The sequence below is a fragment of the Leptodactylus fuscus genome, chromosome 6 (genome assembly GCF_031893055.1).
Source record: "Leptodactylus fuscus isolate aLepFus1 chromosome 6, aLepFus1.hap2, whole genome shotgun sequence".
NCBI lineage: Eukaryota > Metazoa > Chordata > Amphibia > Anura > Leptodactylidae > Leptodactylus > Leptodactylus fuscus.
In genome coordinates, this window is record NC_134270.1 from 166,504,510 (window position 1) to 166,648,688 (window position 144,179).

A 144,179-nucleotide genomic window follows, 5' to 3' on the forward strand; every position below is an offset into this window, starting at 1 on the left:
GACATCAAACACAAAGCAAATCTAATAATTGTGCTGTGTCATGTCTGCCGGGCGAGGGCAGGAGCGACAGATCCCACCTAGAAGAGCAGCAGATCAGCCTTAGGGTTTGGTGGACAGCACAAGTTCAGCACCACGGACAAAGCCTCGAAGGGACATTAACCCTAAATTCTATCCCGTCCTCTGAAGTCTATTAATCTCTGTTATCAGCCATGTCCATGGGATGTGCGACCTGTGCCAAAACCTTCATGACCGCCATCACATCTCCACAAGCCTTGGAGGACCTCCAAGGACATGTCCATCCCTATATGGGACTCAGATCACCGGCTCCAACTCAGCCGGCTTTAGGGTCAGCCAGAAATCATACAAAATCTCCTCTATAGACATCCTCGCACATACAACATACAACATAGACATGGACATCAGGCAACCAAAGACGTCTTCCAAGGACTACACGACAGGAAGTCACCGGTGCATCCATTAAATGCTTCCCCCCCATGAGCCGGGGTCTGACTAATCTTCTTTTCCAATGATCTCCATGAATTTGGACATATTTTGGAATATGAGGTGCGGGCTGTGTGCCTTGGCATGAATGTAGGTGCACAATATATAATGTGCCGTATAGTGTACTCAGCACTTCTGTATAGTGATGCCGGGTATCACTAGGATAGGTGACCTCTCATGGGCAGCGGTCGGAGTTGGGTTGGATGCGCCGGCACTGCAGCGACTTCTCCGAGCACTGCAGTCACCGTCACCACCAGACATGCCCCCTGGACTAGTACAATCCTATCCATGACCTTGTCCTCCCCCCCCAGCCTCACCTGACCTGTGACCTCCACCCAACGTGCGGCTCTGTAGTCTCTACCCTCTCCATCCTCCCCAGTCATGGCCATGGTGGCCTCTTCCTCCTGGCGAGCCGTCTCTTCCCTGTGTCTATGCAGCACCCCCTCCCCAGTAAGTCAGTGCCTGCTGCAGACCAGGGGGTACTTGCCTGCGCCTTGTGCTCCTCCGCCGGCCCCTGTAGACTGCCGATGTAGTGATGTTGGCTGGTCTCAGGTGCAGGCGTCTTGCACAGAGGGACCCGAGCCAGGTAACCGTCTCCCAGGCAGGGATTTCCAACGCTCGCCGTAATGTTGTCCAAGCAACGCAATGCGGAGTAATTCCTGCTGTAGACAACAGTCCTGGATGTGTCTCCCTCCCGAGATGTCTTCCCCACTAGCTGTCCTGTTCTCTGCCTCCCATCCCCCCCATTTGCCTGTCTTTCCTCTTCTCCCACCCTGTCCTGTCCTCTGCTCTCCCTCCCCCGTCACCACTTTCTCTCTCTTCTCTGCTGCTTTATCTCTGTCATATCTCCCATTCTCTTCCTGCGCCTTGTCCCTCCCTCCCTCACTCTCACTGCTGCATTGATGAGGGAGACTGATTGAGGCAGGGCTAGAGACTTCACATTGGAGGGAGAGGTGCGGGCGAGCCAATGGTTGGCTGCAGTGCTGAGGATCCTGGGCATTAGTATGCAGGGCAGGTGCTGGCCAAGGGGGATGATAGGTGTAGTACTGCGTTATCCTGACTGCATGGCCTCAGCCACACGTCAGCCACGCCGCATGATGGGAGTCGTAGTCACAGGCTGGGTGTAGTAGTATATAATACCATATGAAGTCAGATATATATATACACTGCAGTACATGATGAGAGTAGTAGTGACAGGCTAGGTGTAGTAGTATATAATACCGTATGGAGTCAGATATATATACACTGCAGCACATGATGGGAGTAGTAGTGACAGGCTGCGTGTAGTAGTATATAATACCGTATGGAGTCAGAGCTATATACTGCAGCACATGATGGGAGTAGGAGTGACAGGCTGGGTGTAGTAGTATATAATACCGTATGGAGTCAGAGACATATATACACTGCAGCACATGATGGGAGTAGGAGTGACAGGCTGGGTGTAGTAGTATATAATACCGTATGGAGTCAGATATATATACACTGCAGCACATGATGGGAGTAGTAGTGACAGGCGGGGTGTAGTAGTATATAATACCGTATGGAGTCAGAGATATACACTGCAGCACATGATGGGAGTAATAGTGACAGGCTGGGTGTAGTAGTATATAATACCGTATGGAGTCAGATATATATACACTGCAGCACATGATGGGAGTAGTAGTGACAGGCTGGGTGTAGTAGTATATAATACCGTATGGAGTCAGAGACATATACACTGCAGCACATGATGGGAGTAGTAGTCACAGGTTGGGTGTAGTAGTATATAATACCGTATGGAGTCAGATATATATATACACTGCAGCACATGATGGGAGTAGTAGTCACAGGCTAGGTGTAGTAGTATATAATACCGTATGGAGTGAGAGCTATACACTGCAGCACATGATGGGAGTAGTAGTCACAGGTTGGGTGTAGTAGTATATAATACCGTATGGAGTCAGAGCTATATATACTGCAGCACATGATGGGAGTAGTAGTGACAGGCGGGGTGTAGTAGTATATAATACCGTATGGAGTCAGAGATATACACTGCAGCACATGATGGGAGTAATAGTGACAGGCTGGGTGTAGTAGTATATAATACCGTATGGAGTCAGATATATATACACTGCAGCACATGATGGGAGTAGTAGTGACAGGCTGGGTGTATTAGTATATAATACCGTATGGAGTCAGAGACATATACACTGCAGCACATGATGGGAGTAGTAGTCACAGGTTGGGTGTAGTAGTATATAATACCGTATGGAGTCAGAGCTATATATACTGCAGCACATGATGGGAGTAGTAGTGACAGGCGGGGTGTAGTAGTATATAATACCGTATGGAGTCAGAGATATACACTGCAGCACATGATGGGAGTAATAGTGACAGGCTGGGTGTAGTAGTATATAATACCGTATGGAGTCAGAGACATATATACACTGCAGCACATGATGGGAGTAGTAGTCACAGGCTGGGGGTAGTAGTATATAATACCGTATGGAGTCAGAGACATATACACTGCAGCACATGATGGGAGTAGTAGTGACAGGCGGGGTGTAGTAGTATATAATACCGTATGGAGTCAGAGCTATACACTGCAGCACATGATGGGAGTAGTAGTGACAGGCTGGGTGTAGTAGTATATAATACCGTATGGAGTCAGAGCTATATACTGCAGCACATGATGGGAGTAGTAGTCACAGGCTGGGTGTAGTAGTATATAATACTGTATGGAGTCAGAGACATATATATGTCATCGCATAATTGGAGTAGTAGTGACAGGCTGGGTGTAGTAGTATATAATACCGTATGGAGTCAGAGACATATATACACTGCAGCACATGATGGGAGTAGTAGTCACAGGCTGGGGGTAGTAGTATATAATATCGTATGGAGTCAGAGACATATACACTGCAGCACATGATGGGAGTAGTAGTCACAGGCTAGGTGTAGTAGTATATAATACCGTATGGAGTCAGAGACATATACACTGCAGCACATGATGGGAGTAGTAGTGACAGGCTGGGTGTAGTAGTATATAATACCGTATGGAGTCAGAGACATATATACGGCAGCACATGATGGGAGTAGTAGTGACAGGCTGGGTGTAGTAGTATATAATACCGTATGGAATCAGAGCTATATACTGCAGCACATGATGGGAGTAGTAGTGACAGGCTGGGTGTAGTAGTATATAATACCGTATGGAGTCAGAGACATATATATGTCAGCGCATAATGGGAGTAATAGTGACAGGCTGCGTGTAGTAGTATATAATACCGTATGGAGTCAGACATATACACTGCAGCACATGATGGGAGTAGTAGTGACAGGCTGGGTGTAGTAGTATATAATACCGTATGGAGTCAGAGACATATACACTGCAGCACATGATGGGAGTAGTAGTGACAGGCTAGGTGTAGTAGTATATAATACCGTATGGAGTCAGAGCTATACACTGCAGCACATGATGGGAGTAGTAGTGACAGGCTGGGTGTAGTAGTATATAATACCGTATGGAGTCAGAGCTATATACTGCAGCACATGATGGGAGTAGTAGTCACAGGCTGGGTGTAGTAGTATATAATACTGTATGGAGTCAGAGACATATATATGTCATCGCATAATTGGAGTAGTAGTGACAGGCTGGGTGTAGTAGTATATAATACCGTATGGAGTCAGATATATATACACTGCAGCACATGATGGGAGTAATAGTCACAGGCTAGAGCCTCTGCTCCTATATAGGTGTAGTATATAATACTGTATGGAGTCAGAGATATATACACTGCAGCACATGATGGGAGTAGTAGTCACAGGCTGGGTGTAGTAGTATATAATACCGTATGGAGTCAGAGATATATACACTGCAGCACATGATGGGAGTAGTAGTGATACAAGCTTTATCCTCCGCTCCTATATAGGTGTAGTATTGTATAATTCTGTCTGCTGCAGCGTATAATGGGAGTAGTAGTGAACGGCTGGATCCTCTGCTCCTATATATGTGTAACAGCGTATAATACTGTATGGAGTCATAGACCTGTTTACTGCATCGCATAATGGCAGTAGTAGTGAGATAAGCTTTATCCTCTGCTCATAGATGTACGAAATCAGAGCCGTATCTGCTGCAGCACTTCTTGGGAGTAGTAGTGACAAGCTTTATCCTATATAGAGCTGTGTCTGCTGCAGTACTCTATGATGGGAGTAGTAGTCACAGGCTAGGTGTAGTAGTATATAATACCGTATGGAGTCAGAGACATATATACGGCAGCACATGATGGGAGTAGTAGTGACAGGCTGGGTGTAGTAGTATATAATACCGTATGGAATCAGAGCTATATACTGCAGCACATGATGGGAGTAGTAGTGACAGGCTGGGTGTAGTAGTATATAATACCGTATGGAGTCAGAGACATATATATGTCAGCGCATAATGGGAGTAATAGTGACAGGCTGCGTGTAGTAGTATATAATACCGTATGGAGTCAGACATATACACTGCAGCACATGATGGGAGTAGTAGTGACAGGCTGGGTGTAGTAGTATATAATACCGTATGGAGTCAGAGACATATACACTGCAGCACATGATGGGAGTAGTAGTGACAGGCTGGGTGTAGTAGTATATAATACCGTATGGAGTCAGAGACATATACACTGCAGCACATGATGGGAGTAGTAGTCACAGGCTGGGTGTAGTAGTATATAATACCGTATGGAGTCAGAGACATATACACTGCAGCACATGATGGGAGTAGTAGTGACAGGCTGGGTGTAGTAGTATATAATACCGTATGGAGTCAGAGCTATATACTGCAGCACATGATGGGAGTAGTAGTCACAGGCTGGGTGTAGTAGTATATAATACTGTATGGAGTCAGAGACATATATATGTCATCGCATAATTGGAGTAGTAGTGACAGGCTGGGTGTAGTAGTATATAATACCGTATGGAGTCAGATATATATACACTGCAGCACATGATGGGAGTAATAGTCACAGGCTAGAGCCTCTGCTCCTATATAGGTGTAGTATATAATACTGTATGGAGTCAGAGATATATACACTGCAGCACATGATGGGAGTAGTAGTGACAGGCTGGGTGTAGTAGTATATAATACCGTATGGAATCAGAGATATATACACTGCAGCACATGATGGGAGTAGTAGTGATACAAGCTTTATCCTCCGCTCCTATATAGGTGTAGTATTGTATAATTCTGTCTGCTGCAGCGTATAATGGGAGTAGTAGTGAACGGCTGGATCCTCTGCTCCTATATATGTGTAACAGCGTATAATACTGTATGGAGTCATAGACCTGTTTACTGCATCGCATAATGGCAGTAGTAGTGAGATAAGCTTTATCCTCTGCTCATAGATGTACGAAATCAGAGCCGTATCTGCTGCAGCACTTCTTGGGAGTAGTAGCGACAAGCTTTATCCTATATATAGCTGTGTCTGCTGCAGTACTCTATGATGGGAGTAGTAGTATAGTGTAAGGTGTCACTTCTATCCTCTACCGCTGTTACACAATTGACTGATACCCAATATAAAGAACATTTCTCTACAGTCAGTGTCAGTCTTCACTGCGGATTTTGCATTCTGTTCATGATCCTAGCTGTAGATCATAGGGCATGCCCTATTTCTTAGAACAGTGAGGCTGCAGTATGGACTAGCACATTATATCCATAGCATGTCTGCGCCCAGGTGCCAGTAATACCATCCCCTCCCCATGGATGTAACTGTGCTTGTCGGCGCAGGATCCATATGTTCTCAGTGTGTATGTGCAGTGCAGCGTGTAATGAACCTCCGCAGCGGCGCGCATAGCCATGGAGGATGTGTCATAGATGTAAGGACAGCGACAGATGTAACAGCCGCACATCCAAATGTCATATTTGTGTATGTAACAGATTACTAGTGAGTTCTCACCCTGGTTCACAATTTAGTGTCTCTACGTGAACAGATTCACAATTCTGTGCATATGAATGACATAATATATCTGCATAGTTTTTCTGATACAAATCCTCTGCATGCTGTTACCTGTAACTAGCACTAGGGGGAGCTTACTGCATTCAGATTATACATTGACATCAGTATAAGGCTGTATGCAGTAAGCTCCTTAGCTCCTCCTAGTGGTGGCTGTAAGTAACCTGCATGTTACTAATATATCTGTATGAAAGAAGATTTGGAACAATGTACAAATCATAGGAATAAAGATATAATAATAGAAAATGTCACAATAAATATAAAAAGTTTGTATTATTCATGTTAATATGCAGTGCGGCTAGAATAAGGTTCTAACTGTAGACCTTGTACCCTGAGAAGACAGCACAATTTGAAAAGTGATCTCTACAGGTCATGAGGTGCCAGACTAATATGTCCCCAAATTAATACCCTAGAGAATGACAGTAAAATAATAGTATAGAATAGTGAGCGCAGCTCTGGAGTATAATACAGGATAAGTAATGTAATGTATGTACACAGTGACTGTACCAGCAGAATAGTGAGTGCAGCTCTGGAGTATAATACAGGATGTAACTCAGGATCAGTGCAGGATAAGTAATGTAATGTATGTACACAGTGACTGCACCAGCAGAATAGTGAGCGCAGCTCTGGAGTATAATACAGGATGTAACTCAGGATCAGTACAGGATAAGTAATGTAATGTATTTACACAGTGACTGCACCAGCAGAATAGTGAGTGCAGCTCTGGAGTATAATACAGGATGTAACTCAGGATCAGTACAGGATAAGTAATGTAATGTATGTACACAGTGACTGTACCAGCAGAATAGTGAGTGCAGCTCTGGGGTATAATACAGGATATAACTCAGGATCAGTACAGGATAAGTAATGTAATGTATGTACACAGTGACTGTACCAGCAGAATAGTGAGTGCAGCTCTGGAGTATAATACAGGATGTAACTCAGGATCAGTACAGGATAAGTAATGTAATGTTTGTACACAGTGACTGCACCAGCAGAATAGTGAGCGCAGCTCTGGAGTATAATACAGGATAAGTAATGTAATGTATGTACACAGTGACTGTACCAGCAGAATAGTGAGTGCAGCTCTGGAGTATAATACAGGATATAACTCAGGATCAGTACAGGATAAGTAATGTAATGTATGTACACAGTGACTGTACCAGCAGAATAGTGAGCGCAGCTCTGGAGTATAATACAGGATGTAACTCAGGATCAGTACAGGATAAGTAATGTATGTACACAGTGACTGCACCAGCAGAATAGTGAGTGCAGCTCTGGAGTATAATACAGGATATAACTCAGGATCAGTACAGGATAAGTAATGTAATGTATGTACACAGTGACTGCACCAGCAGAATAGTGAGTGCAGCTCTGGAGTATAATACAGGATAAGTAATGTAATGTATGTACACAGTGACTGTACCAGCAGAATAGTGAGTGCAGCTCTGGAGTATAATACAGGATATAACTCAGGATCAGTACAGGATAAGTAATGTAATGTATGTACACAGTGACTGCACCAGCAGAATAGTGAGTGCAGCTCTGGAGTATAATACAGGATAAGTAATGTAATGTATGTACACAGTGACTGTACCAGCAGAATAGTGAGTGCAGCTCTGGAGTATAATACAGGATATAACTCAGGATCAGTACAGGATAAGTAATGTAATGTATGTACACAGTGACTGTACCAGCAGAATAGTGAGCGCAGCTCTGGCGTATAATACAGGATGTAACTCAGGATCAGTACAGGATAAGTAATGTAATGTATGTACACAGTGACTGCACCAGCAGAATAGTGAGTGCAGCTCTGGAGTATAATACAGGATATAACTCAGGATCAGTACAGGATAAGTAATGTAATGTATGTACACAGTGACTGCACCAGCAGAATAGTGAGTGCAGCTCTGGAGTATAATACAGGATAAGTAATGTAATGTATGTACACAGTGACTGTACCAGCAGAATAGTGAGTGCAGCTCTGGAGTATAATACAGGATAAGTAATGTAATGTATGTACACAGTGACTGTACCAGCAGAATAGTGAGTGCAGCTCTGGAGTATAATACAGGATGTAACTCAGGATCAGTACAGGATAAGTAATGTAATGTATGTACACAGTGACTGTACCAGTAGAATAGTGAGCGCAGCTCTGGAGTATAATACTATAATATAATATATGTCATTTAATAACAAATTGATACCAGATATATAACTACAGTAAATAATTTGGATATGTCAGTATATAGTCCTCATTCTCCATCATAGATTTATATTTCATTGGCCATTTTCGGTTTCCCCGCTCCCATGTGTTGCACAGATAACACAGCAGACGTCCCTTGCCCCCGGTAGTAGACATGCCTGCAGATACAAATCATGTTAGGTGCAGATTAAACTAATTTCAATCTATTTTAAAACCAGTAGCGTTCCAAAAGCTGTGCAGACATTATTTATGACATCATTGGTCAGGTCTGATTCAATTACCTCAGCTCACAAGGAGATGGATCCAGAGGAATGGCGATCCCTATGTGTACAAACAGCTCCATGTATCTCAGCAAGACCTATCATTGGGATTCTTCTGGTTGTGAAATAGTTGGGCTGATTGAAGCTTCAACCCTATTATCCCAAATTGGTCGAACAATGTGGGATTCCTCTCACGTAAACCAAAAATGGCCGTCACAAAATTATTATACTCTAAGGTCTATAGACTCCAAAATATAATAGGTGGAGGTCCAGCAGGAGGTTCTTGTTTCTGGGCTTACTCACAACGGTTAGGGCTCTCCTGGTGATGTCATGTGCTTGGGTCACCACTGAGGCCTGTGATTGGGCCATTGCCATCACATGGATTCATAGAAGGTTATGACATCATCATGTTTGTGCATGTGACCACAAGGTGACCCTAGACACATGACATCACTGAGGAGACAGATATAGGGCACTGAATGCCTCGGGGAGGCCCTAAAGAGGTGAGGGAAGCCGAACCTGAAATCAAAAGATTCTTGGGAGGGCCTGCTCTTGTTTAGGAGGGCTTGGCCTGGAGACTTTAAAGGGATTCTACCACTAAAATGCTGTTTTGTGTGCTTCAGACGTCAGAATAGCCTTTAGAAAGGCTCTTCGTCTCTTATCTTTAGATGTGATCTCCGCCGCGCCGTTCCTTTGAAATACCGTTTTTTACCAGTATGCTAATGAGTTCTCCGCAGCAATGAGGGCGGGCCCCAGCGCTCAAACCGCGATGGGGGCGTCCCCACTGCTGCCCGAGAACCCGCTCCAGCGACGCCTTCTTCTTCACCTGCATCCTCCCCTTCTCTGTCATCTTCCTTCTTCGTCAGCTCTGACGCCTGCGCAGTCTTGCCTTGCAGCCTCGAAAATATGGCCACCGGTGGACATGCGCAGTCGGCTCTACCAGTGTCTCGCTGGCTGACGAAGAAGGAAGACGACAGAGAAGGGGAGGATGCAGCTGAAGAAGGAGGCGTCGCTGGAGCGGGTTCTCGGGCAGCAGTGGGGACGCCCCCATCGCGGTTTGAGCGCTAGGGCCCGCCCTCATTGCTGCGGAGAACTCATTTGCATACCGGTAAAAAACGGTATTTCTAAGGAACGGCACGGTGGAGACCACGTCTAAAGGTAAGAGACGAATAGACTTTCTAAAGGCTATTCCGACGTCTAAAGCACACAAATCAACGTTTTAGTGGTAGAATCCCTTTAAGGGGAATTCCTCTTTATTTTCCGCCGCCAATTTCCGATCGTGGTCTAGCCGCCGCCATCGGCTCGGAGTCTTGAGCCATGGAAGAGCGAGCAGAACGGTTATTTTTCAGCTTCTTGCTGCAATTGAAACAATGGGGCTCAGAATCTGCAACAGAATTGTTCCCCGAAATGGAAGATCTGTATTTTTTTTAGTATTTCTTTCTGGGTCTGGGGTCTGAGGTCTGGATTCAGCCTCCTCCTACGCTGCTCAGTCCATATTAACAAGGGTAACCAGGTCACTGCCAGCCCCCTCTCCGGCTGCCCATGACACAGCACGGTGTGCCCACATACAAGCAGGCGGCGCCTTGTTCTGTGTAATTATCAGCCAATATCTGATGACTTGCTCTTTCTAGGAGATGGGTTTGCAGTCGGTGAATCAGTCGTTCTCGCTCGCCTGACGTTGCTGCCAGGGCATGCTGACATTTGTAGTGTCCGGAGTCTGAGGACTGGCAGCAGCTGTTAAACAGTTTCGCTCGCCTTGAATGAATTCAGCCAGTTCATCTATGCCAAGTCTTATATGCAGCCACGTAATTGTGATAAACCTCTCGGACCGGTGCGTTTAATGTCAGCCGGCTCCAGGTGCAGAGCTGCAAATAATTCAATCTCAGCTCCTAATGGAAAGCACATTTAATAGGCCGGTGAGTAATATTCCCCGCAGGGCTCAACATAGTAAAAAATCCAGACACGTAACTGTAGTGGGAGATGGGGGGGGTGGCGAAGGCTGAGGCACAACCAGGAGGAATTGAAATATCATCCCTGCACAATAATGAAGATGTGTAGGGTCAGCACCCGGCATAAGGAGGAATCCCAGACATCGCCCTATGGGCCCCATTCCATCCCTCCTTCTCTAGCACTTTTTTGTCAGCCAGGGCATGGCATGGCAAGGATCCACTGCACCCTGTTTTTTCGCTAGATAACCATATGAGGCCTCTTGCAGACAACCGTGGCATGTGTCAGTGTGCTATCTGGGTTTTTCCTGGATAACCCACTGACCCATTCATTTCTGTTGGCCCACGCACATGACCATGAATTACATGGTTGCGTATGTAGGTCAACAGTCAGGGCCACAAAATTCAGGACCTGTCTGGTTTTGCGTCTGTGCTTCTGCAGCCCCTATCCATTGAATAAATGGAGCCGCAGAAGCATGGCCACAAACGGCAAACTGGTTTGTAACATATCAACTGAGTTTGTTGCAAATTTTTCAAAAATTTCACGTTCGGGAAAACAAAACGTTTTTGGAGATCATCATCCACAAATCCTTATTATATTCCGGGGTCTCTTCAGATCCCAGAGTATAAAACGTGGGGGTCCTGCGGAGGTATGGACATAAAAAAAACACTGGGTTCAAAGTGTCATGATTTTGGTGCTCCCTACAGGCCCAATCACAGGTTTCAGCAGTGACCCCAGGGTACATGACTATGGAGAAATGGAGAAGAGGCTGAAAGAGCCTGTGGGTAAAAAATGGATCAAATGTGCAGAAGAGCAAATGGGATTTTTTGCACCTCCCCCGGTCTTTCACCGATTATACTCTAAGGTCTGAAGAGATCCTACAGTATAATAAAAGGATTTCCGGTTTGGTGTGAACCATTACTTGCAATATTTGCAGAACAAATCCCGCAATATTCGTCTATGTGTAGTTCTGTCTGTGCCTGTGATCTGTGAAGGCCACAATTGCCAAAAACATTAGTCTCAATAGACTGACACTAGGTTATATGTGGGCATAAATGGGCACAGGATAATGGTATATACAAAGGGGCACAGGCCGGAAGCAAATTCCGAGGGCTATTTAGCAAGACTGGGCTAAGAAGTATCAAAAGTCACAGGCTGGGGGAGTGTATAGGTGCACAAGATGTCTGACCTGGGGGCCCAACTTATTTCTGATGCTTGAGACACGGGGAATGGCAGCAGAATCTGGGCAGAAACTTCTGAGGCCAAGAGAAGTCGTCATGTTGGTCTGGGCTATATGGAAAAGAAACACCTGACCCTATCACTTTAGTCACCAAAACCTGCCCTGATCAGACATGAGAAACCCATTGCTAGCCCAGTATTGGCATTCTATGATGAGGATGTACAGTCAGGGCCAAAAGTTTTGAGACAAAAAAATTGGCTATCAGAGTTTGCTTCTTCAATGTTTTCAAAAGTGTCAACACTTTCAGAGACAAATATGTCCATTCAATATGTCCAGTGTTGGACTCTTATTCTTCAAGATTTCCACAGTTGGCCTTTCCATGCTGGATATCAGTTTTTGGGCCAAATCCTGACTGATGACAACTAGGGTTGAGCTGAGCTTGAGATTTCAAAATCCAATTTCCGATCATTTTCCAGCAAATCCCAATCGTGAAATTTGCTCGATCGCCGATCGGGATCTGATCTTTCCCAATCGCGATCGCTCAACCCTTGTCATTGCTTCTCTATGGGAAAAGTCACTTTTAGGGTTGAGCCGATCTTGAGATTTCAAGATCTGATTTCCGATCATTTTCCAGCCTGATCGCAATCGTGAAATTTGCTCGATCGTCGTTCGGGATCTGATCCTTCCCTATTGCTCAACCCTAATGACAACCCATTCAATGTTTGGAGTTTATCAGAATTTTTTGTTTTCTTCGCCACTTTTTGAGGATCGACAGGTTCTCAATGAGATTGAAACACTGAAAAATACTCTGAAGCAGCAAACATTGTGAATACCAAAATTTGCGTCCGTCTCAAAAACTTTTGACCACAACTGAAGGTTGGTCTGATGGGGACGTTACACAATCTCTTAATTATTCCTTCAAATTTAATTACAACAGGTCAGAGAACTAAGAATGTAACACAAAGTGACAACTATAAAACGGATAACAATTCAAGGGCCCGAAGGTCTGCCATGGGATATTGTCCCAGCTGGTTCAATTCTGGTATGGAGTCATGATACAGCCAGGGGTGTTTCTAAGTTCTCGGAGATTGACATGTCCCTCAAACCACGAGTGGACATGATGAAAAGTCCTATGTGATACTAATACTATCAGACATCAGTTAAAGTGAGTACTGTAGTCAGTTTTTCTTTAAGAATGGAAGGACAGGGACTACTAGAAAGGCACAGGGCACATGCCAGTCCTCCATCATAACAAAGATCTCCAGCATTGGCGTGGCAAGAAGATCGTGTGGCACAACTTGACTGTGCGTAGACATACTAGGTGCTCAATGACTCAAGTGGGAGGTATGGGTCCATGTAAGTTTGTGGCCCAGTGGAAATCATGGCTGGGTTTCTGACAAGTCATAGAATGTTTCTGCCTCCCTGACCCTTTCCATTGGCAACCGACCAAGACAGAGAAAATCTTTAAAACTCTGCAAATTTTTGCAAAAATGTTTAAATTTTGTCTAAAATTATAAATATGGTTATGTACATTGGAAGATCCATTAAATCTGGATCCCCAGATTCTTGGAATGGTCACCAGTTGGCAACCAGACATGGCAGTGATGACAAGACAACAGCAAAACCAGGCATAGGCTGCATTCACATGGAGTAAACGCTGGCGTTTTTTGTGTGTTTTTTGCACATAGCGCCGCGTTTACACCGCGTAGCGTCGCGTTAACGCCACGTATACGCTGCGTTAACGCCGGGCAACGCCACCGCTAAATAGCGCGGCGTTAACGAGGCGTATACGCGGCGTTAACGCGACGCTACGCGGCGTAAACGCGGCGCTATGTGCAAAAAACACACAAAAAACGCCAGCGTTTACTCCATGTGAATGCAGGCATAAAGTGTAGAACAGGATTGTGGAACCGGACAGGAACGTGGATTGTGTAACATACTGGTACGTGGACACAAAACAGGCTGGAATATAGGGCCATGGGCTGGAGTATGGAACTGGGACATGGAGACTGGAATGGACATGGTACAGGCTGGTGGATGGAGATAGGAGTAGAATGTGGATTACTTGTTGTGCAACATGACTCAGAACCCGTAAGACTTTACGATGATTTTGCTGCAGTACGATGTGGTTAAACAAATGAAACTGAAAAGGCCACCAGGATCAAATGGCAACATTGTGAGTCTGTTGCAACGTAGCAGCAGAGTAGTAAGAACACCTCTCAATGTGAAGTTCCCGAAAGGAGCATGTTCGACTCGTTTGGACAAAGAAGAGTCTGATGGAAGACTGAAGAGTAATGGGGCTTTGGATAGACCTTGTATGGTGGTTGATACCATAGATATGGGCAACACACTGCAACCTACACCAAATACTCAAAGATTAAATCAGATCTTTCCCTTTTCCTTCCAATCTTTGAATACATGTTGAACAATGTTTGTGTTCCCTTTTTGATGGACAGATTATCCAGATTATCTCCTTAAGCATTTTCTAACATGCCATATAAAAGAATCTAAATATAAAATTGGTGGGGGGACTGACAGGTGCCAGTGTTGTTTTAGAACCTAAGGTCACACATTGCAAGTTCACGGTGAGATAGGCTGCAGGTTTTATGGATAATTTCTAGGGTTGAGCCGATCTTGACTTTTCAGGATCGATTTTAAAATCTGATTTCCGATCATTTTTCATTTGAACCCGATCTCGATCTCAATGCAAGTCAATGGGATTTTTTTACTAATCGGAGATTGGATTTTAATAACAATCCTATTCATGGAATCTAACAATTGAACACTTTAATTGTTAGACTCCACGCTGTGTAGTGATTTTTTTTTTAATCACTAAGTAGCCAGAGGATTTTTTTTTTAATCCTCTGGCTACTTAGTACCCCCTGGTGTCCACTTACCTGCAGAGATGGCTGCTCCGATGCCCGCTGTTCTCATTCTTCTTTGCCTCGCTGCCCCCTGCCTCCCAGGTTAGGAGAGTGTGGGCAGGTACTGGGAGGGGAGACGTCACGTCTCCCCGCCCTGTACCCGCCCACACTCTCCTAAGCCACAAGCCCTGCCTTCTTCCTAGCTCTTTAAACACTAACCTGGGAGGCGGGCCAGCGAGGCGAAGAAGAACGAGAACACCGGGCACCAGACCAGCCATCTCTGCAGGTAAGTAACTACTAGAGATGTTAGCTAGTCTCCCATTAGAATAAATGGACGCAGCCGGCGTGCAGGGGGTTAAGGCTTTGTGCCGGCTGCTTCCATTCATTCCTATGGAACCGCAGCGGAGCCTTCACACTGAGTATACACTCCGCTCAAAATGAGTGGAGTGTATACTCAGTGTGAAGGCTAACATTGTTAGCTTTTCCCACAATGCTTGGCCAGTAGCAAAGCATTGTGGGAAATAATCACCGATCTCGATCCCACCTAAAAAGATCGTGTTCGGAATTCCGATGGCGATCATGCAAAGGTTGAAATTGGCAGCCAAACACGTAGGAATAATTCACAGTGGATGGGATTTGTTGAAATTCTCCGCTACGTTTGTATTGTACTTCACAATGGGCTACCTGCCAGGGATTCTGCTACAGCTAACTTGTTGTAGACTCACAGAGTGTGGCTTTAGGCATTAGGGGCTTTTTGGGACTATACATATTGATGACCAATACTTAGAAACCTCAATATGTGAACCCTAGATCCCTTCCAATCAACGGTTTGAAGAGACTGTAACATTTGGGGGGGTGCATCTGCCATGAGGCGAGTTGAGGCTATTAACTCAGGCAGCACTTTCTTGCATAAACTGGGGGCGGTTTTTGTCAGACACTACCGATTGGATTATTCCGATGGTTAACAGGCGATAATTTACTTTGGTCCAGGCCAGTTCACACTATTGTCTCCAGGTGCAACTGTATGTTAAGTCACCATAATGGGGAACCCCTGCATAGTCTGCCTCAGGCGGCAGAAAGACTAGATTGACCCCTGCAATTGGGTATATACCATTGAATGCTAAGCATAGTGCCGAACATATTGATATTGCAGTTCAACCTCATTTATTTGAATAGGAACAAACTGCAAATAGACCATATAACAAATAAATGTGACGTTATTGCTCGGTGAAGAGTCAGCAAGTGTTGTACTTCCACCTTTTAAAGATGGATCAGTAAAAAACAAAGCATACTCACCTGTCCCCTGTGCTCTGTTGTCGGCCACCAGTGTCCATTTAGTCTCATGCCAGCATTTTCTTGCTGGGAGTTCTGCACTTCATGTGACCGCTGAAAACAATTAGGTACAGAAGGTGCAAGATTTCCAAAAATTGAGGTGCTGAACATCACTGGAAGGGGACCATGGTGTGATGGGGATGGGTGAGTAAGTTTTTTTTGTAAAATGTTACACTTCCCCGGGCCGCCACAGGGAGGGGTTGCTCCAATTTATGTACAAACCTGTAGTTTTCTAGCAGAAATGGGTTGGAATGCATCACTACTCTCCGATTATGCAATCTGGTTGCATTTTTAACAACCAGATTGGCAGAAGCGGGGTGAACTAGCTGCATTCACATACTGGTCCCCGCTCCTGCTCGTAGCCTCCTCTTCCCTCTTCAGCCTTCAATGGGCCCTGTGTGTTGCACATCACTTATGCAATGACATAATATGCGGCTCACAGTGCCCTCTGGAGGCTGAAGAGGAAGACTTCAGTGTCCAGGAGTGGGCACAGGTAAGTTAATAGGAGATGATATCAGACTTCCCCTGCTTATTTTTTTTAAAAAGCAGTAGGGGTCTGGTAGGGCCCACCAGGGAATTTATCAGTACCCCAGTGGGCCAGTCCAAGCTTAGTCCCAGTAAGCCTCTTTAATGGAAGATCAGTTCCATACATCTAAACAGGGTTGTTTTTGCAGCACACACATGAACTTGAAGCCCCAATGAGATAAAGAGGTCAATGAAATAAATTTTTGGAATAAATCTGCCATGTGTGAATGTGAACATGGATTCATGAACCCAAGCTGTTGGTAGGATCAAAGCATTATGACTAGAGATGGGTGAATGAACCAGATTCTACGTAAATATTCCAAATTGCTAATTTTTTTTACAAAATTGAAGAAATTGGCGATTTACTTCGGTGGAACAAAGATGGCTGCCACACTTCAGACCCCAGAGTATGAAATTGGCGTTTTGCGGATAAGAATCCTCAAAAGTTTTGGGTTTGGATTGAGCCTGACACTTTTGGAAAATTCATGTCGAATCTGATCGGAATCAGTTTACTCACTCAATAATTCAATGGGAAATTTTTGAAAACCTCAACAAAAATTCTTTAAAAATTCAAATAGGTCATTTTCTGGAAAATACACCGGTGCGGAACCCCCCCTGGATCTTCATCCATGTGGTTTCACCACCTTACTATGGAGCTAGCCATGCGTTGAGCACCGATCACAGGACTCGGTCTTGGCAGAGCAGTCAGCAGTTTTTGGATAGCGGGGGTTAAATTAAAAGCTCGCAGCTCATTAATAATGCAAACTTGCTGAGTCGGTGCTTTCTGGCTCAGCGGAAACAAGGCTAAAGGGCGATAAGAAAAAAAATTAACCCTTCAGACCAAGGCCAGGCAGAGGCTTACTCTGACCTGTGATTACAGTAGGCTCTGTGGCTGTCAGAGATTTGCCGCAACGAGAGACATTGGTGGAAAATGCTCATTCCCAAGGGCCCGGTCTGTGCCAGGTTTACACGATGTCTTGTTAAATCAGGCCTTTCATAAGACATTATTGGAAAAAAATACTGAACGCTGTGGGATCAGTGGTGAGATTTCTCATTCTTACTTATGTCAGCCGTTCCATTGATACTGAAGATATAAAGATGTATTGGACACGAGGCTGCATCATACATGGTGGGATTAGACCCCCAACATTATAGGGGTTGTCCAGGGATGGACACTTATCCCCTATACATAGGACAGGGGATACGTATCGGATCACTGGGGGAGCCCAATTTCTGGGTCCCCCCCAATGATCAGGAGGACGGGGGACTGAAAGACCCAAAAGACCTCTTGTGCATGGAGCGCCAGTGTGCTTGCCTGACCGCGCTCCATTGATTTCTATGGAGCTTTGGGACTGTAATCTCTGGCATCCCATAGGGGTAATTGGAGCACTGCTCAAGCAAGGACACTGGCGCTCCATATACAAGAGGGCTTTAGGGACTTTCATTCCCCCATCTTTCTGATCACTGGGGGGCCTTGCAATTGGGCCCTCCACTGATCAGATCCTGTGGATTGGTGGATATTAGAAATGAGCGAACACTGTTCGGACCAGCCGTTCCGAACAGCACGCTCCCATAGAAATGAATGGAAGCACCTGGCACGGCGACCGGCCGCCGGCAAAGTGTACATGCCAGGTGCTTCCATTCATTTCTATGGGAGCGTGCTGTTCGGAACGGCTGATCCGAACAGTGTTCGCTCATCTCTAGTGGATACATGTCCATATCAGGACATCCCCTTTAAGGGTATATTCACATGCCGTAGTCAAATCATGGATTATTGATTTGTTTCTTTCCAATTCTATAATATAGAATCCCTAGCTTTTGTTAGGCCCTTATACATTCCCATAAATTTCCATTGGGCTCAGGAAAAAAATAAATCAATGAGCAGTATTCACCACTACCCCCTGGGCCTCCTACACTACAGTCAGTGATTTCATCTAAATCAGAGGTTCCCAAACTTTTTTTTTTTCTCGTAAACCACTTTCAAAATGTTACTGGTTTCGGTGGACCCCCTGCTGCTACAGTACATTTCTACCATATTCCCAAAACTCGTCAAAAAATGTGAAGATGGAAATTTGCGTCACGGCTGAGTTCCCCTGGACCACTTTGAGAATCACTGATCTAAACGATTGAATAGCTGATTGTCCAAGAAAGGGTTAATCATGTTATTGCCATGACGTCAATTAACACCTCAAGTGCAGGGACCCCTTCAGTTGAAGGAGGAGTCCCAACACTCTGGCACCTGAAGCCCCCTTTGGACACTTTGGACCTACCATGCCCCATAGGAACACATCCAAGAACAAAAGCATTATAGATACAAATAGAGAAGAACAAACCAGTTAGTAGCAAGACAGATTTAGTACGAAATTTTGTGGTTCACCAACCACGAGTCATTACTATACTCTGTGGTCTCTTGAGTCCCCATTGTATAATAAGCAGAGGGTCCATAGGGGGTGCAGAAGAATAATAAACAGTTGTATACACCTACCTCTCCTGGGCTCATTCACGGTGTCCGGTGCTCCTTCATGGATGTCTTTGGTCCTCTTCTGGCCTCCTAGATAATGTCAGTGACCCCAGGGGAACTGGAGACCAGTGATTGGGTCTCAGAGGTCATGTATCACGTTGGCACGCCCCATGTGATCGATGAGGCCCATCATCGGAACAGGACTGAAGTCTAGACATGGGCAAACTGCTTGGTTGCAAACCAGGTTCGGATCAAATATTTCCAATAAACCAAACAAATGGCGATTCACTTTGGATGAACAAAAATGGCCGCTGCATTATACTTTGGGGTCTCTTTATAGCCGTGAGGAAGCCGGGGGCAAAACATGCATTGGAGGGAGAGGTTGTGGTGAACTCTTGGTGTATATACGAGGTATGTATATATACATCTTTACTTTTTGTTATTGTCTAGCTTTGAGCTTAGATACCACATTGCATACTGCAATACTTTGTTATGTAGCATTGACTGCAGTATGTATACATATATATTCTCAGCATCATATATAAGTTGTGACCAGAGGACCATCACTGCTTATAAACTACATGGACATGTCCGGACCGACCACCATACTCGTGCATCTGGCGCTTACCTGTGACGTCAATTCATTGGGGTCCCCATTGAGGTCACCAGTGGACATGGGGACGTCACCGCTGAAGCCAAATCACAGGCCTAAGCAGTGACCCCGGGCACATGAAAGGAGAGCTCCAGATATCCCTGGGGCATCAGAGAGAGAGAACCAGATGCGGCAAGGAATCCCAAAACAAAAGGTGAGCCTGAGTGTTTTTATCTTCATCACCTTCACTGGGTCTGGGTCTCCACCTATTATACTCTGGGGTATGAAGAGACCCCAAAATATAATAACGTCTCTTTCACTTTGGCATAACTTGAGCCAAATAACAGTGTGGTTCGTACAGAACTTGAAACGAATCTTGGTCCCAAACCAGAACCGAATCTTGAGCGTCTCCCATCTCTACTGAAGAAACTCAGTCCCATGAAGGAGTACGAAATGTTACAGAGGGGCCTAGGAGGGATGACTGTTCATGGTCTTCACCTCTCCCGGGCCTCCACTCATTATCCTACTAATATTATAAGTGTGAAAGTTTGTGTGTTTGGATGTTTGTGAGTTTGGATGTTTGTTCCTCAATCACGCTAAAACGCCTGGACGGATTTACGTGCAATTTTCCACAAACATAGTTTTCCCTTAGGATTGAGTCACAGGCTACTTTTGGTGCCACTAAACAACATGGCTTCCTAGCAGGAGACTCACAAAAGCAGGACTCGTAGCCCCAGCTATAGACTCACACACACTGCCTGGCATTTCCTGCCTCAACCTGCCTGCACACTCCTTACTGTCACCTCAGGAGTAGCCCTCACTCTACTCACTCACATTTACATATAGCTTTCCACTATATAACACATCACATTGTCTGTATCACTACATACACAATATAACACATCACATTGTCTGTATTACTACATACACAATATAACAGATCACATTGTCTGTATTACTACATACACAATATAACAGATCACATTGTCTGTATCACTACATACACAATACAACACATCACATTGTCTGTATCACGACATACACAATACAACACATCACATTGTCTGACACAATACAACACATCACATTGTCTGTATTACTACATACACAATATAACAGATCACATTGTCTGTATTACTACATACACAATATAACAGATCACATTGTCTGTATCACTACATACACAATACAACACATCACATTGTCTGTATCACGACATACACAATGCAACACATCACATTGTCTGTATCACTACATACACAATACAACACATCACATTGTCTGTATCACGACATACACAATACAACACATCACATTGTCTGACAATACAACACATCACATTGTCTGTATCACGACATACACAATGCAACACATCACATTGTCTGTATCACGACATACACAATGCAACACATCACATTGTCTGTATCACTACATACACAATACAACACATCACAATGTCTGTATCACGACATACACAATGCAACACATCACATTGTCTGTATCACGACATACACAATGCAACACATCACATTGTCTGTATCACTACATACACAATACAACACATCACATTTGCTAGCCCGCCAAACTTTTTAAAGCACTTTTACAGTTTCACACGTCTGTGTCCGCCCAATTTTCAAATCACCGCAGACGAAGTCACGGGTAAAAGCTAGTACCCTATAATCTAAAAAGATCCCAGCGCATATTAAAGCACTTTCAATTTTTGATCCAAAACTAAACTGGAGGGCAAACCTCCCATGGACTGTCCATTGCTAGCAGCATATTTACATACATGTTAGGTATATTCTATGCTCGTGTATCGATTTGCTCTGCTTTACTATCGTTTGCACCGTTTGATGCCATGTGCTACTATGCCTGTAACTGGGATATACCATTTTGGATGTGAGCTGGAATGGCACTCTCTAGAAGGGATGAGGAGCTTCGCTTATATATAGGCCAACCTTGTCCTCTCAATAGTGACTAGTTGAGGAGTTGACACGCGTTCATACCATCTATCCCCTGAAGCAGGCTGCCACATAATATTGGGCTTAGTTAAATTCACAAAGCAAAGCTTCCTGATTTGGTTGAGAGGACTTCCAATGGGTGGGAGGGCAAAAACCTGGCTGTCGAAGCAGATCTGGTTGTTGGCGTATAGTTCATCCACCAGAAGGCAGGCCAAAAACATGGCGAGAGTCTAAACCCTGAGGAACTGAGGAGTGCTTAGGAGCATCTTAGAAGGCAGTGGGGACAACCTCAAGGTCACCGCGACTCATTCCATGAGAAGAAAGCTATCCTTGCATTGGCCCGGTGGCTGAAGACAAGGCGTAAGCAATATATCCATTAACTATTCATCTTACTGTGTTTTGTTGCATTTTAACTGAGTTCCAGTAAAATATTTTGCGAGTCCGGGTGGGTTGTCCCTACAATGTCCCTTTCCTGCACGTTACAGGAACTGGGTCAAAGCGAGTCAAGGAAGGAAGCAAATTTCACAAGGTTAGACCTGGTTTAACAGGGGGTATACATAGACCATGGCAGAAACCATTGACTATAGTGAGGTCCATTGGGTGTCCATGGTTCTCCTCCATGGAGAACTTTTTCCACCACCGATTTCCAACAGAGACTCTGGCGCAAATATGAATCCGTCCTTAGATGCTTACACAGAGAAAAGATAATCCAAACGACAAAAGTTTCAGATGATTTTTAATAAATATTAGCATATTGACAAAAAATTCACACACAGTGTATTCAAGTCTATCTAAACCTGCACTGCCAGGGGCTAGAAGAAGGAGACAGAAGGGGAAGGGGGCATAACTTCAATATAGACTCCCATCATGAAAGGAACTGCTGAAATTAGAACTACTACTCCCATTCGGCCAACTTATTCCCAAATGGGTCCTTGATCTAACAGATCATGGGGCATGTAATAGTCCTGGGCCCATTTTTTGGACCTCAATGACACCATTGTGGTCGACATAGGTGTCCAACCAACCCAACTGTCCCCTTAAAAACTACAGAACTCCCCAAAAGTGATCAGAAACCAGACCCAACCTTACTCAGCCCCTTGTATACAACCGCACCTCATACTACTCTGAATATATTAACACCCTTAAAGTGACAGTACATGGATTTGTGCAAAATACATTAATACAGTGTGAAAAGGAGCTGGGATGGTGGATATTGGAGAATATGAATACTAGAGGATTGTTACCCCTTTATCTTCAAAATCGTAAAGAGAGAGAGGGTCTACCGGCACAGCAAATCGGAGAGAGAAGATTCCGTTACGAGATAGGGGTGCCATCAGATTTTGGAATTGAGAAGGGAGCCAGTAATCATTTAGATTAGGTTTTTTTTTTATTTACAGGTGTTGGCCAGTGAGGGTCTTAGAAGACACTATTGGGAACACCTATACAAAGCCAAATCACACACGACAGCACCTTAGAAAGTACCCCAACATCCTACTGCCCGTCAATTAGGAGCCATGACATTACCCAGCAGCAAAATGGTAAAAGGTAAAGTCATTACATCTGAATCCAGCCTCTTGATTATGGTTAAAGGGGAACTCCACTTAGCATCAGGTTACCATTGAATTTTGCTAAATTTGAAGTAGTATATGATAGATTCATGAAAATCGATATTTGGGACTTGTGGATAGAAAATCAAGTCACCCAAGCATGTCTGTGGGGCAGGGAAGGAAACTGGTACATCCAGAGTAAGCCCTTGTAAACATGGGGAGAACATGCAGGTGTGGTCCTGGTCAAATTCTGGATTTTCAGTCTCCATAGTGGAGCCTGATAGAACCAATCATCATTTTTGCTACTGTTTTGGCGTGGCAAAACAAAATTGAAGAATGGCTATGCCGACCATATAGCTAAAGGTGTTAGCAACAGGTGACTTCTTCCCATTTCTAAAGGAAAACATGTCTAATGGTATTGTAACCTTCTAGCTATGTAGAGTTCCCATGTCAATTTGACTGCAAGGCCTTAGGATGGGAACTTAGGTTTGGGGTGAAGGGGTGGCATGCTAAAAAAAAGTCATACAAGGTTAAGGAGTGCTACAAATAAAATAACACATATTTCTTACATTCATATGCCAAATACTAAAGAAACATTTTGCCTAGGCTAGTTGACCAAGACTTGAAAAACCAAGTTTCGAAGACCAAGGCTTGAAGACCTAAGATTCTAAGAACAAGGCCAAAAACCAAGGCTAGTTTGCCAAGTTTCAAAGACCAAGACTCAGAGACCTAGACTCAAAGAACCTAGGTTTGAAGAACAAGGCCAAAGACCAAGAATCAAAGACCAAGACTTGAAGAACAAGGTCGAAGACCAAGACTTGAAGAACAAGGTCGAAGACCAAGACTTGAAGAACAAGGTCAAAGACCAAGACTTGAAGAACAAGGTCAAAGACCAAGACTTGAAGAACAAGGTCGAAGACCAAGACTTGAAGAACAAGGTCAAAGACCAAGACTTGAAGAACAAGGTCAAAGTCCAAGACTTGAAGAACAAGGTCAAAGACCAAGACTTGAAGAACAAGGTCAAAGACCAAGACTTGAAGAACAAGGTCAAAGACCAAGACTTGAAGAACAAGGTCAAAGACCAAGACTCGAAGAACAAGATCAAAGACCAAGGTCAAAGACCAAGACTCAAAGAACCTAGGTTTGAAGACCAACCTTTGGTCTTTGGCCTTGAAGGCTTAGGCTTGAAAGCCAAGGTTTGAAGACCTTTGAGTTGCCTGCCACTAGATATGTTGTGATATGGAAGAGCTCTGTCTAAAGTGCCAGTACATGGGTCCTAGCATCCATTCTTCCATGTTTTACATGAATACAGTCTGGTGAGGTATTTTACACATATGAATATCAATGGGTCCAGCCCATTGTCACATCTCGCCCTGCCTCCATCCCATTCAATTTATGAACAAACTTAATCTGGTGGTTCTGGCAGTGACGTTGTGGTCTGCAGTGAGGACCCCAGTGAAATACGCGGCAGTGATGAAGTTAATTGTAAATACTTTGCAGGCGTTTGACAGGAGTAATAAATTAAACACATAAAGGTCATCTGCGTTCCAGCAAAATAAATTAACAATGGTCTAAATAATCCGGGACATAAATGAACCAATAATAAAGGGTTTACAATGAAGGTTCCCTTGTCAAATTTAAAGTGCCCTGTCACCTACAGAGGAAGCAGCCATCAATGGAGAAAGGTCTTCGCTTTTTGTGGATTCCTTGGATTTTAGAAAGCAACTACCAGTAGTGGGGGTTCCCAACCTGAACCTCCTTACTATTCAGTCGAGAACTGCATCCAGCACAATCCCCAGAACCGGAAAACGGGGTTAATCAACATAAACAGATGGCAGCATAGACATCCATTAATCTATTCTGTGGCAGCTATTCAGGGAGACTGAGCTGAAATAAACAACTTATCGAGGTGGGTTCCCACCAGCAAGAACCCCAAAAATCTACAATTTTGTAAGGGATCCAAGAAGGACTTGTCTGGAATTAATTGTGCAAATGGTTTTTTAGAAGCATGGAAATGCACAAGGATCTTAAATTATAGAGTTGGTCAAGACTAAGAGAAGAGTTGCCCCAAATGCACAACGCCAAGACCAAAAGGAACGTCCGGTATCTCATACTGGATGAAACTCATAATTCAATCGGCAACAGATGTTAGGAATCACAAGGCACTGAGCATGTGCCTGAGGCTAGGCTCACATCTGAACCGGGCTCTCCATTGTTTGGGTCTTCTGGTGGAACCAGACCCGTGGACACTAGAAATGAGCGAGTAGTATTCGTTCGAGTAGGTATTTGATAGAGTACTACGGTATTCGAAATACTCGTACTCGGTCGAATACCACGCGGTAAATGTAAAGGCGTTTATCACATGGTATTCGACCAAGTAGGAGTATTTCGAATACCGTAGTATTCGATCAAATACCTACTCGATTGAATACTACTCGCTCATCTCTAGGGGACACCAGCAGTCTCCACCGTCTTCATACTGAAAGCAGTGGATAAAGTCCTCTGTGCAGGATTTCCGGCGGTTGCTTCGGGAAGACTCCAATGGAGACTCCAGTGCGGATGTGAACTTAGTTGGTTTACAAAAAGTCAATCCGAATATTTCTAGACACCGGATCATAATGAAAGAATGCGCAAACACTCATTCCAAGAGATTGCAATGGTGTTCATCCATGTGCCCTGGGGGAGCTTAGTTGATATCCATTGCAGACCAACAGACTGATGCTGCCTGCTCTGTAAGTAAAAGGATCCACTTTAAAAATGTTGCGAGAGGAATAAAACATGGCTAATAAGAGGCCTCTCTTCTGCTAGAGAAGAGGACGTCTCGCTAAAATAAAATAAATAAATACCTAAAAATTCTAGAGTAAAAGTCGCCTCGCTCTGAAGAGCATGAGATATTGGAGGCTACAACTAGGGGTAACATTCATGGACTGCAAAAGAGGCACTCAGGGTTCAGCTCTCAGGATTGGCGCACCAAGCGCGTTCTAGAAATAATACCTCGATAAAAACTACATTCCAATGAAAGGTCGGGGGTGAGGTCAAGGGCTTTGATTCATTAGCGGGAATGTGTTCACGGTCAGAAGTTAGAATCACAGTGCTGATTTGGAGTTAAGACTACCCCTGGGCCAGACTGTAAGAATCTACTCTAGAATTAAAAATAAAAAAAACCTCAAACATAATGCTAAAGCCTATGACATTATGCCGAGTGATGGTGCCTCATACACCCCACCTTTAAGGGCAATCCCATTAGACTGCAACAAAAGTTTCCGTGGAGTGTCGTACGATGGAGAAAACCAAAAAAAAAAAGGCAAGTTTCAGGTAGTCATGTAGGTCCATGTTAAAGGAATGCCAAATGTGCCTCATGGGAAACCGGCCCCACAGCAATCACGGCTCTCCATATTGTCCATGCTGTTTTATATCAAAAGTTTACATAGGTCATCGTCACGAGTCTTGGTGGAAATTTCGACCATAAACGGATAAGGTTCGTGTTCTTTTCGAGTCTCTTTCCACAACGAAAACAATAAAATTTCTCAGACAAAAACAAAAAAAAGTTCCCTTTTATACTCTATATTTTTAAATAGTGGCGAGACATGCTCACCTAGGGAGGAACCACTCTCCCCGTCACTGCAGCTTATTGTACATCTCATCGTCAAGTAGACTTGCATCCCCGAGACGGTTATTCTTGAAGGGAAATCGTATCCAGCCCTCCATTCCTGAGAACCAGCTATGGTGCTCAGGTCACCGAACTTGTCTCCAACAGCAAACCTTCTTCCAGGATCTGCTCAATGAATTGTCTTCCCCCGCGACTTAAATGTCCCTCTGGATTAGAGTATGGAGATCATGGGTCATGATAGAGCATCTTCTTCTTGAGTTGTTGTGGAGGAGGCATCACTCACCAAAACCCCCTGTTGTAGTCTCTGCAAGGAGGATCTCATCTGGAAGAGAAGAAGCAACGTTGGACTTTTTAGGTTGAGTCAATATGGTTACACTTAAACCCCAAGAATCAGATCTTAGTTAGGATTGAGCAATCGGGAAAGATTGGATCCCGATCGGCGATCGAGCAAATTTCACGATCTGCTGGAAAATGATCGAAAATCGGATTTTAAAACGATCCCGAAATCTCAAGATCGGCTTGATAGGGACATCAATGGATCCCTCTGTATGTTGTAGAGGTCCTAATTAGAGATTAGATTGCAGGCCTGCAGAAGACACACGCACACAGCTGATGGTGTACCAAGTGAATTCTAATTTTATTGTAAGAAAAAGGTAGTTTAAATACATTACAGACAAAGAGCTGGCTTGGCTATTCTAATTAGTATAACATGATTGGTCATAGAGATATAAGATAAGCCTGGCACATGACTATTGGCTGAGGCTCATTATAATCTGCATCTCATTATAATTTCCAGAACTGGGATGGACTTTCCCATGAAACAAAGAAGGATTCAAAATACTTATGTGTGAGCTAACATCCCAGACTATGTCTATATGTATATATCATGGCAAAAGAGATAAGATGACATGTTGCAACTTAATTAACAATGAGCTACATAGATTCTGTCTATACAAACTCTAAGTGACCTTCATAAACCATAAAATATGACAAAGTGCCCAGATACCATAAGATTAATACTTTTGTTGGTTATGTGTCCATACATCATGTAAAGGAGGTAAGAGATATACAAAGTCAGCTGCATCTTCTCAAAATGAGGCCCTTGAGAGATAAGGATTAGCAACCTATGTATTAACATTCATTATCACATTCCTTAAAGTCTAACAAAGGGCCTCCTTGACTTAAGAAGAAAAAACACATACTTATACAGTTTATATGTGAAAGAGTACAAGATGGCTGCCAAAATACAAAGATGGAGGACTTAACTCTAACAGGCTCAACCCTAATCTTAGTATGATGTACATAGCTCTACTGTGAACAAACAGATCGGTTATGTTGAACTCCAACATCCTAATCACTTTTTCCCACAACATCTGAAGTCAGGAGAAAGTTGAGACATCACCAGATATAGAGTCCCACCGAAACAGTTACCACAAGTCTTTTACAAGCAATAATTGGGTTTTCCATTCTGACCACCTTTAGTGGTCTCAGTACCAAGAACCATTGGTTACCTACCAATCTGCTTCCACCTCAGTAGAGATGATCCCTATTTAAAGGCATCATAAACCATTGGTGGTGAGGAGTTATCTCCAGAAGAAGTCAAGTCTGGCCATAAATACTACTTCCAGCCATCCAAATGAATGTCCAACCAAGTATTGCGTGGACAGACCAGGTTCCTCAGAGTAAGAACCGCTCTTTGTTATTGAAGTCTACTCCATCTTGCCTCATGCGGCATCCAAGAGAGTGGTTGTCAAGATAACAGAACCCTTTGACCCTTCCATCTGGTCTGTTCTTCTTCCATTGAGTTCTTTCTATGTTTTCCAATAAATAACTGCTTCCCAATTTCCCCAACTTCTTAAAGGTCTAACATGGATCAAATTTTGGTAAAATTTGCGAATGTAGTGAAATTTTACTATAGTGAAATTGCTACCCAGATAGAATGGGATTTGAAACAACTTGACATGAGTGGATTGATATTTACTGTTTGCTATTATAATCTGAGGGGGCTATGCTCTATGATGACGCTACGATTCACAGTCGCCCACCACAGTCTCCCACCATCTTTTTGCCTTCCCTCCGATACCATCTGTCCTTCTACTTTACATATCTCCGAACCGGTTTCTCACAGTTTGTGGGAGAGCTGACTGGTAGGAATGACTCATGAAAAATGACTATTGTGAATCTAAAACTAACAAATGAATAATTAAAAAACTTGGTTAATTAAAAATGTATTGTTCAATTTTCTGTATTTTGAAGAAATTTATTATTGGTATCCTGAACATATCAGAAGATACAAAAACAATTCTCTTAATGTATCTTAATGGAGGGACATGTTTGCCTTAGCAAATACCTGTATTCTGTACACATAATATACACTCACCGGCCACTTTATTAGGTACACCTGTCCAACTGCTCGTTAACACTTAATTTCTAATCAGCCAATCACATGGCAGCAACTCAGTGCATTTAGGCATGTAGACATGGTCAAGACAATCTCCTGCAGTTCAAACCGAGCATCAGTATGGGGGGGAAGAAAGGTGATTTGAGTGCCTTTGAACGTGGCATGGTTGTTGGTGCCAGAAGGGCTGGTCTGAGTATTTCAGAAACTGCTGATCTACTGGGATTTTCACGCACAACCATCTCTAGGGTTTACAGAGAATGGTCCGAAAAAGAAAAAACATCCAGTGAGCGGCAGTTCTGTGGGTGGAAATGCGTTGTTGATGCCAGAGGTCAGAGGAGAATGGCCAGACTGGTTCGAGCTGATAGAAAGGCAACAGTGACTCAAATAGCCACCCGTTACAACCAAGGTAGCCAGAAGAGCATCTCTGAACGCCGCACAGTACGTCGAACTTTGAGGCTACAGATGGGCTACAGCAGCAGAAGACCACACCGGGTGCCACTCCTTTCAGCTAAGAACAGGAAACTGAGGCTACAATTTGCACAAGCTCATCGAAATTGGACAATTGAAGATTGGAAAAACGTTGCCTGGTCTGATGAGTCTCGATTTCTGCTGCGACATTCGGATGGTAGGGTCAGAATTTGGCGTCAACAACATGAAAGCATGGATCCATCCTGCCTTGTATCAACGGTTCAGGCTGGTGGTGGTGGTGTCATGGTGTGGGGAATATTTTCTTGGCACTCTTTGGGCCCCTTGGTACCAATTGAGCATCGTTGCAACGCCAAAGCCTACCTGAGTATTGTTGCTGACCATGTCCATCCCTTTATGACCACAATGTACCAACATCTGATGGCTACTTTCAGCAGGATAATGCAATGCCATGTCATAAAGCTGGAATCATCTCAGACTGGTTTCTTGAACATGACAATGAGTTCACTGTACTCCAATGGCCTCCACAGTCACCAGATCTCAATCCAATAGAGGAGCTACTTTGGGATGTGGTGGAACGGGAGATTCGCATCATGGATGTGCAGCCGACAAATCTGCGGCAACTGTGTGATGCCATCATGTCAATATGGACCAAAATCTCTGAGGAATGCTTCCAGCACCTTGTTGTATCTATGCCACAAAGAATTGAGGCAGTTCTGAAAGCAAAAGGGGGTCCAACCCGTTACTAGCATGGTGTACCTAATAAAGTGGCCGGTGAGTGTATAAAAATTCTGAAGTATTTTATTTATTTTTTTAATGCTGTGGTGTTCTGTTCCTATGTTATTCCTCCTACACATTCTTGCCTATATTCAGGGTTGATTTTAACTTTCCTGCCACCCGAGGTGAAAATTGAAATGGCAACCCCAGTCCATTAACTTGGGTTCAGGGCCACATTTGCCATGAGGAGAGAGGAGCATCTTGCCTCACTCGGCAGATTGCGGAGTCCTTGAGGGGGGAGACACTAGTGCCTGCACTTTCCTGGCTGCCTTTAGTAGCAGAACAAGAAGGAGTGGTTGCCAAGTTTTCCATCTCCCACTCAGAAGTGGCCACTTCCCATTCCTGCCACCTGCCTTTATCCACGGTTGCAAAAGGTGAAACATGATTGGTGCTCAGAATCAGCTGCTCCTATGTCCTGCACATGTCACAGTGAGTCTGAGTGACTTGCCGCAGCCGGCCTCTCCCTCTCCCCCCACCATCGTAGCCTCTGCGGCTCTACCCCATATCACGATTGTTCTCCTCTGTGTCTGTAAACTACATTTGCTTCAGTGTTCTGTCATCATCAGGTCGTTTGCTTCAGATCAGACATGACAGTCAGAGAAGTAGAGCAGTGGTAATGAATGAATGATGATCAGTCACCTGTGTTTGCAGGCAAACAGGTGGCAAATCATCATACATTTATGACTATTGCCCTGATTCTCTGACTCCTGGAACCTACAAGATGCTGGAAAAGACAAAGGGAGAACTGCACTGGGTCACGGACAGCTAAATACTGTATGAAAATATGACACAGGTAGGTCCACTTCAGATTATTGCCTGCTCCTTACAACAAAGTGGGAAAGTGGGCAGTGATCTGAAGTGGCCTGTCCGGTGTCCTGATTTTCATATAGTTACATTAACCCGATGCAATCCACCTTTCCTTTTCTACTAGCCAACATCTTTGTAGTCTCCAGAAGCGTTCATTTCCCATCCCTGCCCCATACCAAAGTTGCGGTCTGAGGGTATCTACAATCTGCCGCCTGGTTCGAGATGCTCATTTCGCCTCATGGCACATGCTGTCTGAGGGTCTCTACAATCTGTCGCCTGATCAAGATACTCATCTCATCTTGTGGCACATAGTGTCCAAAGATCTCTACAATCTGTGGCCCAACTTGAGTCGCTCATCTTGCCTCATGGCACATGCTGTCTGAAGATCTCTACAATCTGCCGCCTGATCGAGATGCTCATCTGATCTTGTGGCACATGCTGTCTGAAGGTCTCTACAATCTACTGCATGATTTGAGAAGCGCATTTCGCCTCATGGCACATGCTGTCTGAAGAGCTCTACAATCTGCCGCCTCGTTTGAGTCGCTCATCTTGCCTCGTGGCACATGCTGTCTGAAGGTCTCTACAATCTGCCGCATGATTCGAGAAGCGCACTTCGCCTCATGGCACATGCTGTCTGAAGAACTCTACAATCTGCCGCCTCCTTTGAGATGCTCATCTCACCTCATGGCAAATATTTTCTAAAGGTCTCTACAATCTGTTGCCCGATTCAAGTTGCTCACTTTGCCTCGTGGCACATACTGTCTGAAGGTCTCTATAATCTGCTGCCTGAGGCGAGATGCAGCCCTGCTTATATTGACCACCTGGGTGTTTCTAGTTGTCCCTACACACTCTGTTACTGTTCGGTCAGTGCTGACTGTTCAGGGACACAACTCTTTGACAAGTGGAACAGTAGCACCCAGTTGTCAATTTATTCACAATTTTTCAAGGAGGAATAACAGAGGAATGGCAAGACACATGTAAGAAGAGATGCTACAGAATTGTTCTTTCATGTGAAACATAATTTCAGGGGGTGAGAGATCTCCTTTAAAGGTTCTATCGATTTTAAGGAGTATCTTGTCCCAGTACTCAGGAGAGAAGTGTTCATGAAATCAGTAGATAGTCCCAATGGTCACAGATCAACAACACTTCGCAAATTGTTGGGAATTTACCTGTTCCAACACCTAAGCCATTGAAAAGAAAAAACAAATTTGAAACATATAAGTATATCGTTACTGATCATTGTCCGGAGCCGTCCCTCACCTCGTCTAGTAGTTGTACTGAAGTCCGCAGCGTTTGCTTCCATTTCTGAACCTCGGCGTTGTGGAAACGTTTCTGAAGCTCAAGAATTTCTGCCCAATCTGCCGATGTCTGAGGAAACCTCCTAAGAATAGAGGACATGGTTACCACTTAAAATACCAACACCATCAGTAAGTAGGAGAGATGGGAATCATTGTATGCATGATGGAGGTGCTGTTAAAGAGGACCATTCACTATATCTAAAAACTCCCCACTGCTGAGCAATTAGTGCAGTCAGCTTTGGTGCCTAATATGCCAACTAGGGTCTCTAGTGTCACCAGAAGTAGGCAAGAAGGTGTGATTCTGAGCTCTTTTCATCCTCTAATAGGTCCTGCTCCATTGATACCAGTGCCTTTGGATTTTTTTTTCTCTAGTCCCCACCATTCGTGAGCAATCAGTGCAGATAGTTTTGGTGTTTAATAAGCCAACTAGACTCCCTAATGTCAAGAGGGTGGTGTCAGATAGTACAAGGGCTATGGGGGCGAGACTGAGCTCTAACATTGCCTTTGAGTTCTGAGTCATTGCTCTTGTGCCTGTTCCTGTCTGACTCCACCCACTTGACATGAGAGTATAGTTAGTATATCAGATATCAAAGCTGATTGATCCGGAACGATGGGAGTATAGAGAAACTAATTCTAACTGTGCTTGAATCAATACATCAGCACCTATTAACAATTGAAAAGTGTTTAGAATCACGCCCCCTTGTCTGCTCCTGGAGACACCACCCACTTGACATTAGGTAGTCTAGTTAGCTTATCGGGCACCAAAACTAACTGCACTGAGTGCTCCGGAATGGTGGGACCTAGAGAAAAAATTCCAACTGTGCTGGAATCAATGGAGGGGCTATTAACAGGGTGACAAGAGCTTAAGTTGGAGATGACACTGACTTTTATCTCCAGATAGAACTTTGATGGACCAGAACAACAGACATCGTGGCGTAGATGTGAATCTAACGTCACCGTTGTTTGTTTTGCTACATGAAGGTGTTTTCATCAGTTTTCTCTTAACGAAGGATTCATAATGTTATATATTTATGCAAATGATACCACAAGAAATGGAATGAAAGAATCATTAGCGGGCAGGGGATACAATGTAACAGACACACGTGTACATTAGGATCGGGGTGTAGGAGCCTGTAATGGTCTGGAGGAGGAAGCGCTCTACAGGATAATGGGACTTATGAATATTGTAAAGTTTCACTGGCGGCGATACAGGAACATAAAAGAAAGTCCGACAACTTGTGGTGGAAATATCCAGAATGTATAAGGCACTATTATTGGTTTTGTACAGGACAGACCGCTTTAAAGGACTTGTGTAGGATTACAAAAACATGACTGCTTTCACCCAGACATAGTGCTACACATGTCCATTGGTGGTCCTTGATATTGCAGTTTTTCAGCATTCATGTGAGCTGCAATACCAGCCACTGCCTGTGGACAACAGTGGCGCTGTAGTAAGAATAAAGCAGTTTTTTTATATTTAACTATACAGCAGAGCCTGTAAAGATCCCTCCCTGTTGCCCTGGGTCCTAAGAAGGCTCTTAAGACAGTTCACAACATCTGGAACCCATGTAGGCATTCTGCTTGGCCATAGATCCTAATTAGGGTTGAGTGATCAGGATCGGATTCAGATCGGCGATCGAGTAAATTTCATGATCGTTACTGGCATTCCGATCCCGATCTTTTCCGGCAGGATCGAGGTCATCTCAAGATCGGCTCAACCCTATTCATGTATATATCATTAATAGGGTTGAGCAATCGGGAGCGGGAAAGATCGGATGCCGATCGAGTAAATTTTACGATCGGGATCGGCTGGAAAATGATCAGAAATCGGATTTTAAAATCGATCCTGAAATCTCAAGATCGGCTCAACCCTAATCCTAATATATAGGTGCAGTTGTGGGACCCTCTGTCCATAGAGGAGATACTTACCCTTGGGACACAGCGTAACTCTGCCATGTCTGGAACGTTCGAGCTGTGTGTTCCAGAGACCACAAGCGATAGAAGAGCATCATATTGAGAACCACCAGGACCAATAATCTAGAAAAAGAAAGCGGGATTATGGGTACAGAAAGTTGAGGTCAACAATATGGGCGGTAAACAAAAAAAGAAACCACGTTCCCATGGACTATCTGTTCTTTGCCGGCTACCATCAGCTATCAACAAGCTAGGTGGGGAATTCTAGATGGGTAGAGGTCCTGGCAATTGCCAGAAATGGGGACACCAATCCTCAAAGCCACAAGACCATCGCTACGAGGAGTCTGAATGGAACGAAAGTTGAGGTTGCCCTTTAGATCTCTATTCAAGGTCTATGGCATTGGTGAAAGTAGCAGAAAATTGGATCTACATGCTGGCCATACACTTCAGATAGCCACCAAACAAGGTGGCCAAAAGCCTCCTGACTCCGCCATATACAGGCTTGGCTTAGTTGAATGTCCATGAGAAGGAAGAAAAACACTGGTAAACACCTCTTGAGGATTATCTACCCGGAGAACATGGTTGGCCACTTCCATCATGATTGATGGGCCTGGTTGTTACTCTTCTAATGTGTATGGCCAGATTTTGGCTTGGATGTTGTGGACATATTACAAAAAATAGAAAATATAGATATACGGCACGTAATCCCCAACGCTGAGACTATCAGGTCATGGATACAGGCATTGGAATAGAGATAAGCCCACACGTCAGGTTACTAACAATACTAAGACTCGAGAACAGTCATCCAACTCTATGTCACCATGGTAAGGGCTGGACCAAAGATGGTCTACCGGAAGAGGCCCGGCCCTGCAGAATACATATGCGTCATGTTCACTGCATTGGGGATGGTACTCCGCCAACGCACACAACAACCTTGATGCGAGGAACTTTATGTCATATAATTCTCAATGTGTAGGTAGAAGGTAGGTGGATTTGTTACTCACACAATACTGATGATGAAGAGAGCTGTAGGGATGTTCTGTGAGGTTCCTCTGTCTGACAGGTGGGAGAGCTGAGAGGAGACGCTACCTGTGGTGGGCAAGATGGAGACAGGATGATAAGTACAGGAAAGCAAAAACACGGGATCATGGCAAGAGGCTACACCTCTCTAACAGAAGCCATGGTCATCACGTGGTCTTCAGCCATCACCATGGTCTTCACGTGGTCTGCAGCCATCACCATGGTCTTCATGTGGTCTTCAGCCATCACCATGGTCTTCACGTGGTCTGCAGCCATCACCATGGTCTTCACGTGGTCTGCAGCCATCACCATGGTCTTCACGTGGTCTGCAGCCATCACCATGGTCTTCACGTGGTCTGCAGCCATCACCATGGTCTTCACGTGCCTGGGACGCATCCTACATGCCTTGTATTCACACTATAGATCAGTTCAGATGAAGGTCTACACGACCGAAACGTCAACTATTGTGATCTATTAGTCTTTTTCATATTACTGCGACCCCTATGTCCAAAGGCACAACAAATGATGTACACGGTGTTGTAAATAAATTTATTTCCCTTTTTGGCAACAAAACCTGTGTGTGCGACAACATTTTTTGATTAATCTGATTGTGGGGTCGAAGGACCCTTTGACGTCTGCACCACACTTTCTAAATTTGTGAGTGTGCGGCACCATTGCCTTTTTTTCATTCATGGTCTTCACGTGGTCTGCAGCCATCACCATGGTCTTCACGTGGTCTGCAGCCATCACCATGGTCTTCACGTGGTCTTCAGCCATCCCCATGGTTTTCAGGCTTCCTAGTCATTCTAGTATCTAGTGCACATGCAAATCCTCTCTCTACTACCATCATAATCAATCATTTTATTTCTAAGGCTCCTGTAAGATTAGGGATGCCCCTGGGGACCAGAGAAGTTGCTGTGTCTGGAGGAAGCACTTATGCCAACACGATCAAGAGTGGAGAAACCCAACTGCATAGAGACCCAATACTTCAGTAGAAAACTGCTATATAATCTGATCCCGATTCATCCCATAATCTAGGATCCCCTATAAGGGAGGTTGTCCGTTGACTATACAGTGCCTGATGTATGGACTTGTATTCTGTGCGCAGACACTGAACAAGCAGGGGCTATAACTAAAGACCAATTCAACATACTGTATTTGCAACATGACCTGAATGTCATTTATGGTATATTGTAGGAGCCCTATAAGACAGGGGCACTTGACTATACGCAGTCTGATATAAAGGCAATTCTCTAGGCACAGACACTGAACAAGCAGGAGATGTAAATGATGATAAATTCTATATATAAAGCCATGACGTAGTGTTCTGCACCATCACGGACCATACACATACTATAGACCCATGTAGGGCCAGTGGCTCTCATCCGCTCAGTCTGGTAAGTGTTAAACATCAATGACATCAAAAATCCAATATCATCATCACCTGGAAACCCTAACCACAGCGGCAGTAATTGGCCCGGTGACTTCCTATAGATCTCTGCTAAATTGGCCTCTAAGCAGTGGAGATTATCTATAGCCGTAAACTGGGGAATAATCCGGAAAAATACAAATCCCGTCTCCTCTGCCCTTCCTTATGACGGAGACAAAAAGTCATGTCAATATGCCGAGATGGCGTTTCATACTCCTCTGTGTCGGGGTGAGATGCACCTAATCTAGTGGAACAAGCCTCTTACACAAAAAGAGGGGCATTTTTGGCCCAGTTTTCCAAAAAGCGGCATGGACGACGCAAAAAAAATTGCCTAGGGACACCAGTGCGGGGATATAATAAATACCACCACCATGAGTTGGTTGATATAAAAGGTCCTCATAATGGGCAACTTATGACCCATGCAAAATGGACAACTTTACGAAAAATAAAAGGAGTTCCACTAGCGCCACCTACTGGACGGCACTCATCTGCAGACACCCGTTTCAAGGTACATGCCCATCAACAGATTTTTTATTTCCATACCTTTTTCACGGAGGCCTATAAGACTCCTTACGCTCACATGGGGCTTTATGCAGAGAGAAACCGATCACTCGGTGTTCCCGTGCAAAATGGTCAAGGACGATGGGTGCGGTACAATATACAATGAGGGTCCCACGTGTAGCCAAGAGAGTAAGTGGTCAAGTGAAGAATAGAGCTTATGGAATACATGGAACATGGAGGACTCAGGACTCTCTGGCCTACCTGAGAACTGGACACCATCGTACCCTACATTACTGGGCTATAACCAGCAAAATCTCTGGTGGTCCAACATGACCCAAGTCACTTGACTTTACCCCTAGTGAGTTGGGGAGTTGACAGTTTTTGGCTCATCTTTACTATCCTATTATACACTGTACAATTTTTTGGAAGTTCCTTGCGTGCATTAGGTTGGAAGCTCAGGTGTGTCCTGCTAGGACATGGCGTGACGTTGCGTGGATCAAGAACATCCTCGCAATTATGACAGATGGGTAACAGGCATCGGCCATTATTACTATATGTGAAGTAGAATTGTCATACATGGTCTTATTTTGATACCTGAAGTTCTGGAGTGTCGGTTAACCCTCACATTGTCCAGGGGTGGAGCAACCGTGTTTAGCGAGTCCACATGATGGTTCTTCCAGCTCAAGGTTCTCTTCCGACGCCGTAATGCTGGCTTTTCTCTAACGCCCAGCTCTTCCACACAGGATTGTTCTAACCTGACCACTGCGTCCGCTGATGGTAGGCAAAAAGAAGAGAAACAAGTCACTAAAAACATGTAAAAAGAATCGTGAGGACTATAGGGGTCATGAACAAGAGCAAGGAGCTTCTACACCAACAATTGTCTTAGCTTTGGAGATGTCTACACCAACAATTGTCTTAGCTTTGGGGATGGTTGGCAGGGTGTGTTGGGTTGACTACCGGGGTGGAGTATGGATATGGACGTCCCTTTCTAGGGGTGGTCCATAAAACCAAAGAACATCCTCTACTCTAAGACAGCAGAGCCACATGATGGGAGAGGTGCATCGTGGTCTTCAAACTGGTTCCTGAAGCCACCCTCTTCAAGAGTCAAGCCAATATGGCTCCTGATATCACGGTTATCAGAGAACACCCGGGATAGACTAAGGGTTCTTAAAACAATTGATGAATGTTTTTACTTGGGCTTTCCGAAAGTCAATCTAAAATTCACACAATGTTTCACAATGTGACTTGATGGACCCAACTGCACATAGATGGATCGGCCACTATGGGTTGTCCATCCGATATTACAATGTTGTGTGTAGACATAGGTCCATCTTATCAGGAACGGAACGTACCAAGCTGTTTAAAGTGCTCCTCCATCCCACTCCATGAATTTTTTTCGATAATGCCTCGTACCAGACTCCACGGTTGCTTCCGGTAAACGATCTCTGAGGACACCCTACAATACAATGGTCAGAAGGTTATCAAGGCTGCCTGTAAGGATCAGCATGGTGCCATCTGTGCGGGAAGTCCAAAGTTAAATGAGAATTTAGGCCTCACTTAGAAGTTCCTATCAGTTGAGTTGAGTTCTTCTTTAACTATAATGACAGGTATAGGTTCTCCATAGTAACAACACATAATGGGCCTGTCAGGCGTCTCATTATATCTACTTGTGTAGGAGCATAAACCGAGATGTCAGTCATACTGTAGGGGGGCAGATGAGGGGGCACAAGTGATGAGCAATCCCGGGTGGGAGTGTTGAGTGGGCACATAATCAGTTGTCAAAACAGATCTGAAGGGGGGGGAATAAGGTGCAGATTGCTTATGGGGAAGGAGTGGAATTAAATCCCAATACCTTAGACGCGCTTTACTCTTGGTCACGCTGGTGATGCAGTATCGGTGAGCAGTGTAAAAATAATCCTGGTAGGGAATGCCTTGTGTGACCACTTGTGTGTCCAGGATACAGAGCGACCCCTTCAGACTGTAAGTCAGTGTCTAGGTGTAAACAAGAACATATTATACATTGTGCCTTCAGACAGTATTATAGTAGTTATATTCTTGTACATAGGAGGTAGTATTATAGTAGTTATATTCCTGTACATAGGAGGTAGTATTATAGTAGTTATATTCTTGTACATAGGAGTAGTATTATAGTAGTTATATTCTTGTATATAGGAGTAGTATTATAGTAGTTATATTCTTATACATAGGAGGTAGTATTATAGTAGTTATATTCTTGTACATAGGAGTAGTATTATATTAGTTATATTCTTGTACATAGGAGGTAGTATTATAGTAGTTATATTCTTGTACATAGGAGCAGTATTATAGTAGTTATATTCTTGTACATAGCAGCAGTATGAGAGTAGTTATATTTTTGTATATAGAGAGTAGTAATATAGTGGTTATATTCTTGTACATAGGAGTAGTATTATAGTAGTTATATTCTTGTACATAGGAGCAGTATTATAGTAGTTATATTCTTGTACATAGAAGTAGTATTATAGTAGTTATATTCTTGTACATAGGAGCAGTATTATAGTAGTTATATTCTTGTACATAGGAGTAGTATTATATTAGTTATATTCTTGTACATAGAAGTAGTATTATAGTAGTTATATTCTTGTATATAGGAGCAGTATTATAGTAGTTATATTCTTGTATATAGGAGTAGTATTATAGTAGTTATATTCTTGTACATAGGAGTAGTATTATAGTAGTAATATTCTTGTACATAGAAGTAGTATTATAGTAGTTATATTCTTGTACATAGAAGTAGTATTATAGTAGTTATATTCTTGTACATAGGAGTAGTATTATAGTAGTTATATTCTTGTACATAGGAGCAGTATTATAGTAGTTATATTCTTGTACATAGGAGTAGTATTATAGTAGTTATATTCTTGTACATAGAAGTAGTATTATAGTAGTTATATTCTTGTACATAGGAGTAGTATTATAGTAGTTATATTCTTGTACATAGGAGCAGTATTATAATAGTTATATTCTTGTACATAGCAGCAGTATTATAGTAGTTATATTCTTGTACATAGAAGTAGTATTATAGTAGTTATATTCTTGTATATAGGAGCAGGATTATAGTAGTTATATTCTTGTACATAGGAGTAGTATTATAGTAGTTATATTCTTGTACATAGGAGTAGTATTATAGTAGTAATATTCTTGTACATAGGAGTAGTATTATAGTAGTTATATTCTTGTACATAGAAGTAGTATTATAGTAGTTATATTCTTGTACATAGGAGTAGTATTATAGTAGTTATATTCTTGTACATAGGAGCAGTATTATAGTAGTAATATTCTTGTACATAGGAGTAGTATTATAGTAGTTATATTCTTGTACATAGAAGTAGTATTATAGTAGTTATATTCTTGTACATAGGAGCAGTATTATAATAGTTATATTCTTGTACATAGCAGCAGTATTATAGTAGTTATATTCTTGTACATAGGAGCAGTATTATAGTAGTTATATTCTTGTACATAGGGGGCAGTATTATAGTAGTTATATTCTTGTACATAGGAGCAGTATTATAGTAGTTATATTCTTGTACATAGAAGCAGTATTATAGTAGTTATATTCTTGTACATAGGAGTAGTATTATAGTAGTTATATTCTTGTACATAGGAGCAGTATTATAGTAGTTATATTCTTGTACATAGCAGCAGTATGAGAGTAGTTATATTTTTGTATATAGAGAGTAGTAATATAGTGGTTATATTCTTGTACATAGGAGTAGTATTATAGTAGTTATATTCTTGTACATAGGAGCAGTATTATAGTAGTTATATTCTTGTACATAGGAGTAGTATTATAGTAGTTATATTCTTGTACATAGAAGTAGTATTATAGTAGTTATATTCTTGTATATAGGAGCAGTATTATAGTAGTTATATTCTTGTATATAGGAGTAGTATTATAGTAGTTATATTCTTGTACATAGGAGTAGTATTATAGTAGTAATATTCTTGTACATAGGAGTAGTATTATAGTAGTTATATTCTTGTACATAGAAGTAGTATTATAGTAGTTATATTCTTGTACATAGGAGTAGTATTATAGTAGTTATATTCTTGTACATAGGAGCAGTATTATAGTAGTAATATTCTTGTACATAGGAGTAGTATTATAGTAGTTATATTCTTGTACATAGAAGTAGTATTATAGTAGTTATATTCTTGTACATAGGAGTAGTATTATAGTAGTTATATTCTTGTACATAGGAGCAGTATTATAATAGTTATATTCTTGTACATAGCAGCAGTATTATAGTAGTTATATTCTTGTACATAGAAGTAGTATTATAGTAGTTATATTCTTGTATATAGGAGCAGGATTATAGTAGTTATAATCTTGTACATAGGAGCAGTATTATAGTAGTTATATTCTTGTACATAGGAGTAGTATTATAGTAGTTATATTCTTGTACATAGGGGTAGTATTATAGTAGTTATATTCTTGTACATAGGAGCAGTATTATAGTAGTTATATTCTTGTACATAGGGGGCAGTATTATAGTAGTTATATTCTTGTATATAGGAGCAGTATTATAGTAGTTATATTCATGTATATAGGAGTAGTATTATAGTAGTTATATTCTTGTACATAGGAGTAGTATTATAGTAGTAATATTCTTGTACATAGGAGTAGTATTATAGTAGTTATATTCTTGTACATAGAAGTAGTATTATAGTAGTTATATTCTTGTACATAGGAGTAGTATTATAGTAGTTATATTCTTGTACATAGGAGCAGTATTATAGTAGTAATATTCTTGTACATAGGAGTAGTATTATAGTAGTTATATTCTTGTACATAGAAGTAGTATTATAGTAGTTATATTCTTGTACATAGGAGTAGTATTATAGTAGTTATATTCTTGTACATAGGAGCAGTATTATAATAGTTATATTCTTGTACATAGCAGCAGTATTATAGTAGTTATATTCTTGTACATAGAAGTAGTATTATAGTAGTTATATTCTTGTATATAGGAGCAGGATTATAGTAGTTATAATCTTGTACATAGGAGCAGTATTATAGTAGTTATATTCTTGTACATAGGAGTAGTATTATAGTAGTTATATTCTTGTAAATAGGAGCAGGATTATAGTAGTTATAATCTTGTACATAGGAGCAGTATTATAGTAGTTATATTCTTGTACATAGGAGCAGGATTATAGTAGTTATATTCTTGTACATAGGAGCAGTATTATAGTAGTTATATTCTTGTACATAGGGGGCAGTATTATAGTAGTTATATTCTTGTACATAGGAGCAGTATTATAGTAGTTATATTCTTGTACATAGAAGCAGTATTATAGTAGTTATATTCTTGTACATAGGAGTAGTATTATAGTAGTTATATTCTTGTACATAGGAGTAGTATTATAGTAGTTATATTCTTGTACATAGGAGTAGTATTATAGTAGTTATATTCTTGGCTAGTGGATAGCTGTTGAATCTGTCTCTTACCTGAGTCTCTACAGCAGGGGCTGATTTGGGCCCCAGCGGGTTATTGATGGGAATGGTGTAGTTGATAACTCGAGACTGTTTGCCGCTGCTGTCAGGCGACCAGGGGTTTATTACTATATCTGTAGGGATCATATAAGTGATTACAGATGACATAATAGTAGACAATCTGGTGAATATTCTGTTATAATAAATTATCCCCCCCCCCCTCCCCCATAGATGATTCGACGGGTTTTAATTTGATCATTTTGTTACCAATGATGAACCATTCCTGAATTATAATAAATACTTTTTTATAACATGCAGAAGACGGCCACTGACCTGTGAACTTTCTCAACTCCATGAATTCGATCATAAATCTGGTGTCGGAGGTCAGAAGCTGCTGCAGGCGGTCCGCACTGATGTGATACACAGCATTGATGTGCAGTCGGCCCGGCAGGTCAGAGGTCAGCGCGTCCTTACCGAAGCCAGACGTTTCTGAAATAAAACAGATGGACATGACGATCTGCATCTATGTACGACACACGGACACTAACTACAAGTCCCAGAATATCACTTCCTTTTAATGCCATGACAATGACTGGCAGTCGGGGGACCCCCGTCGCCTTCTCCGTTCACCTTGTTATCAGACACCAGATGTTCAATGTGATAAGTCAAAGCTGCAAGATCAATTATACCATAATACAGGATCCCATCTCGCCGTCTCCACCGGTCTGCCAGACTGCCTGCACCGTATGCCGCCGCGCCACGGCAGGGGGTTTTATGACAACAGATGATCATTATCAAACTCCATTTACACCAGTGCATTGCATTGTGGGAGATACAAATCAGGCTACTATACATTGCCTTTATCTAAGTCAGGTTCTAGAACCTGAAAGGAATCCAGCACATTTCTGAGTGCAGCTTTTACTGTGACTAGAGTACAAGATTCAAGCAGACAATATATCTTACCCTCATCCTGTGTGGAGCTTGGGGTGGAGTTGTTGCTTAGGTCTGTGGGAAGGTCCTCTCCAGGAAGAAGGTCTAGAGCGGGCAGAGAGTCCAGCAGCCCCGATCCAGCCATCTCCGAAAGAGGCGTCACCGTCTGACTGGAGGAACCGTCCAACTGCGAGTCCGAAAGCAAGTCCGACTGTCCGGCCATATCTTCTACTGACTGCAGAAAGCCATAAGCACTACATGTAAACTGCACAAACTACTCACATTATATGTATCTTTAAGATGTAAGTGTTTTCACCCAGCTTTTCTGGGCTCCTGAATGGCAAATCTGCCATTTTATATCTGTATAAACCCTCTGGTGTTCTGGAATCACTTGAAACTGAAATACTCTGCACTGCTGTAAAACATTGAGTTTATTCTGTGCACCAGATGTGTTTTAGACAATTTTTACAATACATGGTGTGGCTAAAAGTATTTGTCAATTTATTTTTTTTTTTTTGTAGATTGTGAGCCCCATATAGGGATCACAATGTCCATTTTTTCCTATCAGCATGTCTTAGTACAATGGGAGGAAATCCACGCAAACACGGGGAGAACATACAAACTCCTTGCAGATGTTGTTCCTGGCAGGATTCGAACCCAGGACTCCAGCGCTGCAAGGCTGCAGTGCTAACCACTGAGCCACCGTGTTGCCCCTTGGTATTTGTCAAATTTATCAGTTCAGGTGCGCACCAATATTTTGGAGCAATAACGGGTCAAGAGGAAGGGTGCGTTCACATCTGCGCAGGTTAATCCGTTTTTTCTGCTATGTCGTAGAACTAGACAGAACAAAGACAGCGCCATCTAATGGTGGACAACAACGGACCCCACTGACTATAAGGCTAGGGCCACACTGTGATTTTGGCCATGACTCTCATTGCGTTTTGCAACTCCTTCACTTAGGTTAGTGAAGTGCAAAAATGTCGAACATTGCTCAACTTTTTTGCAACGGTTGCGGCACCCTTTGGGGTCGCCATGCGATTCTACTCACTGTCATGAGTGAAGAAGTCAATGAGCAATACAGGGATCTGTGATCGTGCCATGGAGTCGCAGTCAGATATACAATGTGTTCTCTCGGACATCACCGAAAAGTCGTACATGCAAGGATTTTACAGTCACAGGGATATATTGACCCCCCATAGGGTCTCATCACACATTGTTGCATCTTACCGTAAGCAAACCTTCACCGCTGCTGGCAAGAGAGGTGAAAGAGTCCGTAGGCAGCAGCTTGGGGCTGGTGCTCAGCTTGTCACTGCGGGTGGACGTGTCACTCAGATCTGGGCCCTCGGGATACTCCTCACTGACCCTAAATACAAGCAAGGGAAAAGTTATAGCCCTGACCATAAAATATATTAAATGGGATCTTGTGCCCTCTAGTGTCTCATGATAAAATAGCAGCGTTTCGTCCTCACTGCAGGCAGCTGCAACGTCTACCACGTCCCAGGCATCCACCCGCCATGTCAGCTGCTGTCTACACGTGGGTGGTCTGAGGCTGGCACTGCCACTATGCGACACCCAGGCCCAGCATTTCTAAGAGTATGAGTGTCAGGATATTAGATAGATTTGTGCTAATGGTTTGCTCTCAGAGACTGGATGCAATAGTAACAAACCCTCAGCTGGGAGACCTATTAGGAACGTTCCCTTTCGCTACCTTGAACTGAAACCTAAAGTCCCATAAGGGCCATTTCCTAGGATCTGCTGTGTAAGGGATAGGTCACATAACAGAAGACGGGCGCACTCACCCCAGGCCATTGAGCAGATCTCGCGGAGACACGTAGTCCTCGTCCTCGCTGGTCAGGCCAAGCTCGGTACCATAACACTGGTGGACCGTGTGCCACAACTCCTGGGGGGACAGCGTCTGCCGGGAGAGATGACAAGAACGGTTTGACGCTGATCTCTACTGACCGCACGGCGAACGCTGCGAGGGATGAAGACGTCACAGACATACAAGGCATAGGGAAGACCGACAAGGATGTGTTAGCTTTATAGGTCTAACCAACGGCTCATCGGGTAGACCGACATGTGACCCCGTGACCCCCATAAGTATATAGAATATGGGTTAGGGTTATATACATCCTGTACACCCTAAAATACTCGCACACATCATCTAATCTAGGAAGAGGCTCCGGCCTAGTCATAAATCAGCCAGCGCCAGAATGGACATCTATACCAGATAGGAAGGGGCGCAGATTTCCGTTCTCAGAACAAAAACTCGATGGCGTCTTAATTCGCGTCCCCGTTGAGATCACTTGCACACTTGGCTGAGCCCGGCATATACAAGAAGAACAAGTGCTTCTATTGAAGCGTATGGCCATTGTAGATGTATGGTCATTGTAAGTGTATGGCCATTGTAGGTGTATGGCCAGCTTGTAGGTATATGACCAGCTTGTAGGTATATGGCCAGCTTGTAGGTATATGGCCAGCTTGTAGGTATATGGCCAGCTTGTAGGTATATAGCCAGCTTGTAGGTATATGGCCAGCTTGGAGGTATATGGCCAGCTTGGAGGTATATGGCCAGCTTGGAGGTATATGGCCAGCTTGTAGGTATATGACCAGCTTGTAGGTGTATGACCAGCTTGTAGGTGTATGGCCAGCTTGTAGGTATATGGCCAGCTTGCAGATATATGCCCAGCTTGTAGGTGTATGACCAGCTTGTAGGTGTATGGCCAGCTTGTAGGTATATGGCCAGCTTGTAGGTATATGGCCAGCTTGCAGATATATGCCCAGCTTGCAGATATATGCCCAGCTTGTAGGTGTATGACCAGCTTGTAGGTGTATGGCCAGCTTGTAGGTATATGGCCAGCTTGTAGGTGTATGGCCATTGTAGGTGTATGACCAGCCTGTAGGTGTATGGCCAGCTTGTAGGTATATGACCAGCCTGTAGATATATGGCCAGCTTGTAGGTATATGGCCAGCTTGTAGGTATATGGCCAGCTTGTAGGTGTATGACCATTGTAGGTGTATGGCCAGCTTGTAGGTGTTTGGCCAGCTTGTAGGTGTATGGCCAGCTTGTAGGTGTATGGCCAGCTTGTAGGTGTATGGCCAGCTTGTAGGTGTATGGCCAGCCTGTAGATATATGGCCAGCTTGTAGGTATATGGCCAGCTTGTAGGTATATGGCCAGCTTGTAGGTGTATGACCATTGTAGGTGTATGGCCAGCTTGTAGGTGTATGGCCAGCTTGTAGGTGTATGGCCAGCTTGTAGGTGTATGGCCAGCTTGTAGGTATATGACAAGTTTGTAGGTATATGGCCATTATAGGTGTATGACCAGCCTGTAGGTATATGGCCAGCTTGTAGGTATATGGCCAGCTTGTAGGTATATGGCCATTGTAGGTATATGACCAGCTTGGAGGTGTATGACCAGCCTGTAGGTATATGACCAGCCTGTAGGTATATGACCAGCTTGTGGTGTCACTTTAATTGCTTATCTTGTCCTTGTAGGTTCCTCTTTTCATGGGGTTATATAGGAGGACAGTGACAGGGATCGGTGAGCCCTGGGGCTGGGCTACTTAAAGGGCCATGAACTCTTGTCAGCAAAGCTATGATAATGGGATTATCTTATCAGAAGCGACCAAAGTCTCCTTATCACAAATGTTCCAGGGAAGTCATAAATCTGGTTTAGATTTCACATCTATTCCAGCATTAGATCATCTTTTGTTATCTATGACCATGTGCGTGTCGCCAGGCCGTAACCGAACAAAACCTGGATGACACCCGTGTGCCGCCCGCCACCCATTCACAACTCTCAGTGAGCCGGGGCCATAAAACAGACAGCTATAGGACCGTCATGAATTGCCCTCCGGGATCATGGCCACATACACGGGCCCATGACAATACATAGGGGGTGTAGGCGGCCATAGAAGTGAATGGTTGTGTACACGGAGCCCTGTACACGCTGGCCCTAGTACGTATGGCCAGCAGATGTCATATAACAAAACCTTATTCCCTATAGGCTGGGAATAAACCAGAACAACTCCCAATAACCTCCATACATCTGTCTGTGGTCGGGTCTGTCTTGGCATCATTCCTACTAAATGTCAGGAATCGACAGGGAACTGTCTCCAAAAGGTGGCGCTAGAGCACACTCCCCTTTTTCACCATGAAGGATTTATTTGCATATTCCTTTCCCAATATACAATATGCAAATTAACTTAAAGGGGGTGTCCTGCATCCGACCAAGTGTAAAGGCTGAGGGGGGTCCGAATTTTAACAGAATGCACTCAGAGAACATTTGGGTCGGATGGCGATGCCTTTGGGCGCCCTAATCTTCTGTTAATTATAATCACACCACCAACCGTAATTACCGCCACAGCAACGACTGAAGTGGAAACCGCTGCGGTGTAATTACAGAGACAACGCCCCTAATGAAATTAACTCATTAACGCCAAGATGTCATCACTAAGGAGAGATCACATCCGAAGGGAGATGTAAGTAAATATGTGCACCCCCTCCCATACCCCCTGGGCGCACATTAATTCTATTCAACAGCTCAATTCAATGAAAGCAAGCAGACGGGATGCAACTGTAACAAATCCTCAGCAGAACAAGGATAGGAAAAATTCCCTTGTAAACAAAACAAAACAAAAAAATTGCAGGCGTTCCTCCTGCTCCCCCTCCTACAGGCACCCTGTCTTCTGCTTTCTTTGGTTCCCTTCTGGATGTGATCTCCACTAATTTGATTGGATAGCCTACCCATGCACTCAATGTTCCCCTAGTCTATGGGTGTCAGGGTTGTCAGACACCCCAGAACAGGGTTGGCTCAGCAATAGGCAAACCTGAAAAGGGATCATTGGGTTCAGAGGACAAAGCTAAAGGGGTTTTCTGGGACCATGATATTGATTGCTGTGGCCTCTTTACTACTTACCAAGCACAGCAACGTACACTGCTTAGTGGCTGTGCTTGGTATTGCAGCTCAGATCCATTCATTGGAGAAGAGGAAGTCGAGATATTGTCGAGCCATCACAATTCTTGTCAATATGTAAATGAGCACTTTGGAGGAACAAGGCGCTGCCATTACATCAAAGAGCTCTTTGGCAGATTCATCAAAACGGCAATATCTCAGCAATGGAGGTAGCGATTCACAAGGGGGAAAAACAGTTTGATTCAGATGACACTAACCTATCTATCTGCAGGGCTGGGGTGATATGCTGGATCTGGTGACAGTAACCTATCTATCTGCAGGGCTGGGGTGATATGCTGGTTCTAGTGACAGTAACCTATCTATCTCCAGGGCTGGGGTGATATGCTGGGGTCTGGTGACAGTAACCTATCTATCTGCAGGGCTGGGGTGATATGCTGGTTCTGGTGACAGTAACCTATCTATCTGCAGGGATGGGGTGATATGCTGGTTCTGGGGACACTAACCTATCTATCTGCAGGGCTGGGGTGATATGCTGGTTCTGGTGTCACTAACCTATCTATCTGCAGGGCTGGGGTGATATGCTGGGTCTGGTGACACTAACCTATCTATCTGCAGGGCTGGGGTGATATGCTGGTTCTGGTGTCACTAACCTATCTATCTGCAGGGCTGGGGTGATATGCTGGTTCTGGGGACACTAACCTATCTATCTGCAGGGCTGGGGTGATATGCTGGGTCTGCTGACAGTAACCTATCTATCTGCAGGACTGGGGTGATATGCTGGTTCTGGTGTCACTAACCTATCTATCTGCAGGACTGGGGTGATATGCTGGGTCTGGTGACACTAACCTATCTATCTGCATGGCTGGGGTGATATTCGGGATCTGGTGACAGTAACCTATCTATCTGCAGGGCTGGGGTGATATGCTGGTACTGGGGACAGTAACCTATCTATCTGCAGGGCTGGGGAGATATGCTGGTTCTGGTGATAGTAACCTATCTATCTGCAGGGCTGGGGTGATATGCTGGGTCTGGTGACAGTAACCTATCTATCTGCAGGGCTGGGGTGATATGCTGGGTCTGGTGACAGTAACCTATCTATCTGCAGGGCTGGGGTGATATGCTGGTACTGGTGACGCTAACCTATCTATCTGCAGGGCTGGGGTGATATGCTGGTACTGGGGACAGTAACCTATCTATCTGCAGGGCTGGGGTGATATGCTGGGTCTGGTGACAGTAACCTATCTATCTGCAGGGCTGGGGTGATATGCTGGTCCTGGTGACACTAACCTATCTATCTGCAGGGCTGGGGTGATATGCTGGTTCTGGTGACAGTAACCTATCTATCTGCAGGACTGGGGTGATATGCTGGTCCTGGTGACACTAACCTATCTATCTGCAGGGCTGGGGTGATATGCTGGTCCTGGTGACACTAACCTATCTATCTGCAGGGCTGAGGTGATATGCTGGGTCTGGTGACAGTAATCTATCTATCTGCAGGGCTGGGGTGATATGCTGGGTCTGGTGACAGTAACCTATCTATCTGCAGGACTGGGGTGATATGCTGGTTCTGGTGACACTAACCTATCTATCTGCAGGGCTGGGGTGATATGCTGGGTCTGGTGACACTAACCTATCTATCTGCAGGACTGGGGTGATATGCTGGTTCTGCTGACAGTAACCTATCTATCTGCAGGGCTGGGGTGATATGCTGGGTCTGGTGACACTAACCTATCTATCTGTAGGACTGGGGTGATATGCTGGTTCTGGTGACACTAACCTATCTATCTGCAGGGCTGGGGTGATATGCTGGTTCTGGTGACAGTAATCTATCTATCTGCAGGGCTGGGGTGATATGCTGGTCCTGGTGACACTAACCTATCTATCTGCAGGACTGGGGTGATATGCTGGTTCTGGTGACAGTAACCTATCTATCTGCAGGGCTGGGGTGATATGCTGGTTCTGGTGACAGTAACCTATCTATCTGCAGGACTGGGGTGATATGCTGGTCCTGGTGACACTAACCTATCTATCTGCAGGGCTGGGGTGATATGCTGGTTCTGGTGACAGTAACCTATCTATCTGCAGGACTGGGGTGATATGCTGGTCCTGGTGACACTAACCTATCTATCTGCAGGACTGGGGTGATATGCTGGTTCTGGTGACAGTAACCTATCTATCTGCAGGGCTGGGGTGATATGCTGGGTCTGGTGACACTAACCTATCTATCTGCAGGACTGGGGTGATATGCTGGTTCTGGTGACACTAACCTATCTATCTGCAGGACTGGGGTGATATGCTGGGTCTGGTGACACTAACCTATCTATCTGCAGGTCTGGGGTGATATGCTGGTTCTGCTGACAGTAACCTATCTATCTGCAGGGCTGGGGTGATATGCTGGGTCTGGTGACAGTAATCTATCTATCTGCAGGGCTGGGGTGATATGCTGGTTCTGCTGACAGTAACCTATCTATCTGCAGGGCTGGGGTGATATGCTGGGTCTGGTGACAGTAATCTATCTATCTGCAGGGCTGGGGTGATATCCCAGGGGTCTGGGGTCAGACCCTTTTGTATGTTTGTCATGTCTAGGGTAGACAGTGGGGTCACCAAGTCAACAGGAGGGAGGTCTGATCTTCTGGGAAGGGTAAACATGAGGGCGGCAGATGGGGAAAGTCTCCATGTCTGGGATTTGTGTACATTATGGAGGTTAAACGTAAAAAAGAGATGGAACTGAGATAGGAGAAGGTGTAAATGGCTGAGATTTACGGCAAGTCCTCGCCCTCCCTTACTGGGTCTTCACGCCCCATGAGATATAAACAATGGCTTAACAAGTCAGCAGGTACACAGTATACAGGAACACAGAGCAACTATGCAAGCTTACGTACAAGGGCTGAATTTGGCGATCAAGAAGTCTGCCTACCCAATGTTGTATAGTTACCTGCAGTCCCATGTAACAGGGGCAATTTGCTCAACCCTTGTGCTAGATGATAAATTCAGCTTGGTTTGATGCCTTATATCCCCACCATATACCGCTTACCTATATCTGGATGATATACCCCTTACCCATCCCCCGCATTACATCTCCTTACCTTATCTAAGAGGGCGTTCTGCCAGAGGCGAAATATCAGCAGGAAAGAGCGGTCCCTGGCTCCGAAGGAAGTGAAGAAGTGCTACAAGGAAGGACAATAAGACGCACAATAAATACCGAATGCTATAGACGGACCAATCAACCTACACATATATAAGGACTTCTCCCAGATATAGCAGAGCCGAGTGTGCTATTTAGAAGCATGTGCTGGCCTTATCTTCCATGGGATTGCAGGTAAAGCTTCAGAAAGATCTTTAAATGACACATTCGGCTCTGCTACATCAGCAAACATAGGACTTACAGAGAACAGAAAGAAACCTCCAACCTGATGGAAAGCGGTGAAGAAAGAAAACACAGAATCTGGGAGATCGACCTGGCAAGTGACAGCTCAGGCAGAAACAGAAGACTTAATAGTGCTGATAATGTGTCCGTATCGCTACACCGGGGTAAAGTTCAACTCAATGATAAGCAAAATCAATGGTGTCCCTTTCCTGATAGTCACCGGGGATGTCCCATGTATGTACAGAATGGCGGCAAACCTCAGACCTGAAGGAGAGATGGCCGTGATACACTGACGTGTCCGTACCATCTGCTCATTCTAAAAAGAGGACTATTACTTTACATAGAGATAAGATCAGCGGATCACAGGGGGTAAATATGTCATTGAGTACTCACAACTGGTGAAGTACCTACAGTGTTGGCCAAAAGTATTGGCACCCCTGCAATTCTGTCAGATAATACTCAGTTTCTTCCAGAAAATGATTGCAATCACAAATTCTTTGGTATTATCTTCATTTAATTTGTCTTCAATGGAAAACCACAAAAAGAATTGTCAAAAAGCCAAATTGGATATAATTCCACACCAAACATAAAAAAGGGGGTGGACAAAAGTATTGGCACTGTTTGAAAACTCACGTAATGCTTCTCTAATTTGTGTAATTAACAGCACCTGTTACTTACCTGAGGAACCTAACAGGTGGTGGCAATAACTAAATCACACTTGCAGCCTGTTGAAATGGATTAAAGTTGACTCAACCTCTGTCCTGTGTCCTTGTGTGACCACATTGAGCATGGAGAAAAGAAAGAAGACCAAAGAACTGTCTGAGGACTTGAGAAGCAAAATTGTGAGGAAGCATGAGCAATCTCAAGGCTACAAGTCCATCTCCAAAGACCTGAATGTTCCTGTGTCTACCGTGCGCAGTGTCATCAAGAAGTGTAAAGCCCATGGCATTGTGGCTAACCTCCCTAGATGTGGACGGAGAAGAAAAATTGACGAGAGATTTCAACGCAAGATTGTGCGGATGGCGGATAAAGAACCTCGACTAACATCCAAACAAGTCCAAGCTGCCCTGCAGTCCGAGGGTACAACAGTGTCACCCCGTACTATCCAGTGTCAGCGTCTGAATGAGAAGGGACTGTATGGTAGGAGACCCAGGAAGACCCCATTTCTTACCCAGAGACAGAAAAAAGCCAGGCTGGAGTTTGCCAAAACTTACCTGAGAAAGCCAAAAACGTTCTGGAAGAATGTTCTCTGGTCAGATGAGACAAAAGTAGGAAAAGGCCTCAACATAGAGATTACAGGAAAAAAAGAGGCCTTCAAAGAAAGAAGACGCCCCCTACAGTCAGACATGGCGGAGGTCCCTGATGGTTTGGGGTTGCTTTGCTGCCTCTGGCACTGGACTGCTTGACCGTGTACATGGCATTATGAAGTCTGAAGACGACCAACACATTGTGCAGCATAATGTAGGGCCCAGTGTGAGAAAGCTGGGTCTCCCTCAGAGGTCAGGGGTCTTCCAGCAGGACAAGGACCCAAAACACACTTCAGGTCAGCACTAGAAAATGGTGGTGAGAGAAAGCCCTGGAGACTTGTAAAGTGGCAGCAATGAGTCCAGCCCTGAATCCCATAGAACACCTGTGGGGGAGGGGGAGAGATCTCTTGGTGGCAGTTTGGAGAAGGCCCCCTTCACATCTCAGGGGGGACCGCGAGCAGTTTGCCAAAGAAGAATGGTCTAAGATTCCAGCAGAGCCTTGTAAGAAACTCATTGCTGGTTAGCGGAAGCGGTTGTGCGCAGTTATTGTGTCTAAAGGTTGTGCGACCAAGTATTAGGCTGAGGGCGCCAATACTTCTGTCCGGACCAGTTTTGGAGTTTTGTGTAAAATGATCAATGATGTGACTTTTTTTTTCATTCTCTTTTGTGTTTTTTTCATTGCAAGCAAAATAAATGAAGATATTAACAAAGAGTTTGTGCTAGTAATCATTATCTGGAAGAACACGAGTATTATCTGACAGAATTGCAGGGGGGGCCAATACTTTTGGCCAACACTGTAAGACCACCAGAGCTGCGCTCACTATTCTGCTGGTACAGTCACTGTGTACATACATTACATTACTTATCCTGTATTATACTCCAGAGCTGCGCTCACTATTCTGCTGGTACAGTCACTGTGTACATACATTACATTACTTATCCTGTACTGATCCTGAGTTATATTCTGTATTATACTCCAGAGCTGCGCTCACTATTCTGCTGGTGCAGTCACTGTGTACATACATTACATTACTTATCCTGTACTGATCCTGAGTTATATTCTGTATTATACTCCAGAGCTGCGCTCACTATTCTGCTGGTACAGTCACTGTGTACATACATTACATTACTTATCCTGTACTGATCCTGAGTTACATCCTGTATTATACTCCAGAGCTGCACTCACTATTGTGCTGGTACAGTCACTGTGTACATACATGACATTACTTAGGAGGTTTCAGTTCTGTGCTGACATGTTTGTGTTATATAACAGTAACCAGGAGATACTACACTGCCAGCAGGGGGCGTATTTCTCACCTTCTCACTTTCAGTGCAGACTTGGATGGCATTAGGGATCACTTTTGCAGTCTTCTCCTTCTTAATACACCGGATGTCTTTTAGCTGGATAGTAATCTAAGAAAAAATAAAAAATCATGACCGTCCTGCCATTGGCGCTGACATAGTTAACCCTTACATGTTGTGACCCCAGCACATTACACATTAGTATTTCTCAGGCATGCATTACTCTAGTTTCCCCACCGGGGGAGCTGTACCACTACAGTATATAGTGTATTCTCTCCCCATTGCCGTCTCTCTCTATAGATTCCTGGTAAAACCTTTTCTAGGAATCGTCCGCGTGGTCTTGAGTCGGTAATGACCCCGAGACGCTTCCTCCAGTCTATAAATATCCTTCTCTTTGATACCTTGGACTCTGACTAGAGACCTCGGGCTCAGTCTTATGAGTTAGACCTTGGAATTTCCTCCATCATTCCTTGCTATATCCCCTCTGCATCACTCACGGTGGTCTCCCAGCGGAATATGTTGCTGTGGAAGCAGATCCAGTTCTCCGATAAGTAGAGTCTTCCCTGAAGGAGGATATCTCTCTGTAGAGCGCAGGAGTAATCTGATGGGGCGAGACGAGAGGGGGCGACAGTCAGAGATTGGGGGGTGTATGACAGGGCCACACCGTCACCGCAGACACCCAACTCACCCACAATAAGCCGTTCGGAATCAGGCAATTTCTTGAAGATCTTGCGGAAGTCTTCATTGCGTTGCTTATAATTGGGGCTCAGCATCTGCAAGAAACACAAAAATCACAAACTTTAGAAGTGGGGCGAGAGTCGGCCTATGGCGAATGAGGCCCTACAAACATGCAGTCTTCTGTAGGATCTGGAAAGCTGGGTGATGCGCAATATGGCACCTGACAACGTGGATCACCCAGCTTTCCAAAAGAACATTAACCTGCTTATGTGCCCCAATAAGGACAGGTCATAGTATAGTCACAGCGCACACGTTCCCTGACTGAAGATACCACGTATACATGACTTGGTTTGTATATACAGGTGCCTATATCTGTGCTCATGTGTATATATTTGTATATTCATGTGTGTTTATGCATATTTTATTCATATATATTACTAGCATATGCCCACGACTTCGTCTGCAAGGTGGTTTTGGCACTGAGCCGCTTATATTTAGCCAATTGCTGTTGTGGATGATCCACCTGCTCCTGCGTCTCGGCTCTGCTACATTGCAGCATATGTGCAGCATACTCAGTTGTATGTACATCTCTGCATATGGAGAGCGAGTGTACTCAGCTGTGCTACAGCGCTGCCTATACTCTGCTACATCTGGCCATTTGTATTAGAGGGGTGTTCTTATGTCAGTGTCTGAGCAGCTTCTGTGTCACAAAGGGTTGAATGGATGTTGCTGAAATGTGCCAAAGTTCGATCAGCCTGCTCCCGCGTCTCGGCTCTGCTACATCGATGCATATGCATAGGATACCTAGCTGTATGCATATGTTTGCATATGGAGAGCCTATAGAGGTGTGCTACAGCACTGCCTAAACTCTGCTACATCGGGCAATTGTGATTACAGGGGTTTTGTTATGTGACTGTGTGAGCAGCTTCTGTGTTACAAAGGGCTGAACGGATGTTGGTGAAATGTGCCAAAGTTCTCCCCCCTCCCTCATCAGAGGCACCACAACACATTCCTCGTCGTATTCACAAACTCTACACCTGATATACTCCTCTTGCCCACACACATCCTGCATGCTCTGTAATCTCCTGATCTTCTATGAGACTCCATCTACTTCATCTTTCACACTGTCCATCTTCATCCTATATAGCTCTGCCCACAAAATAGTGTGTAGCTCCACCCACCACCTAGCATGATCCTATCCTAGAAAGGCTGAAGGACCTGTGATGATGTCATCACAGGTCCTTTAGTGTTGTGTGAACCTAAACTCCTTCACTGCGGTCGTGTAGAGATGTCATTTACCGGATAAAAAATAGCCTATGTTTTAATTGGGGTTCCTAGCTATGTATGTGGCAAATTTCATGCAAATCTGTTCAGCCGTTTTTGCGTGATTGAGGAACAAACATCTAAACCCACAAACATACAAACTTTCACATTTTATTATTAGTAGGAAGGATAGGATTTATATCATATTTATGTCTATTGATATGTGTATTTATGTATCTAGTACTTCTATGTATCATTGTGTAGAATGTATTATTATGTATATCTTATTTATATGCACTCACATGTATTATGTACATTGTATTTATTGTATTTATTGTAATACTTACCATATTTTTCGGACTATAAGACGCACTTTTTTTCCCCAAAATTTCGGAGGAAAATGAGGGTGCGTCTTATAGTCTGAATGTGGGTGGAGTGGGTTTGCAGCATGGCCGCGCTACTTCCACCGCTGGTTTTCTTCAGCGGCAGTAGCGCGGCAATCTGCAGGCCCCGGCAGCTAAGACAGTCCCCGGAATCTGCTGTAATAGACCGGCAGATGCCGGGGAGTGTCTTAGCTGCCGGGGCCTGCAGATTGCCGCGCTACTGCCACCGCTGGTTTTCTTCAGCGGCAGGAGCGTGACAATACTGGGTGCGTCTTATAGTCCGAAAAATACGGTATGTTTATATAATAATATATATTCATATAACCTATATTATCTTGGTTTACATGTGTGTCCTGAGCCTCAACCTGTATATAGCACTGTATGAGAATAAACATGGTGGACACGACACTAAGTATATAGGAGGAATAGGGAATTGCAGATACTTACACTGTAGAAACTCTGGATCTTCTAGAAGAGAAAAGAAAACATGCAGTCACTAGAGAGCAACGTACAGGGTCATACAGACATGGGCTTCAGAAAGATGGAGGATAAAACTGACGTAATAGAGGAAAGGCTGAGCACCAAATATCAGTGGTCAGCTATATGGTCAGAGTGTGAAGGTGCAGGGGGCCAACCATGTAATGTGCGGGGGGGGGGGGGGGCAACCATGTAATGTGCATGGGGGCCAACTATGTAATGTGCAGGGGGGCAACCATGTAATGTGCAGGGGGGGCCAACTATGTAATGTTCAGGGGGGGTCAACCATGTAATGTGCAGGGGGGGCCAACTATGTAATGTGCAGGGGGGGCAACCATGTAATGTGCAGGGGGGGCAACCATGTAATGTGCATGGGGGCCAACTATGTAATGTTCAGGGGGGGCAACCATGTAATGTGCAGGGGGGGCCAACTATGTAATGTTCAGGGGGGTCAACCATGTAATGTGTAGGGGGTGGCAATCGTGTAATGTACAGGGGGGCCAATCATGTACTGTGCAGGGGGGGCCAACCATGTAAGGTGCAGGGGGGGCCAACCGTGTAATATGGAGGGGGGCAACCATGTAATGTGTAGGGGGGCCAATCATGTACTGTGCAGGGGGGGCCAACCATGTAAGGTGCAGGGGGGCCAACCGTGTAATATGGAGGGGGGCAACGATGTAATGTGGAGGGGGGGCAACCATGTAAGGTGCAGGGGGCCAACCATGTAAGGTGCAGGGGGGCCAACCATGTAAGGTGCAGGGGGGCCAACCATATAAGGTGCATGGGGGCCAACCATATAAGGTGCATGGGGGCCAACCATGTAAGGTGCATGGGGCCAGCCATGTAATGTGCAGGGGGGGCAACCGTGTAAGGTGCATGGGGGCTAACCATGTAAGGTGCATGGGGGCTAACCATGTAAGGTGCATGGGGCGGGGGAGCAACCATGTAATGTGGAGGGGGGGGCCAACCATGTAAGTGCACTTACAGGAGACTCCGTCGGAGAAAATGCAAGAAATCGGAGAGAAAAGTCCTGTACGGATGGCTGACTCTTCTCTCTGCCGCTTTCAGTATGAATCAGCAGACACCCGGCGGACCCCATTATAGTCTCTGACATTTGGGTCCCCGATGGACCAGAGGGACAACAGCCCAGCACAGATGTGAACCTATCCTCACATGTATCTGTAGTTGTGTCCTCTAATCTGTAACTCATTGCTATTGATATCCCTGAATTGTTATTATCAGCCCCAATATCTCACCTGTGCAGGTGAATACAATCTATCGCTCCCTGTTATCAGCCACATTGTGAGCGCACCCTGGTCTGGAGAACTTCTCACCTTGCTGTTCCATATAGACGCCCGCCCGCTGAGCTGAGGTGGGAGAGGAGTCCCTGGCTGGGAGTTGGGCAGCTGGGCATTGTTCTGGATGGAGGTGGGCAGCGCCCCCGGAGGCGGCGACGTGGGGGTCCCAGCATTCGACGTCCTCTCAAACAAATTCTCCGACCCTTTCTCCACCATACTTTCTGGTTCGTTACCGGTCAGACGTTTCCGCGTGGCGGGGGAGTTACTGGGAGTGCTGCGTGGGGTGATGCTACCAGAGCTGGGGGAAGACAAAGAAAGGGAAAGGTAAGGAAAAAACACTATAAAAACTCAAATACAGCATGCGGTATACTCCAGTCACATCCAAAGCTGCACTCACACTACTGATTGTCATTAGAGAAAGACTATGCTATACGGTTGTGTGATGTAATGAACCAAATACATTACATTTTGACCATGAGCACATCTGCAGCTCTGGGTGTGAGTGGAGTATAAGATATACTTTAGAAAAATCCCATTTTTTGCGGCCGATATGATGGTCGCTGCTTCACCTCCTCCATAGTCCTCTCCCCATCTTAACCTGGTCTGGTCTGGGAACACAAACAGAAGAGACTCGGCCCCCAGGTTATAGGAGTCAATGTCATCTGCATATCTAAGGGGGGAGGGGGATTTGCTCAGCCTATTTACAGCTGGGTTCTAAGTGGATGATGAGAGTATTCATCCCCCTGGGTGAGGGGCTGAGCTGTGGAGGGTCCGCAGGGGGTCTTACAACTGTGTTTGTACAGAGCAGTGGTCATGGGGACGGTCTATTACAGTATAAAGGGTTCTCTTCCTCCCCTGGGGGTGTAGATATACCTGGTGTATAGGTAAAGGTTGTAATCTGAGCCCCGGCACATGAGGGGTCCAAAGAACCTTCTGTTACATATAAACCCGGGATTATATCTGGCACATGCGACGTGAGGAGGGGGAACATTCTGCAGAACTTACACTGAGCCCCAAAAACTTCAAGTAAATTCTTTGTCCTACTCTTAGGGTAAATAACGTGTGGCTTATTTTGGCACCGGAAAAAAAAAAGTTTCCTAATTTTTTTGGAGCTTTTTTTTTTGTAAAAACGGCTTTAAAAAAAAAGCCAGGCTGTTTTCCCCTCCTGTAAAGTGAATGGGTTGAAAAAACTGGGTCGCTTATTTTTGCAAAAAAACGCACGGAAAAAAACAGTCTTCAGACAGTTTTCGCCTTCACTTCTATTGGTTTCTTCAGGCGGAAAACGCCTGAAGAAAGGTCATGTCGCTTCTTTTTCTCTGCTAGCAGTCTACATAGACTAACATTGTATGGAGGAGGATTATCACGTGGATTCCGTCGTCAAAATCCTCCTCCATGTCCCTGTGTGAACTAGCCCTAAGTAGTTACTGACACCATCCATGTGGGGGCGAAGTCTCACACTACTCACTACATTCTTCTTTTGTTTCCTGTAGAGGTGACATCCTCAACCAAGTCAGTTACGAGGCGCTGGCCTCTCCCTCTTTTGCCCCAGTGTTGCAGGCCATCCCCCATTCTTACCCCCATATTGCGGGGCACCCCCTTTCTTGTACCCATATTGCAGGGTATCCCTTCCTCTCTTGACCACATGCTGCAGACCATACCCCTCTCCCGTCTCTTATGCCCATGTTGCAGGGCATCCCCCTCTCCCACCTCTTACCCCCATGTTGTAGGCCACCCCCCTCTTCCTCTTACCCCCATGTTGTAGGCCATCCCCCTCTTCCTCTTACCCCCATGTTGCAGGGCATCCCTCCCTCTCTTAGCCCAAGTTGCAGGGCATCTCCTACTCTTACCCCCATGTTGCAGGATATGCCTCCCTCTCTTTCCTCCAAGTTGCAGGCCATCCCCCTTTCTTACATCCATGTTGCAGGGCATCCCTCCCTCTCTTGACCACATGCTGCAGACCATACCCCTATCCCATCCCTTATCCCCATGTTGCAGGACATCACTCCCTCTTTCGACCCATGTTGCAGGGCATCCCTCCCTCTTTCGCCCCATGTTGCAGGGCATCCCTCCTTATCTGACCCCCAGCTTTTTTCTCCCCCATAGTGTAACACTTTCCCATCCTTTCCCCTCATGTGGCCATGAATTCTGCGATGTCTCTCTATAGTCACACATGTACCCCCTCTCATTCCCACACACTCCAGCACGTTGCAGCTGCTGTCTCCCCTCCATGTTTTTGTGCACTGCACTGTCTTCCCTTTTGTGGTGTATTCTATCCTCCCTCCATGCTGTGGCGCCCTCTATCCCCCTCACATTGTGGCACACTAAGCCCTCGCGCTTGCCCAGTCTGCCCTGCCATCTTTCCGCCCCATGTTATGGTGCACTGTAAACCCGCACATACTGCAGTGCACTCTGCCCTTTGCTGCAGCAGACACGTCCCCCTCACCCCCATGTTGTGGGGTTATCTACCCCCTCCCCACTTACATTCTGCGTCTTTGCAGCAGGTCACATTTGGTGCATTGCCTGCTGGGAGCTACTGACAGCCATTACTACCCGCGGCCTCCTTCTGCTCAGACACACCATGATTACATATCACAACAGAAAAGCTTGGAGGGTTTGCAGTCCCATCTATTGAGCGCTGTGTACACAGACCCCCCCTCAGGTACAATGGCCGCCTGTTTACAGCCAGCTTGTCATGCCAACTTCAAAAACAATCGGCACATTAAAGCTGGGTGCGGGTGCCAACAGCGGCCCTGCTAGCGGGGAATGTTTTGTTTATAACAAAGGACTGTCATAGGGTGAAGAGAAGGAAGGAAACGACGCCAACATCACACAACAAACAGGAACACTTCATCCTCTGCTCCCCGGCTGTCGAGCCTTTAAAGGGGAACTACACTGATATCATGGCAGAGGCCATCAAGGGTGGGAGTCGGTGTGAAGGGGCTCAGGCCAAGTCCACCAGGTCTATGAGTTGGGGTGGTAAACAAAAATCGGAAGACCTTTCGCCTCCCAGCTCATAGCAGGTCAGGTGGAGGTCCCCTTTAAGAGGGTCCGAAATCCGATTCTAGACAGTACAAGAACACTCCCTAAACCCCAATCTTATTACTTTACCAATATGGCGGTCACTACATTGGGTAGGCCCCGGGATTCTTTCACCAATGATAAGGTGCTGCGACTGTGACTTGTAATTGCAAAAAGCGTCCACTGTTGGCGCTCTTGTCATTGCACTGTGACTCCATTCACTTACATAGGAGGAGTCGCGGGGTGATCTTTGGTCACACAACATTTGCCCCGTTAGTTTCATTGTTATCACGTACGAGACAGGAACAGAAATGGAAGCAAAAGCTTACACTCTAGTTTTACCGTCCTAAAATCCAATATTGGCCAGAACTATTGGCCAACAGATCGGGCGTGCTGGATAATTTTTTTGGCTGACTATAATAGGTGGAGGCCCAGAAGAGGTGACAAAAATCAAAACAATTATACTCCACCTTCCCTCGGCTTTTTTTGGGCCTCCTCAAAGGGTCCGGAGCACTCTCTCTGTCTCCTCGGCAATGTCAAGAGCTCGGAGGTCAATTACAGGCCTCAGCGGTGACATGGGCCCGTCAAGCATCATGACATTCAGCGCGCCCATGTGACCGCAGTGAGCCTATCACAGGTGACTCAGGGCGCGTGACATCACCTGGCGGCCCAAAAGTGGTAACGGAAGGCGAGTGTGAATTCTTTATTCGCCTCCCCTGGCAACTGCATGACGGTTATCTAAATCAGTCAACGCAGAAGCCATCAACATAAAGTAATGTACTGAGCCAAGGAGCCGACAACGAAGACTCGCTGCGGTAGAAAGATCAAAGAGTAAGATCAATAAGACGTCATCCTCGTGAAAGGAACAGAGACGAGACCCAGACTTCTGGAAGAAGGAGTAGGCCCCAGAAAATCTCAGCGTTTCGAGCCACAGACTCTGCTGCTGAATCGGGTGCAGGGCGCTTATATTTTCTACGTCCTGCTGCGATCTGTGGGGAGTGATAATAGGGCCGAACCTGACGCAGATTTTGGGTTGGAATCTGCTGAATAATTAGTGGCATATTTTGCCGTATCAACGGGACCATAGGCTGACATTCGTGACCCATACATTCACTTATAGTGGGGTAGGCTCGATTCGCACGGAATTTTTTTTAAAGGTGGATTTTTGAGACAGAATCCGCCCCCCACTTGTCCCATTTTAGTCAATGGCAGTCAGTAGCCAGAGGTAAAAAAAAAAAAAAAAAAGGATTTTGGACGTACCCCCATAATTCATTCTGTTTGGGGTTAGGGCGGCTTTCAGGTCAAACAAGTTCGGATAGAAACGGAAGTGAAATTTTTATACTCTAGAGTTTCTTCAGACCCCAGGGTAAAATAAGTGGAGACCCAGGAGAGGTACCGAGGATCATGACATCATCATGACATCACCAGGAGAACGGCAGATACACCTCTGTGTTTACATACCCTTATGCCGAGTTCACACAGGGTTTTTTGGTCCAGATTTTGATGCAGAATCTGGCTCCAAAAAACGCCTCCCGTTGACTTCAGTGGGAGCCGTTCACTTCTTTTTTCCGCTAGCGTTTTTTATCCGCTCACAGAAAAAAGAAGCGAGCTGACCTATCTTGCCGCGGATTCCGTGGCGGTATCCGCCGCAGAGTGACACTCCCTCCCAACTAGGCCCATTCATTTGGGGCTAATCCGGAGCATATCCAGTCGCAGCTAGTCATTTTTTAGAATGGATTATGAAGCGGCCTCCGCGTTAAAATCCGGTCAAAAAAACCAAGTGTGAACTTACACTGAAGGCTCATTCACACAGAGGTTTTTGGCAGCGGATTTTGACGTGGAATCCACCTAGCTAGTAGTAGAAAAAGAAGCCAGATGAATCTTCTTGCCACGGATTTCGCCGCTGAATCAGCCGAAGCGTCCGCGGCACGAGGTCTTCTCCAAATTAGGTCCATTCATTCGGGCCTAATCTGGAGCAGAATGCTTCGCGTAATGTTCACAATGAGTTGCGACACAATGGGGCAAGTTTAATAAACCTGACGTATAGTACAATAGTCTTAGTAAGCCATAAGGACATACAATATAGTATAGCAAGGATCGGCCAAGGAGCTGCCAGAGGGGGAAGAGGGGCCTACTGGTATACAGACTAAGAAATTAATATACAGTCATACAATACACAACACCAGTGCTGAACCAAAGAGCTGACAGTTAAAGAGGGGTATACAGACTACAAAATCTACGATAGATAGATAGATAGATAGATAGATAGATAGATAGATAGATAGGAGATACATAGCTAGATAGATAGATAGATAGATAGATAGATAGATAGATAGATAGATAGGAGATACATAGATAGATAGATAGATAGATAGATAGGAGATACATAGATAGATAGATAGATAGATAGATAGATAGATAGATAAATAGGAGATAGATAGATAGATAGATAGATAGATAGGAGATACATAGATAGATAGATAGATAGATAGATAAATAGGAGATACATAGATAGATAGATAGATAGATAGATAGATAGATAAATAGGAGATAGATAGATAGATAGATAGATAGATAGATAGATAGATAGGAGATAGATAGATAGATAGATAGATAGATAGATAGATAGGAGATAGATAGATAGATAGATAAATAGGAGATAGATAGATAGATAGATAGATAGATAGATAGATAGATAGGAGATAGATAGATAGATAGATAGATAGATAGATAGATAGGAGATAGATAGATAGATAAATAGGAGATAGGTAGATAGATAGATAGATAGATAGATAGATAGGAGATAGATAGATAGATAGATAGATAGATAGATAGATAGATAGATAGGAGATAGATAGATAGATAAATAGGAGATAGATAGATAGATAGGAGATAGATAGATAGATAGATAGATAGATAGATAGATAGATAGATAGGAGATAGATAGATAGATAAATAGGAGATAGGTAGATAGATAGATAGATAGATAGATAGATAGATAGATAAATAGGAGATAGGTAGATAGATAGATAGATAGATAGATAGATAGATAGATAGACAGACAGTGCTCGGCCAAAGAGCTGACAACCAAGGCTGGATATACAGTCTAAAAGCACATGTACTATATACAGAGAGTGTACATATGCAATACACAACAGTGCTCGGCCAAGGAGCTGACTACCAAATAGGGGTATACAGACTCTATACTATATACACAGAGCATGCAGACATACAATATAGACCAATTCTCGGGCAAGGAGCTGACAATCTATCGGATTTATACAGACTGAAGTAACCCTACAATATATACAGAGAATGCAGATCTACCATATACAGCACCAGTGATGACAATCTATCCTTATGACAATGTTATACCTACATCGTGTACTGCGCCACAGAATAGGTTGGTATCAAAGGGAAATAAATAATTTTTGCTCAAAAAAAAGTGAAACTTACTAAATGCTACTTGTGCGGCGTCGGCCTGGCCGCGTCCCTAAGGAGGCCGCTCTCCTTCAGATGCTAGGAGCTATTATCCCTGCCTGGAAGAGCGGAGCAGGTGTCCGGAGCAGCTGGAGGCCCCCCTCTCCCCTCCTCTACACAGCTTTCTCTGCACCCAGACAGATGCTCCAAGTGAAGAGGGTGACAGATGTCAGCAGGGCGCCCCCAGTGGTCAGAGCACAGCGGTGCACTAAGGTGCTGGCCTGGTAACCAACATAGCCATGAGATAGGTCAGAACATACAAGGATCACACTTATCACAGCTGAAGATTTGTTACTATTTGTGCACCTAGCATTCATGTTACAGGTAAAACTGCACCAAAAACAGCATCGAAACTGCACTGTGTGAATGCGTCCTAATACTTATTTGGCTCACGGCACATTTTTGGTGTATGGCACTTCCTTGTTGCAATGATGCAAGTGCAAATTTTCATTTTCTGCAAATATGGACAGAGCGGGGAGACCGGAACGGGGACCCCAAACCCCAATATATCTATTATAAGCTGCATAAGAACTGTACGCCGGCTCCTGACCTCCATTCTGGACATGCCCCTGATTATTAAGACGCCGGGACGATTGATCATTTAGACGCACCACTTGGTGCCCCTATAAGACTGGTCAGTCTTAATAAATTCCCCCAAAATCTATAGAATCACTGCAGAGCTTCTCATCCTACAATCCCGAGCTGCGGGATTTCTGTTCTGTTTACAGCTCAGGCCGCAGATCTGTCCCTATACGTCACCCTGAGCGGAAATCCAAGGCATCCCATCTAGCGTGAGTGTATACATGTATACAAGAGAGACAAATAGCACCCCTCCCCCCTTCTCATTGTGTCTGTGCAGGGAACAGCTGAGGCAACACATTCTGCTCCACCTGTCACACCAGAGCGGGGGCATCACTGCTAAGGTCGGGGTTCACCCTGCTCATCTATGGGGCAATTGTGCGCTCGATAATCGCAGAGTTGGGAATGGACTGGACAGGTGCAGAGAGCTTAGGCAGACTGGTTTGCTATTCAGGAGTCTGGGAAAGCTGGGTGACCACCTTACAAGTAATATTAGGTATTATTTGGAGGGGGAACCCTATATAGTAAGTGGTTAGTGGAGCACAAATAACAATCCATTTCCTATTACAGCTGAATATTGCCAAATATCCCCTCGCCATCAGGGTCACATGACAGCCCCCTCCTCCATCTTCCTATCTCTTATCTCCCCTCTTATTCCTTCCCCTCCTGTATTGTACACCGCCATGGCTACATTAGGAAAGGCTGGAAATTTCTCTTTTCCGGAACGGTGCCAGGGCTTACTCTTGTGCGTTGGGCTGAGCAGGAGCATAACGTGAAGCATTGTGGGCCGCCATCTATGGCTAATAATAATAATAATAATAATAATACATTTTATTTATATAGCGCCAACATATTCCGCAGCACTGTACAATTTATAGGGTTCAGATACAGACATACATAACAAAGAACGTCATTTCACACAATGGGACTGAGGGCCCTGCTCAAAAGAGCTTACAATCTATGAGGTAGAGGGGGTGACACAGGAGGTAGCAGGGGCGGCATTGCTTATACAGTGTTCAGACAATTTTGTGCATTAGGAATTGTGATAGGCTTGTCTGAAAAGATGCGTCTTTAGTTTGCGTTTGAAACTGTAGAAGTTGGGAGTTAATCTTATTGTCCGGAGTAGAGCATTCCAGAGAAGTGGTGCAGCTCGGGAGAAGTCTTGTATACGAGCGTGGGAGGTTCTGATAATAGAGGATGTAAGTGTTAGGTCATTGAGTGAGCGGAGAACACGGGTTGGGCGGTAGACAGAGATGAGGGAAGAAATGTAGGGAGGTGCGGCATTATGGAGAGCCTTGTGGATGAGGGTGATAACTTTATATTTTATTCTATAATGAATAGGCAGCCAATGTAGTGACCGGCACAGACCAGAGGCATCGCTGTAGCGTCTAGCCTGATAGATGAGCCTGGCCGCTGCATTCAGAATAGATTGTAGAGGAGAGAGTTTAGTGAGGGGAAGACCGATTAGTAAGGAGTTACAGTAGTCAAGGCGAGAATGAATCAGAGAGACAATAAGTGTCTTTAGTGTATCTCTGGTAAGGAAAGGGCGTATTCTGGAGATGTTTTTGAGGTGGAGGTGACTTGAACGTGCGAGTGATTCAATATGAGGGGTGAAGGAAAGGTCTGCGTCAAATATGACCCCAAGGCAGTGGGCATGCTGCCTAGGAGTTATAGTAAGGCCTGAGACTGCAATGGATATATCAGGGACAGATCTGTTAGATGGTGGAAACAGTAGTAGTTCAGTCTTAGAGAGATTTAGTTTCAGATAGAGCGAGGACATGATATTAGAGACAGCAGAGAGACAGTCACTGGTGTTCTGTATGAGTGCAGGGGTGATGTCACGGGAAGATGTGTATAATTGGGTGTCATCAGCATAAAGATGGTACCTGAAGCCAAATCTGGCGATGGTTTGTCCAATGGGGGCTGTGTAGAGAGAAAAGAGCAGGGGGCCTAGGACTGAGCCCTGAGGAACCCCAACAGCAAGGGAAAGAGGGGAGGAAACAGAGCCCGCGAATGATACACTGAAAGTGCAGTCTGAGAGATAAGAGGAGAACCAGGAGAGCGCAGTGTCATTGAGGCCGACAGAGCGGAGCATAGTGAGGAGAAGTTGATGGTCAACAGTGTCAAAAGCTGCAGAGAGGTCCAGAAGAATAAGAAGAGAGAAGTCACCATGCTGTTAAGGTTTGCTTTGCAGATGCACTAGGCTACTCTACATGGTGACGTCATCAATCCTCCTAGGCAATTGGTGATGTCATCAGTCCTCCTAGGAAGCTGGTGATGTCATCAGTCCTCCTAGGAAGCTGGTGATGTCATCAGTCCTCCTAGACAGCTGGTGACGTCATCAATCCTCCTAGGCAATTGGTGATGTCATCAGTCCTCCTAGGAAGCTGGTGATGTCATCAGTCCTCCTAGGCAGCTGGTGATGTCATCAGTCCACCTAGGAAGCTGGTGATGTCATCAGTCCTCCTAGGCAGCCGGTGATGTCATCAGTCCTCCTAGGAAGCTGGTGATGTCATCAGTCCTCCTAGGCAGCTGGTGATGTCATCAGTCCTCCTAGGCAGCTGGTGATGTCATCAGTCCTCCTAGACAGCTGGTGATGTCATCAGTCCTCTTAGGCAGCCGGTGATGTCATCAGTCCTCCTAGGCAGCTGGTGATGTCATCAGTCCTCCTAGGCAGCCGGTGATGTCATCAGTCCTCCTAGGCAGCTGGTGATGTCATCAGTCCTCCTAGGCAGCTGGTGAGGTCATCAGTCCTCCTAGGCAGCTGGTGAGGTCATCAGTCCTCCTAGGCAGCTGGTGATGTCATCAGTCCTCCTAGGCAGCTGGTGAGGTCATCAGTCCTCCTAGGCAGCTGGTGATGTCATCAGTCCTCCTAGGCAGCTGGTGATGTCATCAGTCCTCCTAGGCAGCTGGTGAGGTCATCAGTCCTCCTAGGCAGCTGGTGAGGTCATCAGTCCTCCTAGGCAGCTGGTGATGTCATCAGTCCTCCTAGGCAGCTGGTGAGGTCATCAGTCCTCCTAGGCAGCTGTGATGTCATCAGTCCTCCGAGGCAGCAGGGTAGGTTGGCAAGCTACATCTATAGGACATGCCCTTGACTGTATCTGGGCATTGTATACAAGCACTATAATGCCAGCGTCGACTCGTAACCCAGTGTCTGGCCCACCAAAGTACCAGAGGACCCTCGGGGGGCCCAAGCTCTATAGTGGGCACTGATAAATCATGGCTCTATGTATGTGACTCTAGGACCTCCATTACCCAGAGTGGCCCTCTACTCTATAAGGATTTCACATTGGGCCTTGGCTAGTGGCCCATAGGAGATCCCTAAATTCCTTTTGTATTTCATTGTCCCCGTCTAGACCCCACAGCCCCATAAATAGGAGCCCGGGCGGTGGGACGCGGCAGGAAACAGGCGGCTCCCGGAGCTTCGCTTCATATTTGTTTTAAGAAACTTACATTGAATTAAACAAATACAGAATCAGTCCGGGCTGGATGGGAAATCTGCGTCTCCGGGGAGGTCGGGGCGACCTTCAGAAAACACATCCACCCAAAAAAAGTGTAAAAATAGAAGAAAAAAAACATGAAATAAACAAACGTAACGCACACAGAGTCCAATATTACTTAAAATTCACTGGGGCTCGGTTGGCAGCCATGACGTCATGGTGAGAGGTTGGCAGGAATGGAAAAGCACAGCTATTTTCTTCCACAAACAGTGCCACGTGTGCCTACAGGTTGTGTGTGGTATTGCAGCTCAGCTCCATTGAAGTGAATCAGACTGACCTACAATACCATATACAACCTGCAGACAGGTGTGGCGCTGTTTGTGGATGTGTATTGGGGATATCACTTTGTACCAGTTTTACCTGGAGTGTTCCTTTAAGTACTAAGAGCAATAAGGATTAATTAGACAGTTAAGGAATAGTTAAGCTCCTCCCATTTGTCAAGTTCCATTCTCGTTAGACCATTCCCCTCAAGCTCCAGCCTACTTAGTTAGGCTCCTCCTTCTAATCAATCTCTAGTCTATAGTCTTAGACTTCTCTCTCCAAGCTCCACCCTTGTTAGGCTCCTCCCTCTAAACAAGCTCCACCTAGTTTAGGCTCCTCCCTCTAACCAAGCTCTACCCTACATAAGCTCCTCCTTCTAACCAAGCTCTATTGTAGTTAGGTTCCTCCTTCTAAGCTCCACCCTCTTTAGACTCCTACTTTAGTTAGGCTCCTCCTTTAGTTAGGCTCCTCCCTTAGTTAGGCTCCTCCTTTCAACCAAGATCTACCCTAGTGAAGCCCCTCCTTCTAAGCTCCACCCTAGTTAGACTCCTCCTTTAGTTAGGCTCCTCCTTTAAACCAAGATCTACCCTAGTGAAGCCCCGCCTTCTAAGCTCCACCCTAGTTAGACTCCTCCCTTAGTTAGGCCCCTCCTTTAGACTATGCTGCATCTTATTTGTCCGCATATATGTCCACATCACTCTCTATGGCAGTAATGGACCAATGTCGCACTATAAGTCCCAGCATACATGGGCCTGTACTATTAGCCCAAATTTTTGCCCAAGTCACATGATGCAGGATCGGCTACTTCTAATACACCAGTATACCTGCAGTTACACAACCGACCGCCATCAGGCTTTACATACTCATTCAGCAGTGTAAACACTCCGGTGAGTAAATATACGGTATCTCCTCAAATATTTACTCAACTACATACATAGGAAGTCATATTTACCGTGGTGGGGGTGGCGGTGAGTGTACAGAACAGATTGGGTAGAAGAACTGCTTATAACCGCCATAGGACTCCTCCAAGTCCCATATGGAGTCCTGTACTTCAGACCAAGAGTTGGAAAATAGGAGCAACCTGGGGCCCATAGTCATACCACCATACTGTGCAACGTATAACCGTACCATACAGCATGCACATAATACTACCCTATAGCGCCTACATAAGGAAATTGCATACTGTAGTTTCTTATTCATACCACTATATAATGTAACATGTATCCATGCCATAATAGGCTCACTTAATACCGCCATATAGTGCTCAGATATGGAAATTATTTTAAGTAACACCACCACATAATGCAATATTTAACCATACCATATTGTACCAGCATAATACCGCCATATAGTGCTTACTCGTAGAAATTACTTGGTATATTGTAGTTCCTATAAGTTACTGTACCATACAGTACCCACTTGATACCGTCATATAGTGCTTACTTGTACAAATTACTTGGTATACTGTATTTCCTATGAGTATTTGTACTACACAGTACCCACTTGATACCGTCATATAGTGCTGACATAAGTTACTAAGTATACTGTAGTTTCTAACACATATCACCATACAATGATACATGTAACAGTACTATACAATGTCCACATAATACCGCTATATAGTGCCTACATAATTAAATTACTTGGTATATTGTAGCTTCTAATTGATACCATCATACAGTGCTATATGGAATAGTATCATACAGTGGCCACATAATATCGCCATATAGTACCTCCATAAATAAAGTACTTGGTATACTGTAGCTTCTAGTTGTTACTATGAAATCATGTTACATGTAATAGTATCATACAGCGCCCATATAATACCGCCATATAGTACCTCCATAATTAAAGTACTTGGTATATTGTAGCTTCTAATTAATACCATGATACAGTGCTACATGGAATAGAATCATACAGTGGCCACATAATACCGCCATATAGTACCTCCATAAATAAAGTACTTGGTATACTGTAGCTTCTAGTTGTTACTATGAAATCATGTTACATGTAATAGTATCATACAGCGCCCATATAATACCGCCATATAGTACCTCCATAATTAAAGTACTTGGTATATTGTAGCTTCTAATTAATACCATGATACAGTGCTACATGGAATAGTATCATACAGTGGCCACATAATACCGCCATATAGTACCTCCATAAATAAAGTACTTGGTATACTGTAGCTTCTAATTAATACCATGATACAGTGCTACATGGAATAGTATCATACAGTGGCCACATAATACCGCCATATAGTACCTCCATAAATAAAGTACTTGGTATACTGTAGCTTCTAGTTGTTACTATGAAATCACGTTACATGTAATAGTATCATACAGCGCCCATATAATACCGCCATATAGTACCTCCATAATTAAAGTACTTGGTATATTGTAGCTTCTAATTAATACCATGATACAGTGCTACATGGAATAGAATCATACAGCACCCATATAATACCGCCATATAGTACCTCCATAAATAAAGTACTTGGTATACTGTAGCTTCCAGTTGTTACTATGAAATAATGGTACATGTAATAGTATCACACAGCGCCCACATAATACCGCCATATAGTGCCCAAATAATACTGGCACATAAAAAGAGACTCAAAATACACCTCTAGCTCTCCACGTACGAGTTGCCTCCATGCCCCAAAGACAATAAAATCTTTCCGCCCACGGCCATCCGACTACAGGCCATACACAAATCCTGTAGACATGACATTTAAATTATGCACGGAATTAATTTCGGCACTAAATAAACCCGTATAACACAGGATTATTAGTTGGTGCCAGTTATTATTTCCATGTAAGTCACAAGCCCTTGTCTCGGAGATGGCTGTGCTGTATACGCCTGGAGGTGACACATGTCGTCCCGATGTACGACCGCGCTCACTCTCACATTTTATTAAGACTTCATTCTTCACTCCTTGTTTCAGACGTTGAGATGTCTGCCAACTTGGCGTCAAATCTGCCCTGCCTGAAGTAATAACCGTCCACACAGCGCTGTCTACTTTATAAACATACAGTTCCTCCACGTCTTACTTGTTCTGCCTGTGTAGGTGTCAGTCTTTACTGCAGCTCTGGCATTTTATTCATGTACTAGCTGTGGGAAGACAGCTAGAAAATAAGCAATATAACCAGTCAGTAATTCTGTATCTGTCATCGTGATGGATGGGGATCCTGGAATAGCTCGCAGGAAGTTCCTATAAATGCACGAATTTGAAAACATGCTGCGTCAATCCCCCGACTCCGATCTCTGCAGCCCCCTCCCCTCTCCCTCCAAGATGTTGTCAGTGCCCTCCATCTAAAATATCACTTCCGCACACACACGACAACCCTCGCTATAAATACCATCCTAGGGTCTGCCTCCAATCTCAGTGCTATATAACAGTACACAGTACATAAAATACTGCCCTATAGTGCTTACATAAGTGCCAAACTAGCAAAACAGCGTTGTAGCAATGAAATAATGCTTCCATATAGTTTATAAATTAGTGGACAAATAATACTCCCATATAGTGCCAGCATAATAAACACATAATAGTGCCAAACAACTTGCTAGGGTATGTAATTCTCCCATATAGCGCTGGTATAATGAAACGCATAACAATGCCAAACAGTGCGATATAACTTTTAATTTATACCGTTATACAGTGCAACTTAAGGGTGCATTCACACTGAGTAAACGCTAGCTTATTCTGTAGAGTAAAATTCCACTTGTAAATTTTGCTATCCCATTGACTTCAATGACATTTTACAGGCGTATTTTTACAGGCGTATTTTTTACAGGCGTATTTTTTACAGGCGTATTTTTACACTTGTAAAAAAATATCATTGAAGTCAATGGGATAGCAAAATTTACAAGTGTAATTTTACTCTACAAAATAAGCTAGCGTTTACTCAGTGTGAATGCACCCTAACACTGTCATATAATGTTTACATACCTGAGAACGGAACGGTTCCAAACAACTTGGTAAGGTGTATCATTTAATCCACCATACAGTGTAACATAGTAGTACCGCAATCCACCTACATACTAGTGCCATATCATGTTAGAGAACTGAACACATAGCAACTTGTTATAGTTTATAAATAATATAAAATAGTATCATTCAGCATCGACATAATACTCCCATATAGTGCTAAGGATGATTGAACCCATAGCAGTGCCAAGCAATGCGGTATAGTTTATTAAATACCACAATACAATACAACATACCAGTGCCATATAGTACCTACATAATAGCGCCATATAATGTTACCTAACCGTTCCTAGCAACATGGTATGGATTATGTAATACCCACATATATAATACCGCACTATACTCGGCACATCTCAGAGACACGTGACATAACATTTCCACATGTTCGTTATTTTTCTGTGTTCCCCTTTTTTCCTCCAGACATTTGGATGTTTTTAATATAATTGATGGTCAATAAAGATGGATTATGTTTGTGTTCTTTTTATCTGTGGGTATCCTGTTACTTAATTAGGGCTGGAGCCGTATAATATTGCCATATAATGCTTAGATAATTGAGCACATGACATAACAGTGTACTTCCTAACTGATTGTACCGTACAGGGCTCACATAATACTGACATATAATGCTTACATAACTGAGCACATAACAGTATACTTCCTAAGTGATACTACCATACAATGCCCACATAATACTGCCATATAGTACTTATATAACTGAGCACATAACAGTATACTTCCTAAGTGATACTACCATACAATGCCCACATAATACTGCCATATAGTACTTACATAACTCAGCACATAACAGTATACTTCCTAAGTGATACGACCATACAGGCCCACATAATACTGCCATACAGAGCTTACATAACTGAGCACATAACAGTATACTTCCTAAGTGATACTACCATACAATGCCCACATAATACTGCCATACAGAGCTTACATAACTGAGCACATAACAGTATACTTCCTAAGTGATACTACCATACAATGCCCACATAATACTGCCATATAGTACTTACATAACTCAGCACATAACAGTATACTTCCTAAGTGATACGACCATACAATGCCCACATAATACTGCCATATAGTACTTACATAACTCAGCACATAACAGTATATTTCCTAACTGATAAGACCATACAATGCCCACATAATACTGCCATATAGTGCTTACATAACTGAGCACATAATAGTATAGTTCCTATTTGATTCTATCATACAGAGCCCATAGAATTCTTACATAGTAAATGCACTGTTATGACTTCATCTAGTAGATACTACCATGCAGTGCCCCATAATACTCATATATAGTGCTTACATAATTGAACACATAACAGTATAGTTCCTAATAATACCGTATGTTGTCCATATAATACTGCCATATAGTACTTACATAACAGTATAGTTCCTAACAGATACTTCTATATAGTACCCGCATAATACTGCCACATTGTACTTACATAACAGTATAGTTCCTAATAGAAACTACCATATAGTACCCACATAATACTGCCATATAGTGCTTACATAACAGTATAGTTCCGAAAAGAAACTACCATATAGTACCCACATAATACTGCCATATAGTGCTTACATAACAGTATAGTTCCTAACAGATACTACTATAAAGCACTACTACTAAAGTAGTCACATAGTACTGCAATATAGTGCTTGCATAACTGAGCACATAACAGTATAGTTCCTAACTTATACTACCATATGGTGCCCACATAATACTGTCATAAAGTGCTTACATAACAGTATAGTTCCTAATAGATACTACCATATGGTGTCCACATAATACTGCCATATAATGTTTACACAATTGAGCACATAATGGTATAATTCCTAACAGAAACGACCATAGAGTGCCCACAGAATACTGCTATATAGTGCTTACATAACAGTATAGTTCCTAATAGATACTACCATATGGTGTCCATAAAATACTGCCATATAGTGCTTACACAATTGAGCACATAATGGTATAACTCCTAACAGAAACGACCATCCAGCACCCACATAATACTACCGTATACTGCCTACATAATAGTATAGTTCCTAATAGATACTACCATATAGTACACACATAATACTACCATATAGTGCTCACACATAACACTGCCCAGTACTTTGACACTGTTTCTATTTTCTACTCTATGAAGAGACGTGACCTGTTCTATCCTTGGAGAAGACTTTCCATACTTCCCCTCCATCCTGACGGATACTATACCGTAGCGACAAACCGCCCCTAATGCCAGTAACTGGATACACCGCGCACAGGGCCGTATACAATGAGGAGGAAACAGACACTCATAAACTATACATGACACCCTGAATTTATCGCTATATACCATATACACCCCTCTTCACTAGGTAATTCTGGGTCTGCGACCTTACTCTCCTGAAATACTCTGTGCTGCTTTTATGAGTCACAAAGTCTTGTACGACAACTATTCATATCTCTGCTCCCTTTAATTAGGGTGGAGTTCCCCTTTAAGAAGACCCTTGATAATTAACCAGATCACTGCTGGCCATTAATATCACCACAGGAAGACTATCATCCCTTGGCAGCAGAGATACGGTATTCCCAACAGTGGGGGAGGGGGCGGTAGACTGTCAGTGACAATAAGACAGCGCCGTGTGGATTCAGTACCTGGGAGACAGGGGGCCTATTGTCTGGGCCTGGCGGGTAATACCTGACTGCACCGACTCAAGTGTCGCTTATTAAATCCGAGTCACCTGCACCGATACATTGTAGCAAACCCTCACCATAGGAGAATTAGAGCTGCGGATTCGCGAGCGCGGTTCTTATATATTAATAGGGGAAGAAAAAAGCATCAAGGAACACGCAGAAAAACCGCAACACTTTTGCAACATTTTTTGCTGCAGCATCCCCCAATGCTGCAACAAAAAATGTTGCAAAAGCGTCAGGTACTTGACCATTGGTAACAACGACCCGGCCTAAGACTGGAATCACACATGCAGTTTTTTGATGCAGTTTTTGAGCCAAAGCTAGAGGCTTCTCCTAAGTAAGTGAAGGCGTACCCCTCCTTTATAGTTCTCATTCCTAAAAACCGCATGTGTAAGTCCAGCCTTAGGCCCCAAGTAGCGAGTCGTGGCTATAAAACGTTGCAACAACACTATTTATTTTTCCTGCAGTATTTTTTATTGAGGTTTTTTTTTTTGCCGTTTTCTCTGTTTTATGCATTTAATATAAAAGAAAAAAGTTTGGGATTCCGCAGCTAAAATTGACAAGTTGAAATTTTCAAAAATACACATAGGAATAGCCTTAAGAAAGGTTATTTGTCTCCTACCTTTAGATGTCTTCTCCGCGCCTCCGTTTGGTATATAATCCGGTTTTTGTCGGTATGCAAATGAGTTCTCTTGCAGCACTGGGGGCGGTCCCATGCGCTCAAACAGCACTGGGGGCGTCCCCAATGCTGTGAGAGAACTCTCCAGTGCTGCCTCCATCTTCAGGTGCTGGTGGTCAAAGTTCTAGGCCTCGAGCAGAGCCGACTGCGCATGCCCACAGGCCACAAGAAAATGGCCACTTACAATACCGTGTAAGCTGCCATTTTCTTGTGGCCGGCGGGCATGCGCAGTTGGCTTTGCCCTAGGTCTAGAAGTTTGAAGCCAGCACCAGAAGAAGAAGCGTGAAGAGGCCGTTTCCTGAAGAAGATAAAAGTGGCGCTGGAGACTTCTCTTGCAGCATTGGGGACGCCCCCGGTGCTGTTTCAGTGCTGAGGACCGCCCCCAGTGCTGCGAGAGAACTCATTTGCATACAGACGAAAACCCGGATTATATACCAAACGGCGGCGCGGAGAAGACATCTAAAGGTAGGAGACGAATAACCTTTCTTAAGGCTATTCCTACGTGCTAGTCAGAAAAAATGATAGGATCCCTTTAAGGCTGAGGCCCCACGTTGCGGAAACGCAGCTTTTTTTGTTGCAGATTTTGCTGCAGTTTTTTGAGCCAAAGCCAGGAGAGTATTGAGCAGAAGGGAGAAGTATAAGACCTTCCTATATATTCCCCGTTCCTTTAGTGGCCATTCTTGGCTTTGACTCAAAAAAAGCAACAAAATCCGCAACAAAAAAAACCTACGTTTCCGCAACATGGGGCCTCTACCTAAAAGTATTTTTTGATGCAGTTTTTTGGAGCCAAGTCAGTACAAGAGAGAGAAGATTGATCAGTCAGTCCTTAATACTTTTCGTCTCTCTGGATTCGTTCCTTGCTTTGACATCAAAACATCAATGTGAATGTAAAGCTAGGTTCACAAGGAGGAATCCACCACGGATTTGGGGACGGATTCCACCTCTGAATCCATGGCATATTCTGCCCCGTTTTGGCTTTTAGGGCCGGATCAATCCCGACCCCCGATGCGACTTTTCGATGCTAGACAACGATCACACAAAAAAATTGCATCTAAAACTGCTCCAAAAACTGCATGTGTGAAAGGCCAGACCAGTTTACGGGAAAAGTCAAGGTTTCGTTTGCCGTCACCGATTTTCCGCTGCGGTGGCTGAAAACATTTTTGAGTCAGCCTGCTCGGTATTCCTTGGTTTCACACAATATCTGCTTTTTTCCGGCAGAGTCATCCCAGCCGACCGGCAAAACAGGAGACACAACTGGCAGCGAGAGGAGAAAGGGAGAGGCGGGCGAAACGGAGCCAAAAACTGAGGAAAGGCAAAGGATTGTGCTGGGGAAATAGGGCAGAGAAGAGCTGATGGGTCAAGGCCAAGGGGGTATTGAGGAGGAGGATGACTGCCGGGTCTGAGGCATCATCAATAGCCAAATGAACAGAGGGCGCCGCGGCCCGGCCCTGACACCATCTCCTGCCTGAGGCTCAATGGCTTCCTGGGAAAATCAATCAAAGCAGAATTGTCCCCGCAGCATACTAATCATGTGAACAGCGGCCAACGCTGACAGGCGGCCACCTGAAACAATGCGATACTCGCCGCCATCTAGTCATGTCACCAGCTATTAATACAACGTAACCACGTAAGGTTCAAGGGCAGATCCTGACCTATATGAGATTTAAAGAACAGCTATAGGTCTTAAAGGGAGTGTGTCACTAGTCCGTAGCATATCAATCCAACCCACCAGATGGAGAGATTAGGGGTTCCTGAATCCAACGCTGTTTTCCCCTTGTGAATAGGATCCTCCATTGTCGAGATATCGCCATTTTTGTGAAATGTTTGGAGTAATGGCGCCGCCCTTGTTGTCATTTGTATACCGACATCAATGGTGATATCTCGGCAATGGAGAGTCCGATTCACAAGGGGAAAACACTGTTTGATCCAGGTGACCCTAACCTATCTATCTGCAGGGCTGGGGTCATAGGCTGGACCCTGGTGACAGACTCCCATTAAAGGGATTATGTAAATTTATGTAAATGATGACGTAATGAAAAGTTCTGCACCTTTCTAATAGACTTCATATATTCATTGTGGGCAGTTGTCACCTTCAAAGAACCCCACCGCTATATCTTCAGTGAGGTGAGACCTGTGTCAGAGAGGGCAGAAGGTCAAGGAGTTAGTATTTTATTCAGTGGGTGGTAAATCAAGGGTAAAAAGTGTATGGGGAAGTGATGTCATCGCTGCTGTGACATCATCATACGGAAATAACATTTCTACATGTACCCAAAGGAGGAACTATATTTTACTCCCATTTTGTTCTTGTTCCACGTGCCCTTGTGTCACCAAACCACAAGAAGCGACTATCTTAGTTACATTGCCCTGTAAAATGCTACTCAGGGGCGGGCCATTACTTGCTCCTCCCCCGCAGAGCCAAGAGGGGTCACGTGACACATTTCCTTGCAGGCCTAGTTCCTAAAAATAGAGATAGCCCTTTTATCTCTGGAGCCAGGGCACTTTGGAGAGAAAACTAATTTGTAGGTGCCCATACGGGTTCTGCATTCATCTTTCCAGACTCTGAGACTGTGTCAGTATTCAGTGCAGTTCTGGCATTCTATTCCTGAACCAAGGAGCCCAGGAATTCCTCCTTATAAGGGAATTTCTTAAGCATGTGGAATATAAAGAATAAGCAGAGCATGCTGGGAGTTGTAGTTACACAGCAGGGGAGCCCAGGGTTAGATATACAGTATATATATATCTCCAGTGTTGCGGAGTATACATTGTATTCGGGTTGCTGAGCGGCTGTGCAGGAATGTTAATCGCTGTGAGCAGTGATAAAGCTGCAGCACCAGGAGCTCAGAGAGGAGGAAGCAGATGAGAGAGGGGTGCAGTAAATCTGCAGAGAGGAACAATGCTATATATACAAAGCCTCCGTCCTGCCCTGTCATCTCAGCACAGGAGCACCACAGGCAAATTTATAGCTCCAGCACCAATCCGCTGAGAGTGTAACAAAGCTGCAGCCATGGAGAAGGCAACGTCCTCAGAATCGCTGCGGCTGGTGAAGCTGACCGTTCCAAAAGTCGATGCATTTATCTGCCTAATTCCCTAATGTGATATCTGGCGTCTGCCTCCTATTGGCTTTGTCTAACAGTCTTAGACTTGCCAAATTTTAGAAATTTTGCACAGACCATGCCCTAATTTCGCACACTATGCCCCCTTTGCACAGACCATGCTCTCATTGTGTAGACCGTGACCCCTTTGCACAGATTATGACCCCTTTGCACAGTATATCCATCTTTGCACAAACCATGCCCCCTTTGCACAGACCATGCTCTCATTGTGTAGACCGTGACCCCTTTGCACAGACTGTGACCCCTTTGCACAGGATATCCATCATTGCACAGACCACATCGTCTTTGCACAGACCACACTGCATAGACCATGACCTTATTGCATAGACTGTGACCCCTTTGCACAGGATATCCATCTTTTCACAGACCGTGACCCCTTTGCACAGACTGTGACCCCTTTCAAAAACCACACCCTCTTTGCACAGACCACGACCTCATTGCATAGACCGTGACCCCTTTACACAGGATATCCATCTTTTCACAGACCGTGCCCACTTTGCACAGACCATGCTCTCATTGTGTAGACTATGACCCCTTTGCACAGACCGTGACTCCTTTGCACTGGATATCCATCTTTGCATAGGCCATGCCCTCTTTGTGTAGACTGCGACCCCTTTGCTCAAACCGCAATCTCTTTGCACCGACCACTTTGCACAGACCATGACCTCATTGCATAGACTGTGACCCCTTTGCACAGGATATCCATCTTTTCACAGACCGTGCCCACTCTGCACAGACCTCTTTGCACAGACCATGACCTCATTGCATAGACTCTGTCCCCTTTGCTCAGACTGTACCTACCTTGAACAGACTGTGCCCTCTTTTACAGGGCACATAGCCCCCTCACACAGATCTGCTGCTGTTCCCTGTATTTGCATGCTCAATGGCACCAAAGACAACTATGGCGTGCTACATTTCAGGAGGTTCCAAGACGCCTCTGCTGCACCCTGGAGATTTGCAAGTTCTTCCAGCAGTCTAGATATTGCAGTAAAATTGGCAAGTATAGTGTTAATTAAATAATAATATTGCATTCTGCACCAACCCTAGAAGATCCATTAATGCTTCATACAGCTGTATACAAATCTGCCCCCTTGTGGTGGCAACTGGCAGTCAAGAGCTTGTAAGCCTATACAAGGGTAACAAAGGATCCACGCTTTGTAAATTAAGATGACCAGAGAAAAACAACGAAGGAGGAAGAGAAATCCAGGTTGGGTCTAAGTCATCTGCTGAAAACTTGACCCAGACAGAAACAGCTCAATAATTAAAGAAGGTTGTGAGAGGAACATGACACAATCTACAGCGTCCGCGGAAGAACAAGACAATAACCACAGAACGCCTGCGACGGCACTACACAAACCACTGATGGAGGTGTGAAGAAACCCTAAGATCCCTCACCAAGGACAAAAGGTGTTGGAGACCCAATTCAAGGTTCTCCGGTGTTGTCCTGTTCACCGAGAGACACAAGGTCATATGTCACTTGTCTTAAAGATACACAGCCATTTTGGGGTTCTTGCTCCTTGTCAGTACAGAGTATACGATCTACAGATGAGCTAAGGAATAGATTTGTGGCCTATCAGGTTGACACCGTCATCATACAGATGTGGTATATAGGAATCATGCCCTAAAATAGTCTACAAATAATGTGTTTTGCCCCTGCTGGCCATCTGTGGTACTGCAGTTTTTCAAAAATAAACTATAGAGAATGTTCTATGGATTGATATACACAAGAACTTGCCCTTTTACCCCCCCCCCCCCCTCCTCCAACGCCCTCAGTGCACATCCTCTAATGTTAGTGTTCAGACCCAACCAGCGTTGAGGCCTGGTCTGTGTCATGGCGGTGACGCAGCAAACACCCCGCCACCTTCTATCTGACTTACAATATCATGGAGAACCATTAAGATCTTTTCATCGGATAGAAATCTGCAGTTCTCAGCGGTGAGAAGAGTCAGGAGACGCAGATTAGATCGCAACTTATTTACGGAAAATGGTTATTTCTGTCCCTTTTCGGTTAATCTGCTCAGCAGACCATTAAACCTGTTAATAACCAGTATGTACTGGGGACGAGGCCCAAAGCTGCTGAGTTCTCATTACTGAACTGCAGGCCGCTGCAATACTCCCCTTTCTGTTTCCTTCCTGAACATGACGCCCCCTCCTCACCTACACAGCTGTCATTAACCCCTGCAGTCCTGGAAATAGAGGAGGTCTCTGTATAATACATCTAAAGGGTCTGGAAACATGTACTGAATGTATCCATAATACACAGAGTGATGTCACAGTACAGGGATAATACACAGAGTGATGTCACAGTACAGGGATAATACACACAGTGATGTCACAGTACAGGGATAATACACACAGTGATGTCACAGTACAGAGATAATACACACAGTGATGTCACAGTACAGAGATAATACACACAGTGATGTCACAGTACAGGATAATACACACAGTGATGTCACAGTACAGAGATAATACACACAGTGATGTCACAGTACAGGGATAATACACAGAGTGATGTCACAGTACAGGGATAATACACAGAGTGATGTCACAGTACAGGGATAATACACACAGTGATGTCACAGTACAGGGATAATACACACAGTGATGTCACAGAACAGAGATAATACACACAGTGATGTCACAGTACAGGGATAATACACACAGTGATGTCACAGTACAGGATAATACACAGAGTGATGTCACAGTACAGAGATAATACACACAGTGATGTCACAGTACAGGGATAATACACACAGTGATGTCACAGTACAGAGATAATACACACAGTGATGTCACAGTACAGGATAATACACACAGTGATGTCACAGTACAGAGATAATACACACAGTGATGTCACATTACAGGATAATACACACAGTGATGTCACAGTACAGGGATAATACACACAGTGATGTCACAGTACAGGGATAATACACACAGTGATGTCACAGGACAGAGATAATACACACAGTGATGCCACAGTACAGAGATTATACACACAGTGATGTCACAGTACAGGGATAATACACACAGTGATGTCACAGTACAGACATAATACACACAGTGATGTCACAGTACAGAGATAATACACACAGTGATGTCACAGTACAGAGATAATACACACAGTGATGTGACAGTACAGAGATAATACACACAGTGATGTCACAGTACAGGATAATACACAGAGTGATGTCACAGTACAGGATAATACACAGAGTGATGTCACAGTACAGGATAATACACAGAGTGATGTCACAGTACAGGGATAATACACACAGTGATGTCACAGTACAGGGATAATACACACAGTGATGTCACAGTACAGGATAATACACAGAGTGATGTCACAGTATAGGGATAATACACACAGTGATGTCACAGTACAGAGATAATACACACAGTGATGTCACAGTACAGGGATAATACACACAGTGATGTCACAGTACAGGGATAATACACACAGTGATGTCACAGTACAGAGATAATACACACAGTGATGTCACAGTACAGGATAATACACACAGTGATGTCACAGTACAGGGATAATACACACAGTGATGTCACAGTACAGGGATAATACACACAGTAATGTCACAGTACAGGGATAATACACACAGTGATGTCACAGTACAGGATAATACACACAGTGATGTCACAGTACAGGATAATACACACAGTGATGTCACAGTACAGAGATAATACACACAGTGATGTCACAGTACAGAGATAATACACACAGTGATGTCACAGTACAGAGATAATACACACAGTGATGTCACAGTACAGGGATAATACACACAGTGATGTCACAGTACAGAGATAATACACACAGTGATGTCACAGTACAGAGATAATACACACAGTGATGTCACAGTACGGGGATAATACACACAGTGATGTCACAGTACAGAGATAATACACACAGTGATGTCACAGTACAGGGATAATACACACAGTGATGTCACAGTACAGAGATAATACACACAGTGATGTCACAGTACAGAGATAATACACACAGTGATGTCACAGTACAGGGATAATACACACAGTGATGTCACAGTACAGGGATAATACACACAGTGATGTCACAGTACAGGGATAATACACACAGTGATGTCACAGTACAGAGATAATACACACAGTGATGTCACAGTACAGGATAATACACACAGTGATGTCACAGTACAGGGATAATACACACAGTGATGTCACAGTACAGAGATAATACACACAGTGATGTCACAGTACAGGGATAATACACACAGTGATGTCACAGTACAGAGATAATACACACAGTGATGTCACAGTACAGGATAATACACACAGTGATGTCACAGTACAGGGATAATACACACAGTGATGTCACAGTATAGAGATAATACACACAGTGATGTCACAGTACAGAGATAATACACACAGTGATGTCACAGTACAGGGATAATACACAGTGATGTCACAGTACAGGGATAATACACACAGTGATGTCACAGTACAGGATAATACACACAGTGATGTCACAGTACAGGATAATACACACAGTGATGTCACAGTACAGAGATAATACACACAGTGATGTCACAGTACAGAGATAATACACACAGTGATGTCACAGTACAGAGATAATACACACAGTGATGTCACAGTACAGGGATAATACACACAGTGATGTCACAGTACAGAGATAATACACACAGTGATGTCACAGTACAGAGATAATACACACAGTGATGTCACAGTACGGGGATAATACACACAGTGATGTCACAGTACAGAGATAATACACACAGTGATGTCACAGTACAGGGATAATACACAGTGATGTCACAGTACAGAGATAATACACACAGTGATGTCACAGTAGTGTAGATAGTGCAGACCATTATATAATGGCGCAATAATAATGCAGACAAAAAAAGGTCAGATGATGTCACATACAGATATAATGCACAGATAAATATTACAGCACAGGAGTAATATAAGACACTAGCTGGTACCCGCGACTTCGTCTGCGGTGATTGTAGCAGTGGGTATATACAGGCGCGGGTAAGGTTTTCGTACTGTGTATAAGGTGTGGGATATGAAATGTAACTTTGTATCTTGTTTTTTCTGTAATTCAGACAATACGTGAGACTTTTGTGTTGCAGTTACTTTGTATTTGAGCTGCTATATATACGGTGTTGTGAGAAACTTTACATAGTGACTTTGGGACAGAAGTATTTGAAGTTAACCCCTTCCCGTCGATGGCTTTTTTTGATTTTGGTTTTTCATTTTTGACTCCCCTCCTTCTAAGCCCCATAACTTTTTTATTTCTCCGCTCCCAGAGTCATATGAGGTCCTAATTTTTCTTGGGACAAATTTTTCTTCATGATGCCACCATTAATTATTATATATAATGTACTGGGAAGCAGGGAAAAAATTCTGAATGGGGTGGATTTGACCAAAAAATGCATTTCTGCGACTTTCTTACGGGCTTTGGTTTTACGGCGTTCACTGTGCAACCAAAATGACATGTCCCCTGTATTCTGTGTTTCGTTACGATTCCGGGGATACCAAATTTATATGGTTTTATTTACATTTTGACCCCTTAAAAAAATCCAAAACTGTGTTAAAACATTTTTTTTTTTGAAAAGTCGTCATATTCCGACAGCCGTAACTTTTTTATACGTAAGTGTACGGGGATGTATAGGGCGTCTTTTTTTGCGGGGTCGGGTGTACTTTTTAGTTCTACCATTTTCGGGAAATGTTATTGCTTTGATCACTGTTTATTCAAATTTTTATCAGAATCAAAAGAGTGAAAAAACGGCGGTTTGGCACTTTTGACCATTTTTCCCGCTACGGCGTTTACCGAACAGGAAAAATATTTGTATAGATTTGTAGAGCGGGCGATTTCGGACGCGGGGATACCTAACATGTATGTGTTTCACAGTTTTTAACTACTTTTATATGTGTTCTAGGGAAAGGGGGGTGATTTGAATTTTTAATCCTTTTTATTTGTTTTTATATTTTTTTTACTTTTTTTTTAAACTTTTTTTTTTGCATTTATTAGACCGCCTAGGGGTATTGACATGGGTGGGCGGTGTCGCGGATTGTCAGAGCGGTGGGGGTCGGCAAACATGGCTGCTCCGGAGCGTTAAAGAGAACCTCCTGGAGTATCGTTAAGGGGAGGGGCAAAGTGGTAAAGTATATGTATATGTGATTGTGTGGGGTTAGGGGCGAGGCTGTAGAGGGCAATATGAATTTTGTGGCTTGCTATGGTCCAAAGTGTGTGAGATTGCAGAGATGGTGGTGTGAGTTTGGATTTTGTGGGGGTCCTGGCACAAACGTATGTGCGCTGTTGTGACGAAAAGTAGCCTATTGCGCAATCGAGTGTATTAACTATGTTTGTGGAAACTTTCAGCCAAATTGGTCGAGCGGGTTTTGCGTGATTGAGGAACAAACATCCAAACATCCAAACACACAAACATCCAAACTCACAAACTTTCACATTTATAATATTAATAGGATAATACGGCAGGTGACAGTGCACACCGCTGTAGTAACCTCCATCCTCCGCTATAGTCAGTAAGTACATCTCAGTATTTGGGCCCAGCTGCCATGTCTGTCCCGGTAGTGTCGGCCATGAATCTCTGCTATTCATATTCAGCCATGACCAATCGATCACGCTGAGAACAGATAATGATCCTTTTAGCCATCGACCCTGAAATCAGCGTTTGAGGAGGAAATCTTCAGAGGACGTATATTAATAATCCGCATCCTTGAGAGCTCATCTGTGCACTCCGCAGTTACATCGCCCTGGAGAACCTCTTTAAGATATCTGGTGACTTGTATATAGATGAGAAAGACTCTGCAAATATTTAGGGTCAAGCTGTGAAGTTGTTTCCTCCCTCAGTGTGAGGTATTACACATGTTTATATATATCCGTCCATGATGCCATCCTGCGGCCTAGTGTCCTGCTCATCCTAATCTACCTGCTTCATGTACAGTAAGGACTGACACTGCAGTATAATGTCCAGGCTCCGGGTACAGTAACATCCCCATCTGGAATACTATACAAGATGTCTTATAAGGGGACGACTCAGGGCCAGAGATGTCCGCAATGTATAGAGGATCGGATTAGAGCAATAATAAATAAAACTCTAAAAATTCCAGGAATAAAACATTGACATTTTGACTTGTGGTTCTGGTTAAGGCCCCCCATTCCCATCTAGGCCTACAATGTGTGATACTATCTACGGAGGCGGTGTATCTAAATGTAGCATATGTGATATTGTTTGCTGAACTGCTGTATCTAATCCTGTTAGGTGTATTATTATTTGTTGAGCCACTGTATCTAAGCCTATCCTATCTCATACTGTACTCTAGTTACTGTATCTAAGCCTATCATATCTCATACTGTACTCTAGTCACTGTATCTAAGTCTATCCTATCTCATACTGTACTCTAGTCACTGTATCTAAGCCTATCTTATCTCATACTGTACTCTAGTCACTGTATCTAAGCCTATCCTATCTCATACTGTATCTAGTCACTGTATCTAAGCCTATCCTATCTCATACTGTACTCTAGTTACTGTATCTAAGCCTATCCTATCTCATACTGTACTCTAGTTACTGTATCTAAGCCTATCATATCTCATACTGTACTCTAGTCACTGTATCTAAGCCTATCCTATCTCATACTGTACTCTAGGCACTGTATCTAAGCCTATCCTATCTCATACTGTACTCTAGTCACTGTATCTAAGCCTATCGTATCTCATACTGTACTCTAGGCACTGTATCTAAGCCTATCACATCTCATACTGTACTCTAGTCACTGTATCTAAGCCTGTCATGTGTGATACTTTCTGCTGAGTTGCTGTATCTAAGCTTTCCATGTGTAATATCCTCCCATACATCCCACAGCATACAGTCAGGATTCCTATTAAACATACAGAATCTATATTAGTAGCGGCGTTTACGCCTACATTCCCCCTCCTCCATTCGCGTGCATTGAGGTGACACGTACATAATACACATGTACAGCGTCTGGCCACATACTAGCTGTGCAGTCATATAGACGCATGTACACACATGAATAAATGATGATGAAAGCAACAGGTCTGATCATGGGGACAGGCCTCTTCATGCTGAGCAGACAGTCGGGATCCTATGAAGCTGTCATCTCCACCTCACAGTTAGTCAGTCCCTGGTTTAGGTCTCTGGTTATTTGTCTTGGATCTTCCACTCAGTCCTGGCAATTTGTGTTATGTTGCTGGATACCCCAGGCCTCTATAAAACACCCGCCCTACCCCCATGGCTGTCTATTAGCTCCACTTCTGCTGTCACTTGTTGGTGCAGTTATTGGGACAAACCCAGAACAGGCCTCCAGTGTCACAATCCTTCCTCCATAGAAGGTGGATGGACTGATAATGTTCTCCGAAATGTTACTAAACCTAGAAACATCTCAACAACCGTCATAGGAGTCACTGGTTCTTGTTAGTCACTGGTTCTTGTTAGTCTGCCATCAGAAGTCTTCTGACAGCAGCCATATATTCATAATACTGCTCTTATGTACAAGAATATAACTACTATAATACTACTCCTATGTACAAGAATATAACTACTATAATACTGCTCCTATATACAAGAATATAACTACTATAATACTGCTCCTATGTACAAGAATATAAGTACTATAATACTGCTCCTATATACAAGAATATAACTACTATAATACTACTCCTATGTACAAGAATATAACTACTATAATACTGCTCCTATGTACAAGAATATAACTACTATAATACTGCTCCTATGTACAAGAATATAACTACTATAATACTACTCCTATGTACAAGAATATAACTACTATAATACTGCTCCTATGTACAAGAATATAACTACTATAATACTACTCCTATGTACAAGAATATAACTACTATAATACTACTCCTATGTACAAGAATATAACTACTATAATACTACTCCTATGTACAAGAATATAACTACTATAATACTGCTCCGATGTACAAGAATATAACTACTATAATACTGCTCCGATGTACAAGAATATAACTACTATAATACTACTCCTATGTACAAGAATATAACTACTATAATACTACTCCTATGTACAAGAATATAACTACTATAATACTACTCCTATGTACAAGAATATAACTACTATAATACTGCTCCTATGTACAAGAATATAACTACTATAATACTACTCCTATGTACAAGAATATAACTACTATAATACTGCTCCTATGTACAAGAATATAACTACTATAATACTACTCCTATGTACAAGAATATAACTGCTATAATACTACCTCCTATGTACAAGAATACAACTACTATAATACTACTCCTATGTACAAGAATATAACTATTATAGTACTGCTCCTATGTACAAGAATATAGCTACTATAATACTACCTCCTATGTACAAGAATATAACTACTATAATACTGCTCCTATGTACCAGAATATAACTACTATAATACTACTCCTATGTACAAGAATATAACTACTATAATACTACTCCTATGTACAAGAATGTAACTACTATAATACTGCTCCTATGTACAAGAATATAACTACTATAATACTGCTCCGATGTACAAGAATATAACTACTATAATACTGCTCCGATGTTACCTGTCTGACCTTGAGCGGGGTGAGGAGACCTCTTCAGATCATTGTGCGGTTTATTAGGTATGTGGCAGGGTTTATTGATACACTGGAGGAGGGAGAGTGAGACATACAAGAGCAGAGCAGGATGGCAGAGCTGGTGTATATCGCACAGATCACACCGATGCAGATCCATGCTCATAGACACAAATCCCAGGATTATTTTGCATGTTACATGGAGATAATACTGTATCATTTGCTCTGACTTTTCTGGTGTTTTATTTTATGCAGGATTGGCCATAGAGAACAAGGATCAAAATGCACCAGTGGCCAATAACTCCCCACCAACCCCCGGGATTCCTTCTAGATGTGTTGCTTTATGACGAGTATCAGGAGCCACAAGTAACCCTGGAATAACAATCACCACAATCAATTGTATTTGCATCTCCCTCTACCGGAGCCCGGATGGCGTCATCTTATCATATATATATATATATTATATATATACTAAATCATGTCTGTGCAATAATAGAATAGCTTGTCCCCAGTGACATCACTGTGTGTATTATCTCTGTACTGTGACATCACTGTGTGTATTATCCTGTACTGTGACATCACTGTGTGTATTATCCTGTACTGTGACATCACTGTGTGTATTATCCTGTACTGTGACATCACTGTGTGTATTATCCTGTACTGTGACATCACTGTGTGTATTATCCCCGTACTGTGACATCACTGTGTGTATTATCCTGTACTGTGACATCACTGTGTGTATTATCTCTGTACTGTGACATCACTGTGTGTATTATCCTGTACTGTGACATCACTGTGTATATTATCTCTGTACTGTGACATCACTGTGTGTATTATCCTGTACTGTGACATCACTGTGTGTATTATCCCTGTACTGTGACATCACTGTGTGTATTATCCTGTACTGTGACATCACTGTGTGTATTATCCCTGTACTGTGACATCACTGTGTGTATTATCCTGTACTGTGACATCACTGTGTGGATTATCCCTGTACTGTGACATCACTGTATTATCCCTGTACTGTGACATCACTGTGTGTATTATCTCTGTACTGTGACATCACTGTGTGTATTATCTCTGTACTGTGACATCACTGTGTGTATTATCCTGTACTGTGACATCACTGTGTGGATTATCCCTGTACTGTGACATCACTGTGTGTATTATCTCTGTACTGTGACATCACTGTGTGTATTATCCCTGTACTGTGACATCACTGTGTGTATTATCTCTGTACTGTGACATCACTGTGTGTATTATCCTGTACTGTGACATCACTGTGTGTATTATCTCTGTACTGTGACATCACTGTGTGTATGATCTCTGTACTGTGACATCACTGTGTGTATTATCCCTGTACTGTGACATCACTGTGTGTATTATCTCTGTACTGTGACATCACTGTGTGTATTATACTGTACTGTGACATCACTGTGTGTATTATCCTGTACTGTGACATCACTGTGTGTATTATCCCTGTACTGTGACATCACTGTGTGTATTATCTCTGTACTGTGACATCACTGTGTGTATTATCTCTGTACTGTGACATCACTGTGTGTATTATCCCTGTACTGTGACATCACTGTGTGTATTATCTCTGTACTGTGACATCACTGTGTGTATTATCCCTGTACTGTGACATCACTGTGTGTATTATCTCTGTACTGTGACATCACTGTGTGTATTATCTCTGTACTGTGACATCACTGTGTGTATTATCCCTGTACTGTGACATCACTGTGTGTATTATCTCTGTACTGTGACATCACTGTGTGTATTATCCCTGTACTGTGACATCACTGTGTGTATTATCTCTGTACTGTGACATCACTGTGTGTATTATCCTGTACTGTGACATCACTGTGTGTATTATCCTGTACTGTGACATCACTGTGTGTATTATCTCTGTACTGTGACATCACTGTGTGTATTATCCCTGTACTGTGACATCACTGTGTGTATTATCCTGTACTGTGACATCACTGTGTATATTATCCTGTACTGTGACATCACTGTGTGTATTATCCCTGTACTGTGACATCACTGTGTGTATTATCTCTGTACTGTGACATCACTGTGTGTATTATCCCCGTACTGTGACATCACTGTGTGTATTATCTCTGTACTGTGACATCACTGTGTGTATTATCCTGTACTGTGACATCACTGTGTGTATTATCCTTTACTGTGACATCACTGTGTGTATTATCTCTGTACTGTGACATCACTGTGTGTATTATCCCTGTACTGTGACATCACTGTGTGTATTATCCCTGTACTGTGACATCACTGTGTGTATTATCCTGTACTGTGACATCACTGTGTGTATTATCTCTGTACTGTGACATCACTGTGTGTATTATCTCTGTACTGTGACATCACTGTGTGTATTATCTCTGTACTGTGACATCACTGTGTGTATTATCTCTGTACTGTGACATCACTGTGTGTATTATCTCTGTACTGTGACATCACTGTGTGTATTATCTCTGTACTGTGACATCACTGTGTGTATTATCTCTGTACCGTTACATCACTGTGTGTATTATCCTGTACTGTGACATCACTGTGTGTATTATCTCTGTACTGTGACATCACTGTGTGTATTATCTCTGTACTGTGACATCACTGTGTGTATTATCTCTGTACTGTGACATCACTGTGTGTATTATCTCTGTACTGTGACATCACTGTGTGTATTATCCCCGTACTGTGACATCACTGTGTGTATTATCTCTGTACTGTGACATCACTGTGTGTATTATCCTGTACTGTGACATCACTGTGTGTATTATCCCTGTACTGTGACATCACTGTGTGTATTATCCCTGTACTGTGGCATCACTGTGTGTATTATCTCTGTACTGTGACATCACTGTGTGTATTATCCCTGTACTGTGACATCACTGTGTGTATTATCCCTGTACTGTGACATCACTGTGTGTATTATCCTGTACTGTGACATCACTGTGTGTATTATCTCTGTACTGTGACATCACTGTGTGTATTATCCCTGTACTGTGACATCACTGTGTGTATTATCCCTGTACTGTGACATCACTGTGTGTATTATCCTGTACTGTGACATCACTGTGTGTATTATCCTGTACTGTGACATCACTGTGTGTATTATCCCTGTACTGTGACATCACTGTGTGTATTATCTCTGTACTGTGACATCACTGTGTGTATTATCCCTGTACTGTGACATCACTGTGTGTATTATACTGTACTGTGACATCACTGTGTGTATTATCCCTGTACTGTGACATCACTGTGTGTATTATCCTGTACTGTGACATCACTGTGTGTATTATCCTGTACTGTGACATCACTGTGTGTATTATCTCTGTACTGTGACATCGCTGTGTGTATTATCCTGTACTGTGACATCACTGTGTGTATTATCTCTGTACTGTGACATCACTGTGTGTATGATCTCTGTACTGTGACATCACTGTGTGTATTATCTCTGTACTGTGACATCTCTGTGTGTATTATCTCTGTACTGTGACATCACTGTGTGTATTATCCTGTACTGTGACATCACTGTGTGTATTATACTGTACTGTGACATCACTGTGTGTATTATCCTGTACTGTGACATCACTGTGTGTATTATCTCTGTACTGTGACATCACTGTGTGTATTATCTCTGTACTGTGACATCACTGTGTGTATTATCTCTGTACTGTGACATCACTGTGTGTATTATCCCCGTACTGTGACATCACTGTGTGTATTATCTCTGTACTGTGACATCACTGTGTGTATTATCCTGTACTGTGACATCACTGTGTGTATTATCCCTGTACTGTGGCATCACTGTGTGTATTATCTCTGTACTGTGACATCACTGTGTGTATTATCCCTGTACTGTGACATCACTGTGTGTATTATCCCTGTACTGTGACATCACTGTGTGTATTATCCCCGTACTGTGACATCACTGTGTGTATTATCTCTGTACTGTGACATCACTGTGTGTATTATCCTGTACTGTGACATCACTGTGTGTATTATCCCTGTACTGTGACATCACTGTGTGTATTATCTCTGTACTGTGACATCACTGTGTGTATTCTCTGTACTGTGACATCACTGTGTGTATTATCCCTGTACTGTGACATCACTGTGTGTATTATCTCTGTACTGTGACATCACTGTGTGTATTATCTCTGTACTGTGACATCACTGTGTGTATTATCCCTGTACTGTGACATCACTGTGTGTATTATCCCTGTACTGTGACATCACTGTGTGTATTATCCTGTACTGTGACATCACTGTGTGTATTATCCTGTACTGTGACATCACTGTGTGTATTATCCCTGTACTGTGACATCACTGTGTGTATTATCCCTGTACTGTGACATCACTGTGTGTATTATCTCTGTACTGTGACATCACTGTGTGTATTATCCCTGTACTGTGACATCACTGTGTGTATTATACTGTACTGTGACATCACTGTGTGTATTATCCCTGTACTGTGACATCACTGTGTGTATTATCCTGTACTGTGACATCACTGTGTGTATTATCCTGTACTGTGACATCACTGTGTGTATTATCTCTGTACTGTGACATCGCTGTGTGTATTATCCTGTACTGTGACATCACTGTGTGTATTATCTCTGTACTGTGACATCACTGTGTGTATGATCTCTGTACTGTGACATCACTGTGTGTATTATCTCTGTACTGTGACATCTCTGTGTGTATTATCTCTGTACTGTGACATCACTGTGTGTATTATCTCTGTACTGTGACATCACTGTGTGTATTATCTCTGTACTGTGACATCTCTGTGTGTATTATCTCTGTACTGTGACATCACTGTGTGTATTATCTCTGTACTGTGACATCACTGTGTGTATTATCTCTGTACTGTGACATCACTGTGTGTATTATCCTGTACTGTGACATCACTGTGTGTATTATCTCTGTACTGTGACATCTCTGTGTGTATTATCTCTGTACTGTGACATCACTGTGTGTATTATCTCTGTACTGTGACATCACTGTGTGTATTATCTCTGTACTGTGACATCACTGTGTGTATTATCCTGTACTGTGACATCACTGTGTGTATTATCTCTGTACTGTGACATCACTGTGTGTATTATCCTGTACTGTGACATCACTGTGTGTATTATCCTGTACTGTGACATCACTGTGTGTATTATCTCTGTACTGTGACATCACTGTGTGTATTATCCTGTACTGTGACATCACTGTGTGTATTATCCTGTACTGTGACATCACTGTGTGTATTATCCTGTACTGTGACATCACTGTGTGTATTATCTCTGTACTGTGACATCACTGTGTGTATTATCCTGTACTGTGACATCACTGTGTGTATTATCCTGTACTGTGACATCACTGTGTGTATTATCTCTGTACTGTGCTGATCAGCGCTGCACAGGTATATTACAATGTATCGCTGCAGCCATTGCTCTCGTGTCCTGGATTGCTGGTGTCTGCATGTTGTACTATTACTCGGTGACGCATTGTAGCTGTGTGATCGGTCACTATAGGATTGCGGCCTTGAAATACAGACCCCAGTGTTTCTATTTACTGACAGCAAGCAGAGATCCAGAGATCCACCAAGTCTATTAGAGACCTGCAGCCCCTTTCATTACAGCATTAGTTACCCAGGTCTGGGCGACCCTTCCATGCGGCGCCGTTACCCCAGGAGCTAGCACTCTTTGCGGCCCTCTATCTGCACACAACATATGTTATGATTCATATCAGACAACACCTTTAACCTGTCCGGGTAAAGAAACCCCCGCAGGGAAGAAGGGGAAGGAACCAATCTCCAGACAGATGGATTTCGGGTAAGAATCGAAACTCGTAGCCCTGTTTGGCCCCAGCTCCTCATTTCTATAGAATTAGTTTCGGATAAGGGCATGTTCACATCTGCATAGTTTAATCCGTTCCGTAGTAGGAACAGGAGAACAGATTAAGCAATAAAGACGGCCCCGAGGAACCCCATTGACTATTTTGGGGATCATCGGGTACCCCTATCCGTCCGTGCTTGCAGGACTCTGTTCCAAACGTACCCTAAGAGGTGCAAAACCTGGGGGTACAAGTGCAAAACCTGCAATTTGGGGTACTGTTCCCCGGAATAATACCGCTACACGGACCCACCTCTATAGGAAATTTTGGGAGGTGTGTTCCCCTGCAGAGGTTAACGACAGGCGTCTCTATTTCCTCACCGGTGCCACGTTTCATCCCAAAACAATCGCAATATTGTATCCCAAAACACTGACCACGTGTGCGGCGCCCAGCCACTATTAACCCCCGCCGGCCAGTCACCGCCATCTCCTCTGGATCGGCGCCGCTCATTCATCGGGTGCCGCAGACTACAAGGCCTGGCCCAAAATATATAGGGGAAGGCGAGGGCTGGCAAGGGTTAAACGTACGCAACGTCTTCCTGTTCTCTGGTGCACATCCACTGGCCGGGGGATTGCCAAATCCGTTTTCAAAACAGTAACCCTATCCTGGCTCCCCCTCCCTCCTGCCCCAGGCCTGAAAAACGGGGTGCTGAGACTCACTCGATCATATTGGGGGGCTCCACGTGTCCCTCGTAGACCCGGCTTCTTCAGTCTGATGGCTGTGTCATGGCCCTGTCTGCGGAGGATGTGGACTGTGGCGCCGCCGGTTAGGTTGTCGCTGTGTTACTTTGTATCATGTTGTCGTCTGCGGGTGCGTCGTTGATGCTGGTTGTGTTTTTGGGGGGCGGTGGGTTTGGCTTGTGTGGGGTTGACGGTATGTCACTGCCTGCTGCTCACGGTCTCTTTTCTTTCCATGCTGTCTCCGCTTGGCTACATCTGTTTCCTTTGTGTGTGCGTGAAGGTTTTTCCGCATCTGTACGGCCCTAGGTATGAGCCCGTCTTTGTGATCCCATCTCAGCCGGCCATGGTTCCCGGGCTCAGCGTCCCTCTCCTCCTCCTCCTCCTCCTCCTCTCTCTGTGTCTCTCTCTTTCTCTCTCTTCTCCGGCATTCAGGAATCTGACACCGACCAGCTCAGACGCCCTCCCCTTTTTACAAATGGGAAACGAGGCAAAAGCATCACACAATATGTCACAGCCCCAGGCAGCAGCGAGCGAGGGTCTTACGTAGTCAAGGAGGGGGCGGCATTAATAAATATGCCCAGCAGGCGGAGAATGTGCCCCAAACTAACGCAGGGCAGATGGTGGGGGTTGTAGTCATAGCACTGAGATTACTGAGAGAATCATTATTGTATGGTTGTAACATCACTAGAGATGAGCGAACAGTGAAATATTTGATATTCGATATTCGTTTCGAATAGCCGCTCAATATTCGACTATTTGAACGAATATCGAACCCCATTCTAGTCTATGGTGGAAAATGCTCATTTCAGGGGATCCCACCATTCAGCTCAGGAGAGTCACCAAGTCCACTATGACACCCCAGGAAATGATGCCAACACCCTGCAATGCAACTGGGACAGCAGGGGAAGCATGTCTGGGGGCATCTAACAAGCCCAAGTCACTGTATTACGTCACTATCTTGTCAGGATCCCTGTCAGCTTGCAATAAGCGGGACCTGACTTTTTCCCATAGGAATGCATTAACCAGTGTTGATTGGCCGAATGCCATACAGAGTACAGCATTCGGCCAATCAATGCTGGTTCTGCCGGAGGAGGCGGAGTCTAACATCAGTCTCCATTGTGGTCCAATCTTAGATGTAGCAGCGTTGAGCGCACACCCGAGATGTAGCAGAGCTGAGTGTGCGCTGAGCTCTGCTACACCAGAGGCCCGGAATACTATTGTCTGATGCAATAATTCTAATATTGTCTGATCACCTACCCTCTAAATGTCAAAATGCTGCGGAATATGTTGGTGCCTTATAAAGTCATTATATTATGTCACTAGTAGTATCATCAACAATAATATATTATATCATATTAAATAAACATATTATTATTATTTAGTATCAGCCATAATATATATATATATATATATATATATATATATATATATATATATATATCTCAGACATTATTATGATTATTATTATATTATGCCATTAGTGGTATCATCAACCATAATATATTTTATAATATTAAATTAAAAATTTTTTATATTATTATCATCATATTATAAAACTAGTAGTATCATCATCCATACTATATTATATTATCATTAGTAGTATCGTCTTCCATATTATATTACTAGTAGTATCATCCATATGATGAGCAGTATTATACTAGTAGTAATAGTAGACTCATGATCCCCAATGTATTATTAGTAATATTAGTAGTATCCTCATCATCCATATTGTAGTAATCCTGTATTAGTGGCAGTATTATATTATATTATGTATAACACTAGTCACTATTTACATCCTGTTAATAAATGATCTAATATTACATAGTGTGGCGCCCCCTGGTGTTCACCTGGTATAGCACTGTGCACGTCCACTTAGTGAGCTGGAGGACACACATGCTCAGTCACTCTCCACACACAGGTCTATACCTAGTGATCCCCTGTTCCCTGCAGTAGGTGGCAGTATAATGGAGAAGGCCATACTGCCACCTACTGGCCAGGGGCAGGACATACTTGTTCCTATTTAAATACTGGTACGTTTGATAATAGTGGTGGTATGATGATGATGATGATGTCTGTTCCCCACCCCCATGCTTTACACTGCAGCTCAGCCTTACACACTATGCTACCATAATGGGGGAGGAGCCTAAGGCTCCACTTTCTGTGATGTCATCGCCCTTGAGTTTCCTGACACTTGCAATCTTAAGACATTCCATCAAAAAAAAAAAAAAAACAAATAAAATTGAATTCCCATCATCCAACATGGAAATCTCCTCGTGTATACAATGTAAAAATACAGCGTGTGCGTCACGGTCGCAACGGTAACCGCCATGTTTCACATGAAATGTGTCTTCTTGGAATAAAAAAAGAGTCTATATCTATTTTGGTGTATCAGAAAGGAAACCTGGTGCCATATACAAGGAACATACCAACAGATGGGGTAGGAACCCCACTAGACGCTACTGTGCTGCTCATCCTGAGCCTCCTGGTTCATGAATAGAATTCTAGAGCTACAGAGATATTTTGGCTGGATTGAAACCGCATCATCTATGCGCCCACTCTACAGCGCCGCCCTGCTGGACAAGACATATATGAGTATAGCCGCTACATAACTGAGATTGCAAGGATGTTATGGCGCCTCCTAGTGGTGTTTTGGCAACTCCATAATCCTATAATTTCTGTTGGTTTTGAGGACGTCAGTATCCTCCAGTCGTCCTTCCCCGACACCAGGGCTGACACCGTACACCCAGACGTCCTGGTTACATGTACAGCTGCCCCATCTATATTTAGTGAGCGGCCGCACTCTCTATTGTGCCCGCCGGTGGTACCACATACCATATGATCTCCGTGACCCTTTTTCCAATACAGAGACATTGAATGTGCTCTCCAGTTACCCTGCGAGAGGTTAAATATCAGGGTCCTGGAGAGTGCAGACGTCAAACTCCTCTCTCACAGTCTGGTCACATGTCCTGAGCCCGAGGAGCCCCGGCCGCCCTGATACAGCCATGTGCCAGGGAGTGTTTACATGTGGAGGCGCCCAAGACGCTGCAAGGTCTCAGAAGAGCGTCATCTAAGAAAGTATTACCCCGGGAGCGGGGACTATCTGCAGACAGAACCTGGGGATCTCCTGTATATAGTGACATGGAGTATACTGGTATAACCTGGGTATATACTGTATATAGTGCATGGAGTATACTAGTATAACCTGGGTATATACTGTATATAGTGCATGGAGTATACTGGTATAACCTGGGCATCTCCTGTATATAGTGCATGGAGTATACTGGTATAACCTGGGTATATACTGTCTATAGTGCATGGAGTATACTGGTATAACCTGGGCATCTCCTGTATATAGTGCATGGAGTATACTGGTATAACCTGGGTATATACTGTATATAGTGCATGGAGTATACTGGTATAACCTGGGTATATACTGTATATAGTGACATGGAGTATACTGGTATAACCTGGGTATATACTGTATATAGTGACATGGAGTATACTGGTATAACCTGGGCATCTCCTGTATATAGTGCATGGAGTATACTGGTATAACCTGGGTATATACTGTCTATAGTGCATGGAGTATACTGGTATAACCTGGGTATATACTGTATATAGTGCATGGAGTATACTGGTATAACCTGGGTATATACTGTATATAGTGACATGGAGTATACTGGTATAATCTGGGTATATACTGTATATAGTGACATGGAGTATACTGGTATAACCTGGGCATCTCCTGTATATAGTGCATGGAGTATACTGGTATAACCTGGGTATATACTGTCTATAGTGCATGGAGTATACTGGTATAACCTGGGTATATACTGTATATAGTGCATGGAGTATACTGGTATAACCTGGGTATATACTGTATATAGTGACATGGAGTATACTGGTATAACCTGGGTATATACTGTATATAGTGACATGGAGTATACTGGTATAACCTGGGTATATACTGTCTATAGTGCATGGAGTATACTGGTATAACCTGGGTATATACTGTATATAGTGCATGGAGTATACTGGTATAACCTGGGTATATACTGTATATACTGCATAGAGTATACTGGTATAACCTGGGTATATAATTATATATGTACAGCTGGTATAATGGGAAGAATATGCAAATCTGTCTTTCATGATGTAAATAGGAAGACAGTGCCTCAGTCATGCAGCCCACTAGGGGGCGCTCCCTTTAACATCATGCCCGACCTTCCTAGAGGCCTTTGCTGCAATGATGTGGGATTTTACCAAGTTAGTCTCTCTTCATCCCACATCATTGCAGCAAAGGCCTCTGGGAAGGTCGGGCATGATGTTAAAGGGAGCGCCCCTAGGGGGCTGCATGACTGAGGCACTGTCTTCTTATTTACATCATGGAAGACAGATTTGCATATTCTTCCCATGATCCCTCACAGTGGAGCGCATATGGCTTATTAAGACTCCATACCTACATGGTGGTCTCTCCCTAAGGAGTGATGATATCCCCTTAACCCCAGCTGGTATAAGTTAGACATCTTCTTGTATATAGTGACTACACTGGTATAACCTGGATAGCTATATACAGTGCCTTGTAAAAGTATTCACACCCCTTATACTTTTTCACGTTTTGTCACCTTACAACCACAAACTTTAAAGGGGTATTCCCACGTCGCATACTCACCAGTCTTCACTGCTGTAAAATCTTCTTTCTTCCTGGTTTCTTGCGTCATTTGGTGGGCGGGGTTTCACATGCAACCTGCCATTTAGCTCCGCCCCAAATTAGCATTTAGCTCCACCCACTGCATAGCGTGATCCTATGGGGCGGCTGAAGGGCCTGTGATGTCATCAAAGGTCCTCAAACAACACTATATGCAAAATATTGGACTATGAAGTACAGGCAGGAGCAACTCCATTCTGCGTTACATACAGAGACTGCCTGTCTTAGCCATAATGAACACAATTGAATTAGCTAGCCTGATAACTGGGAGAACAGAAGAAATGAAAACAGCTCCTCTCCCCTATCTGCTAACAGGAAGCTAGGTCACGTGGTGTAGACACAGGAATAGCTAGAAACACAGGCTCGCTCCCTGCACTTAGCCCCTCCTCCCTCCCCCCTGAGAGCAGCAGATACATCACATGACTTTTGAGCAGATAAGTCAGGGCTGTGACAACAATGAGTTGAATAAAGTAAGATAGTGGACAAACAAAGCAGTTTTGCTGAAGCAGTGTATTTAGGAAAAGTCTTACATCCACATTAACAAGCAGTATAGATAGGATCCTTGTGATGGGACAACCCCTTTAATGTATTGTATTGAGATTTCAGTGACAACCAACACAAAGTATCAAATAATTGGGAAGTGGAAGGAACATGAAACAAATCTGCCAAGTGAGACGTGCAGAAGTCTTCAGCCCCCTATAGTAATACTTTGTACAGTTTCCTTTCGCTCCCATTCTAGCTACAAGTCTTTGGGCTCTGTCTCTACCAGATTTGCACATCTACAGACTGAGATTTTTCCCAGTCTCAAGTCTTTTGCAGCCTCCAACAGGTTTTCTTCCAGGATTGCCCTGTATTTAGCTCCATCCATCTTCCCATCAACTCTGACCTGTCCCTGTCCCTGCTGAAGACAAGCCTCCCCCCCAGCATGGTGCTGCCCCCTATGTGCTACAGTGGGGATGGAGCGTCCAGGGGGATGAGCAGTTACTTCGCCACCACACATAGCACTTTGCATTAAGGCCATAAGGTTCCTCTTTGGTCTCCTCTGACCAGAGCACCTTCTTCTACATGTTTGCTGTATCCCCTCCATGGCTTGTAGCAAACTGCAAACGGCTCTTCTTATGTCTTTCTTTCGACAATGGTCTTCTTGCCGCTCTTCCATAAAGGCCGGGGGTTTGTGGAGGGCATGACTTATAGTTGTCCTGTGGACAGACTCTCCCTGTACCTGAGCTGTGGATTTCCACAGCTCCTCCAGAGTGACCCCGGGCCTCTTGGCTGCTTCTCGGACTAGTGCTCTCCTCGCGAGATCTGTCAGTTTAGTTGGACAACCAAGTCTTGGTAGGTTTGCAGGTGTAGAATACTTTTTCCATGTTTGGATGATGGATTGAACATTGCTCCTTGGGATGCTCAAAGCTTTGGATATGTTTTTAAAACCTAACCCTGCTTTAAACTTCTCCACAACTTTATCTCTGATCCATCTGGCGAGTTCCTTGGTCTTCATGATGCTGTTTGTTCACTAGTTTTCTCTAACAAACCACTGAGGCCTTCACAGAACGGGTGTATTTATACTGAGACTACATGACACACAGCCGGACTCTTTTAACTCATGAAGTGACTTCTGAAGGCGATTGTGCGCACTGGATTTTATTAGGGGTATCAGAGTACTGGGGGCTGAAGACATTTACATGTTGCACTTTTCAGATTTTTATTTGTATCATTTTCCTTCCACTTCACAATTATCAGCTACTTTGTGTTGGTCATCACTGTAAGGTCACAAAATGGGAAAACGGTCAAGGGGTGTGGATACTTTTGCAATCCACTGTATCCTATTAATATTATAAAGGTGAAAGTTTGTGAGTTTGGATGTTCGGATGTTTGTTCCTCAATCACAGCCAAACGGCTGAATGGATTTTGGGGAAATTTCACACACACCTACATATTTCCCAGGAAAAGGTAGTAGGCTACTTTAATTGTGGGTCACTCACCCCAAATCGCCACCATCACCCTCCAAAGATTCCTCCTGCACGGGCTGTAGAAGCTGGCATTCTGCATTCTGGTCTGTCCATGCACCTCCTATTGGTGCATGGCAGGCTGTGGGCGGGCTCTGGAGCCAGGGCTGCGGCACCATAGGTTGGGGGCTGAATGTGGGCGTGCTGATTCAGCAGGGGAAGACGGAGGAAGATGGCGGCAGCCCACATGCTCCCGGCGCCGCAGCTACACCAGGCCCCCTACACAGCTCGCGTACGGAGGAGGCTGCTGCACCCGAGACACCACAGGTCAGTGCAGTGGGTACAGTGGGTTGGGGAGGGGAGGGGGTGTCCTGGAGGGGGGGGGTCACCTCATGCCCCAGCTTCATGCCTCAGCTTCATGCCCCAGCTTTGTTGGACTCACCTTGCCGCGCTCCCCCGATGCTCACTCCCCTTGCTCGCTGCACGTAGATGTCAGGCGGCTGGCTGCATATGGCAGGTACACTGCAGTACAGGCGCTGGGATTCGCCAATGCGCTGTTCAATACCGGCGCCTGTATTGCAGTCTACCTGCCTAGGCTGCAATACAAGCGCACGCCTGACAGGCCAGGGAGGCAGCGCGAGGCTCCGGCTTTCATAGCAACATGAAGCTGGCCCTCGCTCTGCCTCCTATACGCCACACGCAGCCAGCTTCCCGACACCGATGTGAAGTGAGCGAGCGGAGAGAGCGGCGTGGGAGCGTGGCAGGGTGAGTCGAACTACACTGGGGACGAGGTGCTGGTGGGGGGGAATGAAGCTGGGAGCAGAGATGGGGGGACAAGAAACTGGGGGAAGAGATGGGGAGACATGAATCTGGGGGAAGAGATGGGGGACAGGAATCTGGGGGCAGAGATGGGGGGCCATGAATCTGGGGGCAGAGATGGGGGGCCATGAATCTGGGGGCAGAGATGGAGGGGACATGAATCTGGGGGCAGAGATGGAGGGACATGAATCTGGGGGCAGAGATGGAGGGACATGAATCTGGGGGCACAGATGGAGGGACATGAATATGGGGGAAGAGATGGAGGGGACATGAATCTGGGGCCAGAGATGGAGGGGACATGAATCTGGGGGCAGATGAATGGGGGAACAAAAACCTGGTGGCAGATGAAGGGGGGACAAGCACCTAGAGGCAGAGACGTGGGGGGGACAACAACCTGGGGGCAGAGATACAGGGAGACAAGAACCTAGGACCAGAAATGGTGGGGAAAAAAACTGGGGGCAGAGATGGGGGCACAAGAAACTAGAGGCAGACATGGGAGGACAAGAAATATAAGCGGTTCAGCGCCACCGCCAACCCGCAGACGAAGTCGCGGGTAACTGCTAGTAACTATATACGTGTCAGTATGGCCTGGCTTCTACATTGCTCTAATCGACCTTCAGCAACGACCTTTCCGAAGAAGAAGACATGTAAGATCTGAGCCAGGAATGCTCTTATCGTAGCAGAGCGGGGCATAGCGGACACCCCATCACTGCCACCACCCTGCTCCCATCCTCGCTTATCTTCTAATGTGCACAAGGACTTCGAATAATCCACTATAGGGAACACCTCTCTAGTCATCCCTGCCTCCCCTCCCCCCTGTCTGACAGCCAGTGACAGTCTTGTCCATGTCCATAAACTTGTCTGACTACACCAAGGAGAAGTAAAGCGATGGGTGGGACCAATGGCAGTTTACACAGTGGGCAGTTGTACCTATAAAATGAAAAAAACCTTGATACTTAAGGAAAAGTTAGGGAGGGGTGAAGAGGAGGTAATAATGTGACATGGAATGGAATGCGAGGAAACAGTGTCCACTGACACTGGCACCAAGTGGACTCTTGGCACTGCCTAGTTCTTGGAAGCTCATCCTGTCCCCCTCTGGGTGTCACATAACATAATACAGGGTCATCTCACCTTCTAAAGGATGTCACCACAGGGGGCGCCAGCACCCTGCCCCTCTCCCAGTACCAGTGGTTCCTCTCCTATGTCTGCCCTGGGAGATCCAGACCATAAGAGTGAATCTGCACAATGTATAAAGTCATGATGTGTTGTATAGGGTCCTCAGATTTGGGTCCCCTCCTCCTCTGCGCATGGAGAGCAGTCGCGGCGATTAACCCAATTTTCCTTCTGAAAGTCGGACAGCTGCGCCAAACGCCAACACGTACAGCTCTGCCATGAAATGGGATTATACATCAGTCACGGGCTAGTGAATAGTCAGGACTGTGGAGGAAATAGCTGGTACAGTGAGTAAGTGCGCCTCAGGGGTGATCACATGACCCTACGAGGGGGGTATCAGAAAGGACCCGACCCCTTCTAAGCTACCTGAGAGCTGTATTTCAGCACCATCCCATCACCTGAAGGTCTCTGCTTGCTGTCAGTGAATGGGATCGTTCTTGTTTGTTTGTGTCTGCTTTTGACGAATCCGACTTTTTTCTCTCTGCGTGTGCGCAGGGAAAAGCGAATCTTTCTGTGTCCGCCCTCATTGCTATCCATTGTGTATCCTTATTTTTTGGACGTACCATACCGTTAACAAGCAACAGACACGAGACGGACCCCATTATGGGCAATGGGGTCATTCGGGCTCCTGCAGCTGATCGGCGGGGGTGCCATAGGCTGAGGATAGGTCATCAATTATTAAACCTGGAAAACCCCTTTAATCCAGAAGATCCTTTAGGAACTGCGCACATGACTGCTTGCTTTTCGGAACCTGTTCCCTAACTACAAGTAGAGATCCTTAAGGCGCACCCCCGATTATAAAAAACAAATTACAAAAGTATAGTGCGAGTGAATATAAGAAACTATGTAATATATTTTATTATAGAATAATGCTTCTTTCTCCACTTATTAGGCTGATCTCCTTTCACTCAGATTCTTATCTCTAATAACTCTCCTATCCTTAGACATTCCGACACACAGAAGTCTATGGAGGGGAGGGGGGAGCTGCTGCCAGCTAGTAAGTGATATATTGCCTCATTCTGTGCAGTGGTAGAGCATTATGACACTAGATAGACGGTAAGCTATCTTAGCAAAGCTTAGCAGCTCTAATATGTGTTTCTTTTCCAGCAGCCTCCTCCTTCCACTCCCCTCTTCATAGACTTCTATGTAAGGAATAACTGATAAGTGGGAAAGAAAGCATTTTTCGTTAATAAGATATATTACAAAGTTACTTATTTCCATCTCTAATATTCATTTATGAAAATATATTTTATGATTGGGGGTACACTTAAGAAAAAACAAAACCTTTATAGGGTTAGAATTTTTTCTTGAAGTCTCCAGGGCATTTTTTTCAATATGTCTTCTTAAAAGATAATGCTTCCTTCTCCACTTTTCCACCTCTTGACATTCACTCAGATCTTTTCTTTAATAAAGCTATGTATCTGGTCTCATAAGCAGAAGTCTATGGAGAAGGGAGGGAAGAGGCTGCAGCTTGGTTGCCATTGGTTTACTGTCTCATTCTGTACATCACACGATCTTACTAGATATAGTGGAGTCAAAAAAGCTTTCTTGTTACAACCTGCAGCAGAGCCTAGCAGAGCAACATGTTTGTGTCTTTTCTAGCAGCCCCCTCCCCTCTCCATAAACCTCTATGTTATATGTAACAGATAAATGGGGAAAGAGGCATTTTTCTTTAATCCTGGATGTTTGGATGTTTGGATGTTTGTTCCTCAATCACGGCAAAACGGCTGAATGGATTTGAATGACATTTCACACATACCTAGATGATCACCTGGAAGGAAACATAGGCTACCTGATATGCTGCTAAATGCCCCGAATTACTGACCGCTAGCACTGAACGTATGCTCCAGCTACTCTTCAAGACCCGAGCTGACGTCATCCCAGGTCCTTCAGCCGGTCTCCGATTGGTTCACGGCATTGTGTGGGTGGGCCGATGGACAGTGTGCGCGCCAAAGAAAATGGCGGATACTTGTAGCTCAGAAGCGACGCTGACATGTGGCCTGGCTGTGCGGGGCGCAACAAGTGCATCGGGTGTGGACAGCCTGTGAGCTGGAGAAAATGGCGCCTACTCGCAGCTCCGGATCGATGCGGATATGCAGCCTGTATATTACAAAGTTTCTCGTAGTCACTTGGACTATTCGTTTGTACAAAAATTTTTTAAAAATGACCCTCGTGGGGCGAGAATTTTTCTTACAGTCTATTGGGCTTCTGTTCTTATATACTTGGAAGTCAAAGGAGACGTCTGCCCTGTCCTGACTTAACCCTTTTGCACCTGTCCTTGTGCCGGGTGCTCGGTGACGGTTCCCTTTAATTAGCCGCAGGGAATTTCTCCCAGAGCATTAACCACAATGAGAATGTAGGCCGGCCGCCCGGATAATCCTCTTCTGGGTACAGCTCTGTGGAAACAATGCTGGAAGGTGAGATTAGCCAGGTTCCTGTATGCCAGGAACGGCTCGGACTGGGCACACGGGCGGGCGGGGGCACTGGGAATGTAACAGGCTGTGTTTGTTGACCCATAAACATAGAACTGGTGATCTGACTGTGCAAATAGGGAACGCCGGTGACTACATTGCACGCGTGCAAGGGATATAGGGAGCTCTGATGGAGGGAACCCGGCCAGATAGTGTAGCCTTAGAGGATGACTAAGGAGGGGGATGGGGGGGATTTGAGGCTGGCACAGACTTGGTGCACAGACTTCTTTAGTAGCGGCGGGCACTTTGCCAGTCTCCAGATAAACAAGTTACGCACAGACTGACACAAGAGGGGTGAACGTTAAAGGGACAGTCGGGGTTAAGGAAAATTGGATTACCCCCCACCATTCACCATTCTAGAGGTTTACATGTATACATTTTTGTAATCATTTTTCTAGATTTTATTATTGAGGACGGCCATGTTGTCTGAGCTTCTCCTCTGCTCTGTTAACAGCATTTAGCAATCTGCTTTACAGCATAGTCGTGGCCACAGGGAGTAATAGTCTGCAGCCGACCCATTGAGGTCTATGGGAGAGTTTTCTAGGCATGCTCTGTGTAAGGAGGGGGAGATAACATCATCTATTGTCAGTAGAGGATGTAGTGGTGTTATCTATAGATGTGTTATCATTTGTCTGTGATGTAGATGAAGTGACTGCAGCAAAGACAACCCATACAAAATTGGCAATTAGCAGTCTATTGTTAGGCTTAGTGGTCAGAGTGAAAATTGCAGGATATAGCACTTTTTTTTAAATACAGATAATGATTTGGATAATTAAAAAAAAAAAAAAAAGTATTCCATTTGGGGAGGGGGATCCCCAAGCAAACTGCCTGATTATAGATGTAAACCCGGGCTTGACCAATGCATTGTGGTTGCTCAGATTATTCAATAAACACTAAACCACAAATTTGAATGCAGCTCTGGATGTGACTAGAGTGTAATCCTATCGCTACTTTGTGTCTTTGTACCCAGTTCTCTGTTTGTCGAGTGACTTTACTTTTCATTGTTTTTTCGCCTTGACCTTGTCAGTTCTGCCCCACAATTCTCTTATTTATGCAGCGATTGTGATGGACCTTATGTTCCCGGTAACTCACCGCAGTCCTTACTGTTGCAGAGAGTGTCAGACGTGGACTCCTATTGTGGACAGAAAAATTAATAAAAAAAATCTAATATTTTGTGGGTTCGGGGAGGCGAACACCTTGTGCTGATGATGATAAAGAATCACAGCGCCACCTAGTGGGAACCGTAGATTTAGAGATTGGAAAGAGAAGCAAGGCTATTATTATTCTGTATCCTCCAACCTGTGGCTGTAGTGATACTACAACTCCCAGCATGTCCTCATAGCTTCAGGCAGATGTAATCTCTGTCCAGTCCTAGATTCGGGGTTGATGCCTTAAAGGGATCCTATCATTAAAATCACATTTTTTTCTCCATCACACGTAGGAATAGCCTTAAGAAAGGCTATTCGTCTCCTACCTTTAGATGTCTTCAGTAGAAATCCGGGTTTTCACCAGTATGCAAATGAGTTCTCTCACAGCACTGTGGGCGGTCCTCAGTGCTCAAACAGCACTGGGGGCGTCCCCAATGCTGCGAGAGAACTCTCCAGCGACGCCTCCATCTTCTTCAGGAATGGGTCTTTTTCGCGTCTTCTTCCAGCGGTGGCTTCTAACTTCTAGGTCTCGGGCAGCCGACTGCGCATGCCTGCCGGCCACAAGAAAATGGCCGCTTATGGAGTAAGTAAGCGGCCATTTTCTTGTGGCCTGTGGGCATGCGCAGTCGGCTCTGCCCGAGGCCTAGAAGTTAGAAGCCACGAGGCTGTTCCTGAAGAAGATGGAGGCGGTGCTGGAGAGTTCTCTTGCATCACTGGTGCTGTTTGAGCGCTGAGGCCCGCCCCCAGTGCTGCGAGAGAACTCATTTGCATACAGACGAAAACTGGGAATTCTACGTGGAGAAGACATCTAAAGGTAGGAGAAGAATAGCCTTTCTTAAGGCTATTCCTATGTGTGATCGAGAAAAAAATGTGATTTTAATAGTAGAATCCCTTTAAGTGCTTTCACCTGCACTTATAGGGTGCATGCAGGCTACGTAACGCCGGGCGTGTATGAGAGCCGTACACGCCGGCATTACGGCAGACTGCCGAACACTTCCCATTCACTTCAATGGGAGCGCTCGTAACAGCGGCGTTTACGAGCGCTCCCATTGAAGTGAATGGGAAGTGTTCGGCAGCCCTGCTGTAACGCCGGCGTGTACGGCTCTCATACACGCCCGGCGTTACGTAGTGTGCATGCACCCATACATTGTAACAAAATCCCTACAGTGAGAAGTGTAAGGTCAGGAAGGGTTTGCCCTTTCAATGTATATAGGAAACTTTCCATTCAATGACAGCAAGCGCAGATCTTGAAATTGGACAGGAAACAACTGGACATGGTTCAAGCCTAAATGTTTTGCTCAATGCAGTAGTATCAATATGCAGACACTAGGGGCAGCACAACTATAGTAAAGGTAATACAAGTGTTAATTTTAGGTTCCCTGGTGGTCCAGGGTAGTGAAGGGTAAACTCATGTTGTTCCTAGGTGGCTACTAAAAGTTAGAGGTCCTGGACCATTGCCCTTATCGCTAGCCCTGTCGTGTGACTATGTAACAGAGTAGCGGGTGACGTCCTCTTTATTATCCCACCAGGACTGGCTATAACACCGGAGAACGCCTCTGCTTGGCGTCAGCACAATACCAGGCCGTCGCTGAGTTGGCATTTCACGGGTTTTAATGAAGATTTACCTGTCAGCTCTGCTGAGTTTTGCAGGAGATTCCTGGCAATGAAGCTGCCAGCGAGGAAGTCGGCCATTACCGAGCATAAAAAACTGAGCATAAAATATCTGTATTAGTAGTCAAGACGTGGAAGCCGGCAGTCTGGAGGACATGGCATATATACAGGAGACATAAACTGAGATGGCCATATACTGGGTACTAGGTGCCAACGAGCCCTCCCTCTAGTCGCCGACTGTTACCCTCAGGATAGCTCTTGCTATCAGGTCAATATTTCCCACTGAAGGGCCAGTAGAGCGCCCTCCTCCTCCCAGGGTCCCTTCGGAGTCATAGGCCCCTCCTTGATATATACAGTATAGCCAGCAGCCTCCATTGTCCTTCATCTCCCAGGGACAAGGTTGGAAATGAAAGATTTGTCCCTGGAAACGTCCTTGTTGCGACATCTGCAGATTTATCGCTTGCTTTCACAGCAGTGATTTTCTTATCCCCACATTTTTAGCCTTCTCCTCCATCATTCCTCCCATCCTATAGGTGGCGCAGTGTCTATAAAGTAATGTGATTATGAAACCTCTCTCTATAGTCCACCTAGAGGATGTGAGGAGTAACTACATAAAAAAAAAAACCAAAGGAACTATAACTATAAGCATCCTCCTCTGTCTCTTTCTAGTCCACCTACAGGATGGGAGGAGAAACTACATCCCCCCCCCCAAAAAAAATTCATGACGATATCACTTACCATCCTCCTCCATCTTTCCTACTCAACCATTTCTTCAGCAGACCTCGGCGCCTCTTCGGTGACGCGCTTGGCGTGGAGCAATTTGACCACGCATCATCTTCGCTGGATGGAGTCACCTCGATGGCAGGGGGCGTCAGATTTTTCCCCTTGACCGCGGTCGCCTCCGTCTCGCTCCCGCCACCGGATTCGGGTGACCTCTGGCCTTTCTTCAGCTTTAGGCGCCGTCGCCTGGCGCTTGGCGTCGAGGAACATGACCACAACTCTGGAGGCTTCAGCTGTCGAAAAGTTTCCATGATAAAACGCGGCCTGGCATGTCCAATAAGCAATTAGGTCGCGAGCTCCTTGTCCACCTTCTTGACCATGATGGTCGACTTTTTGGTATCGTTAGCAATCGTCTTAGACCCGAATATTTCTACTCTTTGGTATGTCCAAGAATCCAGTTCGGGTGTCTTCAGACGTGACCGTTCTCTCCTCACCCTCCAAATTCCACCACCATTGGCGTCTGTTAATAAAGCTTTAATGTGCACTTAACTTCATCAGCGAGCGGTCGCGGGATCTGAAGAGCGAGGGTTCGATACGATGGGGAGGACGAGGCGGGGGGAGGCGTCTGATGCTTTCCCAGGCAATTACTTTAAAACGTCTTAATTAACCGAAGTGCAAAATATCCCTTTGGTCAAAGCTCTTCACCTTCTCGAGCAGCGGATTTGACGAAGGAGCCGAGTGTAGAGGTAATGCCGAGTGATACAGCAGCGGCAGCGATGGGGAGGTGAGCGGCCACTCCCAAGACAAGGCCTGAGGTTACACAATCCGGCTCAATTTATAGATTTCACAATATTTACATGTCTGGTCCATCCGACGCCTTTACCAGCACCCGTCTGACGCTGTAGCAATGGCTTTGTCTGTCGATGGGGTATTTATTGATTTTTTGTGGTCCCCGGGGTTTCGAGTGTTTCGAGGAATCGTCCTTCTATAGGGTCACACTCCGGATATCGGTCTTATCTTATCTGCGGGAAGACGAAAACGTGAACTATTAAAAAGGCAAAAATATCAGAAGAGGTGATAGTCTATAACTAAGAGTTATGGGGAGAGGGGTGAGGGATGGGGCTCATGGGCGTTACATAAAAAAAAGCGCAAACACATCCAGAAATATGACCTATATGGAAATTATTCTCACTCTATTCAACCATGTGAGATAAGGTCAGGTAGCTGCACCATAAGCTGCGCCTTACCAGGTAAGTCCGACGGTACTAATGAAAATATCCCATCCGACTAGGACTTGGTTTATACCCCTGGGGTGGGTAGTTCTTCCTATTCCATGGACTCACAGCACTAACTGGTGCAAACAAAATTGTCAACGTTTACTAAAGAAACTTAGGGTGTAACGGGATGGCCAAACCAGGACCACAATCCGGCCAGCCATATATACATAACAGTCCAGTCACCACAGTTTTTTAATTTTTCCATCTCCACCTCTTTTTTTACGTCAATGTAACCATATGAGGGCTCGTTTTTTGTGTAACATGTTGCAATTTTAAAGGGCACCATGTTATTGTACATATACTGTTTTGTTTGGCTCTTAATGTTTTTGGGACTACGGTGACACTCATTGACTGAGCTCTGAGGGGGCTTATTTTTTGCAGGGCAAACTTTGGTCACAGTTAAGTAGATCAGCAGCGGGCACTACTAGGTAAGTACCCCTTGCCCAAGTCCTTGTTCTTCAGAGGGAAGGTCAGACCTTTTATAAACTCTCGCAGGTGATGGAACTATCACTTTGTAGTTCCCCTCCCATTATGGTGTCTTGGGCCATTGTTGTCCGGAACAACATTGGCCAGTGTAGGTTGGATAGTAGAGACTCCAAACAGCCGTATACTCTTAGCTTGAGGACCTGCATGTCTGAAACGTAACCCAATGGTCCTTTGTACACAACGACATATTATTCAATACACAGAATTACCCTTCTAGCTTCCATATTTTATACACTTGACTGGCCTCGAAACGCATTGTGTGTTTTTGGCTCAATAAAAGAAAGATGTCTTCCTTTCTACTCCCATACATTGACGTCGGTCCATACCCATAACCGATTACCCTTCTAGGTGACACTTAGTAACTACTTCACAGGGTTTCATGTTGGCAAATACATAGTAGCGGTCCCGGATTGATAAAGGGACCCTCACTCGGAGTTAGAGAGGCGGACAGAAAATGTCCCAATTTCAAAAAATTACTTATCAAAGAGCATGACCTGGATTGTCCCTTTTCCGGGACCCTATACCAGCTGTAGGTTCCACCGCTATGTCATGTATGTACGGCCTTTTGTTTCCATTTCTGGAGGGAGACCTACGCAGCCTACAGTCATCCCAGAAGGATGGACCATGTTTTATACTCTTGCTACAAGTCCACGTGAGCAACGCAATTCACGAAAGGCCTTCATCCTCACATTGGTTGTGGACCAATCAGCCATCTTGGCATCTGAAACCATTGCCAAGCACCCTATTGGACAGGGCATAGCATGCCCGATCACTGGACCTTTATAACTGTATGGGCTGAAGATGCAACTCAGTCATCAAAACAGCAGAGGACCTGCACAAATGGAGAATGTGACCCAAACCCTATACCAGGTGAAGGACCTGCAAATACAGTTACCTTTCCAAGGGACGCCTTTGCCACCAACTCCCATGTTGGCAAATATATAGTAGTACCGCCTATTGATAATAGGACCCCTGTTCTGGATATAGAGATGCCTCTGTAACCCTTTCCATGCCAGCACATGAGGACCCAATACATCTCCATTAATGACCCAGAGCCCCCCCCATTGACCTGGGCACCCCGCTTCATCTTGGGCACTATAGACTATATTAGTTGCATGGTCTACCTCTAAGACCACACACCTCAATGACGGGTGGAGATGTCTTGGGAATATTAAATAGCTTTATTTTAATAATTCTGGACAACCCCTTGAAATCCTTGACACACAAATTCTCCCGGTAGGACAAGTGCGGTAATAAAGTCGTCTCCGCCGGTTATTTATAGAAAGCCATTGACTTGACTTATCTGCAGATTCTTCTCCACCAGAGACAAATGAATGAGAACAGAATCCACAATGAGGGAAAGACTTTAATGAACAGCCATAAATATCCCCTTATGTAGCCTGCAGAAAGGGGCGGGGCTTATACCGGTAGCCATATTCCCGAGCCGTAGAAGAAAGGACGGCGAGCCCTGCTCATTAATCCCACCGCTCGCAGATAATTATGGCGCAGGAGTCCAGCGCTCGCCGAGAATTAATGACCCTAATATATTAGATGGAGTATCGGCCTCTCAGCCGCTCCTGCAATGATGGCTGCCAGCGCTGCAGCGGGGTAACGCCTTATCCATCCAATATCAGGTAGGAAAGTGGGCACCGAGACAAGAGAAGTGGTACTGTGCAGTGTCCATATATACAGGACAGGAGAAGTGGTACTGTGCAGTGTCCATATATACAGAATAAGAGCAGATACTGAGAATTACACCAGTATAAAGGACAAGAGAAGTGGTACTGTGCAGTGTCCATATATACAGAATAAGAGAAGTGGTACTGTGCAGTGTCCATATATACAGAATAAGAGAAGTGGTACTGTGCAGTGTCCATATATACAGAATAAGAGAAGTGGTACTGTGCAGTGTCCATATATACAGGACAGGAGAAGTGGTACTGTGCAGTGTCCATATATACAGAATAAGAGAAGTGGTACTGTGCAGTGTAATATATACAGAATAAGAGAAGTGGTACTGTGCAGTGTCCTATATACAGAATAAGAGAAGTGGTACTGTGCAGTGTCCTTACATAGATGACACTCAGAATCTAGGAGAAGAGAAGTGGTACTGTGCAGTGTCCATATATACAGGACAGGGGAAGTTATACTGTGCAGTGGCCAGATCAAGAGAAGTTTTACTGTGAATAATCCATTTATATAGAGTAAAGATACTCATGTAGTTTTCTGGTATAGAGGGCTGATATTTAGGGGATGTTTGGTGTTTGGCACGAGGCCCCACCTTGACCCCCTCTGCATACCTCATCTATCCCCTATATTCTGTGACTGTAGATGGAACACAACTTCTTTATTAAACCTCCTGACGTGAGATAGAATGGAAATCTATACAATTCCTCCCTGGCACAGATTTCTTTTCTCTTCCCGGGACACAGAACAGATTTATAAGGAGCCGCATCCTCTCCATAAATCTCCGGTCCCCTGCGCAGATTGGGCAGTTTATTAAGAGTGGCGTACACTATGTCAGTGTGATATAGTCAGCACAGAGAATAAGGGAAGTTTTACTGTGTGTCGTCCATACAGAAGGAGAAGTATTGCTTCTGGTGTATAATGATCCAAAATCATACTGTGCAGAGCCCATACATCTATACCAGACGGTCATGGACAAATGTTTTGTGACTGACATAAATTTTGGCGCTTCTGACTGATGTCACAGACGTGGGTTACAGCGGCATTGTTATGTGTCTTGCCACGTAACGCCTGTGACATAATTGAAGAGGCCCAAAGACCTGCGCCGGAGCCCAGGAGAGGTGAGTAACTTCCAATCATTATACTCCAGGGTCTGAAGAGGGTCCATCATGGCAGAAATAGCAGCGGCCATCACCAAATGTCTTATGGATGGGTGGAAGAAGTTGCTCTTGGAGATGTTTAGTTCCCATTCTTTGGTCTTAGGCAATATTGTGGTGAGCTGTACTGTGCAGGGCCAACACATACAAATGATGGAAAGTTGGAAAGACAAGTGATACTGTGCATCCTCCAAATATAGAGAGAAATGGGTACTAAGAAAAGGGAGAGAAGTGTCACCATGATGTGCCCACTGATATAGACCAAGAATAGATAAGGAGTAGAGATGAGCGAGTAGTGAAATATTCGAGATTTGATATTCGTTTCGAGTAGAGCCTCAATATTGGACTACTCTATCGAATATCGAATCCCATTATAGTCTATGGGAAAAAATGCTCGTTTCAGGGGGAACCACTATTCGACTAAAGGAGAGTCACCAAGTCCACGAGTAGCAGGAGGAGAGTGTTTAGGAGGAGCGATGTGAAATTAAAGCACACAGACCCCATTATAGTCTATGGGGTGCGCGCGCTTTAACTGCACAGTGCTTGCAGTTGCGCTGATATTCCATTCGGGGAAGTCCTCCTTCCGGACAGGAGGCAAGCGGTAATGTGAACCGGCCCTTACTCGTCCTGCAGAACCATCATTGATTGGCCGAATGCTATACAGTGTATAGCATTCGGCCAATCAACGCTGGTTCTGCAGCAGGCTCGTCCTTGCTAGTCAGGAGAGCTGGCAGCTTGCTGTTACGAGGGAGCTTACTTTTTCTCATAGAAATGAATTGACCAGCATTGATTGGCCAGTGTACAGCATTCGGCCAATCAATGCTGCTTCTGCCGGAGGCTCGTCTGTAAGGAGGCGGAGTCTAAGATCGGACCACAATGGAGACTGCTGTGGTCCGATCTTAGACTCCGCCTCCTCACAGACAAGCCTCCGGCAGAAGCAGCATTGATTGGCTGAATGCTGTACACTGGCCAATCAATGCTGGTCAATTCATTTCTATGAGAAAAAGTAAGCTCCCTCGTAACAGCAAGCTGCCAGCTCTCCTGACTAGCAAGGACGAGCCTGCTGCAGAACCAGCGTTGATTGGCCGAATACTGTACACTATATAGCATTCGGCCAATCAATGATGGTTCTGCAGGACGAGTAAGGGCTGGTTCATATTAGCGCTTGCCTCCCGTCCGGAAGGAGTCTGCAGGAAGACCCCCCCGAACGGAATATCAGCGCAACTCCAAGCGCTGTGCAGTTAATGCGCACGGACCTCTGAATTGAATCTTTACTGCAAATAGGAGTAGTATTCGAACGAGTACGAGTATTTCACTAAGGCGTCATGCACATGGACAGGTTCTAAGCCTGACGGCGTCCAATGTTCTATTCTGATATATTAGAGGATCTGCATTAAAAATATCGGAATGTAATGGAACATTATTGTGTACACGAAACTTAAAATATATGAGAATAGATGAGATGTGGAGAAGACTGAGCTAATGATGTAAGACGCACTGCCTGTAAATGTGCTCAGAGAAGGGGTCACTTCCATTACACACAGCCGTCACAGATATATCAGGGTCATCATCTTTTTTTTTATTGTCTTCAATGATAGCAGTGATGAATTCTATCCGTCACGTGGAACTGCCCAGTAACTGTTACCAATCCTTGGCCACAATCCGTGGCCACAAGTTTACAATGTCCTATGTTGTAACCAGTGGGTATTGTCCAACGACTAGTAATTATATTACAGAATCATAAAAGTGGAAAGTAACGTGATGTTATATGTATAGGAATACACACAAATACTGTATACATGACATACACACATACATATAACAACTATACACAACCATATATACACATTTCTATGGATACATATGTACAAATATGTGTATATATATATATATATATATATATATATATATATATATATATATATATACACAGACATACACATAAGACATATGTACACACATAAACTTACATATAACAACTATTTACAACCATATATACACATAGATAGATACATATATATACACAGATATATTAAGACATATGTGCATGCAAAAACACACATATAAGTGCACAAGTATATATACACATCTATACTGTACACAAACATATATACACACACACAGATTCATATACAAATATACTGTATATACAAACATATGCACATATACGCACAGACATATAGATACACATATACATAGACATATACACATGCTATAATTTCAATGTAATATGTTTAAAGGACTGGCCCAGTTTCAGCTAAATAAAGTGTAATCATTATATAATAAAATATTCTGCAACCTTCTCCTATTCTTCTCTCTTCACTCGCTTGCCACATTATTTGGGAGTCTGTCATCAGGAAAATCAGTATGACACTAATGATATTACCTTGTAGGACGGCTTGTATATTTTCCAAAGATTTCTTTCTTTTCCTGCATTGCTGCCTCCTTTTCATTTTCACTCTTTGCTCTAGATATTCGCCCCTCAATGTCCTGCTCAGCCCCAGCCCCCTCTTGCTTGAGTAACATCTTCCACTTTGCCTATAGGGTTGGTTATCAGGAGTGAAGCCCCTGCAGGATAAGACTTGCACCAAAACCCCCTTTTCAGCTAAATTGCAAAGGAATCAAATCCTGATCTTCATGAAAATGCAATACGGAATAAGAAAGGTTTGGACAGTGTAACAGCAGCCCTACAAGGTACAGTCATTCCTGCTGACAGACTCCCTATAGGATCTCTGCTATCTGTCAATAAGTAGAAATATTTCCACTTCAAAGCTGTGAACTTGTAACAATTGTATCCGGTTTGGCCAATACTGAATCAAATCCAGCACAGATACAATGTATCAATCCCCGCTGTATATACAATAGAAGACTGTCTACCCTGGATACATAGTAACATAACTAGGTTCATCCTCTTTACATTACCAGACAGCAAGCAGAGATATTGACAAAGGTGAAAATTAGAACTTGAAATCTATTAGAAAGTTGAAGAACTTTTCATTCAATACAATGATCATGGGAAGGTCTGCACAGACTGAAGATATTCTGTACTATAACAAACTAGATATCTAGCTATATGTGTATATATATATATATATATATATATATATATATATATATATATATATATATACACACACACACACACACACATTCACACACAACATAGCAGTGAAGGTTTCCTCAGTCTCACCAGTCTCTGGGCTCAGTCCATCTCTCCTCCACCACCGCTCACATCCTCACCACTTGCTTCACTTCCTCTTTGTATCCAGTTTCTTCATGTTTGCATAACTTTAGCAGATACAATGTTGCAGGCCAGGTGGGAGTTTACAATAGCCAGTGAGTAAATAATGGGGCGGGGGGATGAATGACTTCATATTAGGGACTTGCTGTAGTCAATAGTGAGGATGCAGAGGATGGAATAGATGAAGGTGCTGCCCTGTATTTAGGGGTGTGCCCCTCCTACCCTGCACCATACAGGCATGGAACTCGTCTTTGTCCAAGGAGTTTGTCTCTGTGGGACCTACCAAGCTGAGACACCCTGCTGTGGACTACTGGGGTGTAGCCTGACACCCCACCCCAGGATGCAGGCTCCCCCCCACTTCCCTAGTTATTAGGGTGCAGTCTGGTCTCTCACCTCAGCATGCAGGTAGCAGCTCCATCCTTCCCCTGATATTAGGGTGCAGTCTGGTCCTTCACCCCAGCATGCAGGTAGCAGCTCCCCCCTTCCCCTGTTATTAGGGTGCAGTCTGGTCCCTCACTTCAGCATGCAGGCAGCAACTCACCCTTTCCCTGTTATTAGGGTGCAGTCTGGTCTCTCACCTCAGCATGCAGGCAGCAACTCCCCCTTCCCCTGTTATTAGGGTGCAGTCTGGTCCCTCACCCCAGCATGCAGGCAGCAACTCCCCCCTTCCCCTGTTATTAGGGTGCAGTCTGGTCCCTCACCCCAGCATGCAGGCAGCAACTCCCCCCTTCCCCTGTTATTAGGGAGCAGTCTGGTCCGTCACCCCAGCATGCAGGCAGCAACTCCCCCCTTCCCCTGTTATTAGGGTGCAGTCTGGTCCCTCACCCCAGCATGCAGGCAGCAACTCCCCCCTTCCCCTGTTATTAGGGTGCAGTCTGGTCCCTCACCCCAGCATGCAAGCAATAGCTCCCTTCTGGAGTACTGGAGTGCAGCATGGTTTTCCATTCTAGTTGTCATGTAGCAGTTTCCCCTTGCAGGCAACAGACTCCCCCATGTTATTGATATGTAGCCTGGTTTCCTACCCTGTTATTGGGGTGCAGCTTTGCTCATCCATCCCAGCAGGCAGCAGCTTCCCCCTGTGACTGGGTGCATGCAGGCAGCAGCTCGCCCCCTCCCTGTCCCATGCAGAAGAGCTGTGCTTGCTGTCTCACCTACCTCTCGCTCTCTGCAGAGCTGGAGGGATAAGGGAACTGCCCGGGGCCTTTGTTTCCAGGGCTGGAAGTTTTGCTCTGACCTTGTAGATGGCAAAAAACAAAACCTTCCCATGGTCAAAGCCAGAGAGAGGGGAGGGGGCGCCCTTCAGTGCGGGGACATGTGCAGCATCCCAGAGGTTAATGAGTAGACTGGTCCCCCAGGCCCGGGGTTAGTCAGCGCTCACATCTCTGCTCCATCAGCTGCTTCCCTCTGCAGTGTCTGCCAGGCTCCAGCCTGAGATTTATAGTCCCTGCATGGCTACTTATTCTGGGGATGCCGAGTTCGGGGGGGACGCCATTGGTTTTCGTTTCCAATTCCGCCTTCTGTCACATTAATGATTCGATAACGCTATTAATTTAATTGTATCTGTGTCTCGGAAAGCTGGGTGACAGCCAAGGTGACCACAGTGATCTCCTGTAGAGGTCGTTGGCCGGTTATCTAGATTAGCGCATCTCGCTGTGTCGTGTTACATCCCCCTGTCACCAGACGGGTTGGCAATTCAGGATTTTAGGAAAGCTGAGTGACACCCCTGATGGCTATGAACTGTAGGGGTTATCGACTGGTTTCTTAGATTTGAGGCTCTGACTTATAGAGTCATAGTGCTCTCTGGACTGATTTACCATTCAGGATCCTAGGAAAGATGAGTGACAACATGATCTCCTATGCAAGTCATTAGTGGGTTTTGTAGAGTCACTTGTGTCTACTCGTTTAGTGATACAGTCACTGCAAGACTAGACACATATGCCATTCAGGATTATAGGAAAGCTGAGTAATGGTCAGCATGGCCACCATGATTGTCTATAGTAGACATTAGCAGATTTCTAAGGGTCATCAGGGTCTGATATATCTAGGATTGTAGTAGTACACCCCCGGCCCCTATATCAGCAGTTGGTTCTGCCTTTCAGGATTCTGGGAAAGCTATGTGACAGACTGCTCTTGCATTACTAGACAGAATTGCCATTTAGGACTCTGGAAGAGCTGAATGACAACCAATATGTGGGGAATTTCTTATAGTTACCAGGGAAGGTTTTGTTTGCTTGTGTAGCGATAAATCCCTTGGACCCATTGACTATTCAGGATTCTAGGAAAGCTGAGTGACAACCAGTGTGGCTGATGCGATTGTATATATTACTGTCTATCATCATCATCATCATCATCAAGTTCACGTTATGTAGCAGTGGTACATACCCTGCTCCTGTATAACCAGATGAATCTACCTTTCAGGATCCTGTGAAAGCTGAGTAACAAAATACTTTACTAGATACTTCACTACTAGAAAGATCTGCTTTTCATCATTCTGGGAAAGCTGAGTGACAATCTGCTCCTGCATTACTAGACAGATAACAATCACTATGTCCATCTTGAACTCCTGGTGGTTTCCTAGTGTTGCCTGATGTATCTCGCATTCTCTGGCATTCAGGATGCTGGGAGAGTTGGATGGAATCTGCTGTGGGAGATGTAATGGCAGACGTATTTTTGGATTTCTATTACCTGGTCACTGACTACTGTTGCCTTAAAGAAGATGGACCCTACTATCAAAGGGGATTTAATTCACAGGATAAGTCATGAGTATGTGATGTGTGGGGGTCTGACACCTGGGCCCCGCACAGATCTGCTGTTACAGCGCCCTCCGGGTGTCAGAAGCGGCTAGTGGACAAGGCGCACAGGCAAATAGGAGTGGCCGAGCAGTCCCGTCCACTGTACAGCAAACCTGCTGCGACAGCTGATCTGTGCGGGTCCGGGCGTCACATACTGATGACTAAGCCTGTGGATACATCGCCAGTAGGATAGGACTATTGGGGGCTGGAAAGTTCAGATGTGACCGTTCAGTGAAAGCCGGGTGATACAACTTCTATAACGGTCACTGTGTTGCCTCATACTCAGCTTTCCAGGATATGGATGTGGAAATCACTTTTATAGATTGATAGTAAATGACGTGGAATAATTGTATTATGGAACATGCTGCAACGCTTTATTACACCGAATTACTCAATTCCAATATTATCAGAGAATGGCAACATCCAGATGGTGAAACCTCCTGAGCTAAAGATTCTCACAGCTGAGGGTTTGTTACAATGTATTCAGGATATATAGATAGATAGATAGATAGATAGATAGATAGATAGATAGATAGATAGAGTGTTGGCCAAAAGTATTGGCCCCCCTGCAGGGGTGAACCTACCCCTTTTGCTGCCCGAGGCGAACTACAGAAAGCCGCCCCCCCCTCCCGGGAGGAGGGGGCGGAGCGAAGTGGCGTGGCCGAGTGAAGGGGGTGGGGCTTAGCTCAGTTTGCAGGCAGAGAGCAGGCATGGAGATGACCTGCTCTCTGCCTGAGCGTGAGGGGAGGCTGCTGGAGCAGCGCTGCTCCAGTGGCCTCCCCAAACCACCGCTCGGTGCTAAGCCAGTCCAGGACAGCTTGTCCTGGACTGGCTTAGATAATCAAAAATGCCGCCCTCCCTGAGGCCCTGACATAGCGCCGCCTGAAGCGCTCGCTTCAGGTCGCCTCATGGGAGGTGCAGCGCTGCCCCCCTGCAATTCTGTCAGATAATCCTCGGTGTCCCCCAGACAATGATTACAAGCACAAACTCTTTGGTAATATCTTCATTTATTTTGCTTGCAATGAAAAAACACAAAAGAGAATGAAAAAAAAGTCAAATCATTGATCATTTTACACAAAACTCCATAAATGGTCCAGACAGAAGTATTGGCGCCCTCAGCCTAATACTTGGTAGCACAACCTTTAGACACAATAACTGCGCACAACCGCTTCCGGTAACCAGCAATGAGTTTCTTACAAGGCTCTGCTGGAATCTTAGACCCTTCTTCTTTGGCAAACTGCTCGCGGTCCCCCCTGAGATGTGAAGGGGGCCTTCTCCAAACTGCCACCAAGAGATCTCCCCTCCCCCACAGGTGTTCTATGGGATTCAGGGCTGGACTCATTGCTGCCACTTTACAAGTCTCCAGGGCTTTCTCTCACCGCCATTTTCTAGTGCTGATCTGAAGTGTGTTTTGGGTCATTGTCCTGCTGGAAGAGCCCTGACCTCTGAGGGAGACCCAGCTTTCTCACACTGGGCCCTACATTATGCTGCACAATGTGTTGGTCGTCTTCAGACTTCATAATGCCATGCACACGGTCAAGCAGTCCAGTGCCAGAGGCAGCAAAGCAACCCCAAACCATCAGGGACCCTCCGCCATGTCTGACTGTAGGGGGCATCTTCTTTTCTTTGAAGGCCTCTTTTTTTCCTGTAATCTCTATGTTGAGGCCTTTTCCTACTTTTGTCTCATCTGACCAGAGAACATTCTTCCAAGACGTTTTTGGCTTTCTCAGGTAAGTTTTGGCAAACTCCATCCTGGCTTATGTCTCTGGGTAAGAAGTGGGGTCTTCTTGGGTCTCCTACCATACAGTCCCTTCTCATTCAGACGCTGACACTGGATAGTACGGGGTGACACTGTTGTACCCTTGGACTGCAGGGCAGCTTGAACTTGTTTGGATGTTAGTCGAGGTTCTTTATCCGCCATCCGCACAATCTTGCATTGAAATCTCTCGTCAATTTTTCTTTTCCGTCCACATCTAGGGAGGTTAGCCACAATGCCATGGGCTTTACACTTCTTACTGACACTGCACACGGTAGGCACAGGAACATTCAGGTCTTGGGAGATGGACTTGTAGCCTTGAGATTGCTCATGCTTCCTCACAATTTTGCTTCTCAAGTCCTCAGACAGTTCTTTGGTCTTCTTTCTTTTCTCCATGCTCAATGTGGTCACACAAGGACACAGGACAGAGGTGGAGTCAACTTTAATCCATTTCAACTGGCTGCAAGTGAGATTTAGTTATTGCCACCACCTGTTAGGTGCCTCAGGTAAGTAACAGGTGCTGTTAATTACACAAATTAGAGAAGCATCACATGATTTTTCAAACAGTGCCAATACTTTTGTCCATCCCCTTTTTATGTTTGCTGTGGAATTATATCCAATTTGGCTTTTTGACAATTCTTTTTGTGGTTTTCCATTGAAGACAAATTAAATGAAGATAATAATACCAAAGAATTTGTGCCTGCAATCATTTTCTGGAAGACAATGAGTATTATCTGACAGAATTGCAGGGGTGCCAATACTTTTGGCCAGCACTGTAGATAGATAGATAGATAGATAGATAGATAGATAGGAGATAGATAGATAGATAGATAGATAGATAGATAGATAGATACCTCTGGAAGAGTTACCTCGGCCTGATATTTATTATTGCCAGTTTTCCACCTTGTGATGTTCCGGTATAACATGACATGTAACAGAATTTGTTGCTATCGGAGGAGACATCTTTTTTAATGGATGACCTGCTCTCGAGACATAGCAGACGCCGGTGACATCCCTCAAGATGAATCAGTCACAGAGCTAAAAATAGCTGCTTATTCTTAGAAAGAACATAGGAGCCACAGGCAACGGCCACCAGATATCCACCTGCTGCACCAGGGGCCTGCACCGAATATGGAGGATCAGGTCACATGGGGCTGCATGACCAGGATGGACCAGGACCCATGGGACTGCACCAATCAGGATGGCACAGGGGCAGTGGCGTAACTACCACCATATCAGCGGAGGCAGCTGCCACAGGGCCCGGGACATTGGGGGCCTGGTGACAGCCGCTACCGCCGCTATCATTATACTTGGGGGTCTTTTCGGACCTCCGAGTATAATGATCCTCCGATCCAGGAGAGGTAAGAAACATAAAAAAACATGTTACTTATGCCCTATTTACTTGCCGATCATGGACATAATACTGTGTGCAGGGGCCACTGTGGGACATAATACTGTGTGCAGGGGCCACTATGGGGGGTAATACTGTGTACAGGGGCCACTATAGGGGATAATACTGTGTGCAGGCGCCACTAAGGGACATAATACTGTGTGCAGGGGCCACTAAGGGACATAATACTGTGTGCAGGCGCCACTATGGGGGATAATACTGTGTGCAGGGGCCACTAAGGGACATAATACTGTGTGCAGGGGCCACTATGGGGCATAATACTGTGTGCAGGGGCCACTAAGGGACATAATACTGTGTGCAGGGGCCACTATGGGGGATAATACTGTGTGCAGGGGCCACTAAGGGACATAATACTGTGTGCAGGCGCCACTATGGGGGATAATACTGTGTGCAGGGGCCACTAAGGGACATAATACTGTGTGCAGGGGCCACTATGGGGGATAATACTGTGTGCAGGGGCCACTAAGGGACATAATACTGTGTGCAGGGGCCACTATGGGGGATAATACTGTGTGCAGGGGCCACTAAGGGACATAATACTGTGTGCAGGGGCCACTATGGGGCATAATACTGTGTGCAGGGGCCACTAAGGGACATAATACTGTGTGCAGGGGCCACTATGGGGGATAATACTGTGTGCAGGGGCCACTACGGGGGATAATACTGTGTGCAGGGGCCACTATGGGGGATAATACTGTGTGCAGGGGCCACTACGGGGGATAATACTGTGTGCAGGGGCCACTACGGGGGATAATACTGTGTGCAGGGGCCACTATGGGACATAATACTGTGTGCAGGGGCCACTATGGGACATAATACTGTGTGCAGGGGCCACTAAGGGACATAATACTGTGTGCAGGGGCCACTATGGGGGATAATACTGTGTGCAGGGGCCACTAAGGGACATAATACTGTATGCATTGACCAGGGTGGATCAGGGCATGGGGCTGCATTGACCAGGATTGGCTTGGTTCCAGGGGGGCTGCAAAGTTCAGAGGACACCAAAGCATAGGGGGCTGCGTCGACCAGAAAGGCTATGTGAGACTTAAAGGGGCTGGTCTATATTTAATAGTTATTGTTATAGGGGATAACTGTGGGGTCCGCTGAGAACCTCACCTATTACAATAATAGGGGTCTTGTTCCCCCAGCAGGTGGCACCATCCTATTCCCACCTGATCCTAACACTGATGCTAAATAGGAAAACTGTGCGGCAACCATTATGGCCGAAACACACCTTGACACCCAGCTGTCCACAGTCCAGAATGGAAAATCTGCTTCATTCTGGTGCCATCTCGCACTTACTAGACTGAATTATGGTGGGGACTATGGATATCAGACAGCCCCAGTCCCTCACTCAGCTTTACCTGTGTACTGACTGACAACCCTGCCTAGCTGTACCTTAAAGCACCCTTTGCATCACTACATTATTCTATACTGTGTGGTACACGCTGCCACCCAGCTTTCCTAAGTTCCTGCATAACAAGCCTGCCTAGTGATACAACCCTTCCCATAGTATCACTGCACTACTGTAGATACTAGTGAAGCATTTACATGGTTTGCCACCCAGCTTTCCAAAGGACCTGAATGTCAAGTCTTCACATTTATATACACTCTCTACATCCATATAGCTACTATTACAACTTGCACATGGTCTACTTGCACCACGCGACCTCCCTAGAGGTCCTGAACCATTGCCACCCAACTTTCCCAGAGTCCTGAACAACCAATCAGTATCAGGGGATCATGTGTAACAGAATAAGAATGAAGACTGACCTCCAGGAAAGCTGGGTGAGTGAAGGCTGTGTTGGTTGTCACCCTTCTTTCCTGAGATCCTGAATGCCATAGGTGTCAATTTATATACATTATGTATCCACAGAGATGCCGCCCACATTGTCTTCCCACCCAACTTTCCTAGAGTCCTGACTCCCAAACTAGTTATGCAGTGATACAGGACCAGGGGATGTAGGACATAATAACAATGAAGACTGGCCATTCAGGACCCTAGGAAAGCTGGCAGACTGGAGGCCATATAATAATAATAATAATAATAATAATAATAATAATAAATGTTATTTCTATAGCGCCAACATATTCCGCAGCGCTGTACAATTTGTAGGGTTCAGATACAGACAGATACAAAACATAATATTGATTAGCACCCAACTTTTCCCACCTTTCATCACGGTGATCGGTAATTCAGTGATTTTCCTCCAGCACACACAGGGTTATTAGTAAAGTTTCGCAGCTGGATGGTGCGTTGCTACGTGGAATCATCCGGTTCCTATGGCGCCGGTTGTGTTATGTAAATATGAGGCTTACGAGAAGGAGGAACGCGCGGTGTATGTACGCCATCGTGTCAGGGAGGAGAGGACAGGCATGGCAAACACCTGGACACTGACTAGATGGCAGCCGCCACAGGATGAGGGGGTTAACACATGGCGAATACGGAAAATCTCCAGTCACTGACTTCTTGGATATATACACAGAAGCAAACCTAAAGAAGCTAAGCGGCAGTGTAAAGCATGGAGGGAAGAGAAGGAAGAAGCTAAGCGGCAGTGTAAAGCATGGAGAGAAGAGGAGGAAGAAGAAGCTAAGTGGCAGTGTAAAGCATGGAGGGAAGAGGAAGAAGAAGCTAAGCGGCAGTGTAAAGCATGGAGGAAGGAGGAGGAAGAAGCTAAGCGGCAGTGTAAAGGGCAGTGTAAAGCATGGAAGGAGGAGGAGGAAGAACCTAAGCGGCAGTGTACAGCATGGAGGGAAGAGGAGGAAAAAGAAGCTAAGAGCCAGTGTAAAGAATGGAGGGAAGAGGCGGAAGTTAAACAGCAGTGTAAAGCATGGAGGGAGGAATGGACTACTAGTGAGGTAGGAGAAGGAAGAAAAGCGGCAGTGTAAAGCATGGAGGGAGGAATGGACTACTAGTGAGGTAGGAGAAGGAAGAAAAGCGGCAGTGTAAAGTATGTAGGGAGGAATAGACTTCTAGTGAGGTAGGAGTAGGAAGAATAGCGGCAGTGTAAAGCATGGAGGGAGGAGGAGGAAGAAACAGAGCGGCAGTGTAAAGCATGGAGGGAGGAGGAAGAAACAGAGCGGCAGTGTAAAGCATGGAGGGAGGAATTGACCTCTAGTGAGGTAGGAAGAGCATGGCGGACAGACAGAGAAGTAACTTGAGCCTAAGACTGAGCAGGAGACTGCACTAACTCCATTGCAGCTACCTATGCTCTATAGGAGCTGAGCTGTGATGTAAAGCATGGTGGAGGGACATGGGAGCAGCCCAAGCCTCTATGGACATACACGCTGGATTCCAGACTACCTTCCATGCCAACAGACAATGCAGCTAAGGCTAAGTTCATATCTGTGTTGGAGTCAACAACTGTCGTAAAGAAAAGTCCTGCACGGAAACCTGACGGACCCCATTATAGTCTATACAGTCCATACGGAGAGACCAACATTGGCGTGAAGCTAACGTAAGCTGGCGATCACAGCTGAGGTATAAAGCATGGAGGACGTGGTAGAGGACCATGTGACATAACTAGTACACAACTCCAGAAACATTACTAACAATTCTTCAGAGTTCCTGTCTCTTTTCTACGTCCTAGGCGATCAGTAACTATAGGGGGCGCCTCAGGACTGAGTGACTACAGAGATGCTCGGCGTATACCGTCTGGGGGTCTGTTAGTTACAGCAGTGAGACCGCCCCCCTCCCCCACACCGGGTTATAGAGGGGGCTCCTAATATGTAGTGCCAACACTGTAAAGTTTAGGAGTCCTCCACAGCAGCACAGAGTAATTAAGAAGGTTCAGCCTACTCCCCCATGACTATATAAGACGCCTTGTATCTCGTACCTGTGTGAGGCTCCCGGTGACCCCTGTTAGTTCTTCCTGTCGCTGGCTTCCATGACACAGGAATGTGTTCTTTCTTGCCTCTTCCTTATCTCTCCGTCTTTGGGACTACTTCTCGTCAATGACTTCCTCCCCCTCCCCGCACTTATCCCCTATGTATTGTCCGCTCGCTTCTCTCCCCCTATAATTGTATTATTTTCCCTGTCGCTCTCGCATTGCCTGCGCTTACGTTTCCGTATCTCTCCCCTCTCACGTTTAACTCTTTCAATCCCCTCCCTGGGCTTTTCGTCTTTCCCTCCCCCTCTACTGTACTCTTATTAAATTTCGTGTATTGTCTGCCGCCGCCACGTCTTTATTATCTTGTATTCATCCCTCTCGTACTAAAACAAAAATCGCCTTGCCCATCTGTCCCCTCGCGGTTTTCCACCAATCGGGTTGCCCCGTTTCATGGCCAAGGTGACCGGTCAAGCGATGCAGGCAGTGTACCAGAACAGGACTGTTGTGTTGTGTAGGTATCAGGTGGATGGAGCTGGGTGTGTAGCCTGCGGCGGAGGGACTGGTTATGGGTCACACACGTACAGAGGCGTAACTCGAAGCCCCCTGTGCTACAATACAATATATATATACACTCACCGGCCACTTTATTAGGTACACCATGCTAGTAACGGGTTGGACCCCCTTTTGCCTTCAGAACTGCCTCAATTCTTTGTGGCATAGATACAACAAGGTGCTGGAAGCATTCCTCAGAGATTTTGGTCCATACTGACATGATGGCATCACACAGTTGCCGCAGATTTGTCGGCTGCACATCCATGATGCGAATCTCCCGTTCCACCACATCCCAAAGATGCTCCTCTATTGGATTGAGATCTGGTGACTGTGGAGGCCATTGGAGTACAGTGAACTCATTGTCATGTTCAAGAAACCAGTCTGAGATGATTCCAGCTTTATGACATGGCATTGCATTATCCTGCTGAAAGTAGCCATCAGATGTTGGGTACATTGTGGTCATAAAGGGATGGACATGGTCAGCAACAATACTCAGGTAGGCTTTGGCGTTGCAACGATGCTCAATTGGTACCAAGGGGCCCAAAGAGTGCCAAGAAAATATTCCCCACACCATGACACCACCACCACCAGCCTGAACCGTTACCGATACAAGGCAGGATGGATCCATGCTTTCATGTTGTTGACGCCAAATTCTGACCCTACCATCCGAATGTCGCAGCAGAAATCGAGACTCATCAGACCAGGCAACGTTTTTCCAATCTTCAATTGTCCAATTTCGATGAGCTTGTGCAAATTGTAGCCTCAGTTTCCTGTTCTTAGCTGAAAGGAGTGGCACCCGGTGTGGTCTTCTGCTGCTGTAGCCCATCTGTAGCCTCAAAGTTCGACGTACTGTGCGGCGTTCAGAGATGCTCTTCTGGCTACCTTGGTTGTAACGGGTGGCTATTTGAGTCACTGTTGCCTTTCTATCAGCTCGAACCAGTCTGGCCATTCTCCTCTGACCTCTGGCATCAACAACGCATTTCCGCCCCACACAGAACTGCCGCTCACTGGATGTTTTTTCTTTTTCGGACCATTCTCTGTAAACCCTAGAGATGGTTGTGCGTGAAAATCCCAGTAGATCAGCAGTTTCTGAAATACTCAGACCAGCCCTTCTGGCACCAACAACCATGCCACGTTCAAAGGCACTCAAATCACCTTTCTTCCCCATACTGATGCTCGGTTTGAACTGCAGGAGATTGTCTTGACCATGTCTACATGCCTAAATGCACTGAGTTGCCGCCGTGTGATTGGCTGATTAGAAATTAAGTGTTAACGAGCAGTTGGACAGGTGTACCTAATAAAGTGGCCGGTGAGTGTATATATATACTGTATGTATATCATGTGCTATCTAGAATATTGGTGTCTTCTGGGCCCCCCTGAGGCTCCAGGGCCCGGTAGCAATGGCTACGTCTACTCCCTAATGCTGCACAATTCCTGCAGAATAAGTATTCACACCCCACTTTCTAAAGCAACCGCGAGGAAAAGGTTATATATTATACAGTAACTTAAAGGGCGTCTCCACTCATTTATATTACGGTCACCGGGTTACTTAGCATGGGGTATACAACATAAAATCCCTTGTCTTTCCTTGTTTCTGATGCCCCAGGCTACTGTGAAAGCCCTCGGCAGATACTGGGGCAGATTTATGACATGTCTAAAAGCAATAGGACCCAGTTTCCCATAGCAACCAATCACAGCGCAGCTTTCATTTTCCAGCAGCAGAATTCGAAATGAAAGCTGCACTGTGATTGGTTGTTATGGGCAACTAAGTCAGTTTCGCTTTTAGGCAGGTTTCATTGAATAAATCTGCCCCAAAGACTCCTCCCATGATGGAGTCACCACCGTACTACAAGGTCCAGCATGCCCAGTGCTCAGGGCTTCAGTGACAGACTTACAAATGAAGCTTTGACTCTTTGGGGCAGTTTTATTATCGTGTCTAATCTCAAAACTGCCTTAGTTGGCCATAGCAACCAATCATAGGGCAGCTTTCATTTCATACACTGCTTTTAAAAAACGAAAGCTGTGCTGTGATTGGTTAGTATGGACAACTAAGACAGTTTAATAAATGTTCAGCCGTATGTGCAGTGAGCTCAGGTATAGGTGCGGTAGACGCCGAGTGCCCGTCATTTCTGGGCAGGAAGCAGCTAGTAGGATGAGCGAAACTATTATACTCACCTCTCCGTACCCCAGGGTCACACACATCTGCCATCATACAGTATAATGTCCCATAGTGGCCCCTCCACACAGTATTATGTCCCATAGTGGCCCCTCCACACAGTATTATGTCCCATAGTGGCCCCTCCACACAGTATTATGTCCCATAGTGGCCCCTCCACACAGTATTATGTCCCATAGTGGCCCCTGCACACAGTATTATGTCCCATAGTGGCCCCTCCACACAGTATAATGTCCCATAGTGGCCCCTCCACACAGTATTATGTCCCATAGTGGCCCCTGCACACAGTATTATGTCCCATAGTGGCCCCTGCACACAGTATTATCCCCCATAGTGGCCCCTGCACACAGTATTATGTCCCATAGTGGCCCCTCCACACAGTATCATCCCCCATAGTGGCCCCTGCACACAGTATTATGTCCCATAGTGGCCCCTGCACACAGTATTATCCCCCATAGTGGCCCCTGCACACAGTATTATGTCCCATAGTGGCCCCTGCACACAGTATAATGTCTCATAGCGGACCCTCTATACAGTATAATGTTCTATAATGGCCCCTACTCAATATAATGTATCATAGAGACCCCTCCACACAGTATAATGTCCCATAGTGGCCTCTGCACACAGTATAATGTCCCATAGTGGCCCCTGCACACAGTATTATGTCCCATAGTGGCCCCTGCACACAGTATAATGTCCCTTAGTGGCCCCTCTACACAGTATAATGTCCCATATCAGCCCCTCCACACAGTATAATGTCCCTTAGTGGCCCCTCCACACAGTATAAAGTCCCATAGTGGCCCCTCCACACAGTATAAAGTCCCATATCAGCCCCTCCACACAGTATAATGTCCCATAATAGCACATACATAGGGCTGTCCGAACAGTTTTGTAATACAAATTTTTCCAAAAATTTTGGGTTTGCCTGAACACAAAATTTATGGGGTTCACCACCCACAAACCACTATTATATTCTGAGATCTCTTCTGAGCCCGGAGTATAATAAGCGGACACCCAGTGAAGGTCAGATAATATACAGTGTTACTCACCTCTCCTGGGCTGTGGCGCATCCTCTTTGGGTTTCCTCCGGCCTCCTGAATGACCCAATCACAGGCCTCAGCAGTCTGGTGGGTCACACCGGTGTAACAGTACTTGCATCTGTGCATTATTACACCGACGTGACCCAAAGGATGTTACTCAGGAGGCCGGAAGAGGACCCCTGGAGCCCAGGGGAGGGGAGTAACACTGTTTGTTATGTTGGATCCATAGAGACCCTCAAGTATAACGATAGCCGTTTTGGTTTGGACGAGTTTGTCCCCAACAAAACTTGTGAATATTTGTGAGGTTTGCAGAACACGTATTCACCTCCAGTAGACTCTTATGCCCCATCACAGTTATTAAGTGTATCAGCGGGCGCCAATACATTTCACCACAAGGGGGCACTTTAATGGGGTAAATGTGCAGTTGTTGAAATGTTTCCAGGGCAAAAACACATTCCACAGATTATAATCTGCCCCTGACTACAGGCTACCCATAAACAGCAGCCTGCAATATGCTGCCCACTTTGCTAGACTCCTGTTATTCTGGTTGTGTTATACATAAGTATGCTGAGCGTGCCTGAACATGTATGTGTTCTCCATGGGAAGAAGAAAGACACCTGAATCATGTCCCAATCATGTTTCGGAAGCCATATACAAAGTATACAGCACTGCTCCTATTCAAGTGAATGGGATTGGGGCTGCAGTTCCAGACGTCACCACTATCGGAAGTTGTATACAGTGTATACAGCTTGAGTAGGAGCAAGGCTGCTTCCGGCTGTATACCTAGTATATGGCTTCTGGTGGCTGAAACAGATGATTGATGATCCTGACCCATCTGATACGGAGGATCTATCAGTATCAACTCCCTTCAGATCCTGGACAACCTCTTCAAGGTAGTCTGGCATTATGGTCATGAACCAGGAGGCCCTGGATGAATTGTCTAATCCAAACCTGTGAGTTAAAAGTCATCAATATCAGATCAGCGGGATTCGACACCTATCACTCCCACTGGTCCGAGTACAGCACCTTACATTGGATAGTGGCTATGCTCGGTATTACAGGTCACATGAATGAGACTGAGCTATATGAAGGCCAAGTCACCAATGATGTCACAGGCGCTGCTACTTCGACCAGGTCATCAGTGGGGTCCTGTCAAATTGTACAGTGATCTATAGTCTGCGACCAACGTGGATATGGAACAAGATGCAAAACAGAGACAAAATATGCAAAGCCCTAACCTTGATTATCAGCTAGGAATTCTGGGCCGTGAACAAGTGATTATGAAGATAATCTTGTTTCCCTTAGTCCTAACAGCGGCACAATGTGGGGTATTTCTGCCCCTGTGTGCTGGTAGGACAGGCGGATATTTAATTAGCCAATCAAATGCGTGGCTGGCCCTATAAGAGGGCACAAGAACCTCCCCTCTGCGTGTAAATACAAAAGTACCTCCATAACATTTATATACAGTTTTATACATAAGATATGATTCCCAGGGTGGGAAATCTTGTGCCGCTGTTAGGACTAAGGGAAACAAGATTATCTTCATAATCACTTGTTCCCTGTCGTCCGTACCAGCGGCACAATGTGGGGATATAGCAAGCAGGTCCCCAAGATGGGTGGGACTAACCCATGACCGAACTTAAAACGGTCTGGGCAAAGGCAGTGGAATCTGCCACTTGGTCCTTCAGGCGGTAATGCCGAATGAAGGTGGATTCAGATGCCCACGAGGCAGCTGCGCATATTTGGTCCACAGACAAAGCACTTCTTTCTGCCCGTGAAGTGGACACTGCCCTGGTTGAATGGGCATGAAGGAAAGATGGAGCCGACAGCCCTTGGGCGGTATAGGCGACTCTAATAGTCTCGGTAACCCACCGGGATATTGTAGCTTTGGCGGCTTTGGCGCCCTTGTTTTTCCCCGTGTAGCTGACCAACAGGTTTTCAGTCCGCCTAAAGGGGCGAGTGCGCTGCAAGTAGATCTGCAGGCATCTAACCACATCCAGCTTGTGCCATCTTTCTTCTTCAGCAGAAGAAGGGAAAGGAAAAAATACTGGAAGGAAAATCAGTTGGTTCCTGTTTACAGCAGATGGCACCTTGGGACGAAACCCAGGGAGGAACCTAAGCTGTACATGGTCAGAGAAAAAGGTGGTATATGGCTCCTCAGCGGTCAAAGCTTGTAGTTCACTAACGCGTTTGGCAGTTGTGACTGCCAATAGCAGCGCCATTTTGCCGGTTAGCGACTTGAGGGAGACCTCTTCCAGAGGTTCAAATGGCTGGCCACATAGGGCGTTCAGGACCGGAATAAGGTCCCATTGGTGGACAGGGGTGTTTACCACCGGTCTCAGCCTAGTTGCCCCTTTAATAAAGGTGCTCACTAAGGAATCCTGAGACAAACGCCTCCCCAGATAGGCGGACAGGGCCGCTACGTGTACCTTGAGTGTGGCCGCAGCAAGACCTCCGTCTAGTCCGTCTTGAAGGAAGTCCAGGATCGCCTCCGTAGGGGGATCGGTGGAGTCCACTTGATGCTGCAGACACCAGGCATTAAAGATGTTACCTATTCAACGGTAGTTCCTGTTAGTCGAATCTGCTCTGGCGCTGGATAGGGTCTTCAAGACGGCTTGTGACAGTCCTCTATTCCTCAATAGGGACTGGTCAACCTCCAGGCTGTCAGGTTGAGTCTCCTCAGATCCTGGCATTTCAGCTCTCCTTGGGTTACCAGGTCTGGGAGAGGGGGAAGCCTCCAATATATGCCCTGACTCATTTGTATGAGCTGAGCAAACCAAGCCCTTTTTGGCCAGAACGGGATTATGGCTATTCCCGAGGCTTGGTCCTGTCTTATTTTTATCAATACCTTTGGTATGATTGGAATTGGAGGGAATATGTAAAACAGCCTGAACCTCCATGGGATGGACAGGGCATCCACTGCCAAGGGATTGTCCTCCTGGTACAGGAAGCAGAAGGTCCCCACCTTGGCGTTGAGTCGGGTAGCCATAAGATCGACCTCCGGGAGATCCCATCTCTGGACGATCTGTTGAAATACGTCTGGATTGAGAGACCATTCTCCTGATACGGTAATACCCCGACTCAGCTGATCCGCTACTATGTTCAGGGAGCCCTTTATGTGAACAGCAGATAACTGGATCAGATTCTTCTCCGCCCAGGCCAATATGAGATTCGTCTCTCTCAGCAAGGTTGGTGACCTGGTGCCCCCTTGTTTGTTTATATAGACTACCACCGTCGTATTGTCTGACCGGATTTTGACAGACTTGCCTTTCAATTCTGGGGCAAAGTGTACTAGGGCCAGGTACACTGCTCTGAGTTCCTTGAGACTGGATGACCCCAGCTCCGGACATCTCCATCGTCCTTGTACAGTTTTGTCTTGACAATGGGCTCCCCATCCCCACTGGGATGCATCTGTTGTCAACAGGGTCCACACTGTCGGGACCGTGGACCTTCCGTCTTTCAGGTGTATCCACCATCTGAGGGAAAGACGGGTAGCAGGAGAAAGGCAGATCTTCTTGTGCAATCCCCGTGGAGACCTGTTCCAGGTTCTCAACACTTCCATCTGCAGGGGACGCAAATGCCATAAAGCCCAAGAGACCGCCCTGGCCGAGGATGACATCAGGCCCAGGACTCTCATGGCGGTCCGGATGGTTACCTGCCGAGTGCGCAATAGGAATCGTGCACTGGCTTGGATTCTTTCCTTCCTTGGACTGGAGAGGAAGATCTGCATCGCTTCTGAATCCACTATAAATCCGAGGAATTTTCTTCGGGTGGATGGAACGATTTTGGACTTCTCCCAATTGATAATCCTAACTCCTGTAGGAAGTTGATGGCAAGGTTGAGCTGCTGGAGGAGGGCAGCAGGAGACTGAGCTTTCAGTAGCCAGTCATCTAGATAAGGGACGATGAAAAGACCCTGAAGTCTGAGGGCCGCGGCGACCGGAGCGATCACCTTGGTGAATACCAGTGGGGCGGATGTGATGCTGAATGGCAGAGCTGTGAATTGATAGTGCTCCCTGTGGCCGGCCATAGAGACGGCAATCCTGAGGAACTTCCTGTGGGAACGAGCAACAGGACATGTAGATAGGCGTCCTTCAAGTCGAGGGTAACCATCACCTCTCCTGGCTGAAGAAACACAGCCACGGAATCCACGGTTTCCATTCGAAATGACCTCTTCCTGATAAACCGATTGAGGTACCTCAGATCTATTATCATCCTCCAGCCCCCGGTGACCTTGGGGACCAGAAAGATGGGGAAGTAGACTCCCAGACCGTGGTCTGAGGCTGGTACCTTCTCCAGGGCGCCCTTGGTAACATATTCGGCGACTGAGGCTTCTAGACTGGCCTGCTGAGAAGGTGGAAGAGTTCGGGTGGAAATGAACCGATCTGGAGGTGGAAGATGAAAGTCGATGTGATACCCGTGCTGTATGATCTTCAACACCCATGGGTCTTGGATATGGGTGAACCATGCTCTGGAAAAGGAGGAAAGACGTCCTCCCACAGGAAGGGGGGCCACAGGGAGCTGCCCCACGTCAAAACTCAGGCTTCCTCTTGGTATCCTCCTTGGAAGCGCCACGACCAGCTCCCCTAGGGCGATATCTAGAACGCCGTTGTTGGGAAGGGCGTCTATAATTAGAGGAAGAACCTCTGCCTCTAAAGGGAGCACGTCTGCCCCTGGATGCTTGAGGTAGAGACCTTCCCCTACCTTCAGCTAATCCCTCCATAATGGCGTCTAAGCTTTGGCCAAACACGCTTCCCGGCTCAAAGGGGAGAGCACAGAGAGCTGCTTTAGACGCAAAATCTGCCCGCCAAGGCTTTAGCCAAAGGGGTCTACGGGCCGCAGTAGACAACGCCATAGATTTGGCGGAGATTTTTAATTGATGGCGGGAGGATTCCGCCAAGTAATCTGCAGCCCTATGAACTCTTTTCATAGAGGCCAGAATCTCATCTCTGTCTACACCCGAGTCTATATCCCGCTCCAAGGCGGCTAAGCGGTTGCGCACAAAGTCACCAACCGTAGAGGAGGCTATGGCCACAGAGGCTTGCGCGGAGGAAGCTGAGTAGACCTTCAGAACGGAGTCCGCCCTACGATCCAGAGGGTCCTGAAGATTTGAACTATCTTCCAAGGGCACCAGGGTTCTGCGGGACAGCTTTGCTACGGCCAAATCCACCTTCGGGGGAGGCCCCCAGGAATCCCACTGGGTAGTGTCAACAGGAAACAAACTCTTGAAGATCCTGGAAAGCGAATGTCCTTTCTCTGGCTGTTTCCACTGCTGAGCCATAAGGTCGGTCAGCGTGGCGTCCGCATGGAAGGCAATATGTCCCCCAGAGGCAGACGTGGAGGCTTCCCCGTCAACATCTCGGCCCACTGTAGACCGGATGGACTTCAGCAGCCTGCCCGTTTGTTCATAATGGAACGCAGGTCTGCTGGAAATCGGAGGAATCATCCTCTGCCACCCGCAGGTGTTCCAAGGGGTGGAGAGACGAGGAACGGTGCTCAGAGCATGGTCTCTTGGTGAGCTGAGACAAGGTGGAATGGATCCCTTTGAGGGAATCATCCTGCAAAACAAAAAGGAGTGTACAAGCAAGGGAAAAACTATTTACCCAAGCGATGCCCAAACTCACCATCTCCTTGACCCAGGCCATCATATCTCTGGGAGAGGGCTCCACAGGTGGAGGACCTCTGCATCTGCGACAACAGGCCCACTCATAGCCTGAAAATAGGCAAGTTATAGGACCAGTAGTACCCCGCAGGGCACAACCTTTCAAGCCGCTACCTACCATCACGGAGCGGTGTGTCGCAATCGAAGCAGGAAAGATGTTTCCTCTTGGAAGAGGTTTTCCTCCTACCATCCCCAGGAGGGGTAGTAGAGGATGACATATCCTGCAGAGAGAGATAATAGACCATGCAACACTGTCACCATGACATCATACCAGCTTTAAAAAAGGGTAGATCTTACCAGGTCCTGTAGACCGGACAGCGAGGTGATCCCAATAAAGTTTGCAAACTGGCAAAGAGTTCAAGATCAATGAACACCACAATCGCACGCCTTCAGCAGATACTGCAGGAAGGTCTCTGACACCAGGCCAGCCAGCCTCTTAATTCTGGCCGGCTGGAAGTGGGCGGAGCCACAATCAAAGCAGGTGAGGCAACCTGCCCAGACAACTACTCCTGTAATCAGGGGTCTGCAAAGATATACATTCCCCCCCACCAAGAGGCCCTTAACCCGGGCACTTACCCCCACATCTCCCCGTCTTTTCCGGCCTTTAATAAGGCCTGAATCTCCCCTGAGCGAGCGGCCGCTGGCACCAGGCCGTTGCCATGGTGCCATGATACTTCCGGCGAAACCGGAAGTGCGCGCTTACAGCGGCGGGGAACAGGATACACAACAGTGTGGTTCCACCCGCCGGCAGTCCGCGAGGCCACCAGAGGCGGCATGCGGAGTCCCCGGACTCTCACCAAAATGTCAGGTAAGTCACAAGGAGCAGGGGAAGCGGAGGAGGGGGGGGAGGGGGGATAGAGGGGGGTAGCCACACATGGCTAACAAGCACCTTCTCCCCGCAGGGCACAGAAGGTGACAAGAAGAAAACAACCGCTCAGGAGGTGAGTGATCCTGCTGAGCTTCTCTAAGAGGACACAAGTCCTCCCACCTGTCCTCTGTCCACACAGGACAGAAAAAAACACGCAGAGGGGAGGTTCTTGTGCCCTCTTATAGGGCCTGCCACGCATTTGATTGGCTAATTAAATATCCGCCTGTCCTACCAGCACACAGGGGCAGAAATACCCCACATTGTGCCGCTGGTACGGACGACAGGGAACACAAGCTTACGTTTGTCTTCTGACTGCAAACATTCTGGGAAACTTTCTATTACATTTCAGACCTGATATGTCAAAACTGATATATTCCACGCCGGTCTTGAGCATTTCTGGTTAAGAGCATCCTTGGGGTCCATGCACCTACACTGAAGTCTGATAGGGTGGATGGCCATGCTTATGCCTTGCCTTTGAAGAAAGGGGCACCTAAAAAAGTAGCAATGAAAGAACAATTGCAACTTTTATTATAGCATTCAAGCCTTGATAAATTCATAGACATGGCCCTGTCCGAACCCAAGATCTCCTGAGGAGAAGCATCCTGTAAATACTTCTCACAGGTGAGGGCTCGTTACAATGTATCAATGCATCCAGCGTCCTGTACATGGTATGGCTGGCAGGATGGCGAGGACAATGGCGCTGGAGTCAGGTTGCACGAAACATCTGATTAGCGGCAATCTGTCAGTTGCTTTAATTAGATGAGGATCGTCAGACTAGGGAGCGGGGACAATGGACATCGCCGCCGCAACGAGAAAGATCCTATAGGAAAGGGACAAGGATAATCTACAGGTTGGAGAGAAAGCCTTATAGATGTCTTAAAGGAGCAGTCCATATACGTATATTGTGTCTGTGTCACCTCAAGCATATACAGAGACGTTATTGACTAATTCTTGTAGATCTCCAGCACATATACCCTCAGGTCTGTACAGACAGCGGCCTGCAGACTCCTACATGTTCATGTCTTCTGTGCAGATGAGACATCAGATAAACCGTCATCTAAGTGGTGACTAATAAATGGTAATTCTATCAATCTCAGCTTGGGAAGAAAAATTACGATAAACGATAACACAACAGGTAATAACAAGTGGGCGCTCCGGGGCGTCCTATAGGTTTTATTCAATAATCACCACATGTCGCTGCCCTGGTAAATGTCCAAAGGAGATCTGGTTATGAATGCTGACACCGAGGAGAGGTCACCGCAACATCCCCCAATATGACACGGAATATAGAGGAAACCCAACGACTTATATTATACAGATAGGAGATCAATACATACAATACTGTAGACGGCACTCGCCCCATAACTTTACTGGTCAGTGTTGATGATAATATTCTGTATTAGAGCTATATCCTACACAGATGTGACTGACGTGCCATTTATCAGTAAGCGTCTTCATAGTCGTCAGCATTGAAGCCAAGGCCGGAGTGAAGGACGAGAGGACAGTGAGGGAGATAACCGAGGACAACGGACAGATTGGGAAGGATTTTCCACCACATCCCACCCTCCTCCCCATGTGTCATGGCCATGTCTGTTCCCCCAGCCTGGAGGTCTCCTAGACCCAGGTAAAGGGCTGTGTGCAGATTGCTATAATATCCATGTCAGACACTGTATGACGGTATTATTTACAGGACCCTCTGCAGCTCCAGTGATCATCACTATCCATTTCTATGTTATTTTGCTTGAACTTTCACTTTTATCCCTTCTATTACAGCGCCCTCTGCTATATGGCAGCTGTTACACTTGCAGAGAAGGGGGCAAATACTTCACGGATCATATCCGACCTGCTGTTAAGTTTATGGAGTCTCTTAGATAGACGGCCCCCGAAAAATTTACACTTCTCGCCAGCAGGACATCCTGTTCTCAGTCTCTAGTGTGACAAACACAGGACGTCCCCAAACAGCTCAAGTGTCATGGACTGGAGGGAGAGGAGACGCTCCTGTTATTAGGGGTTATTAGCTATGTAGGGTCCTCCCATTGAAGTGAATGGAGCCGGGGTCCACCTGCGCTCACTAAGGGTGCAGCTGCCATCATCCCATGTGCACTTACCTGTGATGTAACAGGCTCCGGGGTGAAGTGGATGACCCCGGGGCAGGACAGATGGCGTCACACATCCTCCATTGCCCTTCATGTGAAGTGTTGACTCATAGAACAAGTGGCGAGGGCGGAGGAGAAAGATGTCACAGAGCGTAACAAGGACGTGTCATAGTAGTCAAGAGCACTTACCTATGTCTAATGCACACGGATAACAACCAATGCACACGAGAGGCTTTTAGCACAAGAATTTCTTCCATCTTGGATCTACAGATGGATTTCACTACCATGACCCTGCCACCGCCTATGATAGCGCTATAAGGGGTTAATACACCTCAATACTGGACACCATTTTGGATTAGATTGAGGTCTGACAAACCCAGTTTCCGCTCTCTCCTAGTACACAATATCTTTGTGGCACAGGACGTGGCCTAGGAGCAGTGGGCAGAGGTGGGGACTATGGGAAGGAGCCGTGTTGATCTTGGTAAGAGCGGCAAAAGCCTTTTATTCATATTGTCCATAGATACTATAAGAAAAAACAAACAATGACGGGGGTCGGCGTGTGACCGGCGGGCAGCGGCGGTGACATCCACGCTTTACTTGTAGAACTCATGCTCTTGCTCATCCTTCTTGATGACGGTTTTGTACGCTTTCTCAAAGTCCTTGGCCAACACAATGTAACGGTTCTCCCGCACTGCGAGCATACCGCCCTGCGAACACACAAAGAGGGGTGTTGGTGAACATGTGGAGTGAAAGTATTAGGGTCCCCCTGGGCCTCCTCCATTAATGTAAGTGAACTAAGGAATGATGTGAGAAGGGTTCAGTTTTTTTTTTTTTATGTATATTGTGGGCCCCACATAGAGATCACAATGTACATTTTTTCCCTATCAGTATGTCTTTGGAGTATGGGAGGAAATCCAGGCAAACACGGGGAGAACATACAAACTCCTTGCAGATGTTGTTCCTGGTGGGATTTGAACCCAAGACTCCAGCGCTGCAAGTCTGCAGTGCTAACCACTGAGCCACCGTGTTGCCCCCGGGTTCCATTTTTGTGTTACTCGCAGTTGCAGCATAGTCAGGGTTGCAACGTAACTCCATTCACTGTGACAGGGCGACACACATCTTTGGTCGTGGATGTAAGTTGCCGTGTGGCCCTAGCCTTAGTGAAACTGAGCACAAGGGTACACAAAGACCCACAGAATTCAGTTTTATATGTGGTGCACTAACTCATCTGAGCCTCTAGGTGGCAGGCTTTTTGCTGCAATCAGATTTAGCACAAGCTAAAATAGCCCTCTAGTGTCAAGTAAAGGTACTGCACCCAATAATAGGACTCCCCTTACAAGAGGATTACTTCAACACTCCAGTGAGTCAATCCCTATAGGACAGAAGAAGAGAAATGGGGCCATTCTAGTGACTGGTGGGGCCCCCGGCAATCAGACATTTATCACCTTGGAATCCGTGCTTGTCTTGCTCATACAGCTGCTGATTTGTTACAATGTAGTCATCAGTTGTGTGAGCAGGACTAGGTCAGGATGAGGACTGTTCGTTTAGTGGCATGGGCTAGACTAGTCGGGGGTGTCCACTGGTGTACTTACCTCTTGGCAGATGGAGTTGATATCCGCTCCGGAGATCTTATCAGGACGGGCGACGTCTGTAGTTTTGGTTAAGGATCCTGACACTGTGCAGTTATAAAGCTTGAAAGGGAATTAACCCTTTCCCACTGAAGGCATTTTTTAATTTTCATTTTTGACTCCCTGCTTTCTTTTTTTATTTCTCTGCTCCCAGAGCCATATGACATCTAAATGTTTTTGCGACAAATTTTTCTTCATGATGCCGCCATTAATTATTCTGTACATTGTTCTGGGAAGCTGGAAAAAATTTCAGAATGGGGTGGATTTGAAAAAAAACTGCATTTGTGCGACTTTCTTACGGGCTTCAGTTTTACGGCGTTCACTGTGCAGCCAAAATGACATGTCCCCTGTATTCTGTGTTTCGGTACGGTTCCGGGGATACCAAATTTATATGGTTTTATTTACATTTCAACCCCTTAAAAAAAATCCAAAACTGTAAAAAATGATTTTTTCTAAAAGTCGCCATATTCTGACAGCCGTAACTTTTTTTATACGTCAGTGTACGGGGATGTATAGGGCGTCTTTTTGCGGGGAGGGGTGTACTTTTTAGTTCTACTATTTTAGGGAATTGCTTTTGCTTTGATCACTTTTTATTCTAATTTTTTTCAGAAGCAAAACTGCATTTGTGCGACTTTCTTATGGGCTTCGTTTTTACAGCGTTCACTGTGCAGCCAAAATGACCTGTCCCCTGTATTCTATGTTTCGGTACGCTGATTTTAACCCCTTAACAAAAATCCAAAACTGTGACAAAATTGTTTTTTCTAAAAGTCGCCATATTCTGAAACCTGTAACTTTTTTATACGTTCGTGTACGGAGATGTATAGGGCGTCTTTTTTTTTTGCGGGACCGGGTGTACTTTTTAGTTCTACCCTTTTCAGGAAATGTTATTGCTTTGATCACTTTTTATTCTAATTTTTATCAGAATCAAAACTCTTTTTGGCTCTGTTTGGCACTTTTGACTATTTTTCCTGCTACGGCGTTTACCGAACAGGAAAAATATTTTTATAGATCTGTAGAGCGCGCGATATCGGACACGGGGATACCGAACATGTATGTGTTTCATAGTATTTAACTACTTTTATATGTGTTCTAGGCAAAGGGGGGTGAATTTTTAATACTCTTTAAATTTTTTTATACTTTTTTTTTTTTTGCATTTATTAGACCCCCTAGAGGTCTTGAACCCCAGGGGTCTGATCACTAATGCAATGCATTACAATGCTAATGCATTGCAAAATACCAGTGCTTCTATTTCAGGCTATAGCTTCATAGCCTGCTATAGAAGTAATGTAATGACAATCCGGGGAGCCTTCACAAGGCTCCCAGCTGTCATAGTGACGTGACATCAGCCTCGGAGCTTATTCCAGGTACCAGCGATCACAGAGAAAATGGCGCGCTGGAGGAGTTAATGCCTCCGATCGGTCCGGGGACATTAGTGCCAGTTGTCTACTGCGTAAAGCAGTAAACACCCGATGGCTAT

The 144,179-nt window shown here is 44.9% G+C and overlaps 2 protein-coding genes across 3 annotated transcripts in view; both read right to left on the reverse strand.

Moving 5' to 3' along the window:
• Positions 1 to 24,326: 24,326 nt before the first annotated feature.
• Positions 24,327 to 96,867, reverse strand: GRAMD1A (GRAM domain containing 1A). Of its 2 annotated transcripts, none has more exons than XM_075277933.1 (19): positions 96,429 to 96,867; positions 58,909 to 59,170; positions 57,545 to 57,562; positions 55,462 to 55,546; positions 55,271 to 55,374; positions 54,789 to 54,884; positions 51,944 to 52,024; positions 45,740 to 45,855; positions 45,168 to 45,303; positions 43,974 to 44,175; positions 43,344 to 43,499; positions 43,026 to 43,144; positions 39,384 to 39,523; positions 38,884 to 38,987; positions 38,126 to 38,302; positions 35,586 to 35,670; positions 34,597 to 34,704; positions 32,630 to 32,750; positions 24,327 to 27,280 (listed from the first exon to the last, which is right to left on the reverse strand). In XM_075277933.1, exons 1-19 carry the CDS (start codon positions 96,434 to 96,436, stop codon positions 27,191 to 27,193), a joined length of 2,208 nt encoding a protein of 735 aa, XP_075134034.1. In that variant the 5' UTR covers positions 96,437 to 96,867; the 3' UTR covers positions 24,327 to 27,190. The 2 variants fall into 2 exon arrangements, with proteins under 2 accessions (XP_075134034.1, XP_075134033.1); XM_075277932.1 differs by having other exon boundaries at positions 57,545 to 57,565.
• Positions 96,868 to 141,546: 44,679 nt separating this feature from the next.
• The window catches only part of PSMC4 (proteasome 26S subunit, ATPase 4), a 7,859-nt gene continuing 5,226 nt past the window's right edge, over positions 141,547 to 144,179 (reverse strand). Inside the window, exons 10-11 of the mRNA XM_075277934.1 lie at positions 142,667 to 142,722; positions 141,547 to 141,781 (exon numbers count right to left, since the gene is read on the reverse strand). Of these exons, the coding sequence (XP_075134035.1) occupies positions 141,668 to 141,781; positions 142,667 to 142,722 (170 nt within the window). The 3' untranslated portion in view covers positions 141,547 to 141,667. The remainder of the gene's footprint in view (positions 141,782 to 142,666; positions 142,723 to 144,179) is intronic.

What these genes read in the sequence shown, in the direction of transcription:
- GRAMD1A (XM_075277932.1), bottom strand. An exon ending in GATCTGCTCAATGGCCTGGG is followed by an intron (nt 45,304 to 45,739) that starts GTGAGTGCGCCC and finishes GCTTGTATTTAG; the next exon opens with GGTCAGTGAGGAGTATCCCG. An exon ending in CCCCTGCTGTAGAGACTCAG is followed by an intron (nt 39,524 to 43,025) that starts GTAAGAGACAGA and finishes GTTTACACCTAG; the next exon opens with ACACTGACTTACAGTCTGAA.